Source organism: Hemitrygon akajei, chromosome 6 (assembly GCF_048418815.1).
Source record: "Hemitrygon akajei chromosome 6, sHemAka1.3, whole genome shotgun sequence".
Lineage (NCBI taxonomy): Eukaryota > Metazoa > Chordata > Chondrichthyes > Myliobatiformes > Dasyatidae > Hemitrygon > Hemitrygon akajei.
The window spans coordinates 113,357,765-113,501,943 of NC_133129.1; the positions used below are offsets into that span (position 1 = coordinate 113,357,765).

Genomic DNA, 144,179 nt, shown 5'->3' on the forward strand with positions numbered 1-144,179 from the left:
TCAAGAGGAAAAAGGAAGCATATGTTAGATATAAGAAGCAGGAAGTAGGTGGGGCTCATGAGAAATATAGGGTAGCCAGGAAGGAGCTAAAGAAAGGACTTAGGAGTGATGAGATTATGAGAGGCATAGATAGGATGGATAGTCAGTACCTGTTTCCCAGGGCACCAATAGCAAACACCAGAGGGATTAAGATTAAGGGAGGGAAGTTTAGGGGAAACATCAGGGGTAAGTTTTTTTTACACAAAGGGTTGTGAGTACCTGGAATGACTTGCCAGGGATGGTGGTGGAGGCTAAAACATTAGGGGTATTTAAGAGCCTCTTGGACAGGCACATGGATGAAAGAAAAATAGAGGGTTGTGGGGTAGTGTGAGTTTAGTACTTTTTTTAAAGGATTATATGGGTTGGCACAACATGGAGGGCTCAAGGGCCTGTACTGTGCTGTAATGTTCTATGGTTCTATGGTTCCCTATACTGTATTCCATCTGCTACTTCTTTTCCCATTCTCTTAATCTGTCTTAGTCCTTCTGCAAATTCCCTGCTTCCTCAACACTACCTACCCCTCCATCCATCTTTGTATTGCCCACAAACTTGGTCTCAAAGCCATCACTCTTCATCCAAATCATTGACATACAATGTGAAAAGAAGCAGTTCCAACACGATCCCTGCGGAAACCATTAGTCACCAAGAAAGTGCCTGCTTCATTCCCTCTTTGCCTCCTGCCAGTCAGCCAATCTTCTGTTCATGCTACTACCTTTCCTGTAATACCATGCGCTCTTAGCTCATTTAGTCGCCTCATGTTTGTCACTAAATACTTTTCTGAATTGAACTCATCTGCCAATTCTCAGCACAGTTCAGCATCCTGTTAATGTCCTAATGTAACCAATGACAACTATCTACAGTATCCATAACACCACCAACCTTCGAATCACAGTCCCTCTCCCTAAACTGTGCCCTTTAATAGATCCCAGTCCCTCTGCCTGCGATCTACCTTGTATCAAATCTCATGACCATATAGGATTCATTGAATCCCTTTGCTTGTGTCAATATTTAATTCCACTATTTGTGTTCCTTTAACCAATTCCAGAGCCCTTTCTATTCTTAGTACTGAACTCCAACTTTTGATTGTTTCCACTTGTTTGACTTGATTCATGCTATCCTGTGACTGAATTACAACCAATTGTCCATTGAACAGTCTGCATGCAGTCCTCTGATTGAATTACAGCCCATTGTCTGATGAAGTCTGCATGCTATCCCACACCTGAATTCTGTTGAACAGTCTGCATGGAGTCCTCTGATTGAATTCTGACTATGGACTCTCATTATCACATTCAATCCAAATGATATCGAATCCCAGATTCTACACTGACTTGGGTTACCATATTGCCTTCCATCATTCAGGAAGGAGTTGTACAAAACTTTCCCAAGCACCATGTCAGTGTCTGATTTGCAAAATTAATAACTTCAAGCACATTGTGATGGAGCTATAAAGTTGTACAGCACCGAAACATGCCCCTTGGCCCAACTCAAACAAACAGCTAAGTAACCCAAATTCATCCCATTGCCTGCAATTGGCTCATATCCCAATGAATCCGTCTTAACCATGAACTTTTCCAAATGCCTTTTAAATATTTTGCTGTAAATGCTGCATCTACCACCCCCTCTGGCAGTTCATTCCATGCACCCACCAGCACCTGTGTGGGAAAACTTGCTCCTCAGGTCCTCTTTAACCTGAATCTTTCCCCTCTCACCTAAAATCTTTGCCAGAGAAAGCAGGATCTCCCAGTGGCCACATATTTTAATTCCATGTCCCATTCCCATTCTGATATGTCTATCTATGGCCTCCTCTACTGTCAAGATGAATCCAAACTCAGGTTGGAGGAACAACACCTTATATAATGGCTGGGTAGCCTCCAACCTGATGGTATGAACATTGACTTCTCTAACTTCCATTGATGCCCCTCCTCCCCTTCTTACCCCATCCCTAACATATTTAGTTGTTTGTTTTTTTTTCTCTCTCTCTCTCTGCCCATCACCCTGCCTGTTCTCCATCTCCCTCTGGTGCTCCCCCCCTCCCCCTTCTTGCTCCCGGCCTCCCGTCCCATGATCCTTTCCCTTCTCCAGCTCGGTATCACTTTCACCAATCACCTTTCCAGCTCTTAGCTTCATCCCACCCCCTCCGGTCTTCTCTATCATTTCGCATTTCCCCCTCCCCCCACTACTTTCAAATTTCTTAGTATCTCTCCTTTCAGTTGGTCCTGACGAAGGGTCTCGGCCCGAAACATCGACAGCGCTTCTCCCTATAGATGCTGCCTGGCCTGCTGTGTTCCACCAGCATTTTATGTGTGTTGTTTGAAATCTTTCCATGCTAGTTTTGGGACTCTCCTGGGGAAAGGTGGACTGTCTCCACTGATTTTGTCTATGCCCCTCTGTAATGTCACCCTTCAGCCTCCTAATCTCCAGGGGATGAAAGTCTCAGCCCTCCAGTGCCAGCATCGTCCTCGTGAATCACTTCTGCACACTTCCCATCATTCTCTTAGCTGGGTGACCAGAACTGCACACAATACTCTTAATTGGAGCATAATCAATGTCCTGTACAACTGTATCTGGATATCCCAACTCTCGTACACAGTGAAAGCCAGCGTGCCAAGCACCTTCTTCACCATCCTGTCTAGCTTTACAACAAAATTGTAAAAATATTGTGGCAGCAAAAAATGTAAACATTCTGACCAGAGCACAGCCTGCGTTTGAGTCTGGTGACTGGTTGTGGTGTAGAAAAGCCACCAGACAATCAGCACACTAACAAGTGAAAATCTGCAGATGCTGGAAATCCGGAGCATCTGGACACAAAATGCTGGACGGACTCAGCAGGCCAGGCAGCATCTATGGAAAAGAGTACAGTCGACATTTCAAGCCAAGACCCTTCAGCAAGACACACTAATGTTGATGGAAGTTAAGTGCTCTCTAGATTACCAGGAAAACTCTCCTATTCTAAAAATAAAGCCACAGTTAAATGAATTCCAAAGATGGAACATGTGACCATGCATTTTCTCAGAGATTTTAAAGACTGGAACCTAGAACAAAATGCAGTGCTACAGAAAACTCAGTTGGTTGTGTAGATGAAGCATCTTTCCATTCATTTCCTTTCACATTCACAGAAGTTATATCTTCCCCTTCCCACCCCACATCGTAGACCAGGCAAGGCTTTTCTGAGCCTGTACTTTATCCACCATGGATATCTGGAGCTCCCATTTGCCAGGCATTTCAACATCCGCCCACCCCTTTGCTATTGCCACATCAACATGTCTGTCCTCAGCATTCTCCAATGCAAGGGTGAGGCCAAACTTAAACTAGGGGATCAGCACCCTGTATTTCATCTGAGTAGCTTCCCCCTCTGTTCCATTCTCTCTCCTTGTTCTTTACCTAGGCCCTTTCTTACACCATCTTCTTTCTAACCCATCTCCCAGTTATTTCCCCCACAACCCACCTAATCCATTACCCATTCACTTCTCCCGCGGAGTCTCCTTTCCCCTGCTATTGCCATCTTCCATTACTTGGTTCCATGCTTCACCTTTGTCTCCAATCAGATTCCATCACCTGTCGCTCTCTGTCACCTCCATCTATCACTCCCAACCTGTCACTTTTCCACTGTTTCCTCCAACGTCTGCCCAATACCTCTCCTTACCCGGATCCACAATGGGATCTAGTGATTCCTCAATCACCAGGTTCTTTTAGGAGTCCAACAGAAAGTGAAAATGTATTGCTTCACAATTGTTTAGTTTTTAAATTAAACAAAAGAACAGATACAGGGCATATGAAACCTCAAGGAGACAAAGAAACAAAGATGGCAATGTTTTCAGAGGCTGGCACTTTTGAACTTGAGTGAAGACAAATTCCTAGGATAAAGAAAGACCCAATAAAAGTCAGTCACAGCACGTGTGTTGAGATAACCAATGAAAAATGAAAAGGTGACAAACCATAACATATCTGCTATATCACTCTTCTGCCAATTGGTGGAGACAAATACTAAATATACAAGTTACAAATTCAAGTTGTGTATTAGTGAAACTATGATTTTTCTTTTGCATTAATTCACTAATATCTTATTAAAAACATATAAAGACAACCAATTCCAACATCAGCTATCTCCATCATCATCATTACCATCAGGTGCCATGCCCAGTTTGAGCTTTGTCTGCCATGGCCCACACACTCCTGTTTCGGGTCAAGTGGATCAATTCATTGGCATTCATTTCCAGTTCTCTGGCTGCTGTCTCCAGCATCATTTGTCTTTGCCTTCCTCTTGCTTTCTTCCCTTCAATCTTTCCCATAATTACCGTGCATTCTAATTCCTCTTTCCTAATCACATGTCCAATGAAGTTACGTTGCCTTTTCATGATCTCATATATTATTTCTCTTTTTGTACTTGCTCTGTTCATGCTATTCTCGTTAGATATTCGTTTCATCCACGATATTCTTTGCATCCTCCTCAAAAACCACATCTCTGCTGCTTCAATTCATTTTTTCATGTTACTAGATATTGTCCAACATTCTGAACCATATAACATAACTGGATAAACGTAACATTTCAGTACTCTGAGGCGGGTTGTCATGCCTAATTTAGTGTTGGTCAGTATACTCTTCACTCTCGTAAAGGTGTCTTTTGCTATCCCTATTCTTCTTTTGATGTCCATGACCTGCCATCTGATGTCACCCAGCTTCCTAAGTAGCAAAAGTTCTATACTTGTTTTATGTCTTCCCTGTTCATTCTCAGCCTGCAGATAGGATTCTCCTTCTTTTTGGATATCACCATACATTCCGTCTTTTTGCAATTGATAGACAGACCCATTTTTGCACTTTCTTCAACAACTATATCAATTAAGTTTTGTCGTTCTTCCTCCGTACTTGCAATTAACACCAAGTCATCTACATATCTGAAATTATTGATGTTTTCACCGCCAACTTTGATTCCCAAAATGTCTCTTATTTTTTTGTAAGAGCTCCACTCTACTCTTTTAGTCCAGATAAAGGGTGTCAACTCAAACAACACTTTGATCCACAGATGTTGCCTGATGTGTTTACTGCATAAACCAGTATTCTGGGTCAGGATGGAGCATTACCACTATTAGGGAAAATGTCTCTTTGTAATAAAACCATAAGATATAGGAGCAGAATTAGGCTTTTGGCCTATTTAGTCTGCTCCGCCATTTCATCATGGCTGATCCATTTCCCTCTCAGCCCCAATGTCCTGCCTTCTCCCCATATCCTTTCATGCCCTGACTAATCAAGAATCTATTAACCTCTGCCATAAATAGACCAAAAAATTTGGCTTCCACGGCCATCTGTGACAACATATTCCACAGATTCACCATGCTCTGGCTAAAGAAATTACTTTCCATCTCCGTTCTAAGTGGACGTCCCTCTATTCTGAGGATGCGTGCTATAGGAAACATCCTCTCCACATCCACTCTATCAAGGCCTTTCAATATTCAATAGGTTTCAATGAGATTCCCCCCTCATTCTTCTGAATTCCAGTGAGTACAGGCCTAGATCCATTAACACTTTTCATCTGATAAACCTTTCAATACCAGAATCATTTTCATGAGCCTCCTTTGAACCCTTTCCAATGTCAACACATTCCTTCTTAGATAAAAGGCCCAACACTGCTCACAATACTCATATATGTACATATATGTACTCAGATAATAAATTTTATTTTAAACTTCCAGTCCCGTATTCATCACCCTTTCTGATTTTGTCCCTCTCTTACATTGTAACATCCCATTGACTGCAATTTTGCCCTATCATCAGCTTCTCCTTGCAAGGAGTCTCACTACACATTGCTTCTGTTTGTAAACCAACTGCCCCATCCTCAGCCCTATCACTCCATTTCCCATTCCTCTGCCAAATTAGTTTAAGTCCTCTCGAACAGCTTGAGCAAACTTGCCCACAAGGACATTATCCCCTCAGGTTCCAGTGTAACCTGTCCCTTTTTATACAGGTCATACCTTCCTCAGAAGAGATCCCAATGAAATCTAAACCCTGCCCTGCTTCCACATTTCCTCAGCCACGCATTAATCTACCAAATCATCCTATTCTAACTCTCACTGGCATGTAGCACAGGCAACAATCCTGAGATTACTACTCTGGAGGTCCTGATTTTCAGCTCTCTACCTAACTCCCTAAAATCTCTCTTCAGGGTCTCCTCCCTTTTCCTACCTGTGGTGAACTAGATATACCTGTCTGACTGCTCCTGTGGCTCCTCCCACAGAGTGCTGCTACGTAAACATGCGAGGAGTAATAAGTACTCACCGCTGGTCGAGAGGGTTCAACTCCTGCATGCTAATCCCCAGTATGCCTACGTGGTCTTGCCTGATGGACGGGAGGACACGGTCTCTGTCCGCGACCTGGCGCCCGCTGGAGCAGCAGACCACTACCCCGAACTCCACGGTAACTATGAACCCTGTACCCGAGGTGACACCGCACACACCGTGCTACACCCAGACTCCTCACGACGCTCATGTACCGGGCATCTCGTACGCGTCTATTCCAGGGACCTCGCTCACACGCCAGGGATCCCTGACACCTCCAGTTGGGACAGAACCAACCCACTCTCCGCCTCCGGTGCAAACATCACCTCCGGCACCTGTGCAATTGCAGCCGGAGCTACGTAGATCGCAGCGAACGATTCGACCACCTGATAGACTTAACCTGTAAATATACTTGGGGATTTTTTTTAAACAAAGGGGGGGTGAATGTGGTGAACTAGATATACCTGTCTGACTGCTCCTGTGGCTCCTCCCACAGACCCCTGTATAAAGGCGACTGTGGGCTGCTGCTCTCCCTCATTTTCCCCAGGATGTAGTGCTGTTTATTCTTCCAGTCAATAAAAGCCGATATCTCACTTCCTAAGTCTCAGCGTGAGTTATTGATGGTGCATCACTACCTATGTCATTGGTGCCAATATGTACCAAGACTTCTGGCCCCTTTCTTTCTCCCGAGGCCTCCCATCCCATGATCCTTTCCCTTCTCCAGCTCTGTATCACTTTTACCAATCACCTTTCCAGCTCTTAACTTCATCCCACCCCCTCCAGTCTTCTCCTATTATTTCGCATTTCCCCCTCCCCTCACTACTTTCAAATCTCTTACTATCTTTCCTTTCAGTGAGTCCTGACAAAGGGTCTCAGCCTGAAACGTCGACAGTGTTTCTCCTTATAGATGCTGCCTGGCCTACTGTGTTCCACCAGCATTTTGTGTGTGTTGTTTGAATTTCCAGCATCTGCAGATTTCCTCGTGTTTGCTCTTTAAATTCACTACTGCGAAGCCTCTGTCAGTAAATTTCTACACTAAAGAAATTTAAATCTTCTCTTCGACGGGAGTTCAGTGAAATGCTCTCTCGCTGCTCCCCATCTATAATTCCCTCAGCCCTTCAACTTTTCAATCATATTTTGACCCAGACCCGCTATTACAGCCATATATCCTTCCTTGGAACGTGTCTCCGCCGCCAACTGACTCCAGTTGGCTTCAGGATCCGTTTTCGAGCTTCTCAATTTGGACCTTCTGAGGATCCCAGGAACTCACATTTAATTGACTCTGCCTCCCGTTGTTTCTCCCGTCGAGCTCTGAGGGCGACACTCTCCGCCATGAGAAGGTACCTGGAGTCCCTATCACAATCCCTTCCACGCCTCCAGGACACCTTTTTCTCCGTTTGCAATGGACCTGTCCGTTATTTCATCTTCCGTCGGATCCATGCGTGCAATCGCCGTTTCTTTGACTTTATCACATCCTGCAAGGATCGCAAGATCTTCCATCTGCAGACCCCAGAGCATGGACTTCGTATCGCGGCCTCAGGCCCAGCCGTCGATCTCGGCTGCCCCAGCAACCCAGGGCATATTGAAAACCCGGACTCCAGCATCATCAACGGCAACCCAGGGCATATTGAAAACCTGGATTCCAGCATCATCAACGCGGGTTCCAACGACCATGGACAGCTTCAAAGCGATTGCGCAACCACTGACTGCGACTCCAGCCTTGAACTCCAGACCGGGTCTTCACATGCTGCGATTGTGACTCCCGTCTCCTCTTCCCCCACCACCACTCTGCAATCCCCTCTCCCTCAGATCCCATCGTCAGCTCCTGGGCCCTCAGAAGCTCCATCTTCCTCTCACCCCAATCCTTCTCTCTCCACTGACACTACCAGCCTCCCTCCCCCCTCTGATCCCATCTCTCATCCGTGCCGGGTCTTTACCATTCCCTCCGAGGCAGAGCGCTCTGTCCTCAGTAAGGGCCTCACTTTTGTCCCACTTCACCCACACCTCAGCGAGTTCTGCGTATGCCATGATGCTGAACTCTTCTTCCGCCGGCCGTCTCTGAGCTTATTTCTTTGGCAAGGACTCTCCTACCCCCACCGATGACCCCTTCTCCCGTCTTCAACCCTCCTCCTCTTCATGGACACCCCGCTCTGGTCTTCTGCCTGTTCTGGATCTCTTTATTGCTAATTGCCGACGGGACATCAACCGTCTCAACTTCACCACACCCTGTTCCAATTCCAACCTAACTCCTTCCGAATGCTCTGCTCTCCGCTCCCTCGGTACCAATCCCAACCTCACTATAAAACCTGCTGATAAGGGGGCAGCTGTTGTTGTCTGGCATACTGATGCACCATCAATAGCTCTAGGAGACTGGAAGTGAACGATAGGCTTTTATTAACAGCAAAAAGGGAGCACAACATCTCGAAGACTGAGGAAGGAGCAGTGCCCCAATCTTTATACAGGGGTCTGTGGGAGGAGCCACAGGAGCAGTCAGCAGAGGGGCGTGTCGAGACAGGTATACATAGTTTACCACATTCACCCCTCCTTTGTTTTAAAAGAGAGTCCCCATGGGGCGAAGTTTCTGACAAGTATATTTACAGGTCAATTCTATCAGGCGGTCGAGTACACCTTGTATCGAACTATCTGATTGACCATATCCATGATGCGGGGTAGGGGATACGCGTCAAGCTGCGTGAACCTATTGATGGTCTGGCTATAGTCCACGACCATCCTATTTTTCTGCCCGTTCCGAACAACGACCACCTGGGCCCTCCAAGGACTTGTGCTTGGCTCAATGATCCCCTCCCTGAGCAGCCGCTGCACCTCTGACTGAATGAAGGCCCTGTCCCCCACGCTGTACCTCCTGCTTTTAGTTGCCACAGGTTTACAGTCAGGGGTCAGGTTGGCTAACAGCGGTGGGGGAGGGATCTTGAGGGTGGAGAGGCCGCAAGTGGTGTCCATAGCGCGGCTGTTGGGTGGGGTGTGTGTGTGTGTGTGTGTGTGTGTGTGTGTGTGTGTGTGTGTGTGTGTGTGTGTGTGTGTGTGTGTGTGTGTGTGTGTGTGGGGGGGGGGTCAGTAGTGGGGTATGTGACAAATTCCTACAGAACTGAAGATTTCTCACAGTTATTGGTGGGAGGGGCCCATCATACTCCATTGTTACACTCTTCAGGTGGCTCTGGAAGTCGAGCCCCAATAACACAGGGGCACACAGTTGAGGTATGACCAGTAAGACAAAGTCCCGATATTCTGTGCCCTGCACCACCAATGTCACTACACAACCCCCCCGGATGTCTGTTGTATGCGACCCAGAAGCCATGGTGACTGTCTGGCTTACCGGCCGTGTCACGAGTCCACAGCGTTGCACTGTGTCCGGGTGAATAAAACTCTCAGTGCTGCCTGTGTCAAACAGGCAGCTACTCCAGCGCCCCTCCACCAGGATGTCCATCATTGACCTTGCAAGCTGGTGTGGAGCACTTTGGTCGAGGGTCACGGAAGCCAGAGTTGAATCGCCGTCTTGGTGCCCGGTAAGCACCCGTGGGTCGGAGGCGGTGCGAGGTGGCGCCGATCAAGATGGCCGCCCCCTTGCCTCGCACGCGGCGGGCAGGCAAGATGGCAGCGACCAAGATGGCGACCCCCATGCCTCGCACGCGGTGCTCGACCCCGCTCACGGTTTGGACTTACAGGCCTTGGCAAAGTGGCCCTTCTTTCCGCAGCTGGAGCAGGTAGCTGCTTGGGCTGGGCAGCGTTTTTGGGGGTGCTTCTCGAGTCCGCAGAAGTAACACTTTGCGGACTTGCGAATGGCAGCAGCCGAGGCCAATTCGCCGGCGGGTTGCAGGGGCTGCGACGTCCACGAGGCCGGCGGGAGATCGCGTGCCTGGAGAGCGTCAGCGTTGTGCAGAGCAGCCTCCAGTGTGTCGGCCAGCTTGATCGCTGAACGTAAGGTAAGATTGGCGTGTTCCAGCAGCCGCTGGCGCACATACACTGACCTGATCCCCGTGACGAAGGCATCTCGTACCAGGAGCTCCGCATGCTGTTCCACCATCAGCCCCTGCAGTCGCAGGCCCGCACGAGTGTCTGTAGGGCCCGGACAAACTCAGCGCTCGACTCTCCTGCCTGCTGCTGCTGTGTCGCTAAGCGATGTCTTGCATAGATGGTGTTCACCGGCCGCAGGTACTGTCTTTTAGGGGTGTCCATCGCGCCCTGGTAGTTCAGCTGGTCCCTGATCATGGAGTAGACCTGTGGACTGACCCTGGAGAGGAGAACTCTGCGCATCGTGGCAGGCTCGGTCATTTGAATCTCCTCCAGGTACGATTCGAAGCATGCTAGCCAGAGTTCGAAAGCGTTGCCGGCTTCCTGGGATTGAGAGTCGAGATCCAATCTGTTGGGTCGTAAAATGCTCTCCATGTTTTAAAATTGCTGTTAATAAAATTGATGCACCATCAATAACTCTAGGAGACTGGAAGTGAATGATAGGCTTTTATTAACAGCAAAAAGGGAGCACAACATCTCGAAGACTGAGGGAGGAGCAGTGCCCCAATTGCCTTTATACAGGGGTCTGTGGGAGGAGCCACAGGAGCAGTCAGCAGAGGGGCATGTCCAGACAGGTATACATAGTTTACCACACGTACTGACCTCTACCTGGCCGAGGCACAGCGACAATTCTCTGATACCTCCTCTTATTTACCCCTTGATCATGGCCCCACTAAGGAGCACCAGGCCATTGTCTCCTATACCATCACCAACCTTATCAGCTCTGGGGATCTCCCATCCACTGCCACCAACCTCATAGTTCCCACACCCCGCACTTCCCGTTTCTACCTCCTACCCAAGATCCACAAGCCTGCCTGTCCAGGTAGACCTATTGTCTCAGCTTGATCCTGCCCCACCGAACTCATTTCTGCATACCTTGACACTGTCTTATTCCCCCTTGTTCAATCTCTTCCCACCTATGTTCATGACACTTCTCACGCTTTGAATTTTCTCACCATGGACATCCAGTCCCTATATACCTCCATCCCCCACCCGGACAGTTTAAAGCTCTTGGCTTCTTTTTGGATTCCAGACCTAACCAATTCCCCTCTACCACCACTCTCCTCTGTCTAGCAGAATTAGTTCTTACTCTCAATAATTTCTCCTTTGGCTCCTCCCACTTCCTCCAAACCAAGGGTGTAGCCATGAGCACCCGTATGGGTCCCAGTTATGCCTGCCTTTTTGTTGGCTTTGTGGAACAGTCCATGTTCCAAGTCTGTACGGGTATCCGTCCCCCTCTTTTCCTTCGCTACATGGACGACTGCATTGGTGCTGCCTCCTGCACGCACGCTGAGCTCGTTGACTTCATTAACTTTGCCTCCAACCCTGCCCTCAAATTTACCTGGTCCATTTCCGAAACCTCCCTCCCCTTTCTTGATCTTTCTGTCTCCATCTCTGGAGATGGCCTATCTACTGATATCTACTATAAGCCTACAGATTCTCACAGCTACCTGGACTATTCCTTTTCCCACCCTGTCTCTTGCAAAAATGCTATCCCCTTCTCACAATTCCTCCGTCTCCGCCGCATCTGCTCTCAGGATGAGGCTTTACATTTCAACTCTGCTCTCAAACACATCTCTCCCATTTCCCGCACATCTGCACTCACCCCATCTGCCCACCACCCCACTCGGGATAGGGTTCCCCTTGTCCTTACCCACCACCCCACCAGCCTCCAGGTCCAACATATAATTCTCCGTAACTTCCGCCACCTCCAACGGGATCCCACTATCAAGCACATCTTTCCCTCCCCCCACCTTTCTGCTTTCCGCAGGGATCATTCCCTACGTGACTCCCTTGTCCACTCATTCCCCCCATCCCTTCCCACCAATCTCCCTCCTAACACTTATCCTTGTAAGCGGAACAAGTGCTACACCTGCCCTTACACTTCCTCCCTCACCACCATTCAGGGCCCCAGACAGTCCTTCCGGGTGAGTCGACACTTCACCTGTGAGTCGGCTGGTGTGGTATACTGCATCCGGTGCTCCCGGTGTGGCCTTTTATATATTGGTGAGACCTGTCGCAGACTGGGAGACCGTTTTGCTGAACACCTACGCTCAGTCTGCCAGAGAAAGCAGGATCTCCCAGTGGCCACACATTTTAATTCCACATCCCATTCCCATTCTGATATGTCTATATCATGGCCTCCTCTACTGTCAAAATGAATCCAAACTCAGGTTGGAGGAACAACACCTTATATACCGGCTGGATAGCCTCCAACCTGATGGCATGAACATTGACTTCTCTAACTTCCGTTAATGCCCCTCCTCCCCTTCTTACTCCATCCCTGACGTATTTAGTTGTTTGTTTTTTTCTCTCTCTCTGCCCATCTCTGTTCTCCATCTCCCTCTGGTGTTCCCCCCCCCCCCCCTTTCTCCCAAGGCCTCCCGTCCCATGATCCTTTCCCTTCTCCAGCTCTGTATCACTTTCGCCAATCACCTTTCCAGCTCTTAGCTTCATCCCACCCCCTCCGGTCTTCTCTATCATTTCGCATTTCCCCCTTCCCCCCACTACTTTCAAATCTCTTAGTATCTTTCCCTTCAGTTAGTCCTGACGAAGGGTCTCGGCCCGAAATGTCGACAGTGCTTCTCCTTATAGATGCTGCCTGGCGTTTAGATGCTGATGGCGTTTCTCCTTATAGATGCTGATTCCACCAGCGTTTTGTGTGTGTTGTTTGAATTTCCAGCAGATTTCCTCGTATTGGCTGCTCCCCCTTCCCGTTTAGAATGTCATGGATCCAATCCAAGACATCCCTGACCCTGACACATAGGAAGCATCTGTAAAATCTCCTCTCTATTCCTTGATTAGTACAGCAGTCCTTTTCAGCTCTCTACTCTTCTGAGCCACAGCACCAGACTGACTCTGTATCAGAGACCTGGTCACTGCCGCTCCTCCCAGTAGGTCATCCTTCTCAACAGTATCCAAAGTCGTGCTGTAAAGGTGCAACACCAGTGGGATACAGGATAGATACAGGCCCTTCAGCCCTCACCATCCAAGCTGAACATCAAACACCCATTTATACTAATCATATCTTAATCCTAATAATCTTATTCTCTTCACATTCCTATCAACCACACCCCCTCCATATATTCACCCACATATCGACATACCGGAGGCCATTTAACCTACAAACTGGGGTGTGGTCGGGATGTGAAAGAGCTGGAGCACCCAAAGGAAACACTGAGCACAAGTAAACTGCACACAGAGTCACGCTTGAACCCAGGTCTCCAGAGCAATGGATCAGCATCAGCATCACTGAACCACGCTGTGAACGGCCAGTACTGCTGGCAGAGTATCCAATGGTGACAAGGGGACATACAGCAGCAAGGTAGATTGGCTGCCTGAGTGGTGTTGCAATGCCAGTAAGACCAAAGAACTGATTGTGGCATTCAGGAAGGGGAAGTTGTGAGATCACACACCAATCCTCATCAAGGGGTCAGCAGTGAGCGTGAGCAGATTCACCTTCCTGGGCATCAACAACTCTGAAGATTAGATTAAGTGAGCTTTATTTGCGTCAAAACATACATCAATATGTGTTGTTTGAGGATTTCCTGGGGACAGCCCACAAGTGTTGCTGTTTCCATTGTCAACACAGCACGCCCATAACGTAACCAGCCCTAACTCATTCACCTTTGGAATGTGGGAGGAAAGCGGAGCACCCAGAGAAAGCCCACCTGGTCATGATCTATCCTGGGTCCAACAATTACGAAGAACACACGCCAGCAGCTATATTTCATTCGGAGTTTGAGGAGACACGGCATGTCACTGGAGACTCCAGCGAATTTCTCGAGCTTTTCCATGGACAGCAGTTACATCACCAGCTGGTATGGAGGCTGCAGTGGATTGTAAACTCAGGCAGTTCCATATTGGGCATCAGCCTTCCCATCATCTTCAATAGGCGATGCCTCAATATGGCAGCCTCCATCATCGGGGACCCCCACCATCCAGGACAGGCCCTCTTCGCATTGCTGCCATAAGCCAGGAGGTACAGAAGCCTGAAGACACACATTCAGCATTTTAGGAATGGCTTCTCGGAAACACAAAGTACACTACAGATGCTGGGGTCAAAGCAACCAGTCCTGACGAAGGGTCTCCGCCCGAACGTTAACTGCTCGTTTCCACAGATGCTGCCCGACCTGCTGAGTTCCTCCAGAGTGTTGTGCGTGTTGCTAGGAACAGCTTCTGCCCTTCGCCATCAGATTTCTCAACACTCCATGAACACTACCTTACCTTTGATCTCTTTTTACACTTTTTCTTAGTGTAACTTATATAAATTTTTAATGTATTGCATTGTTCCCACAAAACAATAAATTTCACTACATATATCAGTAATAATAAACCTGATTCTGAAGGATTCCTGACCATCCCATACATTACCGATTGATGGGGGGGGGGGGAAGAGTGAGAAACAGAGAGGGAAGTTGGGAGAAGTGGGGAAGGGGTTAGGAGGAGTGGAGAGGGAGGGGATCAGGGGGAGGAAGGGGAGTGGAAAGGAAGAGAGGAGGAGGATTGGAGGGGAGGGGGAATTGGAGAAGGGGTGGAGGATTGGAGGGGTGGAGAGGAGTGGAGGGGATTAGGGAGGAGAAGGGGAGGGAGGAGGAGAGGGTGGAGGGGAAGGGGAGGGGATTAGGGGGAGGTGAGGGGAGGAAGGGGAAGGGAGTGGAGGGGAGGGGAATAAGGGGAGTGGGAGGAGGATTGGAGGGGGGTTAGGGGACTAGAGAGGAGGAGGAGAGGGGAGGTAGATTGGAGAGGGGTTAGGGGTAGTGGAGAGGAGTGGAGGGGGCAGGGGGAGTGGAGGGGATTAGGGAGGAGGAGTGGAGGGGAGGGAGGAGAAGAGGGTGGAGGGGGAGTGGAAAGGAGGAGAGGAGGAGGATTGGAGGGGTGGAGAGGAGTGGAGGGGATTAGGGAGGAGAAGGGGAGGGAGGAGGAGAGGGTGGAGGGGAATGAGGATAGGAGGGGAAGGGTAGGGGATTAGGGGGAGGTGAGGGGAGGAAGGGGAAGGGAGTGGAGGGGAGGGGAATAAGGGGAGTGGGAGGAGGATTGGAGGGGGGTTAGGGGACTAGAGAGGAGGAGGAGAGGGGAGGTAGATTGGAGAGGGGTTAGGGGTAGTGGAGAGGAGTGGAGGGGGCAGGGGGAGTGGAGGGGATTAGGGGGAGGAGGAGGGGAGGGAGGAGAAGAGGGTGGAGGGGGAGGAGGATTGGAGGGGAGGGGGAGAAGGAGGATTGAAGGGGAGGGACGAGGGGGAGTGGAGGAGGATTGGAGAGGAGGGGGAATTGAAGGGTGTAGAGGGAATTGGAAGGGGGAGGGTTGAATCCGCCAGCGTCCGTGAAGGGAACCCGACGTGCCGCTCGTCACTTCCGCAGCCCGCCTACTGCCGGGGACACAGTTCCGGCGCTGCTCGGTGAGCCGGCAATGGCGGACACGTTGAGCCAGTTGTACCTTGGGGCGGGACTCACTGTCCTGTCACACCCGCTTATGTACGTCAAGGTGCTGATTCAGGTGAGTGGCCCCGGGGAGAAACCTTGTTGGGGGGGGGCAGGTCTCCATAGTGGCACTGCAGGCCGGGGTTGCAGTCCCCATGACAACGGGCCTGAGCAATCCCCTCATGACCCCTTTACCTCTACTTGACGTCGCCCTTCGCCTCTCCCAAATTGGTGACCGTCATCCAGTAACCCCTCCCAGCCTTTGCTCTTCTCCTCCCTGTAAACCCCCCCCCACCATGTGTTCTTTCTCTCCCCTAGCTTTTTGTCCTTCTGCTCCTTGTAACCACCCCCTCACCAACATCAACATCCCTGTGACTCTGCACCTTTTACTCTCCCATCCCTGTGTCACTCCACTCTTTGCTCCTCCCCTCTGTGATTCCTACCCTTTGCCCCTTCCCCTCCCTGTTGACCCTCCTCTCCACAGCAAGGGACCAGCCATCCTTTCCCATCTCTCATCTTGGTGTTCCCTTGTTCAACCTCGAATTATCAACACCCCCTTATTCTCCCAGTAATATCACCTCTAATGAATTATGATCTGTCAGCTCCCCCCTCCCCAATGGCAGTGCTGCAGGTGTATTGTGTTGTTGTGGGCATAGTGCTTTGGGTGATGCACCATCAGCCTTCCTAATCTGATGAACAGTGCTGGGGGAAGGCTGAGGGTGTTGTTTAAACACTGAAGATGTGTTGTGCTGTGTTGATTGGGGTGTTTTTTTTAAGAGACTGGATTCCTGATACTGGATTTATTGTCTAATCTTGCAGCTCCAGCTCACAGTAAAATTGCATTGTTGCAGCTGTGGAATTGCTTCACACAGGATGACGCCATTTATTACCCCAGCAACAATAAGGAAGGAAAACTTGGCTGCTTCCCATCTTCATAATTCCTTGTTCTTTTATTTTTGGGAGACCCAGATAAGTGATGGTCTCCCATCACTTTCTCACCAATTTACTTAAGTAACATTGCTTTGTTTCATTATAGAAGCCTTTTGTTGCTTATGAGCATTTAGAAAACACTTCAGAAGAGTTTAGCAATAATATAATTAACTGCTTTTGGCCTACTTCAAGGTCATAGAGTATGAGGTTTTCTCCTCTAGCTTCAAGATCATAGGAAAATGGTACTATCTGGCTTCACCATCAGACAGGCTCTGTCTGTCCATTTGGCTCGACTAAGAGTTTAATGAAAATCCATATTGCAGCATTAATACTGTTACCTGAAGGTTCAAACTGAAGCATTCTCCTAGATATTCCACGCTGTGGGTGAGTGGTGGATGGGAAAGTGTGTCCCATTCAGGCCCACGCTCCAAATGCTGAAGTAAAGTCAAGTCTGTAAGATTGAGGGCTTGGGGAACGTATACCAGTCTAAACTTAAGAGAATTTGTGGGATTTGTCCTTAAAGAAATGTTTAGAATTACGACAGGTATTGATAAGATGGATGGCAACACTTCCTACCGACACTCAAACCCTGGTCTCTGCCCTGTCATGAACCTCCCTTTTGTTTTCTGTAGCCTCCTTACTTTAGCTCAACTCAAAACATCTTTAATCTCTTAATTTTCTCAAAAGTCAAAAGATTTTTAAAAAAATGTCAATCTGAAATATTATTTGTTTTTCTCTCATTATGCCTCCTGACCTACGTATTTCCAGTATTTTTGTGCCAGTGAGTTTAAAGGCAGTAGTGTGACACAGCTAGTAGGGCCACTGCTTCGCGGTGCTAGAGACCCAGTTTCTATCCTGACCTCAGGTGCAGTCTGGGTAGAGCTTGCACATTGTCACTGCACCCACGTGGTTCCTCTCACCTTCCCAAAAATGAGCAGATTGGTTGTATAACAGGCTCCCTGATATGTAGAGTGAGTGCTAGAAACTGGCCTATCTCCTGCTCAAGGAACTAAGCTACCTGTCTAGTTTCTGACACCTTACCCACATGCCATGCATAGAGAGAGCTTGGCAGTGAATGGTTGTGATTTGCTTTGATGCCAGCAGGCCTGAATTTTTATTTTAATCAGCTGCTCGAAGTCTGAAATTAAAACAAAAATGTCAGCAATAACCAGGAAACCAGGCAGCAGCTGTGGGATGAGAAACAGAGTTAATCTTCAAGAGGCAAGACCTTTTAGTTTCTACTCTGCCCTCACCTTATCTATGCCCTTTCTTGAATCTCTCTATCTTTGTTGCAGGATGTATTAGCAATAAACATTTGCTCTCCAGGTCTAATAGCAAGGTGTAACTTGGGCACAAACCAACTCTGGCTTTTTGTGGGATATATGGAATATAGCTTATTTCAGGCCAAGTCAGGGCCCTGTCCCTCAGTTCTTGTGCCATTGGTAACTGTTACCAGCAGTTCCCTTGGTAACAATTGGTTCTGTTTCTGCAATCATACAGAACTCAAAAAAATAATTACTTGCATTGCTAATTTTCATCTTCCAGTTCTGGATTATTCTGTCTGTGTCTTACGGCAAACACTCTTTACACACACATTGAAATCTCCAGCTGTCTGAACTACACTTATTCCCATCCTACCTCCTGGAAGAATGCTGCTGTTGTCTCCTAGTTCTTCAGTCTTTGTGGTATCTGCTCTAACAATGAAGCTTTCCACACAGATGACGCTGAGGTGTCTAGCTTTATTCCAAGGATTCGCTTTACTGGAGATGACAAAGCCTTTGACTGTATGTCATCCATTTCTCACATATCACCTCTTCCTCCCTCAGCTGGACAGAGCAGAACAAGTTCTCCATGTCCTCACTTTCACTTGCAGTGTGGTCTCCTCTGCAACTGAGAAACCAAACACAGATTGAGTGACTACACCATTTCAATCTGTAAGAGTGACGCCGAGCTTCAAGCCTGTTCACTTGATATTTCCATCGCACTCTGACCCATCTGTTTGTGTCTTCCACCTTACTCCAGTGAATCCTGGTAGGGCACAATGCAGCATTTCAGACTCGACTTGATTTCAGATTCAACCCTTTCAGCTTTGTCTGTTTGTATCAGGCCTAGCCAACTCTTTTATAAGGTATCTATAATATTAATTCTGAAGTTCTCACTCCACTGACATTGCTGGGCATTGCCAACATTTTCCTTTCAATTCCAGTTCCCCAACAGGTCTGGCATGCATTACACAACTTAAAAAAAACATAGAAAACCTACAGCACAACACGGGCCCTTTGGCCCACAAAGTTGTGCCTATCTTAGAAATTACTAGGCTTACCCATAGCCCTCTATTTTTCTAAGCTCCAAAAGTCCCTTAAAAGACACTATCGTATCTGCCTCCACCACCGTTGCTGGCAGCCCATTCCACGTAATCACCACTCTCTGAGTAAAAGACTTACCCCCGACATCTCCTCTGTACCTACTCCCCAGCATCTTAAACCTATGTCCTCTTGTGGCAACCATTTCAGTCCTGGGAAAAAGCCTCTGACTATCCACACGATCAATGACTCTCATCATCTTATACACCTGTATCAGGTCACCTCTCATCCGTTGCTCCAAGGAGAAAAGGCTTAGAACCATAGAACATTACAGCACAGAAACAGGCCTTTTGGCCCTTCTTGGCTGTGCCGAACCATTTTTCTACCTAGTCCCACTGACCTGCACCTGGGCCATACCCCTCTCATTCATATACCTGTTCAAGTTTTTCTTAAATGTTAAAAGTGAGCCCGCATTCACCACTTCATCTGGCAGCTCATTACACACTCCCACCACTCTCTGTGCGAAGAAGCCCCCCCCCCCCCCCCCCAATGTTCCCTTTTAACTTTTTTCCCTTCACCCTTAACCCATGTCCTCTGGTTTTTTTCTCCCATAGCCTCAGTGGAAAAAGCCTGCTTGCATTCACTCTATCTGTACCCATCATAATTTTATACACCTCTATCAAATCTCCCCTCATTCTTCTACACTTATGTACCTTTTGCTTTTCGCCTCCTGAACCTCCCTCACACATCCTGTTTTTGTTCTGTCCATCCCAGACCAAGCCTTCCTGGAGCTTAAACTCACTCATTTCTTTTCCAGTTCTTGGAAAGTCTTCAACTTGTAACTCTTTCTTCCTCGTTCCAGATGTTGCCTGACCTGATGAGTGGTTTAAATTTTTTTTCTGTTTTTTTTATATGCTTGCATCTCCCTTTAAAGTATGTACAATGTAGCAGGAACCTTAGCTGATTTCTGCTGCGCAACAAGTTTCAATTTCTCAGTCAGTTTAACAATTAGCTGTAGAACAAACACGGCATCAGACCCTACAACATAATGTATTTAATGCATTCTAATACCAACTATTGCTTCATACCAACTTTGAGACTGATACACTGTTAATACAAATAATTTTGTACAGAAGCTGAAAATTGTGCAGTAATATAGTGTTCCATGGCTATGTATAAAATGATGCCTTGTAGGCACTCTCAGTCTCTGCACGCTCTGTCACCTTACTGAGTGCTCTTCCATGTGACACCTCCTCTGCGACCAGTGAAACAGTCACTTCACTGTGGACCTGATGCAACAGGCTGGTTTGAACAAGCACTGCTTCCAGGAGCTGGAGTCGCCTTAGACTTAGATACCTTGTTTTATCCAGTCCACGATAGTTGAAGAGTTGGGAAAGATGTCCGGACAAACAGATTTGTTCTCCTTGCAGAACCTGGCCTTGTAGAAGTAGTGCAGATGACTTGACTTCGCCCGCGACAAACACTCTGCAAAAGCCCGGTCACACTCGCATGACATCCTGTTGCACACGGTCTGCCCCTTGCACTCTGTCTGTGCTTTCTGACATGTGTAGTTGTACAGACCCCACTTGACGTGGCTGTGGCAGCCAAGGGTCACCCTGGTATGGTAGTAGCAGCAGTCGTGCAGGAAGCAGCAGTGGTCCACCTGGTCTACAGGCCTGCTGGAGCCCCCAGTTCCACAGTAACAGCCATAGTTGTGGAGCTTGAGAAAGGAGATTCTGAGCTTGGAGCGGTAACACCATAAGGTCACTGCCAAGTCAATCAGCCCTCGTCGCTCCCGGTCCCGGACTAAAGACTGACCCGGCTCACCACTGGGGCAATGGCACAGCCAGATTGTGCACAGAACCCATGCTGAGAGCCCCTTCATCATCTCGTCTGCTCACTTTCTGTAACTGTGCTCTCCAGGCTTATATTCAGTGCTGTCTCTCTGTCCTCCCATTCCATGCATCATGTGATCCTTGGCCCGCCCTTCTCACACCTCTCATTCACTGAAATCTGTTTCTGACCAGTGCAATTTGGTCTAAGCATTCCAGGTTATTTGTGCAGGTCTGAGTCAAGAAAAGAAGAGCCTTTATGTTTCCTTTGGCTGAAAATTGCCTAAAAACTACTTGATTGTATTTATGAGTGGGTGTGAAAATGAACACAGGTAGTGTTAGGCAAAAAAAAAGTGAAGTGGTTCCTGTACCTTGAAATCATAAATGTGAAGTTAGTGCATTTTTCATGGGCTTCCCACTCCTCTCATTTGCAGCTTTTTCAAGCAGTTAAATTGGTATTTGAGCTTTGGGTGTTTGTAAATTTGGTTGGATTATTGTTTCTTGTGGAATGTACACTCTGAGCAGGCCTGGTGGTTTTAATTGTGCATGCTCTTCTTGACACTTTGTGGGTTCTAGAGGACATTCCATTACACTGTGCCCTTCCACACCCTGAGAGGCAGATATCACACCATGTCCTGGGACTGGAGTACATTACAGAATCACTTTCACTTTATAACCCTGCTTGAGCTCTCAAGTCTTCCATCAGCTTCTTAAATTAAACAATCTCCCTCAAAAGATAAATGGCAGGGCAGCTTTTCTGAATTATGCTCCTAAAGTGTGGAATTCTATACCTAAAACTATAGGGGATGCAGGCTCAGCTGACATGTTAAATGCCAGCTCAAAACCGATTTATTTAGATTTTATAGGTAATAAACTTATTGCTTTTAATTAACATCTTGTCTTTTAGTTTCATATTTGTGCTTTATGCCTTTGTAAAGCAGTTTGAACTGCATTGTCTGTGTGAAAAGTGCTCTAAAAAGTTACTATGATTATATTTTCGTCCTGAACGGTGTTACTGTCTGTCACAGTATATGGTTTCACTGTCTTTGCTGTTCTTCATTGGAAATGTTTTTGCTTTTTTCATTCGTGTATGTGAGCTGTTTTCATCCGTCGTAAGTGTAGCTTGAAGGCCAATCTTCACATAGGGCAGCTGTCTTCCTTTGACTTTTAATTCCATCTTCCATGTTTCTCCCACCACTTCCCCACCTGGATCCCTCCAGCCAAAGAACTCTTACTTTAGTTTTAACCACAGTGGTTGTTGAGAATGTATTTAATGTTGGGGGCAGAGCTCAATAAAACCACAAGAGAAATGTATGTAATTTTAAGAAAATGTTGACACAAGTAATCATATCCATAGAATCAGATCATGTTTGGGTTTGCTATAGTTAGAAAGTTGCATCTTGAGTTTGGCAAATTTTTCCTCAGTATAGCAAGGGGTTTTCATTATTTGATTCAGCTGAAAACAAGATCATAGCTGCTTGTGCACAATTAAAGCAGCAGAAATGGGTAACAGAGTGATCTTGCCCACGTGTCTGTATTTGATTCAAAAGAGACCAGTGATCTTTGCACTCAGGATTATTGTCATAGTCAGCCCAAAAGCAAACTGACACACCATTTTCTGTCTGCTGCACTGTGTTCCATATCTCCTCTCAGTAAATCATTGTCTCAAATGAGATGGAAAGTGTTGTGCCGTTAGCCCAATTTCTACAGGCCAGGATTCATTTACAAACATCACCATCCTCATATGAAAACCGGCTGTGTATGAAGTAATTTTCAGCATGAATAATGAAATAATTGTGTTTTCTGTTTAGCTATTACTTGGAGAGACTGATTGTTCTGCCTCTGCTTGTTAGAACCCTCTATCCTCACCTATTAAGCTTTATTATGAAGTGGTAAAGAAGTTAAGTAAGAATGGTATTGTTGGAAACTATTTCTCAAACAATGAGGGAAATTTTAACAAGGCAGTTTACAGCATCAATTCCTCCGAGTTAAAATTGTGTACAATAGATAACATCACCATCATGCCCAGCATATTTGACATTTTTGCTTTCTGTTCTTTACTCTAAACTGCATATTTTCCAACCATGATAAGTTTTAATCAGTTATTCCGGACGAACTGAGATGGAGATACCGAGGCTGCAGATTGGGTGAAAAGCAATGCAACAAGAGACAGAGATATAACCATATCTCCTGCCTGTCATTATGGGGAGCATAAGATCACTGGTAAATAAGATGGAGGAACTAGCAGTACTTGCAAGGACACAGAAGAATATCGGGAATGCAGTGTTCTGAGTTTCACTGAGACATGGGTTACACGAGCAAATCCCAGATTCCAAGGCTACTGTGAATGGGTTTTCAATGCTACAAGCAGATAATCTACAGTGCAGTAGAGGAAGGGAGGTGAGCTTGCTGTGCTTGTGAACAACAGATGGTGTAATCCTGGTCACATTTCTGTAAAAGAACAAATCTGCAGTCCAGACAGAAACTGCTTGCTGTGAATATGCGACCCTTTTATCTACCACATGAGATCAGCCATGCCATATTGCTCGTTGTCTAGATTTCACCTTCCACATTCAGTGTCTGATGTCATACACTCTACCATTGTGAGACTCCAGACTCAATGCCCAATGTGTTCATTGCAGTATCGGGAGACTTCAGCCGTGTTTCTCTCTCAACAACCCTACCCAATCAGTTTGTCAAGTGTCATACAAAAGGAAATAAAGCTGGACCTCTTGTATGCAAATGTTAAAGATTCATCCATAGCTCTTGCCCCACTTGGAAGATCAGATCACAACCTGTTTCACCCCGTGCCCTTGTATAAGCCCAAAGTGCAGCAACAGCTAGTTGCCACTAAGATAGTAAAGAAATGGTCTCCAGAGGCCGGGGCTATCGAGGCTTTGAAGGGCTGCTTTGAGGTTACTGACTGGAATGTGCTTTCTGAACCATATGGGGAGGATATTAACAGACTTACTAATTGCATCACTGGCTTCATCAAGTTCTGTGTGGACACTGTAACACCATCAAGGACTGTTTACTGTTTCCTTACCAACAAACCATGGGTCACCAGTGATCTGAAGGCTCTTCTCACCACAAAAAGAAAGTCTTTAGATCAGGATACAGGGAGGGGTTGAAACATGTGCAGAGGGAGCTAAAGAATGAGATCAAGGTGGCTAAAGAGGAATACAGAGAGATGTGGAGAACAAGCTTGGGCAGAGTAGCACACGTGAGGTGTGGAGAGGCATGAAGAACATCACAGGCTTCAATCAGCCTAGCTGTAGAGCATTGGAATGCAGCCGTGAATGAGTTAAACCAATTCATCAATAGGTTTGACAGTTGCCCTCCTGTACATGCTCCCCTCAGCACACCAGCGCAGGTGCAGGGGCACCCAATGCTCCCTCAGCACCAACGCCTCCCCTCTTCCCTCAACCCCCCTCCAGTTCAACACTGTGGATGAACAACACAGGCTACCACTGTCTACATCCCTTCCTTGCCCTGTAGCTACCATCTACACCTCAACATAACATTTGCTATCATCCTAATCTTTACCTCCCTCAGCCCCCACCTTCCACCAACTTCCTGACATACCAATTGCCATCATCCCAATCTTCATCTTCCACCAACACCCCAGTCATCATGGACTCATCTTCACTACTGAGCAGGTGAGAAGGGCTCTGGGGAAACTCAGACACGGCAAAGCATTGGGACTGGATGATGTGAACCCCAAGGTCCTGAAGGAGTGTGCTGAACAGCTGTGTGGAGTTCTCCAGTGCATTTTCCATCTGAGTCTCAGCGTGGAAAGGGTCCCAACTGTGTGGAAAACATCATGCGTGGTCCTAGTACCCAAGAAGGGCCAACAAAAGGTTTTGAATGACTACTGTCCAGTGGCCCTGACGTCACACGTCATGAAAGACCCTAGAGAGGCTGGTCCTGGCTCACCTCTGACCCCTGGTCGAATCAGCCCTCAATCCCCTGCAGTTTGCCTATCAGCTGCTCATTGGAGTCAATGATGCTGTCGGCTATCTGCTGAACAGAGCCTACTCCTACTTGGATAAGCAGGGCAGCACTGTGAGGACTGTTTTTTATAATTTCTAATTGTCTTCAATACCATACAGCCCTCATTGCTGAGGAAAAAGCTCCGTTCAGTGCAGATTGGCACTTCCATTGTATCCTAGATAATGGACCACCTGACTGGCAGACCACAGTTTGTGTGGCTTCAGAGCTGTGTGTCAAGACATGGCAAAGAGCAGCACTGGGGCCCCAGAGGGGACTGTATTGGCTCCCTTCCTGTTTACCCTGTATACCTTGGACTTTAGATAGAACACTGAGTGATGTCATCTGCAGAAATTGATGACTCAATGATAGTTGGGTATACGAAAGGAGGACAGGAGGATGAATACAGGACCCTAGTGGAGGACTTTGTCAAATGGTGCAAACTGAACCATCTGCAGCTCAACATCAGACAAAGGAGGTGGTGATGGACTTTATGAAGCTCAAGCCTGCACCGCTCCCTGTTACTGTTGAAGATGAGGATGTGGATGTGGTGAGGACCTACAAGTACTGGGGGGGTGCAGAGTGGAGCACCAACACAGTGTACAAGAAGGGCCAGAGTCATCTCTACTTCCTGAGGATACCGAGGTCCTTTGGAGTATGCAGGCCTCTCCTTCACATGTTCTGCCAGTCTGTTGCTGCCAGTACCATTTCCTATATGGTGGTGTACTGGGGCAAAGGTGTCAACACGGGTGATGCCAACAGGCTCAATAAACAGATTAGAAAGACTGGCTCTGTTATAGGAGTCAAACTGGACACACTGGAGGCTGTGGTAGAACAAAGGACCCTACAGAAAACCCTGGCAATTCTGGACAATATTTCTCACCCTCTACATGCCACCTTGGCTGAACAGAGAAGCATTTTTAGTAATAGACTAAGACAACTTTGCTGCTCCAAAGAGCGCTATATGAGGTCATTCTTACCCTCGGCCATTAGGCTCTATAATGAGTCAGCCTACAGCTGAGGAAGTGATGATCCCCTCCTTTTAGACTGTAGTAACTCTTTAAAAAATTATTTCTACTTTTCTAATATTTATATCTGTGCGCTTGTAATGGTACTGTGACACTATAATTTCCTTTGGATTATATAAAATATCTATCTAATTTGAACAAACTCATTATTCAGCAAAGTCATTACCTCATTAATATATTTAACAACAACTTAAAGTTATTTGAAATCGTTAACCCAGTTACATTGCAGAAATTATTAAGTCAGGTATTTTTAGGAATGAGAATGCCTCAATGTCAACAGGAACTTATGGGATTGGAGTTAACTTGTTTCATTGAAAGAGTTACACACAAAATCTAGTTGTGGAGACCGGAATGAGCCATTCAACCCATAGGTCTAGCTCCCCCATTGGTTGAGATCTTAGCTTACCTGTACTTCATTCCTGCTTAATGTCTGTTAATCATGGGTTTGAAATATTTAGTAGACCCCCCCCCCCACCCCTCCCCCCAGCCTCAGCTACTTTCTTGGAAAGAGGGTCTCAGATTTACTCTACCAGCCAGTTGGTAATAGATACCTGTTTTGGGTGTGTTAAATCATTGGTTAATTCTAGGATAGAGGAAAGTCCTATTTGAACATAGAATGCAGATCATAGAATAGTACAGCACAATAACAGGCCCTTCACCCACAACGTTGTGCCAAACCAGCTAAAAGGTAAATCAAAAAATCTCCAAAACTAATCCCGTTGACCTATTCAATGTCTGTATCCCTCCCTCTTCCTCTTATTCGTATGCCTATCTAAAGAGCTCTTAAAAGCCTCTAATGTATTTGCCTCGAACACCATACCAGGTGGCATATTCTAGACATCCACAGTTTTCTGAGTACAAAAGTTACCCCTCACATCTTCTTTGAACCTACCCCCTCTCACCTTCAAAGCATGCCCTCTAGTATTAGACATTTCTACCCTGGGGAAGAAAACACTCCCTGTCTACTCTGTCTATGCCTCTCATAATTTTATAAACCTCTGTCAGAACTCCCCTCAGCCTCCAGAGAAAACAAACACAAGCTTTGTCCAGTCTCTCATGATAGCACATGTCACCTAATCCAGGCAAGCACCCTGGTTAACCACTTCTGCACTTTCTAACATAACTTAGTGACTTTTGAGCTCAATGCCTCGACTAATAAAAACAAGCATTCCCTAAGCCTTCTTAACCACCCTGTGTAGCCCCTTTAAAGGAGCTATGAACTTGGACCCCAAGATCTCTCTGCTCAACAACACTGTTAAGGGTCTTGTACTGCTCCTTGCATTTGCCCTACCTAGGTATTGTGAATCTCTGTCAATGTACAGCACGGGAGAGGTATATTGGATAAAGATATGGCCCTGTCCCACTGCAGACACATTTCAGGTGCAAGCCTGGATGCGTGTTGGGAGACAGGGTGGACAATGTATGAAGTTCTGGAGATCTGGAACAGTCTCTCAAACAAGGAGAGCAGGTGGATGGTGGTGCAGAGCCACATGTTGGCACAGCAAGGACGTATGGGTACTCAAGACAGCATCCAGCCACGGGCGTGACCTTGAGCCACATTTGAGAGATGCTTATTGTGCTGTATATCAGAAGTGAGCATGCAAAATGTGAGTGAGAGAGCATGAACAGATGAAATATTGAAGGTTGAGTCCTGGCAGCAATGCATGGTGTGGGTGAGACCTGATCTTGGTTAAGTGCACTCCACTGTACCATAGCAATTATGGGGACAGAAAATAAAAGTGGCACTCTTTGAACCAGGCTATTTTAAGTAGCTGTGTGTTTACTGTGTCTCACTCAATGGTGGCCTGTTGCAGAGCTTGCTGGCTGTGTCTTTACTGACTCTCATTAGATATATAAGTTGTGAAAAGAAGATGTAATTCTTTAGCACCTCCGAAACTATGGACAGGTCAGAATAATGGAAATAACATGGCTAGTGGTTTTCATGTAAGCAATGCAGCAGCCAGTGCCTACACAATGAGTTTCCACGAGTGGTACGGGTAAACATTACAGAAGAATAAATGTTGTCCAGGTTATTGTCAACACTTCCCTCAGTATTCCATGGAAGAGTATCGTGGGATATTTTGCATTTATGATGTGAAGGAAGGCTCATCGTTGAGGTGATGGCTTGCAGTTCAACCTGATAAAGTTGTCTTTCTCTTGTTGCTAGGTTGGTCATGAACCACTGCCTCCTACTCTAGGCCGGAACATCTTCGGACGGCCCGTTCTCCAGCTGCCTGGGCTCTTTGCTTATGGTAAGTATCAAAGTAAAGTAGAATAATGAATGTGCTGCAGATGCTGTTTGCTAAAGTTCCTGCATTTTGGATATCCTTAGGCACAGGGTAGCTAGAGTATTCACTGTGTAACACTCTTACCAGGGCTCGTATACAAACTTAGCTCTTTGGCTAACTCTGCTAATAGCCACATGACTCGGTGGTGAGAGGGCCACATTTCATAAACAATATACGTCTAGGGTTGGTATGATTTAGGGTTCAACCAAACAGGAACATTGGGAATTCTGATTAAATTTGAGTCAATTTGAGCAAATGCTGTGTAAATGCTGTCCATACATAATTATTGTTTGGTAAGAAATAACACTGGCCAACCAATTTTTTTCAAAAGTGTTGCTTCCTCAGAATTTTTTGTTTATGAGATTCTGTTTGGAGATGAACTCAAATATAATTACAGACTACTTGTATCACATAGGAATTTGGAGAAACAACAAATTAACTTTTATTGAATATAATGTGTTTAATTGCATAATGGTGCTGATGCTTTGCAATAGTTCAACTAAGTTAAAAATATTTTGTTAATTATTTTCATTTGTACTCTGTGTCTAAGGCTTCTTGCTTAAGTGTCCAACAATAATTTGCTAGCATTGATGGATTCCAGTTGCCCTGGTATCTTTTCTCCATGTCCTAGTGAAACCTTCCACCATGCTCGTCACTAACAGCACCAAGATTTGCAGGGAAGAAGTCTAAATGGGAATGCAGAAAATGAATCTTTAGTGACGTTGTATTTCATGGTTTTATATGCTTGAAGCATGCTTTCAACCAGCTGCATGTAGTTTGGTGCTCTGTAGATGCCGAGAAAAATTTCAACAATTTCCTTGAATGCCTTCCATGTGATTTTCTCTGGTCCCACTAGAATTTCTTCAGATTACCTGTCATTGATGACCTGTTTGATTTGTGGACTAACAAAAATGCTTTCCGTAATCTTGGCATCAGTTATTCTGGGAAGCATCTGTCTCAAATATCAAAATCCTTCACAGAAATTTTTGTGCCTGATGATGGCAAATTCCATCCCTACAGTCCTGAACCCAATAACTATTACTAAAACCTATCTTGCCGTGCAGCAGCCGTGCCGCCTATGCATGCCTGGACAAGATAGGAAACTTTCCAGCTTACATTGTAGGCAACATTTTAATTGACTTGAATTATGAATTGAAATAATAAACTTATTTTTATTTTTAAAATGGTGCGTGATAGAGAAATTTCATGGTGATTTTTATGATCAGTAGCCCAAAATTCATAAGATACACGTAAAGGTATTCAGGAAGCAAAATCTTTGTTGTCCAGTGGTAATAAATCGTGCACAATATAAAATTATGCAGAAAGTATATTTATCAATTTCAGCTTTATCAAACAGTTAATAGGAAAAATAAAGGAAAAAAAAAGGGCCCATTACAATTAAACCAGTGAAAATATGCACATAGTCATTAGATAGATAGATAGATACTTTATTCATCCCCATGGGGAAATTCAACATTTTTTCCATTAGAGCTCGTGTCATGTCTGTGGTGGACGGGTACACCACTTTACTCATGGCGCTGTATTCTCATCACCAATCACAGGTAGAGCTTCCATTTCATGGACTCCTTCATGTCGTGAAGCACTCCTTGCATTAGGGTCTCCCCTTCAGATCAGATCCTCTAGCCATTCTCCCAAATACTGTCTCCTCCACATCTCCCACCAAAAGCGTTTAATTGGAGTAAGGGGAATTATGAGGCTGTCAGGCAGGAAATTGGAAACAGATGTTCTCAGGGAAAAGTACGGAAGAAATGTGGCAAATGTTAAGGTGATATTTGTGTGGAGTTCTGCATAGGTACGTTCCGATGAGACGGGGAAGTTATGGTAGGGTACAGGAACCGTCATGTACAAAGGTTGTAGTAAATCTAGTCAAGAAGAAAAGAAAAGCTTACAAAAGGTTCAGAGAACTAGGTAATGTCAGAGATCTAGAAGATTATAAGGCTAATAGGAAGGAGCTTAAGAAAGAAATTAGGAGAGCCAGAAGGGGCCATGAGAAGACCTTGGCAAGCAGGATTAAGGAAAACCCCAAAGCATTCTACAAGTATGTGAAGAGCAAGAGGATAAGACGTGAAAGAATAGGACCTATCAAGTGTGACAGTTGGAAAGTGTGTGTGGAACCGGAGGAAATAGCAGAGGTACTTAATGAATACTTCAGTGTTCACTATGGAAAAGGATCTTGGTGACTGTAGTGATGACTTTCAGCAGACTGAAAAGCTTGAGCATGTAGATATTAAGAAAGAGGATGTGCTGGAGCTTTTGGAAGGATCAAGTTGGATAAGTCGCTGGGACTGGATGAGATGTACCCCAGGCTACTGTGGGAGGCGAGGGAAAAGATTGCTGAGCTTCTGGCGATGATGTTTGCTTCATCAATGGGGATGGGAGAGATTCCAGAGGATTGGAGGGTTGTGGATGTTGTTCCTTTATTCAAGAAAGGGTGTAAAATAGCCCAGGAAATTATAGACCATTGAGTCTTACCTCAGTGGTTGGTAAGTTGATGGAGAAGATCCTGAGAGACAGGATTTATGAACATTTGGAGAGGTATAATATAATTAGGAATAGTCAGCATGGCTTTGTCAAGAGCAGGTCATGCCTTACGAGCCTGATTGAAGTTTTTGAGGATGTGACTAAACACATTGATGAAGGTAGAGCAGTAGATGTAGTGTATATGGATTTCAGCAAGGCATTTGATAAGGTACCCCATGCAAGGCTAATTGAGAAAGTAAGGAGGCATGGGATCCAAGGAGACATAGCTTTGTGTATCCAGAACTGGCTTGCCCACAGAAGGCAAAGAGTGGTTGTAGACGGGTCATATTCTGCATGGAGGTCAGTCACCAGTGGTGTAACTCAGGGATCTGTTCTGGGACCCTTACTTTTCGTGATTTTTATAAATGACCTTGTTGAGGAACTGAAGGGGTGGGTTAGTAAATTTGCTGATGACACAAAGGTTGGAGGTGTCGTGGATAGTGTGAAGGGCTGTCAAAGGTTACAGCGGGACATTGATAGGATGCAAAACTGGGCTGAGAAGTGGCAGATGGAGTTCAATCCAGATAAGTGTGAAGTGGTTCGTTTTGGTAGGTCAAATATGATGGCAGAATATAGTATTAAAGGTAAGACTCTTGGCAGTGCGGAGGATCAGAGGGATCTTAGGGTCCGAGTCGAAAGGACACTCAAAGCAACTGCGCAGGTTGACTCTGTGGTTAAGAAGGCATATGGTGCATTAACCTTCATCAATCGTGGAATTGAATTTAGGAGCCGAGAGGTAATGTTGCAGCTATAAAGGACCTTAGTCAGACCCCACTTGGAGTACTGTGCTCAGTTCTGGTCACCTCACTACAGGAAGGATGTGGAAGCCATAGAAAGGGTACAGAGAAGATTTACAAGGATGTTGCCTGGATTGGGGAGCCTTATGAGAATAGGTTGAGTGAACTCAGCCTTTTCTTCTTGGAGCGACGGAGGATGAGAGGTGACCTGATAGAGGTGTATAAGATGATGAGAGGCATTGATCGTGTGGATAGTCAGAGGCTTTTTCCCAGGGCTGAAATGGTTGCCACAAGAGGACACAGGTTTAAGGTGCTGGGGAGTAGGTACAGAGGAGATGTCAGGAGTAAGTTTTTTACTCAGAGAGTGGTGAGTGCGTAGAATGGGCTCCCGGCAATGGTGGTGGAGGCAGATATGGTAGGGTCTTTTAAGAGACTTTTGGATAGGTACATGGAGCTTAGAAAAATAGAAGGCTATAGGTAAGCCTAGTAATTGCTAAGGTAGAGACATGTTCGGTACAACTTTGTGGGCCGAAGGTTTTGTTTTCTGTTTCTAAAAGACCAATAACCTAACCACTGTCCGTCACAAATGTCTCTCTAGAACTTTCTCCTGATCCTACCATCCTGATTGACACAACATTCCTGTTGAACAACATGGCTCCTTATCTTTAGTCAAAACCAAAATATTCTACCAGCAGGACACTGCTTTTACAGAAAACTGCTAAAATGAAATATCTTCAGTATAACAGTAGAAATCTCAACCAGGGGATTACAACTGTTTATGCTGTATCTGCCCTGGTAATGTGAGATAGGCAGCCTGAAAGAAGCTCAAGCTGAGCATGGTGATCCTTGGTGGGCACTGTAAAGGGAGTTTGACATTATACACCTGTTTAACTGCCCTTCAATGTAAAGAGAGAGAGGTTGCTATGAATTGGCAATGTAAATTCTTGTTTTGAATCCTGACAATATTCTTCTATTGTTGTAAACATTACTTGCAATAGCATTAATACTTAATTGTCATTTGTCTTGCAGCCAAGCACATTGTGAAAATTGATGGAAAGCGAGGCCTTTTTAAAGGCCTAGTTCCCCGGCTGTGTGCAGGTACCATTGGGACGGTCGTACATAGCAAGGTGCTGCAAGTGAGTACACTATCAATGGTGAGCCGAGGAGTCGTACTACTGTACTAGTCACTGCATCAGGGAATGTTGGGCACTATCCCATGATGAGTTCATGGCTCTTCTCACAGTAAGCTATGTCTGTCACAGTGTGCTGACTTAGTATGCACTGATCTGCATTGGATCGATTATGAGAATGTTTCAAGTATGCATGCACCAATTGATTGGGCAGTGAATCAATTTGGCCTCCTATGCGTGGAGAGCTCTCCCTTTTCGTGCAGGTTTTCAAGTGTGCATGTCTTTTTGCCTCAGCGGACCTGCTTCATAGCTCCCACAATGTAAGTTGCCCAGCATGTACCATTATCAACATGCCTCAGTAAATATGTTTAATCATACTACTCTGTTGTTCTTCTTGCACTGTGCATATGTAACAGTGTACCTTACTCCACAAGTAGACAAGGCTGGGAAGCTGGGATGCTCGAAGCCGGGAAGGAGCTGCTAGTAGATTAGGAATTGAACTGCTAGCTGAATATGACCACTTCCTTTACAGACATATCCTCAGTTGTTCTGCAGTCCCTTCCTCTCTCACTCTCTCATTTTGTTACAGCACTACCATGATTCAAAATCTACTGAGGTGAGTGTCTGCTTTGCAGTTGAACTCTTTCTAGTTGTGTCTCTGTACTATTGCAGATGAAAATAGCTGACCTTATGTAGAAAAGAATGTGTGGGGGAACAGACAGAAGCTGTTATCAGGAGCCACATGACACTGAGTTATCCACTTAAGCAACTGCACTGATTTAAGCTGTCAGGGGAAACAGATCTCTCATCCACTACCTTGGGCTCTTGGTAGAAACCTTGTCCATTTACTAAGTAGTCTGTTTCTGAAATTGATTCCTCTTTTCATAGACACTCAATCACCATTATTTCTCATCAGGAGCAGTTGTCCTTGCTCATGGAATTCATTTTCTGTGCATAAATCACCCTACTTCAGTCTGCAACCATGTTATGTGTGTCCATTATGCTGTATGCAAGACCACACCATTTGTTTGAGCGGACTGCAGGATGTCATATTTTGTTTGTAAACCATCCGGATCTCTTGTTTGCAATCTATTCCTTAACTTTCATTGGTATTGTGAATACATCTTTTCTAAATGGCAAAGTAGTGCCTCTTTCCATAAGTTTTCTTCAGTTAATTGTTGATGTAAAGCTAGGTATAATGTAAGCCAACTGACAATTCAAGACTTCCCTTCATGAATGAAATGAACACTAGTACTTTGCAGACCTTCACTGCACTGGTTACTTACCAATGATAGTTTTTATTTTTCCTTGCAGTGCTTAGAATTGGGAAAGCTTGCAGATTCATCTTCATTGTACCGTGTGTTTGAAGAGGTAAGTTTGGGCTGGCCTGCTGAAGCTCATTATCCAGGACAATGAAGCAAGGAACCTTTCCTTTAATTTTTAACATACTTGCAGGAAAAAGTACCATTTGCAGGAGTGAAGTAGAATCAAATGTTGTTGCTGATGTACATAGATACACAGTATGACATAACCATCTACTCCTGCATTGCAGTGATTCCTTATCGTCCTGATTGTCCTGTTGATCCTTCGATACCACTTGACTATCCAAATGAAATGTTGGATGCCAGTTTTATTAAAACTGGTCCGCTCAGAGCCCTTTGTTTGTTGATGTACCATGGTCAGTTCTTCTGTCACATTATATTTCAACCTTTATTTTAAGCAGAATTTACCTCTTTCTCCTCAAACCAATTCTTACCTCACATAAAGTAAGCAATACCCATCACCTTTGTCTAATCTTCAATATCATTATCATGTCAGTCCTCATCAAGTCCTCAATGTCCACCCCCTTCCTATTAATGTTTCTTTAACAGTACTGGGGGTATTATCATAACCGTCAACTTTGCAGGGCTATAAATTAATTACAACACAATTAGTTAATGAATGTATCTCCCTCTGCAGTTTAACTTCTGCTGACTGGGCCACAAGAGGTTTGACCAATGGGACATCTGTGCTTTTAAAATAAGTATTTTCTTTGTTCTTAGACAACGCGGGAGATGATTGCTCGCTCCACAGCCACTATTGTCACCCACCCCTTCCATGGTAAGATTGCTGCTGCCTTTAACAACATTTACTATATTGCATCAGTGAAGAATGCACAGAGGTGTAATGTGAAGTTGTCTCATTACAGTGATTACCTTGAGATGTATGATACAGTTCATTGGACAGGAAACTAAGTACAGGTGAGTGCAGAGAATTGACTGGTCAAGGATAGGCTTGGGAAGCTGGTGGTGATCCAGATGTGATGAATGTTTCCTTCACTAGATGGTAAAGAAACATTGAGCACCTAGGACATGCTGGAAGTGACTGCAGCAGATTTGCCTCTCAGTTCATGGAATAAAAGTAATTTATGACTCACTCGGAGGGCATTCCACCAACCATATACATGCCAGTGTTGTACATTGGTGGAAATGTTTATATTTTATTTGATTTTATTGAGATACAGTGTGGAGTAGGCCCAGCAATCCCCAATTTAACCCTAGCCTAATCACAAGACAATTCACAATGCCCAGTTAACCTACTAACCGGTATGTCATGGAAGATGCAAGGAAACCAGAGCACCTGGAAGTATCTGGAATTGTCTCCAAATTATAATCCACCCTCATCAGCGGTGTTCCATGACCACGTACGTGGACTCAGCACATTTGTAGTGCACAACCACAACATCAAACTCTGGAGAATGTGCATAGCCACATCCAGATTTAAAATGCAAAATCTAAGGCATAATCATTTTCAAAGTGCACACATCATGTTGGCATCTATGATGTATACAGTAATGCAGTAGAGACACAGCCTGTCACTGAGTGTGTGCACATAGTGATGACATGAACTCAGGAGCATTTGATGAACAAATGTATCGATGCTCCTGTTCGCACACTGGAGTGTTTGCCCAAGCATGGCATAGGAATTTAGGTGTATGCTCACAGGCATATCAATTCAAAACCGTGGACATTTGTGCAGCATGTTAATTTAGGATTTTGCACACAGGCACAGAATATTAACTCAAGTGTCCTCATGGGCATGGCATATGAATTCAGGAACATTCACATGGGCACAGCATGTTAATTCAGCAATCTGTACACAGGTATGACATACTGTTTCAGGAGCATGTGTACATCTGCAGTGTATTGATGGTTGAACTTGCACACAAGCACGGCTTAATCAAAGAAGACTGGACAGGCTTGGCTTGTATCTGCTTGGAGATGAGAAGAGAGAAAGTGAACTGAATGAAATCTTGAGGGTGGATGTAGAGAGGATTTTTCCTCTTGTGGAAAAACTAGAATTTGGGGGTCATAGTTTCAATATGTACTCCAATTTAAGACAGCGATCAAGTGAAAATTTTCTCTGAGGATCACAGCTCTCTGGAACTGTTCCTCAAAGAAGCAGAGTAGATTTTTAATCTTCTTAGGTAGATTCTTACTAAACAAAGGAGTAAATATTGCCAAGGGAATGTAGACTTGAGGTCACAGACAGACTAGCCCTGAACTAATGGAATGGTGGAGTAGAGTTGAGTAGACCTATCATCCCCTCATGCTTATATCTGAATTCTGCAGTATGATAATGACTCACATATTAATACAAGAGTGTGTACATGAATAGCATATGAATTCAGGGCAATGCCTACAGATGATGTGTGTGAATTCTCTAAATATCTTATGACATAGGAGGAGGCTGTATGGACTAACAAATCTACACCAGTAAATGGATTCAGGAGGGCGTGCATAGGCACTGTATTTGAATTCCGAAGCTTTTGCATAGGCGTGGCGTTTAAACTGAGGACCATGCACACAACCAGGGTGTTTGATGTTTAAGTGTATGCATTGATCCAGGGACCTGTGCATATCAACAGACTATTGTACAGAACTCATACACAGCCAGAGCATACAGACATTATCAATTGCATGACCATCTTCTATTGGTGCTCAAGCATGCACATAACCAGAGTTTATTAAAGCTGGAATACGTGCACAGTTGTACTGATACTCAAGTGTCTGTCCAACCATGGTGTGCTGTGTGCATTCAGTGATCTGATGCATGAAATGGTGTATCATCTGGTGTGATGATACTTGAGTGTGCATACAGCTATAGCAGAGCATATAATGACTGAGCTTGCACAGTCACAAGCACAGTGAATGGATGATTTGTTGGTTCGTGTTACAGTAGTTACACAGATAGCTAGAGTTCTTGACAATAGACCTAGAGATATAATTCAAATCTTACTATGGCAGCAGAGAATTTAAAATTGAAGTTAATAAAGGAAAAAAAGTCTAGAATTTAATAAAATATTTGGTGTCAGTAAAGTTAGCCATGAAATTACTGGATTGTTTTTAAAAGTCCAGTTTGAACTATTACATCCTTCAGAGAAGGATATCTACCATCCTTGCTCACCCATAGCTTATCCAAACCAAACCCACTACTGTCGTTGTTTCTTACTTGCCTCCTCAGTTCAGAAGATGGAGGGATAGAGAAAACTGATTTGCATTTCTGATCACTCACATGACTACATTGGAGAGGATGCAGAGGAAGTTCACAAGAATGGAGTGTTCCATGCATGAGGAGAGTCAAAGTAGGCTGGGTCTCCTCTCTGGAGTAGAGGAGACTCCAGGCATAAGTTCAAAGCAACAGGAGAGAGATTTAAAGAAGAATTTTTTTCTCTCAGGGTGAATCTATTCCATATTTCACTCCCTGAGGGGTGGTAGATGCAGATATTCTAGCCTTAGAACCATAGAACACTACAGCACAATACAGGCCCTTCAGCCCTCCATGTTGTGCCGACTCATATAATCCTTTTTAAAAAAAAGTACTAAACCCACACTACCCCATAACCCTCCATTTTTCTTTCATCCATGTGCCTGTCCAAGAGGCTCTTAAATACCCCTAATGTTTTAGCCTCCACCACCGTCCCTAGCAAGTCATTCTAGGCACTCACAACCCTCTGTGTAAAAAAAAAACTTACCCCTGATGTCTCCCCTAAACCTCCCTCCCTTAATTTTGTACATATGCCCTCTGGTGTTTGCTATTGGTGCCCTGGGAAACAAGTACTGACTATCCACCCTATCTATGCCTCTCATAATCTTGTAGACCTCTATCAAGTCCCCTCTCATTCTTCTACGCTCCAAAGAAAAAAGTCCCAGCTTTGCTAAGCTTGCTTCATATGACTTGTTCTCCAAACCAGGCAACATCCTGGTAAATCTCCTCGCACCCTCTCTATAGCTTCCACATCATTCCTATAATGAGGTGACCAGAATTGAACACAATACTCTTAAGTGCGGTCTCACCAGAGATTTGTAGAGTTGCAACATGACCTCTCTACTCTTGAACTCAATCTTCTTGTTTATGAAGCCTAGCATCCCATAGGCCTTCTTAACTACCCTATCAACCTGCGCAGCGACCTTGAGGGATGTATGGATTTGAACCCCAAGGTCCCTTTATTCATCCACACTTTTAAGTAGCTGACCATTAATCCTGTACTCAGTCTTCTGGTTTGTCCTTCCAAAATGCATCACCTCACACTTGTCCGGATTGAACTCCATCTGCCATTTTTCTGCCCAACTCTGCAGCCTGTCTATATATTCTTGTAACCTTCGACAACCTACAGCTCCATCCACAACTCCTCCAATCTTCGTGTCATCCGCAAACTTATTCACCCATCCTTCCGCCTCTACATCCAGGTCATTTATAAAAATCACAAATAGCAGGGGTCCCAGGACAGATCCCTGCAGCACTCCACTCGTCACTGACCTCCAGGCAGAATACTTTCCTTCCACAACTACCCTCTGCTTTCTTCCTTTAAGCCAATTTTTTATCCAAACAGCCAAGGTTCCACTTATCCCATGCCTCATGACTTTCTGGATGAGTCTCTCATGAGGGACCTTGTCAAATGCTTTGCTAAAGTCCATGTAGACCACATCCACTGCCCTACCCTCATCAATTTCTTTTGTTACCTCTTCAAAAAACTCAATCAGGCTCGTGAGGCACGATCTTCCCTTCACAAAGCCATGTTGACTATCCATGAGTAGACTGTACTTCTCCAAATGCTCGTAGATCCTATCCTTAAGAATCCTTTCCAGTAGTTTGCAGACCACCGACGTAAGACTCACCGGTCTATAGTTCCCAGGTTTCTCCCTATTACCTTTTTTAAACAAGGGAACTACATTTGCCATTCTCCAGTCCTCCAGCACTTCCCCTGTAGCCAAAGAGGATTCAAAGATCATACTCTCAATTCCCACAACATCCTGGGGTGTATCATATCCAGCCCTGAGGATTTATCAATCTTGATGTTTTTAAGCAGATCCAGCACTACTACTTCCTTAATCTCCACATTGTCCAGCACACAGGCCGGCTCTACTTTGACCTCATCCTGATCAAGATCCTTTTCACTTGTGAATACTGAAGGAAAGTATTAATTTAGGACCTCCCCAACCTCCTCTGCTTCCAGGCACATGTTGCCCTCTTTATCCTTCGTTCTCTTCATCATCAGCCTTTAAGAAGTTTAGAAGGCCATTTAAATGCTAAGGCATAGAATGCTACAGACCAAGTGCTGGAAAGTGGGATTAGGTGAGACAGGTACTTGATGGGCATGGTGGCGAAAAGTGCCTGATTATGTGCATATGACTATAATAAATGATATCCTCATTCTGTGAATAGGTATGTCACAATAGCCCTTCAACCACCAAGTCTGCGTCAACCATTTATATTAATTCTTTATTCATTCTCCCCACATTCAAGTCATCTCCCCCGCAGATTCCACTACTCCCCCACACAATAAGGACAATTTACAGTGGCCAAGTGATCTACCAACCTGCATTGGAACAATGTACTGACAGAGAGTTAAAGAATGCATACAAACAAACGTATGAGTTTGCAGCTGGAGTAGGACACTCACCTCTGAACTGTTCCTGTTATTGAAAGCTTGTAAACTAAGTTTTGCATCCCTGCTTAACCCCCACCGTGCCTATCAAGAATCTACTTGTTTTAAAAATATTCAAAATTCTGTTTCTAGTGCTCTCTAGGGAAGAACTATAATTTGTGACTTTTGGAGAGAAACTATTTTGCCTCATCTCTGTCTTGGCTGGGCAATGTTTTTTTTTAACCAAAGTTCTATAAAAACTGTGCATCCAGTTACAGCACACTAATGCTGGAATGTACACACAACCAGTGTTCTGATGGAATACATAATGCTAAATTGATGTCAAAATGCAGATGCTGGATTTTTTTTTTGAAGATTGATAGTTTATTTGTCTTTAATTCTACAGTGGGGTATTCAGTTCGGTAGTTACAATTTACCGAGAAGAAGGATTATTAGGCTTCTTTGCGTAAGTATAATTTTAAATGTGAATGAATTACTCTGTAGCCTTGAAGCCACAATGATTGCTTATGCAGCTTTGAGGTGAGTAGACATCTATGGACAAGTTTAGCGACAGGAGATGTCCATTGAGTTACAGGAACTCGGAGGAACAGGCAGTTTCCATGGGCAACTAATGTTTTGGGTCAAGGCTCTAGTTGAGGACCAGCCCTGCTATGCTCATTATTTCTGTCTGTTCTTGCCTCACTGAACTTAACTGCACATACCTCTACATTTTAATGTCTCCTTGTCCAATCCCTTCCCACTTACATCTGGGTCACCTTGCATGCCTACTACTATTTTGACAACATCTGTTTCCCTGGCCCCACAACCTCATCCCTCATCAGGAAATAGTTTGGGGCCTTCTGCTTCTTTGTGGAATGAAAATCCAGCCAGTACCACTAACACTGACACTCTTATATGCCTGGCAGAACTTGTTCTTACACTGAACATCTCTCTTGATTTCTCTCACTTTCTACAAGTCAAAGCTGCAGCCTTGGGCACTCACATGGACCCCAGCTGAGCCTGTCTTTTTGTTGGTTACGTACAACAGTCCATGTTCCAAACCTGGTCTGGTACAACTCACCAACTTTTTCACCGTACATCAGGTGCTGTTTCTTGTTGTGTGGAATTCATAAATTGATCATATCACTACTGTCTTCCACTCCATCCTCAAATTAACCTGGACCATTTTTTACATCCCTCTTACTTTTCTGGATCTCTTTGTTTCTGTCTCCCAAGACAAGCTATCTTCTAATGTTTATCATAAATTTGTTGACTCCCTACAGCCATCTAGACCCCACCTCTTCCTACTTGGTCCCTCATACGTATTCTCTCAGTTTGTATGTGACTGCTGCATCTGTCCTGAAGATGAGGCCTTCCTTTCCAAGGTATCTGAAATATCTGCTATCAGGAAACATGGCTCCCCTTCTCTTGTAACTAATGGAGCCACTGTCACATCTCCATTGCTCACACTTGTGTTTTAACCCCACCTCTCCCTCACTCAGAATGGAGATGGGGCAACAAACAATCTACTGGAGGGACATCTGTGTTTGGGTGGGGAAGGAATTGTTGATGTTTTGGGTATAGACCATGCGTTAGGACAGGTAGCCAGTATAGAGGGGGAGTGGTGAGGCAGGAGACTGTGGTGAATGATGAACCAAGGAATGGTGAAGAACAATGGGTGAAATTGGGAGATAGAAGCAGGTGGATAATGGTTGCAGGTAGACTGAGCAGATGGAGTCAGTTGTGGAGGAGAAGATGTGACAAATGGTGAGATCTTGTTGCAGATTGCAGAAATGATGAAGGATGATGTGTTCATATGGAGTCTGGTAGGGTGAAAGGTGAGCACCAGGGAAACTATCTCTACTCATTCTCCTCATATTCAACATGGTAGTCTACAACTCAATGGTATGAGCATTGAATTTCCAATTTTCAAGTGATTCAACCCACCCCCCCATGATTTTACCTTCCTACCTGATCCACCCAGCCATCTTTCAAACCCATACTTTTCAACTCCCATTGCCCAGCTTCAGTCCCTTCCACCACCTAGTGTCATCCCTCCCTTATCTGCCTCCATTTTTCATCTTCCTTATCTATTGGATTCCAGAATCTGCAGACCTTGTCATCTCCACTATCACCACAGAATCTATCTCTACTTTTCTCCTTCCCTTCCCCACAGGCCTCCATCTAGCTGTTCATCAGCCCATTCTGCCCATCACCTTCTAGCCCTGCCTCACCCCTCCCCTCACCTCATTATATCAGCTATCTCCCCTCTGCACTCTCAGCTGACCATCCCTCTGTGCCACAGATGCTGCCTGACTCACTGACTTCTTCCAGCAGTTTGTTTTTTTTTTTGCACCCTGTATTACTCACCTGGGGATTGGTGTTGGGTCATGAGTAGATTATCTAGTCTCAGCTTGTATGAAGGACGATGGATACATTCTCCAGTGCCAAACTGGGTGAGGGATGGTAAGGTAATGGTGGGGGGGGGAGGGGAAACGGGACCCTCTATTGTCTACTGGAGAGCAATGGTAGGATGATAGAGGAACCTGTTTAACACCTGCCCTGTGTGTATCCCTACAGTGGCCTGATTCCTCGACTCCTGGGAGACATGATTTCTTTGTGGCTTTGCAATTTGCTGGCGTATGTCATCAACACCTACATCCTAGAGCCCCCCAGCCAGGTGGGTCACTGTAGCAGAGATCCTTGGATCAACATCTGTGCAGGCAAGACACCAGCTGTCACTCAGCGCACTGAAGGGACGTCATAAAGGGTGGGGAAAAGTGAAGGGCAAGGTCAAGGGATGAGCTCCAGGATAGTGGCAAGGGAGCCAAAGGGCAAAGAGGCTGGTGCCATACCGCCAGGGTTCTGTGCCTTCTAACCAGGGAATGTGTTGGCCAGCTGCCTTCAGTGTTTCCTGTGATATCCTCCCACCACACTGCAGTAGAATTCCTGCTAGTGTAAAAAATTTGCCTTTCAGACCAGTGAGCTTCTGTGGATTGACAGGGCATGGTGCAGAACGGGTCTCTGAGCAAAGGAGTGACGATGAAACTGGTGAGAGAAGATCTAAAGAAATGCTTTGAGACCCACTGTGAATCCTGAGGGTGTCAGGGTAGGTCGGCCTGTGGCGAGGGTAGGGTAGTACAACGCACCATTTTCTGATTTCTCGGAGTTGCTGTGTGTCCCATGCCTGCCAGCCACTCTGAGATGTTCCATTCCCTGCAGCTGTGGTCAGTTACAGGTCCTATCTCAGCCCAGTAATTGCAGCTGTCCAAAAATTATACCCTGCAGCTTTCGTTGAAACAGACTTCTCTGTCTTTTAGCTGTTTTTCTGGGAAACAAAGTAATTTGAATTATTATAGACTCCACAAAAAAGAAACTCCTGGAAATTGAAATAAAATCAGAAGCTGCAGCAGCTGACTTACTTGGAACAAGTGGGGGAAATGAGTGGTACTGGTACTGTCAACTGACTTGGTGAGATGAGCCTTTAATAGAAAACTGAGTGGGCAGCCTTGAGCTGCATTCAGACTGGAGGACATTGGGTGGAGCCATGTGTTTTGGGCTGTGTTTTAAGCAGTGCCCCACTGTGTATGTTGCTTGTGATTGTCTTCTCTGCCATATTTCAGGGTTCGCATATTGGGGAACTGAGGAGTTACTCACAAGCTGTGACTGGGGTGAGTGTTGTTCAGCATCAGTTGTCCTGCCATCTGTGTATATCTCTCACATGCCTTGGGTTAGCTATCCACATCCTCAAGCTGTTCGTGCATGCTCACGAACTGGATACAGCTCTTGAAAGTCACGTAGTGTATAGAGCCATCTGCCTCAGCAGGCCCTGCCCTCATTTAGCAGGGACAAAGGAAAACTATTGCAGATTGACTGTCAGAGGTGCAAAGACCCCCACTAAGTGTTTCCTTTACTTTGAGAAAGGATCGGCTCTTTGCTTTATTTGAACCCCTGAAATGATCAGGCAAGCAAATTCTCCCTATTCAATTTTTAAAGCCTTGGTGTCAACTAATTAGAGGTGAGCCCATGCTATTCCTTCCCCATGTGAGGAAGTGGCTCAGAGGGAAACTTGCAAGCAGTACTAGGCTCATAGAATCTGACAGCGAATAACCTTGATGCTTGGGGTTGCTAAGTCCCAATGGACCACAGAGAAACAATTCTCAGCTTATTGCCTCCAATGTAATTCATAGAGCACCTAGCAATGTGCCCTGTTGTCTCGGCTTCCTTCATCTGCATATTCCTTCATATTTTAAAGTGGTTCGGGTTGAGTTGTCATTGTTTTACAGGAGCATTGAACCTTGGTTATGATAATCTCTTCATTGCTGCTTTCCTTACAGTTCCTGGCCAGTATGCTGACTTATCCTTTTGTTCTTGTCTCTAACCTGATGGCAGTCAATAACTGTGGGTGAGTAGAGCCTTTACTTTCTTCGATCCAGGTCAGGAGTACTCAGGAAGGGAGGGCAATACAGGTGCTACAATTTGTAAGCTCGCAATTCCATTTCAATTTCAGTTTCAGCTTTTTCCTCCTGAGGGTGGAGGTAATATTACATTAGTCATTGGAGATTTCAATATGCCCAGTAGTTCAGGAAAATCAAATTCATGCTGGATCCCAAGAGAGAGAATTTGTGGAAGGCATCCAAGATGGCTTTTTGGAGCAGCTTGTGGCTGAGCCCACTACGTGATCAGCAATTCTGGATTGGGTGTTGTGTAATGAACTGGATATGGTTAGGGAGCTTATGGTAATGGAACCTTTAGGAGACAGTGATCAAAATCTGATAGAATTCATCCTGCAATTTGAGAGGGAGAAGCTAAAGTCAGATGTATCAGTATTACAGTGGAGTAAAGGAAGTATTCTAGAGGCAGGGTAACACAACCGTGGCTGACAAGTGAACTCAAAGCCAAAGTGAGGGAATATAATAGAGCAAAAATTAGTGGGAAGTTAGAGGATTGGGAAATTTTTAAAAACCAACAGAAGCAACTAAAAATTAAACATGGGGGAGATGAAGTATGATTAGCCAGCCAATAATATCAAAAATGAGAGCAAAATTTTTTTTCAGATTTGTAAAGCGTAAAAGAGAGACAAGAGTAGATACTGAACCACTAGAAAATGACGCTAAAAAGATAGTAATGGGGAGACAAGGAAATGGTAGACAAACAGAATATTTATCTTGCATCATACTTCACTTTGGAAGAACTAGTATACCAGAAGCTTGAGAGTGCCAAGGGGCAGAAGTGACAACAGTTACCATTACTAGGGAGAAGGTGCTTAGGAAAGTAAAAGGTTTGAAGGAGGGTAAGTCACCTGGACCTGATGGACTGCACCCCAGTGTTCTAAAAGAGGTAGCAGAAGGGATTGTGAAGGTATTAGCAATGATCTTTCAAGAACCAATAGATTCTTGAATCGGTATTGTTTCCTTAAGGGAAAATCTTGCCTGACAAATTTGTTGGAATTCTTTGAAGAAATAACAAGCAGGATAGACATAGAAGAACTGGTGGATGTTGTGTACTTGGAATTTCAGAAAGCCTTAACAAGGTGCTAAGCAAGATAAGAGCTCAGGGTATTACAGGAAAGATACCAACATGGATAGGAGATTGGCTGCTCGGCAGGAGGCAAGGAGTGGGGAACAAAGAGATCCTTTTCGGATTGGCTGCCAGTGACCAGTGATGTTTCACAGGGATCTGTGTTGAGACCATTTTGCAGTTCCGATCTCGACAGTTGAAACCTTAGAGAGGAGGGTCAGTAAGCACCTCAGAAGATGGCTGGGGTTGCCAAGGAGCCTGAGCAGCATCGCACTCTACAATAAACTGCAACTGCCCTTCAAATCCCTGGAGGAGGAATTCAAAGTTACAAGAGCCAGAGAAGTGATACAGTACAGGGACTCAAGAGATCCGAAGGTGGCTCGAGCAGGGATCCAAGTGAGGACTGGCAGGAAGTGGAGGGCAGAGGAAGCTGATCAGGAAGCAGAGGAAAGGCTGCGTCACAGGAGGCTGGTGGGAGTGGTCACACGAGGTAGAGCTGGGCTAGGATCCTTTCCAACTCCCCAAATGGACACCATCAGAGGGAAGGAAAGGCACCATCTAGTTCAGGAGGAGGTGAGAGCAGCAGTGGAGGAGAGGAGAACCTGCAAGGCAGTGGGAATGAAGCAACAGGGAGCTTGGACAAGATGGGAGAATGCAGTTGAGAGGAAAGTGACCTGGGCTGAGCTTTGGAAAGCTGAACCACACTGCAACCAATTTTTCATCCAGGCAGTGTATGATGTGCTTCCAAGTCCATCAAACCTGAGCACATGGGGCAAAGCAGAATCATCTGCGTGCCCACTGTGTTCCAAGCGAAGAACCCTGGAGCACATCCTCAGCGGCAGCACAAGAGCACTTGGGGAGGGACGGTACTGATGGAGGCATGATCAACTTCTGAAGACCATCACAGAAGCCATCAGCGTAGGAGTGGAGTGGGCGAAGTGGTCCCGACCCTACAAGCAGACCATTGCCTTTGTAAGAGCTAGGGAGCAGCCAATACCCCCAAAAGAACATCGGCAGGCATCCTGACCTCTGCAAGAGACTGGCAGCTGTTGGTGGACCTCGAAAGGCAACTGAAGTTCCCCGACCATATCGCAGCCACCACCCTGCAACCAGACATTGTCCTTGTGACTGAGTCTACAAAGCAGGTGGTGATGCTGGAGCTGACAGTCCCATTGGGAAGATCACTTGGAAGAGGCCTTTGAAAGGAAGCTATCTAAGTATGCAGGACTGGTCAGCAACTGCCAGCAGACTGGGTGGAGAGCGAGGTGTCTCCCAGTGGAAGTTGGTTGTAGGGGATTTGCCTTTTTTGGGCATCGAGGGAGAGAGGAAGAGGAGAGCCATCCGCAGTACCACCGATGCAGCAGAGAGGGCCTCATGTTGGCTGTGGCTCAAGAGAGGGGAGCCATGGAGTCATGTGTAGCTAGCCATCTGGACACAAGCTGGGGTCTGATCAGCCCCGGCTGGGTCACCGGAGAAGGGTGTATGATGTTGAAAGACCCGAAACACCCGATGATTCCAGGAACATCACTGATGATGTGTCCAGAAGCATCAGTAGATGTATGCACACAGCTGCTTTACATTGTATGTCAATGATTTGGATGATGAAGTTGATGGCTTTGTGGCCAAGTTTGTGAACAATACGAAGATAGGTGAAGGAGCAGGTAGTGTTGAGGAAACAGAGAGGCTGTAGAAGAACTTAGACAGATTAGGAGATTGGGCAAAGAGGTGGCAGATGAAATAGAGTGTCGGGAAGTGATGGTCATGCATTTTGGTAGAAGCAATAAAAGCAAAGACTATTTTCTAAACAGAAAACTCAAAAATCTGAGGTGCAAAGGGATTTGGGAGTCCTTGTGCAGGATTACCTAAAGGTTGTTTTGCAGGTTGAGTTGGTGGTGAGGAAGGCAAATGCAATTTTTAGCATTAATTTCAAGAGGATAAGAATATCAAAACAAGGATGTAATGCTGAGGCTGTGTAAGACACCGGTCAGACCTCATTTGGAGTATTGTGAGCAGTTTTAGACCCCTTATTTAAGAAAGGATGTACTGACATTGGAAAGGGTTCAGAGGAGTTTCATGAGAATGATTTCAGGAATGAGGGTTATCATATGAGTAGTGATTGAAGGCTTGGGTTTGTACTTGCTGAAATTTAGAAGAATAAGTGGGGATCTAATTGAAACCTACCGAGTGTTGAAAGGCCTAGAGTGGATGTGAAGAGAATGTTTCCTTTTGGTGGGACCAGAAGGCACAACCTCAAAAGAGGGACATCCATTTAGAACAGAAATGATGAGGAATTTCTTTAACCAGAGGGTGTTAAATCTGAAATTCATTGCCACAGGCAGCTGTGAAGGGCAGGTCACTGGGTGCATTTAAGGTGGAGGTTGATAGGTTCTTGATTCGGGCATTGAAAGGTTATGAGAAGAAGGCAGGAGAAGGGTGTTGAGAGGGAAATGGCTCAACTGTGATGAAGTGGCTGAGCTGACTCGATGGGATGAATGGCCTAATTCTGCTCCTTTGCCTGGTGGTCTTATGATGCAGGAAATTGGGTTTCATTTTCTCTCTTCCCAGTACCCAACATAACCCAGGACAGAATCATTTCAGGTTAGTTAGTGGTCATAAATTAGGTAGGCTTAGCACAGTTAATGGACAAGGGCAAAGTTAAAATAGGAATGTAAAAAAAGGCAAAAAAATAGGAAACAATGTATCTATGAGAGAGAGAGAGAGCGAATACATCATAAAGCTTGGAAGAGTTCAGAAAACCTGAGAGAGAGATCAAAAGGAGGATAAGCAAAGTAAAAAGAAGCAATGTAAAATAGTTAAAAACACAAAATGGCAAAACTCAGCAGGCCAGACAGCATCTATGGGAGGAGGTAGTGACGACGTTTCAGGCCGAAACCCTTCATCACTTGTGTTGCCAATGTAAAATAGTGCTGTTAAATGGAAAGAAGGGTGTCTTATGAGTGCATAGAGCTTGAGGTTCACACAGGAAAGAGCAGAGCTGATGAAGAAACTTTAAAGTAATCAGAGTGTGGAGGTGGGCAGTGTAGGGAAGGTTCTTAAATACTGTGCAGGCCTCTTTGCAAAGGGGAAGAGAGTATGACTGCAGTTGTTCAGGAGGCTGTGTGAAATATTGTATGTGATAAGTATTGTCAATGAGACCTAATTAAGGGGTTCAGCATCATTGACCATGGATGAGTTCTCATGTCTAGTTAGTCCAGCTGTTAAATGAAGCAAATGAGGAAATTGCAGCGACTCAAGTCTCCCCAGTTTCAGGATAAACAACAGTAATTTTGTACCATTGTTTAAAATGAGGAAGAGAGAGAGACCCAGTAATTATAACTAATTCCACTTAAGTGGATATTTTCAAATTCCGTTCTAAGGGACAATGTAAACCTTCATTTAGCATGGGATTGTAAAAGGAAGCTTGTGACTTATTGATCTGAATGATTTTTTTTGAAGAGATAAAGATTTAGTCTACATATTTTAGCAAAGTTTTTGACAATTCCCATGTGGCTGATTGGTCAAAGCAGTAAAAGCCCATGGGATCCAAAAACTGTCATGGGAAGCAAAGGGTCATGGTTGGGAGGTGATTTTATGAGTGGAAGGCTGTTACTAGTAGCGTTCCACAGGAGTCATTTTTGGTTCCTTACCTTCTGATAAGTAAGGTATACTAATAATTTGGTTTAGAGATGAGGGAAGGAAGTTAGCAGGTGCTACGATAATTGATTGTGTGATTGGCTGGAGAAGCAGAAGCTTCAGAGTGCAGGAAGATCGTCTGGTCAGTTGAGCAGGGAAGTGACCGAGAAAATTCAATCCAGAAAACTGGGAAGGTGCAACAAAGCAAAGGTGGAGGGATGAGTGAGGAAGCAAAAGAATCTTGGTGTATATGTCCACAGATCATTCAAGCCAGCAGGCAAATGCCATAGAATATACGGTATGAACAAGGAGATAACTATGATGTTGTTGGGATAATGGAGACATGGCTGCAGGGAGATCAGACCTGGGAAATGAATGTACAAGGGTATACGTGCTATCGTAGGGACAGAAATGTGGGCAGAAGGGGTGGGGTGGCCCTGTTGGTGAGGAATGAGATTCAGTCCTTTGCAAGGGGGGACATAGGGTCAGGAGAAGTAGAGTCTGTGTGGATAGAACTGAGGAACAGTAAGGGCAAAAGGACCCAAATGGGTGTTGTCTACAGGCCACCAAACAGTAGCATGGATATTGGGTGCAAGTTGAATAGGGAGTTAACATTGGCATGTGGCAAAGGTAATGTCGCAGTAGTTATGGGGGATTTCAACATGCAGATGAACTGGGAGAATCAGGTTGGTGCTGGACCCCAGGATAGGGAGTTTGTAGAGTGCCTACGGGATGCAGTCTTGGAACAGCTTGTACGAGAGCCGACCAGGGACAAGGCTATTCTGGATTTAGTGTTATGTAATGAGCAGGATTTGATAAGCGATCTTGAAGTAAAGGAGCCATTAGGAGGTAGTGATCATAATATGATAAGCTTTTATCTGCAATTTGAGAAGGATAAGGGCAGCTCGGAGGTGTCAGTGTTGCAGATGAACAGGGGAAACTATGGAGCCATGAGGGAGGAGCTAGCCAAAGTTAACTGGACCGATATCCTAGCAGAAAAGACAGTGGAACAGCAATGGCAGGTATTCTTGGGAATATTGCACAAGGTGCAAAATCAGTTCATCCCCCAGAGAAGGAAGGATTCAAAGGGGGGAAAGGGGCCTCAGTGGTTGACAAAGGAAGTCAGAGACTGCATAGCATTAAAAAAAAAGGAAATATGACAGAGCTAAGGTGAGTGGAAGGACAGATGATTGGGAAGTTTTTAAGGAACAACAGAACTTAACTAAAAAGACAATACGGGGAGAAAAAATGAGGTACGAACGCAAGCTAGCCAGGAATATAAAGGAAGATAGCAAAAGCTTTTTTAGGTATGTGAAGAGAAAGAAGATAGTTAAGAACAATGTTGGGCCCTTGAAGAATGAATTGGGTGAAATTGTTATGGGAAACAGAGAAATGGCAGAAGAATTTAATGAGTACTTTAGATCTGTTTTCACTAAGGAAGACACAAGCAATCTCTCAGATGTATGGATGGGCCAAGGACATAGGATAACAGAGGAAATGAAACAGATTGACATTAGGAAGGAAACGGTGATGAGTAGACTGATGGGACTGAAGGCTGACAAATCCCCAGGTCCAGATGGTCTGCACCCTAGGGTACTAAAGGAGGTGGCCCTGGAAATTGCAGATGCATTGGTAATCATTTTCCAATGTTCCTTAGATTCAGGATCAGTTCCTGAGGATTGGAGAATGGCTAATGTTATCCCACTTTTTAAGAAAGGAGGGAGGGAGAAAACAGAGAACTATCGACCTGTCAGCCTGACATCAGTGGTGGGAAAGATGCTAGAGTCCATTATTAAGGATGAAATAGTGGCATATCTAGATAGCAGTGATAGGATTGGGCCGAGCCAGCATGGATTTACCAAGGGTAAATCATGCTTGACTAATCTGTTGGAGTTTTTCGAGGATGTAACCAGGAAGTTAGACGGGGAGATCCAGTGGATGTAGTGTACCTCGATTTTCAGAAGGCATTTGATAAGGTCCCACATAGAAGATTGGTGGGTAAAATCAAAGCTCAGGGCATCAGGGGGAAGGCATTGACATGGATAGAAAACTGGTTGGCAGATAGAAAGCAAAGGGTAGCGGTGAATGGGTGTTTCTCGGAATGGCAGGTGGTGACTAGTGGGGTGCCACAGGGCTCGGTATTGGGACCACAGCTATTTACCATTTACGTTAACGATTTGGATGAAGGCATAGAAAATAACATCAGCAAATTTGCTGATGATACTAAGCTGGGTGGCAGTGTGACATGTGATGAGGATGTTAGGAGAATTCAGGGTGACTTGGATAGGCTGGGTGAGTGGGCAGATACTTGGCAGATGGCGTTTAATGTGAATAAGTGTGAGGTTATCCACTTTGGGAGTAAGAACAGGAAGGCAGATTATTATCTGAACGGTATAGAGTTCGGTAAGGGAGTAATACAAAGAGATCTCGGAGTCCTTGTTCATCAGTCACTGAAGGTGAATGAGCAAGTGCAGCAGGCAGTGAAGAAGGCTAATGGAATGTTGGCCTTTATTACAAAGGGAATTGAGTACAAGAGCAAGGAAATCCTCTTGCATTTGTACAGAGCCCTGGTGAGACCACACCTGGAGTATTGTGTACAGTTTTGGTCTCCAGGGTTAAGGAAGGACATCCTGGCTGTAGAGGAAGTGCAGCGTAGATTCACGAGGTTAATTCCTGGGATGTCTGGACTGTCTTACGCAGAGAGGTTAGAGAGACTGGGCTTGTACACGCTGGAATTAAGGAGATTGAGAGGGGATCTGATTGAAACATATAAGATTATTAAGGGATTGGACAAGATAGAGGCAGGAAATATGTTCCAGATGCTGGGAGAGTCCAGTACCAGAGGGCATGGTTTGAGAATAAGGGGTAGGTCATTTAGGACAGAGTTAAGGGAAAATCTTCTTCTCCCAGAGAGTTGTGGGGGTCTGGAATGCACTGCCTCGGAAGGTAGTGGAGGCCAATTCTCTGGATGCTTTCAAGAAGGAGCTAGATAGGTATCTTATGGATAGGGGAATCAAGGGATATGGGGACAAGGCAGGAACCGGGTATTGATAGTAATTGATCAGCCATGATCTCAAAATGGCGGTGCGGGCTCGAAGGGCCGAATGGTCTACTTCTGCACCTATTGTCTATTGTCTATTGTTATTCCCCCACATTGTGGGAAGGATGTGACCATATTAGAGAGTGTGCAGAGGATGTTGCCAGGTCAAGAAGAATGTAGCAGAGAGGAAAGATTGAATAGACTGGAGTTGTTTGTTTAGAACAGGAGGCTGGGGGTTTGGTCGAGATGGGGAGGGGAATTTGGTTGAGGTGTCACAATATTAGAAGTGGTTCACATAGAACAAATAGAAATAACCTATTTCCTTTGGTAAAGGAGTCAAATGAATGTAGATTACTTGTAGTAGGATTAGGAGATAATGAAAGAACTTTTTCACCCAGAGCTGCTCCTCACTGCCGAGAGGGTAGGAGAGGCAGAAACTCCATCACATTTAAACAGTATTGGGTTATATGTGAAGTTGTGATCTGCAGCTCAGTTCTGGGACGTGGGGTTAAGCTATTTTTGAATGGCACAGTCAATATGTGCCAATTAACTGCCTCCTTTTCAATGATTAAGACTAGTATACGGAGTTATTGATGTCCTGCAGCAGCTTTGGGCAGCAGAATGCTGTACCTCATTACACTGGAAATGAGGCAATCCATTAGATCCTGGAGTTGAAAGTCGTTGCAGTAAATAGTGTCCCTTTGATGGGGCCCTTCAGCCTTGGGGGACATTTCCTGTATTATTGTGAAGTGAAGAGTGGCACCTATCAGAACATCATTCAGCATTTTGGCAGCTCCCGTGCAATGCTGCTGATCAACATATCGGAGAGTGTGTTTTATTTCTCCAAGCAATCTAACAGCACACTCTCCTGTAGATACTGTGTTGTTGACTTAACAGTGTAATTTTTCTGCACATGTGTATTTTTCCACAGCCTGGTTGGTGGTCTCCCCCCTTATGCTGCTGTGTACAGTTCTTGGATTGACTGCTGGCGCCAGTTGAGCAGAGAGGTGAGTCGAGCTGCTTCTGCTATGTTGACTGTCAGGTTACATATTGAACTGCCAGTACTTGATGGGCTGAAGCCAGCAGCAGTCACTGTGTAGAGTCATTGTGTGGACTGGTTTCTGGGGTAGGTGAGTGGGGAGTGAGCAAATGGCCCCAGCTAATGCTTGTCCCTGGTATGTGTACTTGTGGGCATGATCTTGCAATTGCCAATTCACCTTTCTTGCTACCAGCTCTCTCAGGAATCTTTCTCTCCAAGCCCAGGCCACTCCAGTGTAAAGAATGTTTCTTCATCAGTTTCACATGCTAGAAAATTATAGCTCTGGAAAGCTGACGCAGGGCAGTCTGGCCAAGGGCTGCAATTAGAGAGGCTTTAGCTCAGCAATTTCTTCAGCAGTTTAAAACAAAATCAGAGTTGGAAAGTTTAAAAATAATTACCTAATTCTTGCTTTGTGGAGGAGGGTCTTCTTATCATGTCCACGGACAGTCTGTACATATTCCAGCCAGAACTGGACACATTTTTGCACCTTGTGGTTGAATTCGGCAAGATCTGCAACAGTGCAGGGTTCCTCTAGCGATGGGCATTGCAGGAGATGTTGCATAGTTTGTGGCTCAGTTCCGCATTCACAAGTTGTTGGGCTGGTTGTATATCCCCATTTGCTTAGCGACACCAGTCCTCAGTCTGTTAAGGCACTTCCAGGTTGCCCAGTTGCAATTAGCTCCTGGGGGAAGGCTTTCATCTGGTGGAATTTCCATCGTTGGGGGTTGTTTGAGACTGGCGAGCCCGTCTTTCCACAAGGCAATATGGGCTTCAGGTGGGGTTGATTGTAATGGAAAAGCACTGTTCATGAAGCTCTTCCTTGACTTTAGGCAGCTGGGTGGAGGTGTATGACCATGTAGAGAGTGCCTCTCATCTGATGTTTGAGTGAGTCGTTCTTTCTTGCTGGCTACCGTTCTTCTATCCCCGCCAAGATATATAGGCTGTTGGTGTTTGTTGGTTTTAAACAACTTGTGATAAGTCGGCAGCTTGCATTCGGAACGGCATCCATCTTCTTAGCATGAGTAGATCTTTCCCATGCAGGGCAGGCGGATTTGGTAATGGAATAGCAAAGAGCAAGTGCACAGGCTCACAATGTTTTCGAGCTTGCTCCCCATTTTGTGTTAGCTTATTCAGGATATTGTTTCATGCGCTCACTTTTGCCTTTGTCTTATTGATGTGGTTCTTGAAAGTGAGGCATCTGTCAGGGGTGACTCCTAAGTAGATAGGGTGCCTGCAATACGTCAGTGTGGCTCCACACCAGGTTACTTTAAGCTGTCGTTTGGCTTCATGGTTCCTGAGGTGGAATGCACAAACTTGGATCTTTGATGGGTTTGCGCGGAGGTAGTTTTCTTCATAGTAGGATGTTAGTCCCTCCAAGGTCTCAGAAAGTGTTTTCTCCACAGTGTTAAAATCAGTGCTTTGGGCAGTGATGCATAAGTCATCAGCATACGTAAAACGGCGTGTGACATCATCTATAGGTTGGTCATTCGTGTAGATGTTGTACAGCAGCGGAGCGAGCACACTTCGCTGAGGAAGGCCATTCTTCTGAATTCGCCACCTGCTGTGCTTCCCACCTAGTTCAACACAGGACTGGTGATTCTGAAGCATGCTTTCTAACAGCTCTGTTAATATCTTTTGTCATCTCTAGGATCTTGCAGAGGAGACGTCTATGGTTCACTGTATCGTAAGCTGCTGACAAGTCTACAAAAACAGCACCCTTTACCATCCCTTGCTCAAAACCATCTTCGATATATTATATGAGGTTGAGCAGTTGTCTTGTTGTTGATTTGCTGGGGTGGAAACTTGCTTGCTCTGGAATGATCTTCTCATCTACAGTTGGTGCTATCCTATTGAGTATCAGGCATTCAAACAGCTTATTGAAGTGGCCAAGCAGTGAGATTGGCCGAAAACTCTTAGGATCTGAGGGATCTTTTCCGGGCTTTAATAGTGCTAATACATGTGACTTCTGCCAAGTATTAGGTAGCTTGTGTGTTGCCAGACAGTGGTTGAACAATTGTAGGAGCCACTTCTTTGCTTGCTGTCCAAAATGCTTTATCTGCTCCGATGCTATGTTGTCAAGAACAATTGCTTTCCCATGTTTTAGACTAGATATACCAGTTTCCAGCTCCTCCATGGTTAATGGTCCAATGAAGCCAGGGTCAACGCTGAACTTCTTCCTCTCTAGTTGTGTTTGTGGTTGTTTCTTGTTGGTTTTTCCATTTAGGAGCAACTGGTGTGCAACTTGGTTAGCAGACACATTGGGATGTTGGGCAGTTTTCTTGGGATCGCCGCCAAGTTTGCGTAAGACCATGCCTTCTTGCTGATTTTTGTAAGATCTGTTGTCTCTATCAAGGTGTTCCAGGTGTTTTGACGCCCCTGAGAGATACTTAACATCACCCCCTCATCGGCAGTTATTGTTTCCTCTGAGAAGGGGTCAGATTCAAACATTGAGACATTCTCCCTGTAGAGTTCAGCATTCAGAGGTGTAGTGTGCTCTACAACCTCGGGGGATCTTCCTTTTGGCTCTTTTCTGGACAGCTTTTGGAAACAGATTGGCTCAGGTACTGGTTTAATACATTTAACGTTATGGTCAAGTGCTCTTGTGAACCCATTCCAATCGGCCTTCTTGTAGTTGAAGCGCCTCTTGAAGGGTACGACGGTAGGTAACACTGCTGCATTTATCTGAATATCAATAGGACGGTGCTGTGTCTGTGGTATTGGGTCTGTGACAAGCTTCTTGCAGACGCCAGCAATGTTGTTGCTGACAATGGCAAGATCTGGGTTACAACTGCACTTCCAGCGGGCACTGTGAAAGGAGGCTGGCAGTTTAGGATCGTGGATGAGACGAAGTTGGTTAGCGTCCATCCATTCTTCGACTGCTTCTCCATCGTTGTTAGACTCCTTGTACCCCCATTGGGTACTGTGGCTATTAAAATCTCTAATGATGATCTGTGGTTTACTGTGCGGGTTGCATACAGGGTTAGAGAAGCTGAAAACTGAGCCCGGTGGCTTGTACACTGAGGTCACTACTACTTTGCTCAGCTCTACAGTTAGAATTTCAATGTTGTCCTCCTCTGTTTTAGAAGTGGCTTCTACGACTGAACCAGTTCTAATAAATACAGCACTGCCATATTGTTGATGAGGTCTTTCAATAACCAGGAACTTCCCTGGTAATTTTGGGCGGTTGTTTTCGCTTCCTCTGTGTGTCTCCTGCAAGCAGAGAATGTCAAACTGCAACTCGTTGCATAATGTAGCGAGGATGTTTTGTTTAGCTGCAGAGAATCCTTCAACGTTTGCAGATATAACAATCAATGCTGATCTTGAAAAAGACCCGTGTTTCTGACATCGACAACCTCTGTCTTCAGGCATGATCAAATCAATGGTACTAAAATGTTAAATACACTACTGCTGCGCGTGGTGGTGGTAGAATTGGTTGAAACAGGGCCACAACGTGAACGCTTCTACCTTGGCCCCGTGGAGGAGCGTATCAGTATTCTGCTTCCTGCTTTTCCCATCGCAGGTGAAGGGAAAGACTTGAGGCTTGAGAACAGACTGCTCAGAGAAAGCATTTGTGACACATTTTGACTATAAATGGCCAGAAAATGCCTCCGTGACACCTCTCCTTCAGGGTGCTCCTTAGCTGTCTTGGGCTGAATTTGGATAGGTTGAGTTAGTTAACTTAATATGTAGCCATGTAGATGACTGACGGGTTGCCAGCGATTGAGGATTCACCTGACATCTTGGGTAAATGGCGTGGTACATCAAAGCCAGAAGCACCAGAGAGAATTAGACTGATCTGTAGTATCAAAGGGCTGAGCTTTACAGCAGGAGAGAAAGGGTTGCAGAACTGGCTGAGCTTTAGAAGATACTGCTGGATATGAAGCATTCTTGGAAAAAAAACACATGGCACTGGTATTACACTGATTGGAGAGTCCAGAGTTCTCATCCACCATAATTAGAATGTGTTGTATAGTGAGACTTGTAAAGTTGTCAGTTCTTTACTATCAGATTGAACAGCCCGTGGTATGGGTGGGTGGGGAAAGCAGCAAATCTGCAATTAAGAGATTTAATCCTTTTTACTTTGACAAATGTTACAATACTTGGCAGATCAGAGACCCACACTTGCTTCTCCACTCCAACTGGTTGCCAGGGTTAATGTTAAAACATATTCCCAATTCCAATGAAGAGAATGAAGTGCGAGGAGAATTAGTGTGTATGGTTCTTCAAGCATGCTTGCTATCAATAAGATCGTGGCTCTTACACCCTACTCCCAAATCTCTTAGATAAGAGTACATTGGCTAACTGGCTATTTTAGCGTTTTACTATCTGGAAGATTGGACAAAAACAAAGGGACATTGTTTTCCACCACAGGAAGAATATACATTTAATTGAACAAGCCTGTGGGGAGAAAGCTAATATTTATAGTGGCTGTGAGACTACCAGACTGTTGTAAAACCCCAAATGGTTCTAGGCAAGAGTTCCTGCTATCCCTTCTTAAGAGGCCTCTGCGAGACTGCAGACCCAGAGTAATGTGGTCGACTCTGAAGTGTCCTTGGTGTAATGTATCCCACAAATTAGGGGGAAATAGGTTATAGCTAGTATTTTAATCCTTGTTTAGACAATGTTACTTGGGTTATTGGTCTAAAGATAAGATTATTAGAGTCTATTTAAGTATAGACTCTATACTAGTATAGTGAAGGTTTACTAGATTATCCCTACCTAACGAACTTTATTAAGGTGTTACTGAAGTAGTGCACAAGGGAACGTCTGTTGATGTTAATGAATTTTTTGAAGTCATTCATCGAATGAGAAATCATGAGAAAACATAGAAATTGGGAATAGGAAGTAGTGCAGTTGGCAAGCTGTGACTTGTGTTCAATGAGAAATGGTTTATGTATGACTTGAATATTGGGAAAGAGCTGAATTTGTTCATAACAGAAAGAGGACTAGCAATGTACACATTAGACGGTATTAACATCGGAGAAACATGAAAAGATTGGAGATGTAGAAGAATTTGAAAGACTGTGGAGGCTAAGGAACTAGGAATTGCTGTGGTATATACAATGGGCCAAATGGCATCTGCCCACACTCTCACTAAACTGAGTGACAAAAAGTTGGAGTATGTGATGATCCAGTGAGGTTTAGCAATCTGTGCATATAGATCATTGAAATGTCATGCCCAGCTACAGAACATGATCTGATTGAATGGTGGAATAGGCTCAAGGGACTGAGAGACATATTCTAGCTTCTAATTATTATATATGTTGGTAATCAAAAAGGTTAAAGGAATGGTAGTTATACCAATGATAGATTCTACAGTCATACAAAATCCTGCGTGGAAATTACCTGGAGGTCTGATGGTAGTTGTGCCACCAGGATTTACTGGCCTTAGAGGAGTAGGTGTATTAGAATGAGGCATGGACACAGGGTTACATTGAGTTCAGATGATAACCCAGGCTTTGTATTTCTGGAATCTAAAAAATGAAGTGGTTATTTAATAGAAGTCTTCAGGGTTATTGATAGGACATGTAGAGGTTTTATTGATTGTGGGGTTTAAGATTAGGAAGCATATTCTAAAAGTTAAAGCCAGGTCCTTCAGGTATGAGAATGTGCATTGCTTGTATGTAAGAACATGTATAAAATATGAGCAGTGGTTGTTTACACAGACCCCAAATCTGCTCTGCTATTGCACGGCTGATGTTAGGCACAGCTCCACTTTCTGAGTAGGTCCTGGAATCCGTGATTTACCTAAGTTCATTTATTATTAGTCTTGAACATACTAAATAACTGAATCTCCAGCAGCTCACTGAGGAACCCTAATCGCTACCTCAACATAACAACCCTATGACCACTTTGCATTATAAGAAAATGTGTTTATTTTTGTTCTAGTACTGTTCCTGTATTATTTATGTATAAGCTATGTTTTTTTCTAAATGTTGTGCCTCAAATAATAAGCGCCTGTGGCAAGTAAGTGTCTGATTGCATTTATGCATTCATGTAATTATGCCTATGATAATATACTCAATTTGAAAAGAACTCAAAAGATTCACAATATTTTGAGAGATTCAGGTCACCTTCATCTCTTACCCAGTTGGATGCATACACTTAACATTTCATGTCAAGTCACTTGTTATTGTCATTTCGACCATAACTGCTGGTACAGTACACAGTAAAAATGAGACAACGTTTTTCAGGACCATAGTGCTACATGAAACAGTACAAAAACTAGACTGAACTATGTGAAAAACAACACAGAAAAAAAACTACACTAGACTGCAGACCTACACAGGACTGCATAAAGTGCACAAAACAATGCAGGCATTACAATAAATAATAAACAAGACAATAGGCACAGTAGAGGGCAGTAAGTAGGTGTCAGTCCAGACTGTGGGTATGGAGGAGTCTGATAGCTTGGCGGAAGAAACTGTTACATTGTCTGATCGTGAGAGCCCGAATGCTCTGGTGCCTTTTCCCAGATGGCAGGAGGGAGAAGAGTTTGTATGAGGGGTGCATGGGGTCCTTCATAATGCTGTTTGCCTTGCAGATGCAGCGTGTAGTGTAAATGTCCATAATGGCGGGAAGAGAGACCCCGATGATCTTCTCAGCTGATCTCACTATCCGCTGCAGGGTCTTGCGATCCAAGATAATGCAATTTCCAAACCAGGCAGTGATGCAGCTGCTCAGGATGCTCTCAATACAACCCCTGTAGAATGTGTTGAGGATAGAGGGTGGAAAATGGACTTCCTTCAGCCTTCGCAGAAAGTAGAGATGCTGCTGGGCTTTTTTTTGCTATGGAGCTGGTGTTGAGGGACCAGGTGAGATTCTTCGCCAGGTGAACACCAAGAAATTTGGTGCTCTTTACCATCTCTGCTGAGGAGCCGTCGATGTTCAGCGAGGAGTGGTCGCTCCATGCCCTCCTGAAGTCAACAACCATCTCTTTTGTTCACATTCGGAAACAGTTTGTTGGCTTTGCACCAGTCTGTTAGCAACTGCACCTCCTCCTTATATGCTAACTCATCGTTCTTGCTGATGAGACCCACCACGGTCATGTCATCGGCGAACTTGATGATGTGGTTCGAGCTATGTGTTGCAGCACACACCTTTACCCTGTCGAGCCCCTCAGGGCCTTGTATTTTTCAATCATCTAAATTCTGGACAGTGTAGAATAATAAAAGATAATGCCTCCATACTAGGAATCATTGCAGTGAATTTATTCTACACTGTCTTTAACCTAATATGTTCATCCTGAAATGGTAATAGAACTTCATGATGTAATACTTCATTTTCCTTGCAATAAAAGGGAACATTTTATGCGCTGCCTTAATTACTGTACCAGCATGTCTCTTGGCATCAACATCTCTCTAAACAGTGGTTTTCAACTTAAGTAATCCTGTTTTACTATTCTCTTCTCAGTGTGGTTAATGTCACCTTTATCCACGTTTAGCTGCATCTTTCACAGTCTTGCTCACTGAGTTAACTGTTTAATGCTTTTGCAGACTACTCGTACTTTCTTTACAGTTTGCTTTCCCTGCTGTCTTCATATCAGCAGTAAACTTTGATTTAATACACCAGCTCCCTCTACCTTACTCATTGTTCATTTGTAATAGTGGTGGTCTCAGCATTAATCCCTGTTGTACTGTATGTCATGATTTATCTATGTAAAAGTGAATCCCTGTATTCTGTATTTTTAAAACTTAACCCATCTTTATCTGTGCTAGTATAATAACCTTGATGTCATAAACATTCTGTGTCAAATGACTTTTAGAAATGCCATTACACTGCGTCAACTGGTTTTCTTCTTCTCCACTCTACTTTTGTATATGTGAGTTCTGTTACATTATGCCCCTCCCGTAAGACTGCCTCTTGAATTATCTGATTCTGTAATCTACATATTGAATAACTGAGGTCCTAGCATAGGTTCTTAAATGACTTCATTTCATTATCCTTCCTCAACCTTCTACCAGATAACTAAGATCAATACATTTTCATCAATTCATAAGCATTAATTTGCACTTTATCATATAGGTTCTGCAAATCTATACAAAATATACATATGTACATTCCCTTTCAACCAATTCCTGACTTTGGTTAGATTCATTAGACACAAACCACCTTTACAAAGTGAATGAGAATCGTGTCAACAAAGTTGAGGAGTGAGGTATTAGAAGGTGGTTAATGTCCCTTTACTTGAGGGCTACAAGGGCAAGTCAGGAAACTGTAGGCTGGTAAGTCTAACATTAGTGGTGGGAAAACTACTGGAGATAGTATTTGCATCTGGAAAGTCAGAGTCTGATTAGGGGTAGTCAGCATGGATTTGTGTTTGGAGAAAATTATGGTTAAGATTGCAGTTCTCTGGGGAGCAACACACACAAAATGCTGGTGGAACGCAGCAGGCCAGGCTGCATGATGCTGCCTAGCTTGCTGTGTTCCACCAGCCATTTGTGTGTGTTGCTTGAATTTCCAGCATCTGCAGATTTCCTCGTGTTTGAGTTCTCTGGGGAGTATTGCTGAACTGAGGAACATACGTATTCTCTGAAAGCAGCTACACACAGTGGTGAAGAAGGCTGATGGCATATTTGTGTCACTGAGTACAAGAGTTGGGATATTCTGATTATACAAGACACTGGTGAGACCACATTTGTGTGCAGTTCTAGTCACTGCAGTACAAAGAATATTCACAAAGATGTTGCTGAGATTGTACACTTGAGTTATAAGGAGAGACCGAATAGGCCAGGATTAATTTCCCTGGAGTGAAGGAGGTGGAGGAGTGAGCTTATAAAGAGTTACAAAATCATGAGGGTCATAGATTGGGCAGATAGTCATACTTTTTCTTTGAAGGACATGTTTAAGGTGAGAGGGGAAAGATTTAAGAGAGGCAAGTTTATCACAGTGGCTGGTGGGTATATGGAAAAAGCTGCCATGGGCAGGTACAATTACAATGTTTAAAAGACATTTGATACATGGATAGGAAAGATTTAAAGGGAAGTCGGCTAAGGACAGACCTGTTTCCCACTAACCTAACTGGGACTAGTTTAGGTATACATCTTAGTTAACATGGATTTTGGGGCCAAATGACCTATTTCCTTGCTGAGTAACTCTTAACTCTATGTCCTGCCTTATCACATATCATTGTGGATATTCTCAACTGCTACATTATCCAGCTGATATGATGTGGCTGGAATATACCACACAGATTAAAGATGGTTCTCACCGACAGGCCCTGTGGAGTTAGCAGGGTTTCTGTGCGATGGTTCCTAACATCTCTTTGCAATGTGCACAAGGTTGATTCCAGTCTGGGGATGCTGGCTGTTATACATCAAGCTGAGAGCATACACCTTTTTGCTATTCAGCAGGATTATTTTTTAATTGTGCATGTTAAGTTATATGGGCTGTAACATTTATTGAAGTTAGTTGGATAGGCTTGCACGTATTGGATAAGTTAGCTAAGCAAGGTCTGGCACACAGTATTACCCTGCCAGTCATTCATATTCTTTGCACAGGCACATTATGTACAAGACTCTGCCAAGTCCATTACTCTAGTAGTTGGATCTCTGCTCCAGGTTTCGGTCCAGGCATATGTCATTGCATAGTATATATATGGAAGTTTACACATGCCCATCAGTGCCTTGGGTGTCTTTTACATTTATCCTTGTTGGAAGGTTTGCTAGTGCTACTCCAGGGGTTTAAGCTGGAGTTGCAGGGGAGTGGAACCAAAGTGCCATGGCAACTAATGGAGTCATTGTGGGAAAAGCAGATGTTAAGCCTACAGGAACCAAAAGGTTGAGCATGGTGGGACTTTCATTCAAAGTTGCATCTATTTCAATGCAGAAAGTATTGTGGATGAGGTATATGAGCTAAGATCGTGGATCAGCACACGGAATTATGTTATAGCCATAAGCCACTGTATCTTTCCTTCAGGGTTCATCAGATGCATGGGGGGGGGGGGGGGGGCTTGCATATCTAGACAGCAAGGCACAGCATCCATGATCAACCCTGAGCAATGGAGGCCTCGGAGAGTGAGACATGGTTCCATGCAGGCAGGACTAGCAGATAGTATTCCAGGGTTCCATTGTTTTAGACATGTTAGAAGGGGAGATATTAAAGAGGAAGGAATGGCATTACTAGTTATGAAAATATCATAGCAATGCTGAGACTGGAGGGTTCACAAACCAAGGCTATATGGATGGAACTGACCACGTTATTAGGATTATATTATTGACCTCCCAATAATCAGTAGTAATTAGAGGAGCTAATTTGTAGAGAAATAGCAGACAGTTGCAAGAAAAATAAGGCTATGATAGATGATTTTAACTTTCTACATGTTAACTGGGACTCCCATACTGTAAAATGGCTGGAGGGGCTAGAATTTGTCAAAAGTTGCAGGAGAGTTTTCTTTATCAATATATAAAGATAGTAGATCTCCTATTAGGGAACACTTTGGATCTAGTGATCATAATTCCCTTAGCTTCAGATATATATATGTGTGTGTGTGTGTGTGTATATGTATGTGTGTGTGTGTAAATATATATATATATATAGAGAGAGAGAGAGAGAACAATAGGACTGGTCCATGCGTTGAGATTCTAAATTGGCAAAAGGCCAATTCTGATGGCAATAGAAGGATTTGGCAGATGTGGATTGGGATGGGTTGTTTTCTGGCAAAGGGATGCTTGGTAAGTGAGAGTCTTTCGAAAGTGAGATTTTGAGTACAGCGGTTGTATGTTCCTGTTAGAATAAAAGACAAGGCCAACAGGTTTAAAGAACCTTGGTTTATTACTGATATTGAGGGCTTGTTAGTCCTGACGAAGGGCCTTGGCCCGAAACATCGACTGTACTTCTCCCTATAGATGCTGCCTGGCCTGCTTTGTTCCACCAGCATTTTATGTGTGGTGTTAGGGTGGTTAAGTCCACAGGGTCTGACAAGGTGTCCCTTCAGACGCTTTAGGAGGCTAGTACAGAAATTGCTGGGGCCCTGACAGAGTTACTGTATTTAAAATGCCCTTCGCCATGGGTGCGGTCCAGAGGACTGGAGGATGGCTAATGTTCTTCCATTGTTCAAGAAAGTCTCTGAGAATAAGCCAGGAAATTGTAGACCAGTGAGCCTGATATCAGTAGTGGGTAAATTATTGGAAGATATTCGAAGGGACAAGATGCACAAGTATTTAGATAAACAGGGCCTGATTAGGGATAGTCAACATGGCTTTGTGCATGATAGGTCATGTCTATACAGTTTTAGAATTTTTCATGGAAGTTACTGAAAGTTAATGAAGGAAAGACAGTGAGTGTTGTCTACATGGACGTTAGCAAGGCCTTTGACAAAGTCCCGCAAGCGAGGCTGGGCCAGACTGTTCAGTTGCTTGACAATCAAAATTGGATTCAACATTGACCTAGTGGAAAAAGCTAGAGAATGGTAGTAGGTTGCTGCCTCTCTGTCTGGAGGCTTGTGAGTAGTGGTGTGCTGCAGGGATTGGTGTTGAAATCCATTGTTGCTTGTCATCTATATTAATATTTGGATGATAATGTGGTAAACTGGATCAGCAAATTTGTGAATGACACCTAGACTGGGGGAATAGTGGACAGTGAGGAAGGCTATTAAAGCTTGCAGTAGAATCTGGACCAACTGAAAAGATGGTCTGAAAATGGCAGATGGAATTTAGTGTAGACACCTCTGAGATTGTAAGGAAATAGTTGAATTTTATTACCAATTGCTATATGCTAAAATGTGTAATACAAAATGGAAGCTTGTAAAACAAACTAATGTTAGTCTGGAATGTAAGAATGGTTAGAGAAAGTACAAGGGAACCAGTCCACAGGCATGTTTTGAGAACTTAGTGTAAGTACTGGTCTGTAATCTGGAGATGTGTATGGATGCACAGCCTTGAGATTAGGTACTGATGAAGGACATTTGCAGACCTGCTGTCTCTGTTTCTAAGTTATGTGACTAAGCCGAAAGTATAAGCTAGTACCACTAGGCGATGAAAAAGTATTGGGGTAAAAGCTATGTTATTTTTTGAAGAGGTTTTGAAGGCCATAAAAGGGACACCTTGGTGCAGTAGGTAAACCTTCTCTTAGGTTGGGTCGTAGCCAGTTTTGAAAGAGGCAGGCAGCTAACTAGCTGTTGGAGTAGCTAGAGTTGTAGCTAGCTAGAGTATGTTGTGTGGAGTGACTTAAGCATTATTTTGTCCCTTTTCCTACTTTTTAAAATCATTTTTCTTTCTTCTTTATGTTTTTCTTTATATTTTTATAGCTTTTATATTAATAAAATTGAAAGAGTAATGGAGAAAATCTACAAGCATGTTGCCAGGACTTGAGCACCTGAGTTATGGGGAAAGCTTGGACAGGTTAAGACTTTATTCCTTGGATTGTAGGAGGAGGGAAGATTTGATGGAGGTATACAAAATTGTGAGGGGTATAGATAGGATAAATGCAAGCAGGCTTTTTCCACTGAGATTGCATGAGACTGGAACTGGAGGTCATAGGTTAAGGGAGAAAGGTGAAATAGTTAAGGGAAGCATGATGAGGAACTTCTTCACTCAGAGGATGGTGTGAGTGTGGAACACGCTGTAGTGCTCTATGACTCTGTACTTCCAACTCCTCTCCTGTTCTGTTTCTAGAGTTTCTCTCTTAATATTTCCTCATTTCTCTTTCAGGGGAACATGAGCCGAGGGAACAGTCTGTTTTTCCGGAAGGCACCAGCTGGGCGGAATTATGCACTTGATCAGAAGCGATTTGTGTAAATGCATGTTGGCGAGGAGCTGTGAATGGGACAAACTGGGTTGTGGGCAAAGGGTGGGGGTGGGATGTGATTTGTATGATTTTTGTTTACAATGATGTTTTTAATGATGTAGTGTTGATCCACACTGGCACAATGTATTTTATGATGGAATGAGATGGTCTGATTGGAACAAGAAACACTTTTACTTTAATTCCCTTGATGTTAACCAGGGATTAGTAGAAATGATCTTTGTGAGGTTTTCCAGGGTATACCACATTTGTGGGGATGAGGCATTCCACCAAGATCACAGCACCTTTCTAAGAAAGGTAAAAAAAAAGACTTGGAAAATGGGGGAAATGAGATTTTTGTATGCAATTAGTCATTTGCTTCACCTGCTCCCCTTGCATTCTTAATGGAAGGTTTCTGTTTTAAGCTCCCCCAACCCCCACCCTCCCTCTCACACCCCCCTCACTCGGTACACCCTGCTCGCCCATCCCATCTCCCTCACTCCCTCGCACTTCAGCTCTTCACCAGGACGTGGACTGTACTGGAGACATTATATACCTCACTCCAGTCTCTCTTCGCAGTGAGATAGATCAGCGAGTCTGATCCTGTCTGGGAAGAGCTGCGTAGGGGTTACACACTAAGATCCTGAACCCTTTCCCCACTTCACTAGCAGGCACTCTAACAGCAACCTGTCCTGCAAGCATCTTTTCCCAGGTTCTTGCCATCTTCCTTATCTCAGCATGCAGTGTAGCACTGCATGCGCCCTCTAGGCCAAGAGGGAGAGGCTGTCCTAATTATTTTTATTAATAAATTAATTTACTTTTATTTTCCTAATCTCATAACCAAAATTCCAGTTTGGTAACAACAGGTGGAAGGTTGGCTGATATGAATGTTTCCAAAACTGGTGCTTCACCCCTGGGGCTGTTCTTCTTCCAGTGACTGTTCCCCCACCAGCAGTGAGAAGTGGCACACAGCCCCAGTGTTGCACTGGCGCCTCTGTGAAGAACAAGCCTGCCAGTCTAGGGTACGTTAACTGCCTGTGTTGAAATCTGTTCAATAAAGCAGGTTTGTGCAGCGTTCTGATTTTCCTAAAATGTGTTATAGTCTAATGGTGGCTCCTCTCCAGGCAAAATAGAGCGTGGTCAAACACTAAACCACTTTGCTTGTACCGTAAATGTTATCCTGCTGAGTTCATTTAAGAAGGTTTGTGTCTTGAACCAATTAAAATAATTGATTTCAATGCAAAGAGACAATTTCAACCTCTTCTGCACCCGAGTTCAGAGAATGCAGTTCCCCTCACCTTGAGCTGTGGGACAGTCTGCATTCATTTCTATAGAGTGGCTGTCATGCACCAACATCTCCATCGAGTATATAGAATCAGTGTAAAGGCTCATTCAAAGTATGTATACATTATACACCTTTGAGATTTATCTCCTTACAGGCAGCTACAAAACAAAGAAACCCAAAAACCCTTTTCAGAAAAAAGAGACTGTCAAGCACCCAATGTGTAGTGAAAAAACAAATTGCACAAACAATAAAAGTAAACAAAAAGCATTTAGAACTGAGTTTTACGAAAGTGAGTCCACAGACACAAAGTGAGGCATCACTGCATCTGGAGCAGGACACAGCCTCCATTCAGACAGAGCCAAGTAAACATCTCTCGCATCTGGTCCTGACACCCTGATCTTTCCAATCTAGCTTGATGCTTAAATTGGCCAAACATTGGGTCCTGTTTTTATACATTCTGGGGCCAGGACCCCACTGCCACAATTTGGCTGGTACCCAACCTTTGGCATTTGGCCCAGTGCTTAAATTGATCGTACCTTGGGTGCTTCCTTGTTCTCCGGGGCGGACTTCACCTCCGCCCGCCTCGACTCTGCCTTGCCTCCACCTCACCTCTCCAGTGTTTGCTGTGATTGTGTACCAGAAAAAGCATTATTAATAAAGAATTTAGTTGTTTTCTTTGTTTTGTTTGCGGCCAATAAGTAGTCGCTGGGCTTCACCAGCACCATCTTAAACCGGCCAGAGTTTGTGATGTTGGACATGGAGTAGGGAATCAAGAAGATAATGTCTGCGGACTCTATCAGAAAGGTAAGATATATTAGTACCAGGCTACCAACGGTCTCACGTATATTAAGAAGCCTGTGTGTTTGGAATTGGAAGTTAGTAAATCTAATTCAGAAGGTTCAACAAAATGGGGATCAGGGGTTCTCATAGCAAACTCCGTTTTATAAATGGCCTGAGGACTGTGGAAGTCATAGGAATGATGATCCTTCCCCTTCCTGCTCCAGAGTTCTGAGATGTAACTACTTGCAGTATTAAGCTAATGTAAAGGAGATTAGAGGATATTTTGATTACTAAGATAAACTTATAAAAGCCAGTATACATGCATCAGGAATAATTAAAACCAGTAGTTACACATTAAACCTAACTTTAAATGGATTTTTTAAAAAATCAGAGTGAAGTAGAGGAAGGGCCACTGCAGCAGCCTTCACACTCGCCCTAGACTCCATCTGATAGCAGACTACATGTTGTCACATTCCACTGAGTAGACCAATGCATTTGTATCTGGTGGTCGTCTGAACAGATATGGTAGGGGGAAAGACTAAAGAAGATCAAGACTGCAGGTTAGTATCAGTACTGAGAAGTAAGAGGGCAAAAGTGGAAAATTTAAGCAGGATTTCTGAAGACGAACACTTGATACAGAATAAAACACACAAAGTGTTGGAGGAACACAGTAGGGCAGGCAGCATCCATGGAAATAACAAAACAGGCAGAGACTTCTTCAGGACTTCATACAGGTTGTGAGGTCTTCTTGTAGATACGTGAAGTAATGGATTCAACACAGGACCAGTACCATAAGATATAGGAGCAGAATTAAGCCATTTGGCCGATTGAGGCTGCTCTGCCTTTTCATCATGGCTGCTACATTTTTCCTCTCAGCCCCAATCTCCTGCTTTCACCACCCCCCCCCCATCCCTTCATGCCCTGACTAATCAATAATCTATCGATCTCTGCCTTAAATATACATAAAGATTTGGCACTAAAGAAAATCTTCCTCATCTCCACTCTAAAAGGATATCTCTCTATTCTGAGCTTGTGTCCTCTAGTTGTAGACACTCCCACCATAGGAAACATCCTCTTCACATCTACTCTATCAAGGCCTTTCACCATTCAATAGGTTTCAATGAGGTCATCCCTCATTCTTCTGGATTCTAGTGAATACAGGTCCAGAGCCATCAAAAGCTCTTCATATGAAAAGCTATTCAATCCTGGAATAATTTTCGTGAACCTCCTTTGAACCCTCCAGTTTTAGCTCATCCTATCTAAGGGGCCCAAAACTGCTCCCAGTACTCCAATTACACCTTGCCAGTGTTTTATAAAATCTCAACATTACATTCTTGCGTTTATATTCTATTCCTCTTGAAATGAATGCTAATATCGCATTTGCCTTCTGTACCACAGACTCAACCTGCAAATTAACCTTTATGGAATCCTGCACAAGGACTCCCAAGTCCCTTTGCACCTCAAATTTTTATATTTTCTATACATACTTTTTCATTTCTTCTACCAAATTGCATGACCATATACTTCCCAACACTAGTTTATCTGCCACTTCTTTGCCCATTCTTCTAATCTATCAGTCCTGTAGCCTGTCTACATCCTCAAAACTACTTGCTCCTCCACTTATCTTCGTATCGTCTGCAAACTGCAACAAAGCCATCAATTCCATCATTCAAATCATTTACATATAGTGTAAAAAGAATCAATCCCACCACAAAGCCCTGTAAGTCACCACTAGTCACTGGCAACCAACCAGAAAAGGCTCCTTTTATTTCCACTCTTTGCCTCCTGGCAATCAACCACTGCTTTATCCATGCTGAACTTTACTATAATACCATGGGCTCATAGCTTGTTAAGCAGCTTCATGTGTGGCACATTGTCAAAGGCCTGAAAATCAAAGCAAACAATATCAACTGATTCTCCTTTGTCTATCCTGCTTGTTATTTCTTCAGAGTTCCAAAAGATTTGCCCTTGAGAGAACCATGCTGACTACATTTTATCATTTATTTTATCATGTGCCTCCCAAGTACCCCAAAACCACATCTTTAATAATCAATTCCAACATCTTCCCAACCACTGAGGTCTCACTAACTGGCCTATAATTTCCTTTCTTCTGTCTCTCCCTTCTTGAAGAGTGGAGTGACATTTGCACTTTTCCAGTCTTCCATAACGATTCCAGAATAATGTTTCTTGATAAATCATTACTAATGCACCCACAATCTCTTCAGCCACCTCTTTTAGAACCCTAGGGTGTGCTCCATCTGGTCCAAATGACTTAACTACCTTCAGACTTTTCAGTTTCTGAAGAACCTTCTCCCTAGTAATGGTAACTTACCACACTTCATGACCTCTGACACCTGGAACTTACACCATACTGCTGGTATCTTCCATGGTGAATAAAATACAAAATGCTTAGTTAGTTTGTCCACTATTTCTTGTCCCCATTACTACCTCTCCAGCATTGTTGGATTATACACTCGCCTCTCTTTTACACTATGTATCTGAAGAAACTATTGGTATTCTATTATTAACTAGACTACTTTCATATTCCATCTTTACCTTAATTACTTTTTTAGTTGCCTTTTGTGTTTTTTTTTATAAAGGTTCCCGATCCTCTAACTTCCCACTGATTTTTGCTCTATTGTATGCCCTCTCTTAGGCTTTTGTGTTGGCTTTGACTTGTTAATCACGGTTGTGTCATCTTGCCTGTAGAATATTTATTCCTGTGCCTTACAAATTGCTTCCAGAAATTGCAGCCATTGCTGCTCTGCCATTATCCCTAGCAGTGTTATTTTCCGATCAATTCTGGCCAACTCCTTTCTCGAGCCTCTGCAATTCCCTTTACTCCACTGTACTACTGATACATCTAACTTTAGTTTCTCCTTTTCAAATGTCAGGGTGAATTTGATCATATTATGATTGCCTGCCCCTAGGGGATCTTTTACCTTAAACTCTCTAATCAATTCCAGTTCATTGCATAACACCCAATCCAGAATAATTGATCCCCTAGTGGCTCAACCACTAGCTGCTTGAGAAAGCCATTTCTCGAGAAATTCCTCATGTGTTTCTCAAAAGTAGCTCCTTGGGCTTTAATCACTTGGTTAACAATGTACTCAGTTCAAATGGGTCAACTCATCATTCAATTTCCTTCCATTCCTCATAATATCCTGAGTCCATCCTCTTGTACACTGAAGGAATGGACAAGATTTGGACTTTTTCCTCCAAGTAGGCACCAGATAACATCTGAAGACTATCTCTGGCTCCAGTTGTGCTCTTGGTGAAGGCTGCAAAGTTGAAGAGTTTCCTCTTCCTGCTGCTGTTCAGCGCTTACTTCAGCAAGGAGTTGGGAGTCAAGATGAAGGTTGTGTGACAACAGAGAGACAGTTGAACTTTGAATGGGTGCATTGTGCACCCACTGATGAGGAACACAGTGTGCATTTCATTGTGGAGCAGATAGAGGATGGCCTCCCATTTTATTTGCAGACGAACTGAAGAATCTCCATCCACCTTTGCTGATGGAATTGAAAGATTTTGCAAGATAAAGGAAACCACACATGGTGATTGATGCTGCCCCTAGGCTTATTGCATAGTGATGATTCAGAGAGCCTCAATATGTAGGATCACCTTTGGGATGCCAAGTGGAGCTCCATGGTTCCCAGGAAGAGACTCGTTGCAATGGGCAGTGGTTCTCCCTGTGGTGCACAGGAAAGCTCTGTAGTTTCTAATGGTCTTCCTTTTTCTACTGATGGTCACGATCATCAAATCTCTGGAAAGCCCCTGGCACCTGCCTGGATGAAGGACAGGTCACGCCAATTTCTCTACCATGTTTTAGTACATCATCGGGGATGTAGTCTGCTCCAGAGACTTTGTATTTCATTTGTCGATAGCCTTTGGAACCCCTTATACTGCAACAGGGAGAAAAGAACGCTTACATCAAAGAGTGGATCGATATCTACTGGCAAGATAGGCAAACCAATGACAGTATCCAATATCCCAGTATCACCAACTTTGCAGTGCTCATCCCACTCATGCAGGCCTGGAGGGAAGGTCACAACTAAAAAAGAGTTCTTGAGAAATGTAACTTCCTGACTGGGAATGCTTGGCCCAAGGCTGCTCAAACTGATGATGAAGCATTGGGGAGGATTGGGGAAACTTTGGCTCCCTCTGAAAGGAGCATGTGGAGAACAAACTCAAGCAGTAGATGGAGCATACAAGAAACCAAACTCTCACCCAGCTGCATGGTCATACATCTCCAGTGGCAGAGAATGTGGTACCTGCACTCAGCTTAGCTTAGAACCCATTAGTGAACACATTACCCTATCACACAATACAATCATTCCATAACCATGTGTACTTTACCAATATCTATTGACTGTAATCATCCTTCCACACATTATTTATCATAAACATTTACCCCATCATGTGGTTATACTACCAACAACTGATCTGCACACTTTATTCTTTCTCTCCCCATTTCTGTGGACTGTGACCACCAATGTACTTTCCTCCCTTCTCAGTTTTTCCTGTATGTTCAATCACAGGAGTGGGGGTGGGACAAGATGGCCCTCAAGCCTGCTATAGCATTTGGTGTCCATTGCTGTTCTGATTCTTGACCTGAACACATTTTTAATCCCTGATTCCCCAAATATCCAAACATTTTCTAAGGTGTGATGATATTTCACCATTCACAAAATACAACTGATATCTCTGCAACTACTTCTTAAACATTAGGATGATAGCCTTCAAATCCAGGGGACTTGTTTGCTTTTAGCCCCATTATTCAGAGTAGTTATTTTTTTCTGTAGTGAATGAGGTTTTAAAGTCTTCCCTCTTTTAAAACCCTTTAATTTTACAACTTGCCTTTTAACAGGGAAATATTTAGTTTTTTAAAAAACTTGTAGAAACTTACTGTCTGTTTTTATTACCTGCTACTTTATTCTCATTTTCTATCTTATCTCTCTTAATTTCTTCTCGTCATCCTTTGTTGGTTCCAAAAATGTTCCCAATCTTCTGACCTACCATTAATCCTCCCAATGTTGCACATCTTACAATTTCAAACCATCCTTGACTTCCTTAGTTTGTAGGAGGAGGATGATCAAAGTCTGGCCAAACAGAAGTTGCACACAGCCTAGCATTAGGTGAGGGAACTTGGGGAGTCATGCTGGAGTATTGGTGGTTCTTAAACCTACACTGTCACAGAGGACTCTGACAAAACAGTTTTTAGATGGTTATTTGATAAGATGAATGTGAACACACAGAGAAGGTCAGCAACTGTCAGATCTATCTCATGGAATGCCAGAGATGCAAGGAGAATAGAAGGGGTCCGTTGCTATATTCACACACCACAACCTCTGTTTTAAGGGTCCAGCAACACTCCCATCTCCAGAACATGGAGGAGGAATATATCCTCCAGACACCACCACTACTCAAAATTTTGGCTGATCATCCATTTCAGTGCCCTGGTCCCACCTTCTCTCCATGGTCTTCGATCACTGCAGCTTTAAGAAATACATCTCCATCTTCAGGAATACACTTAATAATTGTTTTTTTTTCTAAAAAAAACAATACAGTAGGCTTAAGTGTACTGTATCTCTTCTAGTTGTGTCAGATTAACTAGTCTGCACTTCCTCAATTTTATATGCCTCTTCTTTGTTTCTAGTCCTATCTGAGTCCCTGCCTATGCCATCATTGAGTCCTCTTTCCCAACTTAATTTTGTATCCCAAATGAAGAATAATTGTTATCATTAATATATACCTTCTTTAGAAATGCTTATCTTGCACAACCTCTAAGTCCCAGAACACATTCTACTTCCTGAGGAGGCTGCAGGGAGTTGAACTACACACACCTATATTAGTGTTATTCTACAGACGTGCAGTAGAGAGAGTTCTAATATGCTGCATCACTGCATTGTAGGGAAACTGCATTGCAGTGGACAGGAAGGCTTGCCAACAGGTGGTCAAAACTGCCCAGTGCCTCACTGGTACCACCCTACCCACCATCAAGGACATAAATACAAAAAGATGCCAGAAAAGGGCCAGCAACATCATGAAGGATCCCACCCACCCTGCTCAGGGATTATTTGTCTCACACCCATCAGGAAGGAAGCTATGTAGCATCCACACCACGACCATACAGTCCCAAAAACAGTTACCTTTCCCAAGCAGTAAGGCTGATCAACACTGCCCACTGACTCACTTCCCTTCCACTCAACACCACCACTTTATCACTTCCTGTCAGAGTCACCTTATATACAGACACTCCTGTGTCTGGTGTTACTTTATAGAAATAAAATAAATCTATGTATATAAGCTATCTTACGTATTTATATTGTGCTTTTTAAATTTTTTTCTTTCTCTTGTATTTTTTTTCTATGCTTCAGTGGATCCAGAGTAACAATTATTTTGTTTTCCTTTACATCTGTGTACCAGAAATGGCATTTAACTACCCGGAGTCTTGAATCGTTCCCCATTTACAACCAAATCATCTATCACCACCAACCTGGGAAGCACACTCCTATACTTTCCTTTATTCTGATTCACAACCTGAGCTTCGGATTTAGGTCTCCATCTTGCTGAGGAATTCTGTCATGTTATGGTCACTCCATGATCTCAAAATGGCGGTGCAGGCTCGAAGGGCCGAATGGTCTACTTCTTCACCTATTGTCTATTGTCTTTGCAAGGGGACTCCACACAGCAGAACTGTTAATTATTTCTTCCTCAGGATAGCCTCATTCTTGTCGATCAAATAATTGGTCTTAAAAATCACCCTGTATACACAGCTCCTCCATGGTGTTATTGCCAAATTGGTTTGACCTGTCTATATGTTGATTGAAGTTGCTCACCATTGCAATAGTACCCTTGTTCTAGTTTCTATTTAATTTCATCCCCTAGTTCACTACCACTGTCTGGGTGTCAACATGTAGCTTACACTAATGTTCCCTGGCCCTTCATGTTTCTTAGCTCTACACCAAGATTTTCTAGCCAATGTCCATCCTCGCTACTACAATGATGTCCTCCTTTACTAATCCTACCTTCTCACCTTTTTTGGCTATACTTTCTAAACATTCAACACCCCAGATGTTCAGCCCCCAGCCTGTCAACCTGCAAATGTGATAGCAACAGTATAATAACCATTCTGATCTACTTCTGCTTCCTGGATCAGGTGAGGCTCCGATAGAGCTTTACAAGGTTACCCTGCTTCTATCACTCTGATGAAATGAGAGGTCATGTTTGTGTCACACAGAGACACCCTGAACACTTTAGGAAGAGTGATATGTCATCAGGAAACAACTGGATATCCTTTCTGAGCAGTAAATGCCATTAGAAAATGCTAGAGGAACTCAGCAAATCAGGCAACATCTATGGAGGGGAATAAACAATTGATGTTTTGGGCTGGGACCTTTCATCAGAATTGTAAAGTCTGGCTTCTGTCCCCTTCCTTTCCAGTCCATATGAAGAGTCTCAGCTAGAAGTGTTGGCTGTTTATTCCCCTCCATAGATGCCCCTTGGCTTGCTGAGTTCCTTCAGCATTTTGTATGTGTCAGTCTATATTTCTAGCATCTGCAGAATCTTTTGTGTTTATGAGATGGCATTGGAGAGCAGACTTTCTCTACTCATTGTCCATTGTTTCATTACCTTGTCCACTGTTGCACCCCATGCATTCTGCAGAGTACATGTGTAGTTGAGCCCCTTGGCTGATGGAGTTTCCACAAACCACCAAGAATCAATTGTGCTGTTTGTGAACAATGCTTGAATGGGATACTTCTGGAAAAAATATCAAATAGCATACACCATTCATCAATATCACAAAAACAAGAACATCTGCAGATGCTGGAAATCCAAAGCAACTCGCACAAAATGCTGGAGTAACTCAGCAGGTTAGGCAGCATCTATGGAAAAGAGTATGGGGTCAACATTTTGGGCCAAGGCTCTTCATCATCAATATTACAGTTGACTTTCTACTTCAGCACCCTTTCTAGCTGTATTCTAACGTCACTTCATTCCGTCATTAACCAGAAATATTTGGCTCCTGGCCTCACTACAGACTTGGTACAAACATGGACAGAAGGGCTGAACTTCAGAGGTGAAGGGAGAGTAACTGCCCTTGATGTCAAGGCAGCACTTGATGGAGTGTGGCATTGTGGAGCCCTGCTGAACTGGAGTCAATGGGAACTGGGAGAGGGAGTGGGTGGGCAGCGGGAATCAGACCCAGCACAAAGGGAGATGGTTGTGGTGGCTGGAGTTCAATAATTTTAGCCACAGGGCATCTCTGCATAAATTTTTCATGGTAGTGTCCTCAGTCTCACAATCTTCAGCTGCTTCATCAGTAACTTTCCTTAAATCATAGGGTCAGAAATAGGGATGTTCACTGAAGATTGCACCTGGAATATCTCTGTCGGTCAGGGTCGATGGAGTTGTGTCCTAGTTATCATACACAAGTCTGGGCAGTACAATATAGAGAGCAGGCTGTTGCTCATGTAGCAGGCTCCCCCACTCCATGCAGCTGATGAACCCAAAGGAACGGCTGAGACCGATACAGTTTGGCACCAGCAGCATTGCAGGAGTTACCAGTCAGCATTGAACTCAGTGTAGGACTACCTCACGGACTCCAGCTCCAGGTTTTTCCTCGGAGTGTATTCCCACAGACTTCCCCATGTGTGGGTATAGGTGCAAAGCACCAGAGGTTTGACATCTTGGAGAAGGAAACTGCACAATAGAAGATAGAACAGTACAGAACTGAACAAGCTATTTGGCCCACTATATTTTGCTGATCTTGATGCTAATTTAATACAAAATGCTCTCTTCCTGTGTATTATCTATTTCATTCCGTTCCCTACATATTCAAATGTCTATCTAAAAGCCTCTTAAACTCCACCAAACTTTTTGCATCTCAGAGGGCTGAAGAAGTTTGGTATGGGTCCCCAAATCCTAAGTACTTTCTTCAGGGGCACAACTGAGAGCATCCTGACTGGCTGCATCACTGCCTGGTATGGAAACTGTACTTCCTTCAATCACAGGACTCTGCAGAGAATGGTGCGGACAGCCCAGCACATCTGTAGATGTGAACTTCCCACTGTTAAGGACGTTTACAGAGACAGTTGTGTAAAAAGGGCTCGAAGGATCATTGGGGACCTGAGTCACCCCAAGCACAAATTGTTCCAGCTGCTACTATCCGGAAAACGGTACCGCAGCATTAAAGCCAAGAACAACAGGCTCTGGGACACACAACTTCCTCAGGCCATCAGACTGATTAATTCACACAGACACAATTGTATTTCTAAGCTATATTGACTGAACTGTTGTACATATTTATTACAAATTACAATAAATTACACATTGCTCATTTAGATGGAGACTTAACATGAATATTTTTACTCCTCATGTATGTGAAGGATGTAAGTAATAAAATCAATTTGATTATCCCTGGAGACCCATTCTAGGCATGCACCACCCTCTGTAAAAAATCTGGCCCATCTCGTCACCTTTAGACATCCCCCACCTCTAACCTTAAAAAAAATGAATTCTGGTATTTGATATTTCTATCCTGGGGAAAAGGTTCTGACTTTCTCCCCGATATCTCATAATTTTAAAACCTCTACCATGTCTCCTCTCAATAGACAATAGTCAATAGACAATAGGTGCAGAAGTAGACCATTCGGCCCTTCGAGCCTGCACCGCCATTTTGAGATCATGGCTGATCAATTCCTATCAATACCCGGTTCCTGCCTTGTCCCCATATCCCTTGATTCCCCTATCCATAAGATACCTATCTAGCTCCTTCTTGAAAGCATCCAGAGAATTGGCCTCCACTACCTTCCGAGGCAGTGCATTCCAGACCCCCACAACTCTCTGGGAGAAGAAGTTTTTCCTTAACTCTGTCCTAAATGACCTACCCCTTATTTTCAAACCATGCCCTCTGGTACTGGACTCTCCCAGCATCTGGAACATATTTCCTGCCTCTATCTTGTCCAATCCCTTAATAATCTTATATGTTTCAATCAGATCCCCTCTCAATCTCCTTAATTCCAGCGTGTACAAGCCCAGTCTCTCTAACCTCTCTGCGTAAGACAGTCCAGACATCCCAGGAATTAACCTCGTGAATCTACGCTGCACTTCCTCTACAGCCAGGACGTCCTTCCTTAACCCTGGAGACCAAAACTGTACACAATACTCCAGGTGTGGTCTCACCAGGGCTCTGTACAAATGCAAGAGGATTTCCTTGCTCTTGTACTCAATTCCCTTTGTAATAAAGGCCAACATTCCATTAGCCTTCTTCACTGCCTGCTGCACTTGCTCATTCACCTTCAGTGACTGATGAACAAGGACTCCGAGATCTCTTTATATTACTCCCTTACCCAACTCTATACCGTTCAGATAATAATCTGCCTTCCTGTTCTTACTCCCAAAGTGGATAACCTCACACTTATTCACATTAAACGCCATCTGCCAAGTATCTGCCCACTCACCCAGCCTATCCAAGTCACCCTGAATTCTCCTAACATCCTCATCACATGTCACACTGCCACCCAGCTTAGTATCATCAGCAAATTTGCTGATGTTATTTTCTATGCCTTCATCCAAATCGTTAACGTAAATGGTAAACAGCTGTGGTCCCAATACCGAGCCCTGTGGCACCCCACTAGTCACCACCTGCCATTCCAAGAAACACCCATTCACCGCTACCCTTTGCTTTCTATCTGCCAACCAGTTTTCTATCCAGGTCAATGCCTTCCCCCCGATGCCCTGAGCTTTGATTTTACCCACCAATCTTCTATGTGGGACCTTATCAAATGCCTTCTGAAAATCGAGGTACACTACATCCACTGGATCTCCCCCATCTAACTTCTTGGTTACATCCTCGAAAAACTCCAACAGATTAGTCAAGCATGATTTACCCTTGGTAAATCCGTGCTGGCTCGGCCCAATCCTATCACTGCTATCTAGATATGCCACTATTTCATCCTTAATAATGGACTCTAGCATCTTTCCCACCACTGATGTCAGGCTGACAGGTCGATAGTTCTCTGTTTTCTCCCTCCCTCCTTTCTTAAAAAGTGGGATAACATTAGCCATTCTCCAATCCTCAGGAACTGATCCTGAATCTAAGGAACATTGGAAAATGATTACCAATGCATCTGCAATTTCCAGGGCCACCTCCTTTAGTACCCTAGGGTGCAGACCATCTGGACCTGGGGATTTGTCAGCCTTCAGTCCCATCAGTCTACTCATCACCGTTTCCTTCCTAATGTCAATCTGTTTCATTTCCTCTGTTATCCTATGTCCTTGGCCCATCCATACATCTGAGAGATTGCTTGTGTCTTCCTTAGTGAAAACAGATCTAAAGTACTCATTAAATTCTTCTGCCATTTCTCTGTTTCCCATAACAATTTCACCCAATTCATTCTTCAAGGGCCCAACATTGTTCTTAACTATCTTCTTTCTCTTCACATACCTAAAAAAGCTTTTGCTATCTTCCTTTATATTCCTGGCTAGGAATATTTTTTCTCCCCGTATTGTCTTTTTAGTTAAGTACTGTTGTTCCTTAAAAACTTCCCAATCATCTGTCCTCCCACTCACCTTAGCTCTGTCATATTTCCTTTTTTTAAATGCTATGCAATCTCTGACTTCCTTTTTCAACCACTGAGGCCCCTTTCCCCCCTTTGAATCCTTCCTTCTCTGGGGGATGAACTGATTTTGCACCTTGTGCATTATTCCCAAGAATACCTGCCATTGCTGTTCCACTGTCTTTTCTGCTAGGCTATCTGTCCAGTCAACTTTGGCCAGCTCCTCCCTCATGGCTCCATAGTTTCCCCTGTTCATCTGCAACACTGACACCTCCGATCTGCCCTTATCCTTCTCAAATTGCAGATAAAAGCTTATCATATTATGATCACTACCTCCTAATGGCTCCTTTACTGCAAGATCGCTTATCAAATCCTGTTCATTACATAACACTAAATCCAGAATAGTCTTGTCCCTGGTCGGCTCTCGTACAAGCTGTTCCAAGAATGCATCCCGTAGGCACTCTACAAACTCCCTATCCTGTGGTCTAGCACCAACCTGATTCTCCCAGTTCACCTGCATGTTGAAATCCCCCATAACTACTGCGACATTACCTTTGCCACATGCCAATGTTAACTTCCTATTCAACTTGCACCCAATATCCATGCTACTGTTTGGTGGCCTGTAGACAACACCCATTTGGGTCCTTTTGCCCTTACTGTTCCTCAGTTCTATCCACACAGATTCTACTTCTCCTGACCCTATGTCCCCCCTTGCAAAGGACTGAATCTCATTCCTCACCAACAGGGCCACCCCACCCCTTCTGCCCACATTTCTGTCCCTACGATAGCACGTATACCCTTGTACATTCATTTCCCAGGTCTGATCTCCCTGCAGCCATGTCTCCGTTATCACAACAACATCATAGTTACCCATTCGCACCTGGGCTTCAAGCTTATCCGCCTTATTCCTGACACTTCGTGCATTCAGATATAGAATTTTTAACCCATTTCTCCTCTTTCTGTTTGAATTGCTGCCTATTGTGCTTAACCCAGCTCCCCGAACTCCCATCGGGCTATATGCCCCTAGAATTTTGTTGTCCTTCCTACATTTACTTATTCTTTCAACACATTTAACTCCATGTTCCGTCAGACCATCCCTCTGTACACGAGTCCTCCTTATCACTTGTTCCGCCCCACCTTCCTCTACTACACACTTAATATTCCGGAACCGTGTAGTCCCCACCTGTCCTTTATTCTTCCTCTCGCTATCCTCTCTCACATTCTGGATCCCCGCCCCCTGCAAATTTAGTTTAAACCCCCCCAAGAAGCTCTAGCAAACTTCCCTGCAAGAATGTTAGTACCACTCCAGTTCAGGTGTAAACCGTCCCTTTGGAACAGATCCCACCTTCCCTGGAACAAGGCCCAATTATCTACAAACCTGAAGCCCTCCCTCCTGCACCATCCTCTCAGCCACGTATTAATCTTTATAATCCTCCTGTTCCTTGCCTCACTCGCACGTGGCACAGGTAGCAATCCTGAGATTGTTACCCTGGAGGTCCTGCTCTTCAGCTTCGCACCTAACTCCCTACGCAGGACCCCCTCACTCATCCTACCCACATCATCGGTCCCTACATGGACCACAACATCTGGATTCTTGCCCTCCCTCTCGAGAATAACCTGCACCCGATCTGAGATGTCTCGGACCCCGGCACCAGGGAAGCAACATACCATCCGAGACTCCCGATCTTCCCCACAAAATCTCCTATCTGCCCCCCTGACTATAGAATCCCCTATCACTACCACTCTCTTCTCTTCCCTCCTCCCCTTCCTAGTCTCTGATGCTCTATGGAGAACAACTCAAGTGTGTCCAACCTTTCCTTGTAGCTCATACCAGCTAATCCAGGCAGCATCATAGTAAACCTCATATGCATTTCTTCCCAATGTCCAGCACCAGTCATGACTCTCAGATAATGAGGTAGTCTACATCCAGACACATCATGCCCTGAACAATGGGCTCCACCACACAAGTGCCAGGAGATAACGACATCCGCCTGCCATTCAATGGCCTTTCCATCACTGAAACCCCCACTATCAATATCTTGGAGGTTACCATGGTTCAGGTTCAATTCTCACTGCTGCCTGTAAGGAGTTTGTACGGTCTCCCCATGACTGTGGGGTTTCTCCCATGGACCAAAGATGTAGCAGTGGGTAGATTAATTGATCAACGTAAATTTTCCGGTGATCGTCCCCCTCTACCAGGACATGCCCTCTTCTCACTGTTACCATCAGAAAAGAGATACAGAAGCTTGAAGCACACACTCAGCGATTCAGGAACAGCTTCTTCCCCTCTGCCATCCAATTCCTAAATAGACATTGAACCCATGAGCACCACCTCACTACCTGTTATTAAACTTTCTGTTTTTCACTACCTACCTTAATTTAACTATTTAATATACACATATATACTTACTATAACTCTGATTTTCTCTATATTTGCCATGTATTGCATTGTACTGCTGCCGCAAAATTAACAAATTTCACAACATATGCCAGAGATATTAAACCTGATTCTGATTTTGATTAGGCTAGGGTTAAATCGGGGGAATCACTGGACAGCGTGGCTCAAAGGGCCAGAAGGGCCTATTCCACGCGATATCTCAATTTAAAATAAATAAATACTGAATTGGAGTAGTTATATACACAATGTGACTACAACGGCAGGTCAGGGGTTCGGAGTCCTGCGGCAAGTATCCTAACTGCAACAACTCACTCCACTAGTGACACACAGTAATAGTTTGTACCATCTACAAGATGCACTGCTGCAACTGACCAAGATTCCTTAGACAGCATCTTCCAAACCCACCACCTCTACCAGCTCAAATGACAAGGGCAGCAAAAGCCTGTGGGGACCATTAACTGAAAGTTGCCCTCCAGTCATACACTTTTCTGACTTGGAAAGTCCCTCCATCGTCACTGGGTCAAAATCCTTGAACTCATTCCCTTACAGCATTATGAGAATACCTACTCAATGATTGCAGTTATTTAGGAAGGCAGATCACCACGACCTTCTCAAGGGCAACTGGGGATGGGAACTAAATGCTGGCTCAGCCTACACAGTACTAGCCGTCTTGTAGGAAGTACGAAAGGTCTTGTAATGAGTATTGGTTTATTATTGTCACGTGTACCAATGTACAATGAAAAACTTTTGGTACCATCCCATCCAAACAGATCTTTCCATACACAAGAACATTGAGGTAGTAAAAAAGAAAACGGAATGCAGATTTCAGAGAAAATGAAGCACACATAGATAAATAAAGTGCAAAGGGCACAATGAAGTCAACTGGGAGATGAAGAATTCATCCTTTAGTGTAGGAGAGGTCCTTTCATGAGGCTGATAACACTGAAATAGAAGTTGTCCTTGAGCCTCACATGATATGTATTTGGGAGAGATGAGAAGGGAGAATAACTGGGGTGGCAGGAGCCATTAATTATGTTGGCTGCTTTCCAAAGGCTGTGGGAAGTATTGATATAATCCATAGAATGCAGGCTGTTTAGTGAGAGGGACTGGGCTGAGTTCACAGCTCTAATTTTTTGTGGTCTTGGGCAGAGCAGTTACTGTACCAAGCCTGGGTGCATCTGCATGGCACGCTTACTATTTTGTATCTAAAAAGTCCAAAAGATTATCAGGAACTTGCCAACTTGCCTTTGGCTTCTGAGGATGTAGAGACTTTGGTGTGTTTTCTTGGTCTTAGCATCAACATGGTTATGCCAAGGCAATTAAAGTGATTATCTGAATCAGGGATGGCCAACCTATGGTGCATTTGCCAGAAGTGGCACATTGGATGATTGGAAGTGGTGCATTGCACCCCAGTGTTAATAATAAAAAAGTAAGCCTACTCATGCAAAAATTATTAACCAAAAACCAATTTGTAGAAAAAAATCTATAACAGGAATTCAAGTAGCTTAGAGCTAGAAATGGGTTTTACTGAGAATGAATCTAAAACTTGGCAATTATTTTTAGTGATAGACAATAGACAATATTTTATTATTTTGTGCATATCTTTTGGCAAATAGATAGATAGATAGATACTTTATTCATCCCCATGGGGAAATTCAACTTTTTTTTTCCAATGTCCCATACACTTGTTGTAGCAAAACTAATAACATACAATACTTAACTCAGTAAAAAATATGATATGCATCTAAATCACTATCTCAAAAAGCATTAATAATAGCTTTTAAAAAGTTCTTAAGTCCTGGCGGTTGAATTGTAAAGCCTAATGGCATTGGGGAGTATTGACCTCTTCATCCTGTCTGAGGAGCATTGCATCGATAGTAACCTGTCGCTGAAACTGCTTCTCTGTCTCTGGATGGTGCTATGTAGAGGATGTTCAGAGTTTTCCATAATTGACCGTAGCCTTCTCAGCGCCCTTCGCTCAGCTACCGATGTTAAACTCTCCAGTACTTTGCCCACGACAGAGCCCGCCTTCCTTACCAGCTTATTAAGACGTGAGGCGTCCCTCTTCTTAATGCTTCCTCCCCAACACGCCACCACAAAGAAGAGGGCCTCTCCACAACTGACCTATAGAACATCTTCAGCATCTCACTACAGACATTGAATGACGCCAACCTTCTAAGGAAGTACAGTCGTCTCTGTGCCTTCCTGCACAAGGCATCTGTGTTGGCAGTCCAGTCTAGCTTCTCGTCTAACTGTACTCCCAGATACTTGTAGGTCTTAACCTGCTCCACACATTCTCCATTAATGATCACTGGCTCCATATGAGGCCTAGATCTCCTAAAGTCCACCACCATCTCCTTGGTCTTGGTGATACTGAGACGCAGGTAGTTTGAGTTGCACCATATCACAAAGTCCTGTATCAGTTTCCTATACTCCTCCTCTTGTCCATTCCTGACACACCCCACTATGGCCGTGTCATCAGCGAACTTCTGCACATGGCAGGACTCCGAGTTATATTGGAAGTCTGATGTGTACAGGGTGAACAGGACCGGAGAGAGTACGGTTCCCTGCGGCGCTCCTGTGCTGCTGACCACCGTGTCAGACCTACAGTCTCCCAACCGCACATACTGAGGTCTATCTGTCAAGTAGTCCACTATCCAATCCACCATGTGAGAGTCTACTCCCATCTCCGTTAGTTTGTGCCTTAAGATCTTGGGCTGGATGGTGTTAAAGGCACTAGAGAAGTCAAGGAATGTAATCCTCACAGCACACCTGGCCCCATCTAGGTGAGAGAGTGATTTGTGCAGCAAATACATGATAGCATCCTCCACTCCCACCTTCTCCTTATACACAAACTGAAGAGGATCCTGGGCGTGCCTGGTTTGTGGCCTCAGATTCTGTATTATCAGCCGCTCCATGGTCTTCATCACGTGCGACGTCAAGGCAACAGGTCTGAAGTCATTCAACTCCTTTGGTTGTGGTTTCTTCGGTACCGGGACAATACAGGATGTTTTCCACTGTCTGGGTACTCTTCTCTGCTCCAGGCTCATGTTGAAGATGCGCTGTAGTGGTTCTCCCAGCTCAGTCGCACAGGCCCTCAGTAATCGTGGGGAAACTCCATCCGGTCCAGCTGCCTTGCTGTTATCTTCTTTCACATTAATCTATTTTCAATTTTAAAAAATGTTCAATAAGTCGAACTAGGAATGGACTTTTGTTCTGCAGTTGTTCCATAACTGTTCAATATATGTTTGATACTTGTTTGATCCCGAGGTGCCAGGTGTCTGCACCAGCGGTGCGTCGCAGGTTTTTGCCAGTCAGTTTACAATTGACACTCGTGCACTATGGAGTTGTGCTTTGTTTGTCCTTTGTGAACATTTGCGGTTTTGTACTTTTTCCAAAAATAAGCCTTGTTTTTACATTCAGTTATTCATCACAGTGCAAAAGAAAATGAGCAAAAGAAAAGCAGAAAGTAATAGTAAACGTGAATTCAATGAACTGTGTGAAAATGAGTTCTTATTTATAGCGTTTCCGTCAGGAAAACTGTTGTGCATTGTTTGTGAAAACACTTTCTCACATAATAGAAGACATGATCTTAATAGACACTATAAATCAAACATCAGACTGAAATAGAAGGAAAACTGAAGCTAGTGCTTGGGTCTGAGTTACGGAAAGAATGTGTGATTAAGAAAAAGGAAGAAATCAAAAGAAGACAAAATATATTTGTTAAAAGTCTTATGTAAGTAATGTTTATCTTATTTTTATATTAAATCAATACATCATGTAAAAATGCTAAATATATCTATATTAACATTTTTACAAGAATTGAATGGGGATACAAGAGCTGTATGGCGGATCTGAACTCATGCGTGAAAAAATTGACGCATGGAATGTAAACCCTTTTATATGACAAACACGAGAAATTCGGCAGTTGCTGTAAATCCATAGGAACACATACAAAATACTGGAGAAACCCCAGTAACATCCATGGAAATGAACAAACACTTGACATTCCAGGCTGAGACCCTTCTTCGGGAGTCATTATAGTGCTGAACATCAAGAAGAAATGTAGATGAGGTTTACTACTATGCTAGCTGGATTAAAAACTACAATGGTTGGACAAACTTGGGTTGTTCTCCTTAGAGCATCGCAGAACACGATAAAGGTTTTAAAATTATACATTCAAGCCCTGCCACAGCAGTTGAGCCTCCTTCACACTTCACAGGTAAGATGGCTTTCCAAAGGTCATAAGTTCAAAGTAAAATTTATTATTCAAGTACAGACAAGTCACCACATACAACCCCGAAATTTTTTTCTGCAAGCATACTCAGCAAATCTATAGAATAGTAACTGTAAACAGGATTAATGAACGAGCAAGAGCACAGAAGACAAAAAACTGTGCCGAAACGTCGACTGTACTCTTTTCCACAGATGCCGCCTGGCTTGCTAAGGTCCTGCAACATTTGTGTGTGTTGACTATAGATCTGTGGGCACCTCGAGCGCGGGGCCGGGCAATAGCAAGCGACGGTGAAGGCGGACACGCTTACGTGAATATTCCGCCATCACTCCGCCCGGATTGATTGGCGGCCCAGTTTTTACCCCGCCCCGAGTTGATTGACGGTAGTTCATTGCCCCGCACAAAGATGGCGCCAGCCACCATAACACTCAGCAATTTCTGCCAGCACGTGACTGGATTAAGTAAACGTGATTCAATGATCCGCCGATTCGGGGTTTACTTTGGTTTGAGGGGTTGGTTGCAGGAAAGAGAAGGATATCGGGGTGAGTAGTGCCACTTGTGCATTGTTGAGACTGAAGATCATTAACGGCGGCACCCGGAGTAGTGTGCGGTGTGCTGTGAGTATTCTGAAAGTGCGGCCCGGAGTCGAGCGTTAGTATCGCTGGGAAACATGGCGTCGCTGAACGACAGGTCGGTGTGGGATGAGGTGGAGGTGAGTGAGGAGTGGGTACTGAGGGGAGGGTAGTGACGAAGAGGATTACAGAGAGGAGAGAGAAAGTGGGGAAGGATAGTGAGCGGGAGGTCGGAGGGTGTGAATAAAAGACGGGGAGAAGAAAGGTAGAGAGAAGGGAATGCGTTGGTGATGTCGAAGTAGGAGGGGACAAGGGATCTGAGTTTGCATGTGAGTTTGAAGGGGAACGAGAGAGAGTATTGGGTTAAGAATGTGGACAAAATTGAGAGAGGAGCATGTGAAAACTTAGTTTAGATTAGAGTGCCCATGAATGGGGAGATTAAGGATTGACAGAACGCGGAGAGAGACATTGGGAGGATGAGTCATAGGACAGTGCTGAACATAAACAAGTCCTTCGGCCCATTTAGTCTAGACTGTTACATTGATTAGGCCAATTATCCTGCACCCGAATAATAGTCCTTCAATCCTTGTACCCACCCAAAGTTCTCTTAAATTTTGCATCTGAACCCACATCCACCACTTCTGCTGGTAGCTCGTTCCTCACACTCGCCAAACTCTGGATGAAGAAGTTTCCCCTCATGTTCCTCTTGGGTATTTCACAGTTCACTCGTAGCCCATGACCTCTAGTTCAGTCTCACTCAACCTTGGCTGGGGGAAAAAAGTCTGCTTGCACTTACCTTATCTATAGGAAGAGACGCCATTCCTCTGGAGAGAGGGCAGAAGAGATTTACCAAGATAATGCTTATGATAAAACCTTAAGTCATAGGAGCAGAATTAAGCAATTCGGTTCATTGAGTCTGCTTCACCATTCCATCTTGGCTGACTCCTCAACCCCGTTCTGCATTCTCCCTGTATCTTTTGGCATCCTTACTAATCGAGCCTATTAACATGTGCTTTAAATATATCCAATTGCTTGGCCTCCACAGCCACCTGCGGCAATGAATTCCACAGATTCACCACTCTCTAGCTGAAGAAATTCCTTTTCATCTCTATTCTGACCTAAACTTCTCCACTATAGGAAACATCCTCTCCACGTGTGCTCTATCTCGGCCTTTCAATATTCGGTAGGTTTCAGAGAGAGCCTCATTGTTCTAAACTCCAGCGAGTACAGGTTCAAAGCCATAAAAGGCATTCATTCAGTCATGGAATCATTCTCATGAACTTCCTCTGTACCCGCTCAAATCCCAACACATCCATGCTTGGATAAGGGGCGTAAAACTGCTCACAGTACTCCAAGTGCGATCTGACCAATGCCATATAAAGCCTCAGCATTACATCCTTGCTTTTATATTCTAGTATTCTGAAAATGAATGCTAACGTTTCATTTCGATGTAAGAAAGGCAAATCAAGCAAGTTAAGGGAATCCTGCATGAGGACTTCAATTCCATTTTTACCTCTTATTGTTGAATATTTTCTCCATTTAGAAAAGAGTCCAAGCCTTTATTCCTTCTACCAAAGTGCATGACTACACACTTCCCTACACTGTATTCAATCTGCCACTTCTTTGCTCATTCTCTTAATCATTCCATGTCCTTCTGCAGGCTCGTTTCTTCATACTATCTGCCCCTCCTCCTATCTTATTGTAGTCCGTAAGCATAGCCACAGAGCCATCAATTCTGTCGTTCAAATCGTTGACATATAATGTGAAATGAAGTGGCCCCAACACTATACACTGGCAACCAATGAGAAAAGGCCCTCTTTATTCCTACACTTTGTCTCCTGCCAGTTAGCCAATCTTCTATCCATGCCGAAATCTTTCGTGTAATATCATGGGATCTTTGCTTGTTTAGCATTTGGATTTGTCAGACAACATTTTCTCTTAAGGAAACCATGCTGACTTTGGCCTATGACTTGCAATTTTCTAGTCCTGAACCATTCTGGAATGTAGTCGTTCTTGAAAGATCACTACTAATGCCTTCACATTCTCTTCAACTGCTTCTTTCAGAAACATGGTGTTTAATCCATTTGGTTCAGATAGTTCATCTACCTTTAGACCTTTCAGTTTCCCAAGCACCTTCTCTTTCATAATGGCAACTATACTTTCTTCTGCCCCTGACTCTCTCGAATTTCTGGCATATTGCTAGATTCTTCCACAATGAAGACTGATGCAAAATACTTATTAAGTTCATCCACCATTTCTTTGTCCCCTATTGCTACCTCTCCAGGGTCATTTTCTAGTGGTCTGATAAGCACTTTTACCTCTCTTTTACTTTTTTTTAAATCTATAAAATAAGCTTTTGGTATCCACTTTAATATTTTAGCTAGTTTAGGAATGCAACATCTCGGTAGTGAGGTGAGATTGGACAGGATAATTTGTTTTTCTTGGTTTGAAGGAGGCTTTTGGAGGGTAGGTGATATTCTAGAGAGCTTTTGGCACATTGGCCGTCATAGATCAGTGTATAGATTACAGAAGATGGGATGTTAATAAGACATTGATAAGGCCTAATTTGGAATATCGTGTGCAGTTTTGGTCACCTACCTACAGGAAAGATGTAAATAGGTTGAAAGAGTGCAAGAGAAAATTTACAAGGATGTTGCCAGGTCTGGAGCACCTAAATTATAAGGAAAGATTTAATAGGTTAGGGCTGTATTCTTTAGAACGTAGAGGATAAGAGGGGATTTGATGGAGGTATACAGAATTACGAGGGTTACAGATAAGGTAAATTCAAGCAGGCTTTTTCCATTGAGATTTTCCACTAGATTACAACCAGAGGATTAAAGGTGAAAGGTGAGAAGTTTAAGGGGGAACATGAGGGGAAATTTCTTCACTCAGAGGGTCATGAGAGTGTGGAATGAGTTGCCAGCTTAAGTGGTGCATTTGAGCTTGATTTCAAAGTTTATGTGTATATAGATGGTAGGGGTATGGAGGGCTATGGTCCAGGTGCAGGTCGATGGGAGTGGGCAGTTTAATTGGCTTGGCATGGACCAGATGGGCCAGTTTCTGTACTGTACTTCTGTCTCTAACTAAAACTGTAGGGGGCAGGGGGATTGAAGAGTATCTGGATGGGCACTAGAATGGCGAAGGATCAAGTGCTGGCATATGGCAGAGGTGGAGATGGGTACTTGAGGGTCATCATGGACACAGAAACAGCCCCTTTAGCTCATTGTCCTGTATGACTGAGAGTGGGGATGTGTGAGTAAAGGGAGAGTGACGATAGCAATAGAATGGGTGTGAAAATAGTGGCGAGTACAGGAAAATGGTGGGAGGAAATATGGGGAACAAAGGGAGGAGAAAACACTGAGGGAAGGAGAGGGTCAGCAAGTTGATGACCTGAAAATGGGGGAATGAGAGTGAGAGTCTGGGGGAGGAAGGGAAAATAGGGTATTGGAGCATGGAGGGGGGTCGGTTTTGAATGCTGTCAGTAATGTGTTTACATGTTTGGGATAAGTCTAGTCTGTAAATGTACTCTACCTGCCCCTCATTCCCGGAGAGGAAGGGAAAATGGGGAATTGGAGTGCGGAGGGGAGGTGGTTTTTGAAGGGGGGATGGGTTTTGAATGGTGTTGGGCTGGAACAGTTGTGGAGATAATGTGCTTATGTGTTTGGGATAAGTCTGTAAACGTGGTCTGCCTGCCCTTTGTTCCCTGAGTTCTCTAATTGTTGTTGTGTTCTGTTTTTGAAGGATGGAATTGGTGAAGAGGTGCTTAAAATGTCCACTGAGGAGATTGTTCAGCGAACACGATTGCTGGACAGTGAGATCAAGGTAAAGACTTTTGCTGGGTTCTGCATTCAGAGCAGTCAGATAATAGACAGGCCTCACGTTGGAGACAAAAGGTGTCATTGTCATGCTACCCAGAGAAGCTGGATAGTTTGGATTTGTATTGTAGTTTGGAAGAGTCACGAACAAGGGAACATAGTCATAAAATTCATTTAAAACTGAAGTGCAGGGCAATTTCTTCTTGTAGAGTAGTGGTTTGCTGGAATTCTTTGCCTAAGGGTGGTGGAGACCCAATTATTAAATATATTCCAGTGAAGATGGGTTCAGAAACAGCTTCTTATACTACACCATCAGATTTAGAAACATAGAAAATAGGTGCAGAAGTAGGCCATTCGGCCCTTTGAGCCTGCACCGCCATTCAGTATGATCATGGCTGATCATCCAACTCAGAACCCTGACCTGCTTTCTCTCCCTACCCCCTGATCCCTTTAGCCACAAGGGCCATATCTAACTTCCTCTTAAATATAGCCAATGAACTGGCCTCAACTGTTTACTGTGGCAGAGAATTCCACAGATTCACCACTCTCTGTGTGAAGTTTTTCCTCATCTCGGTCCTAAAAGGCTTCCACTTTATTCCTAAACTGTGACCCCTCGTTCTGGACTTCCCCAACATCGGAAACAATCTTCCTGCATCTAGCCTGTCCAATCCCTTTAGAATTTTATACGTTTCAATAAGATCCCCCCTCAGTCTTCTAAATTCCAGCGAGTATAAGCCTAGTCGATCTAGTCTTTCTTCATATGAAAGTCCTGCCATCCCAGGAATCAATCTGGTGAACCTTTTTTGTACTCCCTCTATGGCAAGAATGTCTTTCCTCAGATTAGGGGACCAAAACTGCACACAATACTGTAGGTGCGGTCTCACCAAGGCCTTGTACAACTGCAGTAGAACCTCCCTGCTCCTATACTCGAATCCTTTTGCTGTGAATGCCAACATATCATTTGCCTTTTTCACTGCCTGCTGTATCTGCATGCCCACTTTCAATGACTGGTGTATAATGACACCCAGGTCTCGTTGCACCTCCCCTTTTCCTAATCGGCCACCATTCAGATAATAATCTGTTTTCCTGTTCTTGCAACCAAATTTATGAACAACCCATAAATGCTACCTGGCTATTTTTTTTGCTCTTGTTTATTTTGTCAATTTTAATTTAATGGCTTTGCATTGTACAGCTTCAAAACATCAAATTTCACACCATATAAACATGAACATTTAAAAGATTGAGGAATTGATTGTTATGGAGAACTGGCATGGAAGAAGAGTTGAGGCCAGCATAGTTCAGTCATAATCTTATTGAATTGTGTGGCAGACTCGAGGAGCTGAGTGGCCTACTCCTATCTTCTTGTATTTATCACTGTTTTGAGTTGCTGTTCAAAAGAGCAGAGGGTGGAAGTGGTGCTTGGGAGAATGGGATGTTGTTTGCATTAAAAAATCAGAGGCTATCAGTGGATCAAGCAGCATCTGTGAAAAAGAAACTGTTAATGTGTCTGGTCAAAAAACTTTCATGTTGGCCATATGTTTGCTGTGTGGCTTATTGCAAGGGTGAGGAATTTTGTTTGTATGGTGTGTCCAGATGTGATGTAAGATGTATGTTTGGCAGATCATGAAGAGTGAGGTGCTGAGAGTCACTCACGAGCTGCAGGCCATGAAAGACAAAATCAAGGAGAACAGTGAGAAGATCAAAGTAAACAAGACACTGCCATACTTGGTCTCCAATGTTATTGAGGTAAGAACACAAGGCTGTCTGATGGCTGCAGCATGAGGCTAATGTTGAGGATCCTTACACACTCTACTTCCAAAAGATCCCTGGGGTTGGCATTTAGGAGCATGATCCCTGATCACCTGATATATTTCTTTTACACTGATATCTTTTAATGTCCTGAAGGGGCAAACATGATCTCTATTAACAATAGCTAGCTGTTCCAGTTAGAGGATGAATGATCAAAAACTTGGATTTATGACTTAGTTCAAATCTCATCACTTCAACTGGGTGATAATAGGTTCAGGTTCAAGTAAATAAGTGAAAGTGGAATGAAAGCTTGTCTAATTGTCAATGACTATAATACAGCACTCTTTGGTACTCTGGTGGTGTCAGCTTGGCAAATTTTCTATTCCTATTATTACACAGCAGTACCATTTTTAAAAAAGCTTGATGTAATAATATTATACTACACAGTAGTATTATTTTTCAGTTAACCAGGAGAGTTTAAAGGAAGCTTGGTAGCCAGAATCTCACTGAGTTTAAAGGGGGCCTGGGAACGTGACCCTAGTCTGTTTAATGGGAGTTGTGGGGAATGGGGTCCTAGTGTGTTTAAAGGCAGTGCAGGAGGCAGAATCAGATGAACCAGATGTCAATCCATTGGAATTTCCAAATATTTGGCTGGCAGATTAATAGAGTTCTACTGTACTAGATTCACCATTGGACTGTCCTTACTAAGTCCGCCAAGTATATGGCTACAGAGCCATGACTCTTAATTTTCTCTGAAATAGTCTAATAACTTGCCACCCAGGTTAAGGGAACTAGGAATGAACTGTAAACAGTGGTCATGTCAGTGCTGTGTTGTGATTAAATAAGAAATATTCTTCCAAAGAAAAGCAGTTTGAGAGTGCATCACTTTCTAAGCCTAGGTCTTGTGCTGTGTATAAGGATGGGAATTCATAGCATTTGAGTTTGGAAGGCAACAGCCAAACCCATTCTTTCACGTCTCCAAATAGAAATAGGAATCAAACAAGCTCCTTCTCGCCACAGGGATCAAAGTATCAACCCTGCATACTCTTAAATTACATATCTGAAATTATACATTTCCCACAGCACAGCATCCGTTATCACGTTCAAGTATTGGCTTAGATTTTGTGCCCAAGATGTGGTAAATTGGTCCAGGCTTTGGAACCCAGGGCAGCAATTCAAAGGTGTTCTCAGAGCCTCTCTGAGAAGATGCAACACCCTTATTGACTCCTAGCCCTCATCTACTGCAAATGAAGAAGGAGCAGTTGGGATGTCGCCAAGCAGGGTTGAAACGAGGGAGGAGCACACTGCTTCCCCTAAATCATCCAGCCAGTCAACCATCTCTTGCCCTTCACCTCCTCTGTGGAGTCTGCAGTTTTCACTTTAACCTTATGTTAAATTCTCTGTGGTGGGTTGAACTGACCGTGTTAAGGACTTCACTCACTGTCTCTCCTTGATTATCTTTCAGTTATTGGATGTTGATCCAAATGATCAGGAGGAGGATGGGGCGAATGTTGATCTGGATTCCCAACGGAAAGGGAAATGCGCCGTGATCAAAACATCCACCCGTCAGGTGAATGGGTGTGATAAGCTGAAGATCTGAGGAAATAGTAGCTTTGTTGGGACCGTTTTCAGAGGATTGTCTTTCAGTTCATGTTCCAGTTCACTGTGGTGTAATGTAGAATGTGGTAGTAAGAGCATGGAGTTGTATAGTTCACAGCTACTCCAGAACAAACCCATATTTCCAGCTGTTCTTCTTTGGTGTGACTTGTTAAATGTTTCCAAACAATCTAAAGAGCTAGACTGGATTTTGCTTATTATGGAAGTCGAGCATTCCAGCCAATGATCTCCACACTCCATCAACCAAGCTGTTTGGATCAACAACTCCTCAGACCTGAGAACATTGGTTGGACTCTTGTGTTTGTTCTGGGATATTAGGAGTGGTGGGGCAGTTCCTGGGGAGAACCATGTAAGCTGTATGTCAGCTAGATTTGATTGATCTACAATATAAACAAGAGTTTTTTGTCTCCTGCAGACCTATTTCCTACCAGTGATTGGATTGGTTGATGCAGAGAAACTGAAGCCAGGTGATCTGGTGGTGAGTCCATTGCTCTAGTTTCTTTCATGTGTCTCCCCAACCCCACATATTTTAACTTGTCTCTGGTTTTACAGCTGAACTTGCTTGAACAAGCTGATTTAACTTTTCTAGTGTGTGACAGTTTTTGCTCACAGAACCTCATGAATTTCCCTGACTTCTGTGTGGTGCCTATTTGTGCAGTGACCTTCGGTGTGTGCTAGCAATGTAAGCTTCAGCTTTTCCTTCCAGGGTGTGAACAAGGATTCCTACCTGATTCTAGAGACACTGCCGACGGAGTACGACTCTCGGGTCAAGGCCATGGAAGTGGATGAACGACCAAATGAGGAATACAGTGATGTTGGTGGTTTGGATAAGCAGATTCAAGAGGTAATTGCCCATGTACAAATGTTTGTAATTGGGGATATCCTGAACACATTGCTGGAGCAGAAAAATGGTCTTCTGAGTGAGGGGAGAATAGGGGTGTCATGTTATGGTGGATGGGCTGCCTTGGATTGGGAAGGAGGTAATGGGATGTCCCACCCATGGAGCTGCAGGCACCAAATTCTTATATATGGTGACTTTTATTAAAAGAAGGTGGGGGAGGGGTCAGATGCTCAGAGGTATATTGTAGCGGAGCATCTAGTTGCAAGTACATTGAATGTGTAGAACACAGGCCCCTCTTTAATGATCACGTCATTACCCTCAGCTGGTTGAAGCCATCGTTCTTCCCATGAAGCACAAAGAGAAGTTTGAAAACCTGGGGATACAGCCTCCAAAAGGCGTTCTGATGTATGGACCTCCAGGAACCGGGAAGACCCTGCTGGCTAGAGCCTGTGCTGCCCAGACAAAGGTGAGTGCTAGGACTGTAATTCTATGAGGGAGAACTCTGGACACACTCTTTGGCTGTCCCTTGTAGTCGAAGATGACTTGTTGCTACTTTACGACTGTGAGTTCTGAGGTGACATGAGGTCAAAGTGGGAACTGCAGACTCCACATAGGAGGTGGAGGGCAGGAGGTGCTTGACTGCAGGTTATTCGGGGAGGGGAAGTGGTGTGCTTTTTCCTCATTTATACTGCACTTGTGTACCCTCAAGTGTGTTGACGCCCTCAACCCCTACTCCTTCGTTTACAGTGCATGTTGACTAGGAGTTAGTGAGGCTCTGAGACTGCCCTTCAATTATTACTCTGTCCATCTGGTAATGAGGATGGTGTGCCGTTTTTGGTAATGTTGCATCAGCCGTGCCCAACAGGCTCTGCTACAGTAATAGTCTGAAAGAGGGCACTTTTGGCTTATCGTTCCAGTGGACTTGGAGAATTTTGTGGAATCAGTGTTAATGTCATCGTCTGGTGTTTTAAGGTGCCTGCTGTGCACAGTCCAAGTTTCAGAAATATTGAAGTTCACTGCATACCCAGTGCACTGTGATCTCCATTCTATACTTGAGGTCTTGGATTTCAAACAATTCTTCAAGCTAGTATATGGCTGACTATGTGATCTAGTTAATGAGCTGGAGAGCGTGGCACTGAAGATTTTGCTACTAATTGGTTCTTGCTGAGTCGTGGCCTCATTGTTCCGAGGATTAATTTTATTACCAAAGTATATTTGTAGAGTACAACTCTGAAACTTGTCTTCTCCGTATAGCCATAGAATACAGAAAACCATTTAAGTAGAAAGAAAGACAAATTCAAGTTATTGTCATTCAATATTTACATGTATACAGCTAAACAAAGCAACGTTCCTTTGGGGCCGAGGTGTAAAACACAGGTAGTTACAATGTAGCGCATGTAATTACAATACAACATATGTAGTTATGCTAAAGCACATTACAGTCACGTTAGCTTTTGTCTCTGAGTGAAGCCCGAAGGTTGGAGCCACATTTCTGTGAGAATAAGCACGCAGGCAGCAGTTCCTCATTTTGCACTGAGTCAGTTGCAGATGAAGGTAATCCAGTTTGTTTTCCAGGGAGTGAACATTTGAGAGTAGCATTGATGGGAGAGCCAGCCTGCAATGGTTAGCCTTTCAACCTAGCGCTGATTCCATTGTGCTTGCTGCACTTTCATTTTTTTTTCTCACACCATTTCTCTGGGTGACTTCAACATGTAATGAGGTGGTAAGAGTATCTAGTCCATGCAATAATTCAAGGCTACACAGTTCCTCTGCTATCTGTCAGTCTAATGAACTGGAGTTACAGTATTTTGCATTATTAATGTCTAACAGGGTCTTATAAGAGTGTGTAGGACAAACATTTGCACCATTTGTCTGGTTTGCCACGCTTCTGTTTTCTCTCACCGAGTCTGGCACAACTTCCCTGGGTGGCTGTAACAGACCACGTGACATTAGAGGGGGAAATTCAGCTGTGTCTTTGTAATTGGTTTCATTGGCTTGCTTAGGTTGGATCTAAACATGAACTTGCCAATTTCTGTCTGAAACCTTTTTGAGTAAAGGAATTAATGTTGCTTGTAACATTTTCTGAGTGTATACTTAAATACTATGGAGCAAGGAGGGGAGACGTACAGGAGCAAGATAGGATCAGCTGATTGACTGGTGACCTGGGACTCAATGTCAGCAAGACCAAGGAATTGACTGTGGACTTTAGAAAGGGAACTGGGAAGAACACAAACCAGTCTTCATTAAAGGCTCGGTGATGGAAAGGGTGAGCAGATTCACGTTCCTGGAAGTCAATGTATCAGGATCTGTCCTGCTCCCAACACACTGGTGTATCATGAAGAAGGCTTTCCAGTGTGTTTACTTCATTAGAGTTTGAGGAGAATTAGCATGTCACTAAAGACTTGCAAATTCCTACAGATGTAGTGGTGAGTATTCCAGCTGATTGCATCAGTGCCTGATATGGACATTCCATTGTGGGCACAACCATCTACACCATCAAATACATTGTTAAGCAGTGTCTCAGGATGGTCACTGTCATCATTAAAGCCTCTCAGTATCTGGGATATGCCCTCTTCATTACCATCAGGGAGGAGGTGTAAAATTCTGAAGATTCACACTCAATGTTTTAATATAGCTTCCCTCCCTCTGCCATCAAGTTTCATGAACTCATTATTCATCTTTTTCATAGTTTACTTATTTTTGCTTTTTTTTTAGTCATTTTTGTCTTGCATTGTACTACTGCTGCAAAACAACTAATTTCATGACATGTCAGTGAGAATAAATCTGATATTGATGACCTGTATCTGAGCTATGATGTTACCACCGGAAGTAATAGACTGTGCTAAACTTCGTAGCTAACTCCTGCTGTACCTGCTCTGGAAGTTCTGGGGAGAGGAGAACTGTTCCATCAGATGATGCAGTTTCACTCTTTGGTTTTTGACCTGTCTCCTTATTAAAGGCTACTTTCTTGAAATTGGCGGGACCACAGTTGGTTCAGATGTTTATTGGTGACGGTGCGAAACTGGTTCGTGATGCATTTGCCTTGGCCAAAGAGAAGGCTCCATCCATCATCTTTATTGACGAACTGGATGCCATTGGAACAAAGCGGTATGTGAACTGACTGGGCTTTCATGTTTTCTCCATGGGGTATTGTGGTGGTTTTCAAAGATCCTTTCTGTTGTATTTGGGATCCCACTATTCACAACAGAAAGGGCTTCCTATTTTCAGTTGGTGACGTGTGGGGCTGTAATCTCTTTTGTGGTACAGGATGGTGGTGTTCTTTTAATGGGGGTGGGAATTGTTGTCAAGTATTTGGTGAGGATTTGAGAAAGGATTCAGATCTGCTGGAAGGGTGAAGGGTTGGGAATGTTCTGCCCTTACATTGTTCGGTTAAAGGCAGCTTGTTGGGTGGGGGTGATGGTGAAATACTGCCCAAGAAGGACTGTTGGTGACATTAGGACTCTGTCTTTTTTTTTCAGGTTTGACAGTGAAAAGGCTGGTGACCGGGAGGTTCAGCGAACAATGTTGGAGCTGCTCAATCAGTTGGATGGTTTCCAGCCTAATACCCTTGTCAAGGTGAGTGCAGGGAAGAGAAGTGCATTCGCTGTGGTCTTCTGTTGTGGAGCGATAATCCTTGTAAAATATTGGAACGTCCCTAGGGCCAGTCTTCTTGGAATTAAGCCTTACACCTGGAGATGAGTCACTGTGATCACAGGTTTGTTCGGGATGGGCATGGTTGTCTGGAGCCAGGTATGTATCTGTGCATCTTTGTTACCTGTGTCTGACCAACTTTCTCCAATGCAGGTGATCGCTGCCACCAATCGAGTGGATATCCTTGATCCGGCCCTACTAAGATCAGGCAGGCTTGACCGTAAGATTGAGTTTCCAATGCCCAATGAGGAGGCCCGGGCAAGAATAATGCAGATACACTCGAGAAAGATGATTGTGAGGTGAGCCTGCTGCTGTCTATGGACTTGAAGAAGTTAACCTCATTTTGTTAGTCCTGATTTCTTTGTTCTGTATATATCTAGCCAGTCTCTAAATAATCAAATATATATATATATATATATATATATATATATATATATAGAATCTTACAGCTGTGTGTCCCAAATTCATATTGTCCAGGTGTGCATGTGAAGTCACCCAGCTACAATAGCTGTCTTATTAAGTTGAGCTGGTGGCCTTTTTTTTTTTTTAAAGTCTCTGGTTAATATTGTGTCTGTTGTTTCTCCACAGTCCTGATGTGAAATACGAAGAGCTGGCTCGATGTACTGATGACTTTAACGGAGCTCAGTGCAAGGCTGTGTGTGTGGAAGCAGTGAGTTACTTTCTACGGGACATCTATTGGGATAAAGAAACTCCAATTATTGGGAAGAGCATGAACCTGATAGCATTTCTCATAGGAATATAACAACTAGTAGGCCATTCATCACCATGCCTCTGCGGTTCATTAAGATCGAGGTTCATCTTTTACCTGTCACTGCTTTCTGCACTAACCTCATTCCGTGGTTTCTTAAATATCCAAAGCCACCAAACTTTTGTTTTGAATTTGATGTCTGAGCCTTCACAGTCCTCCGAGGGACAAACATTCCAAAGGTTAACTATGCTCTGGGTGAAGAAATTTTGTTCTGTTCTCAAAGGTTCAAAGGTCCAATTTCATGTCAGAGAAATGTGTACAATATACATCCTGAAATGCTTTTTCTTCACAAACATCCACAAAAACAGAGGAGTACCCCAAAGAATGAATGACAGTTAAATGACACCAGCTCCCCTCCCTCCCATGCGTAAGTGGCAGCAAGCAACAATCAGTGTTGAATGGCTGATTCTATTATTTTGAGACTGTCCCCTAATTCCCAATTCCTCAGGCAGAGAAACATCCTCCACGCCTTGGAACGATTTTGCTTATTTCACTGGGTTCACCTAAACTCCAGAGGTTATATGCTCAGGGTTCGCTTAATCTCTTCATTGGACAAGCTTCCAATGCAGAAATTAATGTAGGGCACCTTCCATGCTCTCTTCCTGTCACAAATATGTCCTCCTTTGGGCAGGAAGATATGCTGAATCAATATTCTGGGGCTCTTTTTAAACATTGGTTTTAAGAAAGCGAACATTTGAAGAATTAATAGGACTGAAAGTTGATAAATCTCCTTTGTATGCTGGCCAGTGGATACAGCTGCTGCCTTAAGCTCCAATGACCTGGATTCAATTCTGACCTCAGGTGCTGTCTCTACAAATTTTCACTATTCTCCCTGTGACAGTGTGGGTTTCCTCTGGGTACTCTGGTTTTTTCCCACATTCCAAGGGATATACTGGTTGGTAGATTAATAGGCTACTGTAAATTACCCCTAATAAGTGTCAAGATAATTTGTTGACTATTCATCAACTGATCTAGGTTAGACAACTCACTATGCAACTCTTAATTAATCGAAGCTCGCACTTTATTGTCTCTGCGCAAATATCAATAGAACTATGTTGGTACCAAGCCAACAACTTAAAACGTGAATTCTACTGTTCCCTCCCTCTGTACCAATACTTGCTCAAACCTCTTTTCCAATTTATAACACCAATATAGATGATCTCCCATTGACTGGACTATTGATCCTCTATCAGTCCCTGCCATGGGGTGGTTCTTTGCAATAGTTGGTCTCCAGAGTTCTCAGCACTTTGCATTTGAAGCCCTTCATTCTTATAGTCTGTCCTTATCAGTTCAGATGTTGCGTTTTGATCTCATTAGTTCAAGGTCATCTGACTGACCTGTGGATTCCCATTGGATGTGGGCCAGACCTGCACCAATCTATTGCCCTTCTGCAAGTGACAACTTGTAATCAATGTCTGAATCAGGCAGTTACTTTGGTCAGACACAGACTCCCCTATTCATAAACCTGCATGTTCTGTTGCACTCACAAATAACTTCTTATTTGGAAATGATCTCTAGCTCAGCAGATTATCAGGTTAATTGGGTGTAATTTGACATTGAGGCTTGTTACTGTGCTATATCCCTTTTTTAAATGAGGTATTTCAAAATTGAATTGAAAGCCCCCCAACACCATTATAAGCCATGCATACAACCTTCTGATCTTAGTGACCCTGTGCCAATTTGCATGTGGCTGGGGTAGTAACCACAGGTGCTGCTTTTTAATTTGTGACTTGGCTACTCGTCTTCCTTCAGCAGGATGTGCCTTCATTGTTGGTTCAGTTGTGGGCCACAATAACTGGATCTTTTCCTCCCAATCTCCAGTCCCAAGGAGATGTCCTTAACACTAACAATGCCTTTGGAACTCTCATTCACTCCCTGCTGCAGTATCTATTCACCTAGCTCTACTGACCCTGTCATTACAGCATTTCTTCAACCCTCCTAGCACGTACTATGGTGCTGAGGTTAGTTTGCACAGCTATTTTCCAACCCCTGCTCTCACATGAAAGGGTCGAGGATCCAGCAGCACCACCTTCTTGATCCCCAGATCAGCCTCACTCGTACTTGTATTTTCCTGCCTTTCTTGATTGACCAATTAAGTAATTCCTTATCTAAGGGGGTGTGAATGCTTCTTTGCAATAAAAAATCTAGGTAACTAAGTGTACAGCAGTGTCCAAACATTAAATTGCAGTTTTTCTTTTCTAGGGTGGTGCTTTGTCACAGCACTAGAGACCCAAGTTCAATCTTGAACCTCTGTGCTATCTGTGGAAATGGCACATACTCCCTGAGTCTGGTCAATGATGATGGGATCTTTGTGAATTGGTGCTTGATGGGTGGGTGGACCCACTGGGCCAAAGAGCCTGATTCCATGCTGTTCCCTCTGTAATTCCCGAAGATTAAAAAAGTCTGCCATGGATCTTAATGTTTTCCATCAGTTCCCACTTACAGCTGCAACACGTCACCTATCCTCCCATACCTGCCATAATTTATTTAATTACTTATCACATCAACTGGTTATTTATACTTGTTGATTATAGTTGTGCCTTGTCACTGGTATTTCATGGTACAGTTTTAAGTTAAATTATAATTTAGGATGAATACTTTTGAGATGGAGAGAGGAAAACAACAATCTGAGCAGCCAGATTATCATCGGCCATCACTTAACCAAAAATAAACACAGGATTTTTAATCCTATGTTTTTTTACAAATATAAAGGCCCCACTCTGAGGGCTCTACAGAGTAAAACTTGCTCTGCCCATAGATTCGTAGTCCAAGGAGTCATCAGTTCATGCCAGCAGTTAGCTGTGAAAGATCCTTGCTGAGCTACATTAGGGTGTGTATGCTCCAGCTGTTTCAACCACTTCTATGTGGGGACACTGTAGAGACCTCTTTTTGACCTCTGGAGAGTGGAGACCTGACACCTAGAAAAGACCTTGCATGAAAATCTTTCCAACACCACCTCTTGTTATTTAGCTTGTGAAACGTAAATATTGCTCTGGAGGCAGTCTGCACTGAGCTGGGCTTATCTGGGCTATCATAGTCCCCAGATTCTTCAGGTGCTTTTCTTAATCTTACAGGGGATGATTGCTCTGCGCAGAAAAGCAACAGAACTGACACATGAGGATTACATGGAGGGCATCCTGGAGGTCCAGGCCAAGAAAAAGGCCAACCTACAATACTACGCTTAGAACAGAGGGAGACTGGAACTAACAGTGAGCGAGAGACAAGACAGCAAGGCATCTTGATGGATGTGTCCACTAGGGCCTGTACAGTAAACGTGCAGTTTCTTCACCTGCATCAAATAAATGCTTTTTTAACATTAATTGATGGGTAAGACTGGTTGGTGAAGTATCAGGAATTTACCCATACGCTGAGGTAAATCGTGCATTTGGTGTGTGACAGCATTAGCTCCCCATGAGGCGGGCAGGAGTGACACCATCATCGCTGTGGCTTGGGGTGGTGCAGGAATAGTGGCCATTGGTTTCCTGATAATCTGTCTTTTCCTGGGATGTTCCCTATGTTGAATTTGTACGAGGAGGTGACTGAATTGCTTGAGGTGACATGTTCTGCTTCACTTCGCAAGCTCTGTAACACACTGGCTGGAGGCTGGTTGTAAGGTGGGAGGACACAGGCACTGATACTGAACAGGGACCTGAAAGTGCTGCATGTACTTGCTGTTGGCTCTCTCATTGGGATACCTACACAGGGCAATCTGAGAGGAAAGAGGGCTTCTCTTGCTCAGGAGTGGGTGGGGTAGCACTAATTGGCCTGGTCAGTCTTGGGGTCCGAGGTGGGGCAGCAATGACTCCACCCAGTCAGGAGAGGGCTGACATTGAAGTTCATTGTGGCCTGTGAGAGACATTGAGTCTCTTGTGGTTTGCAGCTTCTCTTCCAGTGTTTCACGTTCGGTATAAGGAAAGCATCAATATTGATCGATCAGTGGAAAAGTCTGGCATTAGTGCTCCTTGCTGAAACTGGATGGGGTAAAGCTCTCAATAGTTATCAGGTTATGGCTAGTATTACCCTCATCCATTGATCACCTGGTTGCAAGGACAGCATGACCCCTACTGGTATCCCAATCAGGGGTATTGGGTTAACTCCCATGAGAGCTCTTGTCAAGGAAAAGCAGCATTAACTCTCATCAGCCTTCTGGTAACTGATGAGGGCACCTGCACTTCTAGGCCTTTGTGCTAGCAAACAATGTCTTGGTTTTGGGGTAGAGCTACCATAACCTTAACCAGATTCTGATCAGGAGCAGTGCCTGGTTAACCACGGTTTATATTCAGTGGAAGTGACACATTCTCAGAAGGAATTTAGGTAAGTTATCTGCACAGCTGTTGAGACCAGGATATTGTATTGATGACCAGGGTGCCAGGTTCTTTGTTTCTGGATTCCATGGGGCTCTGTGAGGGATTTCCATTCAGTGTTGCCCTGAACCATCACCATGTTGCCTCCCAACCCAACTCCATTATCTACATCAGAATCAGAATTATTATCTCTCTCTAGTATGACATGAAATCTGTTGTTTTGTGGCAGCAGTACAGTACAAAGACAATTATCGTAAATTACAAAATAGTGCAAAAAAAGGTGCTGTAATAAACTGTTCAGAGATCTGACAGCAGAAGGGAATTAGTTCTTTCTGAATCATTAAGTGTAGGTCTTCAGGCTCTTGTACCACCTCCCTGATGATGGTAATCAGAAGAGAGCATGTCCTTAATGACAGATGACACCACCTTGAGCATCACCTCATGAAGATGTCCTGGAAATTTGTCTTTGTACTTACTAGCCTCTCCTTAATTATAGCTTGTCTCAACCACCTCCTCTTGTAATGAGTTTCACATTGTCTCCACAAAGATTTCATCTGCATGATCAAATCTGATAAATCAGTGACCAACTCAAACTGATGGCCTTTGGTTTTGCTCAACACCCACCGAATGAAATGTCAGAATCTTATGTAATGTTTTAAGTCTCTGTGGCTACACCTCTGTCTATTCGTTTGGAATGTGAGAGTGGCCTAGACTTATATTTCTGGCTTGACTGGAAATGTTCTTTTGGTAGTCTGCTATGCCACTATTTTTAAAAATAATTTTTTGACAAACATAGCAACCAATCACCAAGTAGTCCAGACGTAGTTTACTCTCTCATTTCCAGCCCCCTCACTACCAGTCATATTAGTTTACTGGTCGTGTTATTTGCACCCACACTTTCTCCTTTCTCCCATTTAGACTTTTATTTTCCCTTAGCATTGATTTCATTTTATGACTAGAAGCCAGTACATGGAATCAATTCCATGTTCACTGTACTAATGTTTTGAGGTTTTTCAATTTGCTGCAGATGGTAAAGATCATGTACTTTGCAATTATGGTTTCATTCTAAAAGTTTGATTACTATAACCTGTTTAAAAGTGATCCTTGTTGGCCCCCAGTGCATGCTGCCAGCTGGCTCTTCTGACCCGCTAACTCCATACTCTGATATTATGCAGATGTCTATTGTGTGACATCTTGTGGGAGACCTTTGGAAATTCACATAAGTTACACAATGCAATTACCACACTATCTCCACAAAGTTTACAGGTCTGTGAGCAAGATTTTATTTTTTATTTACTTTTTTTTCTATTACTGCTGTTGTTAAGTAGATGGCTCTAGTTTGTTGGATATTTTTCTATCTCCTGCTTTTAAATATAGCCAGCTACAATTCTTTGACATAACTCCTTTACATAACCGATTATCAAATGTGCGATTGTACTTTGATTACTTAAGATTTTATTAATATGTAGGTGTATGTCTTTTTCCTGTGTTTGATTATTTAATATTTCTATATTTTAAAAGCAGTTATGACTTCTAATATCATTTATTGATGTCATGTCCACTGGTCTTTCCATACTAAATAGCAGTACAAGTTGATGTTAAATGCTTTTGGACTCAAAAGTCCTTCATTGATCAGCATTAGCAAAGATGGGCTGAGAGACCTTGATGTAAATTTCTAATTTCTTTCTTCATTGATTTTTATCCCCAGTGTTCTTTGTCCCCATTCACACCCCAACCTTCCTGTAGTATATTTTACAGTTATGGTTTTGTTTTCATTACTTGATCATTTAGTTTCATAAATCCTTTGTACTAAATGATTTTTAAATGGTTTTATACAGTGCCTTGTAAAGATAATCAGCCCTCAACCCTTTGTTCACATAAAATGAGTATTACAACCAGGGATTTTGATCAGTTTAACTGAAAATTTTTATTTGTGAATCACACATTTTTTTCACAGCAGAGTTCAAAAAACAGAAAATTGTAAAGCATGAATAACTAAAAATTCAGAAATTGAAATGTCAGCAGTTTAAGAGTATTCATCCCCTTTTGCTCGGTACTTAGTTGAACCACCTCTGGTAGCTATTACAGCCAGTAATCTTTTTGGATAAGTCTCTATTAGCTTTGCACAATGTGATGGAGAAAGATTTGCCCATTGCTCCCTGCAAAATTTGCTGAAGCTTTGGCAGTTTAGTTGGGGCGTGGTGGTGGACAGCAATCTTAAGGTCTTGTTAGAGATGTTCGATTGGGTTAAGGTCAAGACTCTGACTGGGCCACTCGAGGACATCAGTTTTCTTCATTTGAAGCCACTCTATGGTTATTCTGACAGTCTTGTATCCTTCCCCCAGATTTATGCTTCTCTATTATCACTTGAACTCACTTTTGTCTTCATTTTGGTTTGGTCTGTTGAAAATGTACCATATTGTTGGAACTTCGAGCATAGGGTTATTCATTCTTATGAATTCATTGAAAACAGGTAGTCCTCCAATTCTCTACATCAGCAAATTGGGTGAGATGGTGTTGCATTTGAGAAAAGCATAGTAATTACAAAGGAGTTGAATAGTTTTTCAGCCTCATGATTTCGGTTTTTAACTTTTTGTAAATTGTTGACGGGGCATCAGAAATATGATGAGAAGGCAGGTGCATGTGGTTGAGTGGGATGCAGGATCAGCCATTAATTGAATGGCGTAGCAGACTTGATAGGCTGAATGGCCTATTTCTGCTCCTATGTCTTATGGTCTTGAAGGGTTTTGGAATTTTTCTTTTGATTTGACATGATGCACAATGCTTTGTAGATTGACCCAAAAATCCTACTTCAATATATTTAAGATTTAGAAAATGGCTTTAAAATTTAGGCTGTAAAAAGTGAAAATAGTTGTGGGGGCTGAATACTTTTACAAGGCATTGTAATTCCTGTACTTGTCTACTGACTTGTTACATTTATGTTGATCCATCATGTTTCAGTTATTGTTAGGTTGCCCTTGTTTGTACTTTGATCTTGGACCATGTTTTAAGTGTTTCCCTTTTGCTGTTGTGTGTTGTTGCTTGCCACCTTGTGTTTGATTTTCTGGGTCATTTCTCAGCCCCTTGTGATCAGCTCTTCCATCTACCAACTTTGATTTTGTCTTCTGCTTTCATTAATCATTATAGTAAGACATATTCTAATTACTGTTGCTGAGATGTTCTAGGACAAATCCGTTTTTTGTGTTATTAGAGTAGTGAATCCTCACAGTCCACAATGGAATGCATCTCCTATACCCGTCTCTTCCGGCCAGTTTGTTTTCGGGTATTTAGTTTCTCCCTTTTTTTGCCCCACCCCTGGATTATTACTGTCCTTTTACCTCTTTCCACAATCCGTCGACACAAATTGCTTCTACTTTTTGAAGGGCTGTGTTTTCTCTTGTGTCTGCTGCTTGGATTTTATTTCTGCTGTATGTATTTGTGGCTGCTTTGTATTTTTCTGTGCCCATTGATAACATCTGGTGGTTGGGGATTGAGTGGTCGGGGGGTGGGGGGGGGGGGAGCAGCGTGCTTTTCAGGGATCCATGGATGCCAGCTTCTGTCCAGTTCACTGGTTTGCAGAACTTCGGGGGGAAATGTCAGGTTGAGAGTAAGTTGGGGTGGAGCTTCTAAGCTGCAACAACCTGGATTAATTTCCTGTCGCAGCCTGTAAGAAGTTTGTATGTGCTCCTCCTGACCACATGGGTTTCCTCTGGTTTGTCCCACACTTCCAAGACGTATGGTTAGTAGGTTAATTGGGCTTGTTCATGTGGAAGGCCCTATTACTGTGGTATATCTCTAAATCAAAATAAAATTAGACAACAAGAAAGTGTTAGGATATGATGGGTTGAACATCAGTCTGAGCTGTAAGATTTATCATTTTAGAGCTGTGTCTGAACAGGAGCATCAGAGTGAACATGACGTGATGTTACAAAGCAGAGTTTGTGGTCAGACTTAATAGGAATGCTTTCAGTTGTGGATGGTGTTCATATATAATGGGAACACATCCCCTGGCCCTCAGTAAGTGATTTCAGTGGCACTGATCTCACTGCAGACTCACTGGAATTTTGGATGATGATATGGGTGTGAAATCTGGCAGCAAGATACCTGCCCATATTCCCAGCCTAAGACTGAAAATGGATCAAATATTATAACACCTAGGAGGTGTGTTGTTTGCTTAGGCTCAGACTCTTGACTCAGCAGGGGACTAATTCTTTGATCTTGTGTTTAAATTCTGCTTCTCACCATCTCTAGAATACGTGTGGTAGCTTGTCCATCCATCATTTGGTTTGTGCACCTATAGAGTGAGCTCCCTCAGCTATTCTAATAGGAGTGTTGATGTTGCCCTGACCAACTGGTGTCCCACATGCAATCCAATATTCCCATCTTCAGAGCAGTTGCCCACTGCCCTACCCCATGCTTCTGCACAGTCTGGTGCTGGGCTGCTCATGTAAAACAACTCTGCACAAAACGTGGTCCTCCAAAACCTCCCTGTATCCTTCCCAATGGTAATGATTCAGTTTGACTCTATGCCTGCTGAATCCATGTCCAAGGGGTGGGGCGGTGCTTCAGCCTCAGTCCTGACTTCTGGTGCATGCCTTCCCTGTTTGTGTATCTCCTAGGTGCTGGAGCAACAATAACGCACCCTACTGTGTGAGTGATTGGTAGAGTCTGGGGGGGGTGGATGTTGATGGGAATGTAGAAAAGGTAAATAGAGTTGAGGTAAGGTTTATGTGACTGGGTGGATCTCTGTTGGCTCAGGGCTGTTTCCATGCTGTGCAACCTTTCACCTTTCGTCTTGAATCATCTCTTAGATTCTGGCTAGGTTTGGCTGGGGTCATGGTGCTTGCTGCCAGGAATGAGGTTCTTGTGCCCTTGGTGTGCTTTGGCTGTGGAAGAGGTTTTGATGTGTGAGTCTGCGGTAATTAAGTTTTGTGGATATGGTAACAGCCTGGGAGGAAGCTCAGCCAAGAGGGAGAAAGAGATCCACCTGTGACTGGAATCTGTGAACCCACCTCCCACACAGCCCACTGAACATACACAGTGACAGTTTTAACCAGAATGACACTACAAAACACTATCTTGTCATTAATTTTATTTTTGACCAACTCAATGCGCAGTGTGTATATTACAATTTCAAACACTTCCCTGATAAAGTCACTTTTCCTTGCTATAAACAATACATCTCAAATGGACATCACAATATTTTACATCGAACCAAACACATGTAGCACTGCACTGGAGTTTAATACAGTACACAGACTTGCACATCCCGGGGCTGCATGCTTCCTTTAAGAAATGATGTGACACCATGAACAAAGCGCAGCAGGTGGAAGGAGCGGGAAGAAGAGGCAGCAATGTGGTGGTGATTTTCTCTGCTGCACCAAGGTAGGAGAAGGAGTTGGATCAGCAACTGAGAAATTGTTTCATTTCTCCAAGGTGTGATCAGTGAACATGCTTTTGCTGTTGCTAAGGTCGGGAGAAGATGCTGGGGCTGGACTATCACAGAATACATAAATGAGCAGGGTACAGAAAACATTATTATCCTTCAGTGCCCAGGAGTAATTTGTGTGATTGGTTTTGTTCCTGTAGCCTCACTAATTCCTGTTACATGGAGGTGTTGGCTCAACTACAAGGGCAAACACTAACCGCCCCACAATTCCTTTAAGAATAATTAGTTGGATAGAATTTTCAGTTGGTGCTTTCTGAAACCATCAGACTTTATTTGGCCTGTTGGCTTCAACAGGCACCCGCAGAAAACTAAAGCCCATTCCATCCCCACTCAAATTACATTTTACCCATTTCAAACTTTTCCTGTGGCCCTGTATAATTATTCTCACCTCCTAGCCTTCAGACCTAATGTTACCCAATCCCAAACCCCTATCAGAGTCCAGTGTTTCCTATTACCAACCCATTACCATTTCCACTATTCCCTGGAGTCCCCTCCAGAAACTAACATTACCATTCCCTGTATTCTCTGAGGCCCCCTATATTGCCCATTACTAACTATTCCCCAAGAGTATCCAGCACAAAGCATCGCCACTGCTTCCACAACACAGTCAGCTTAGAGTCATAGAAAAGTACAGCACAGAAACAGACTCTTTGGCTCATCCAGTCTGCGCCAAACCATTTAAACTCCCATCGATCTGCATCCAGACCAAGTCCCACATAACCCTGCCCTCCAAACTTGTCTTAAATGTTGAAACAGCTTGCATGCACCACTTGTACGGGCAGCTCATTCCACACATGCAACCCTCTGAGTGAAGAGGTTTCCCCTAAACTTTTCACCTTTCACCCTTAACCCATGACTTATGGTTGTCCTCCCACCTGATCTCAGGGTAAATACAAGCAATCTTTTTCCACTATCTATACCCCTCATAATTTTGTATACCTCTATTGTCTCCTATCAATCTTCTACATTCCAAGGACTAAAGTCCTAACCTATTTAATCTTTCCTTTTAACTCAGGTCTTCCAATCCAAGCAACATCCTTGTAAATTTTCTCTGTACTCTTTCAACCTGTTTACATCTTTCCTGTCAGGTGACCAAAACTGCACACAATACTCCAAAGTCAGCTTCACCAATGTCTTGTACAACTTCAACATAACATCCCATCTCCTGTACTCAGTGCTTTGATTTATTAAGGCCGATGTGCCAAAAGCTTTCTTTATGATCCTATCTATCTGTGATGCCACTTTCAATGAATTGTGGACCTGTATTCCCAGATCCCTTTGTTCTACTGCACTCCTCAGTGCCCCAATGGTCACTCTGTAAGACCCACCCTGGTTGGTCCTACCAAAGTGCAAAACCTCACACTTGACTGCATTAAGTTCCAGCTGGTGGTCCACATCCCACTGTAAGCTCTGATGGTCTTTCTCGCTGTTCACTACACCCTCAATCTTGGTGTCATTTGTAAACTTACTGATCCAGTTAACCACATTATCATCTATGTTGTTATAGATGACAAATAACAATGGAATCAGCACCGGTCCCTGCAGCACTTCGCTAGTCACAGGCCTCTAGTCTGAAAGGCAACCATCTACAACCATTTTTGGGTTACAAAGCCAATGTCTAATCCAATTTAATGTCAAGCGACTGAACCTTCTTAATAAGCTTCCAAGCGGAACCTTGTCAAATGCCTTGCTGAAGTCCATGTAGACAACATCCACTGCATTGTCTTCATCAACTTTCCTGGTAACTTCCTTGAAAAAGATTGGTTAGACATGACTTGCCATGCATAAAGCCATACAGATTATCCCTAATTATTCCAAGTCTATCCAAATACTCATATCTCTGGGCCCTTAGGATACCTTCCAATAACTTTACCACTACTGATGTCAGGCTCACTGGCCTATAATTTCCTGGGTTATTTCTTAGAACCTTTCTTAAACAGGGGAACAACATTAGCTATCCTCCAGTCCTCTGCTACTTCACCTATCGTTAAATATCTCTACCAATTTCTGCACTTGCAGTATATCCCACAAGGTCTGAGAGAAACCCTTGTACGGCCCTGGGGATTTATCCACCCTAATTTGACTGAAGACATCAAACAACATCTCTGTAATTTGTATAGGGTCCATGACCTCGCTGCTGCTTTGCCTTGCTTCTGTAGACTATCCATCTCCCAAGTAAATACAGATGCCAAATTTCCATTTAAGATCTTTGCCCAATTCTTTTGGCTCCACACAGATTAACTTTCTGATCTAGAAGACCAATTTTTCCCCTTGAGATTCTGCTTCACCTTGTCTGCTAGGGCAACTTCATGACTTTTAGCCCTCCTGATTTTTTTTTTGAGGCCATCTTAGTGATTCAGTACCTGAAGCATCAGCCAGGTTTTGCAGTTTGATTGTGTGGGAAGTGCTATTCTTAACACTGATAGTCAATGGAGGAGGACTTTGGAACCCTGCTCCTCATATGAAGCTTCGCTGCCTTAAGATGAAGAGCCCTTGTACCTGTAACTCAGGCAGGAATAGTCGTGCATTGCAGGGCTCACAGGTGGCCTTGTCCACAGTGACAGGTGTCAGCTGTGTACTGACAACTGAGGTGAACACTTTGATATTGGCCCTGCTGTTTTAAACATTGCAAATACATGTGAGCTTTCAACCAGCGAGTATGTACAAGGAAAGATGGAAGGTACTATTCGACCACTGATGCTTCATTTCCTTTATCAAATGCATTTGCTAAATAATCTACACATTTGTTTGTGCCTTTGGGTGTGAGCAAGATGTGTTAGACTAAAACAGCAGGTGGTGTCAGCAATTTCTTTTGGATAACATGGACTGAACTGGGTTATGATTTACCCTGTTTCTGGTCAGTCTGCAGTCGTTGCTCTTCTCTCCTCAAGCCCATGCAGCACAGATGTGATTACCCGCTACACAAGCTACTACAGCCCGGCATGACCTGATACCTTCCAGTACTGAGGCTCCTTTCACCCGAAACTCAACTTTGAGAGCCCTACTTTGCAAAGTGGAGAATAGCGAGAGGTTGCACAGTAAGTGGCAGCTTCAAACTGTTTATGGATTGTTTTATTTGGATTTTAATGAGTTTTATTATAAAATTGTGTAAAAGATCTAACCAAAATGAGTCAAAGGGCTTGACAATGATGCAATTTACATCGGCAGAAATCTGTACAGTGGGAAAAATGTTTTAATATTTGTACAAATAAATGCAGCTGTGGTTCACATTAGTCACCTTACAAAATACTACCTTGGACTGACCAGTCCCACTGCCCTCCCCTCAGCACCTTTTGCCTTGGTTAAATTGTGGGGTAGGAGAGGACAGCATCATCTAAACAAGTGAGGTGTTTATTATTCCTGGGAGACTGGAACAGTGTAAAGTAGTATCAAAATCGTATACCATAAAGCCCAAGACATGAGATTTTCAATGCATTAGTGAAAAAGATGTTTTCTTAAAGCTTTTAATGTATGAACGCTCTTTATCACAAGTTATTCTACTAAATTACATTCAAGAAAACTGCTTAGTGTGAAAGTGTTTAAACATTTCTCACCACACCACCAAGCTCTGATCACTGGTTCAGCTGACTGACACTGGGCGGTCCTTCACAGCAAGTCCTTGGCCACATGCTGTTTGGTCACATGGTGCTGCTCTCCACCCGCGTTTTGTGGACGGTGGTGTGTGGCGTGCTGAGGGATGGAGCGAGGGTGCAGAGAAAGCCCGCCAACAGGGTGAGTCCCAGGCCGCCCCACGCACAGAACATGGACCAGCCGTAGCCGTGGCTGATATCCTCGGGCAGCCCGTACATGTGCCGAGGGAAGCGGGAGAGCTCGAAGTTGATGCCAGCCACACAGGTGCAGAGAGAAATGATGCAGCAGGTTCCTGGCAGGGAGAGAGCGCGGAGAGAATGTCTGGTTCTTTCCCCCAGACCGATACAGACACACGGCATTCCTCCAGTAAGGTCTTCGCCCCTCTCTCCACCCCCTCACAGACAAAGTGGCTGGCCCCAGAAAGGTCCCCATCCCATCCTAACCAACCCTCCACCCCACTCTCCACTGACAACTACCCACACCTTCAACTCATTTCAATCTACTGCCCTTCACTCTACCTCTCCGGTGAACCCAACTCCAACTCCTCCTCACCCTGGATGTTGCAGATTGGCCACAAACCTGATTAACATCATTTCCATTTCCACAATACACCTGAATCTACTCTGCTGCCAAACACTGGCTCCCCAGAGTTCATGCCTCCTCTGCCCATGACTCGTAATGAGTCCTGTCCCTCAACTCCTCTCCAAGGTCTGACTCATGCCCCCTTCCCCATTAACCACTCCTAAGAGAAGGAATGGGATTGCTCCCCAAGAAAACAGCCCTTTTTGAATGGCCTGTGGTCTGCCTTTGTTTCTTTGTGTTAAATGTTCTCATTTCTAGGGTATGGACATGTTTGGCACAGCTTTGTGGGCCAAAGGGCCTGTATTGTGCTGTAGGTTTTCTATGTTTCTCTGCCCCCTAAATATGTATATTTAGGATCTTCTGCGGGTCTCTAACCACGAAGTAATTCCACTCCTCCAGATGTGATTTTTAACTCACTCCTGACAGCATTGCCCACATCCTGGGCTGTGGAGCTGCCACTCTAGCTTTCTGCTGCATTTGCCACAGCCAAGATGTGTTCCAAGGCCTAATGTCTCCACACAACCCTTCCTCTGCCCATCTGCCCCCTTCATTTATTTCTCTGGAGATTACAGCATCGGAGGTCTCTCTGGTGTCTTTGTTGCTCACTAGCAAATTCTGTTTGTTAAACCCCCTTTGAAGCATTTGAATATTTGCCAAATACCTTAATAACTTAAGTCAGATCAGGTGCATCAAACACAATAACACTGTCATTCCAGAAGAGGAAGGATTACAATCAAATGTCCGTGTTGTTCAAAAGAGAGAGACCGAGGTTCAGTGGATGTACAGAATAGAAATGTGAAAAGAGTGAGGGTAGGACCAAAGAGGGATAAAAGAGGAAGCATACCTGGAAGCAGGGGTGTTGCTTAATGAATACTTTGCTTCAGTATTCACCAGTAAGATTGGCTTTAACAAATGTGAGGACAGTGTAGAACAGGCTAATATATTGGGATATGTTGACATAAAGCAGGATATGTGGGAACTTTTGAAAAACATTAGAATAGATAAGCCTTCAGGGCCAAATACCTTTTCCAGGTTGGAGATGGCTAATACCAGAGGGCATAATATTAAGGTATTGGAGGAAAGTGTAGGAGGGGTGGAGGGTATGTCAGGCAGGTTATTTATATAGAGAGTGTGCATAGAACACACAGCCAGGGAAGGTGGTAGAGGCAGATACATTAGGGACATTTAAGAGATAAAAGAAAAATGGAGGGCTGTGTGGGAGGGAAGCATTAGATAGTTCTTGGAGTAGGCCCAAAGGGCTTATGCTGTGTTGTTCTGTGTTCTTAGTCTCCCTGGGGGTAGATAGACAGGTATCAGTGTATGGGTATTTTCCTCTGTTTGATTGGCCCTGTTGCAGTGATCTCTTTACAACCCCAATGGTAGGCTTGCACTCTGTGTGTAGTGACCGATTCTCTCCCCAATGGTGGGCCTGATTCTCTCCCCAATGGTGGGCCTGCACTCTGTGTGGTGACCGATTCTCTCCCCAATGGTGGGCCTGATTCTCTCCCCAATGGTGGGCCTGCACTCTGTGTGGTGACCGATTCTCTCCCCAATGGTGGGCCTGATTCTCTCCCCAATGGTGGGCCTGCACTCTGTGTGGTGACCGATTCTCTCCCCAATGGTGGGCCTGCACTCTGTGTGGTGACCGATTCTCTCACCTCCCATGAGGAACAACAGGCCCGCTACGTATTGCATCAGGTCATGGTCCTTGCAGCAGCCCAGGATTCCAATGATCCAGCCAAACAGGATAATAGACACCGCCATACCGATAAAGCCTGCTGTCATCCGCCGCAGATCTGTCAGACAGAGTCAGATTTAGACAAAGAAACAGCATTCTGGCACTGTGGCTGGTTAGATATAGAATAAACACTTCCCTGCACCATCCTGTCAGCAAAGCTACAGCACAAGTGAGATAAAAAAACATTTATCCAGTGGAGCCTGGGCCTCTGTTCAATGAGATCACAACACCTTAATCTATTGTTTAACAAAACAACTTGTATTTGATTATCAAGCTGGAATTGGCTGCTTTTATGTGTTAACCCAATGCCAGAATTCCCAAGTTCCCTCTGGTGACAGCGATTGAACAGAGGCGAGTGAACAAAACATATTACAAGAATATGGTTCAACTCCAGAGTTGACTCTAAGGGACGAGGTAAGAGGATCTGAAGCTTAGTGGCAACAAGTGAAGAGGGTACTAAAGAAGGACATGCTAAATGTAAACATGTGGAAATCTGATGCTGGAAATTCAAACAACACACACAAAATGCTGGTGGAACACAGGTCAGGCAGCATCTATAGGGAGAAGCGCTATAGGGAGAACGTTTTGGGCCAAGACCCTTCGTCAGGACTAACTCAACTCAGAGTTAGTCCTGACGAAGGGTCCCGGCCTGATACGTTGACAGCGCTTCTCCCTATGGATGCTGCCTGACCTACTAAATGTAAAATTGGCAGCACAGCAACGAACTGTCATCAACTGTATCCTCTCAGCCCTCTGCAGGGTAGAAGCCAGTGGGTGGGACACTTTCAGTGTTACATAGAACAAAGAGCAGTATAGTACAGGAACTCCCTCTATTCTTGGCCTGTTCACATGCCTATCTAGCTGCCTCTTAAACATAAAGACAAAGGTTTAAATCAGCATCCAAAGGAGATTTTCTAAAAGTATCCTAAGACAACAATAAATTTCCACTTGGGTAAAAAAAACAGATAAATGATATTCAACAAAGAATTACTTATTGGCAATTCATGGTTGACTTAGTTATATTCTTTTATTGTACTTGAACTGCATTTGGTCGTATAAACAATAGACAATAGGTGCAGAAGTAGACCATTTGGCCCTTCGAGCCTGCACCGCCATTTTGAGATCATGGCTGATCAATTCCTATCAATACCCGGTTCCTGCCTTGTCCCCATATCCCTTGATTCCCCTATCCATAAGATACCTATCTAGCTCCTTCTTGAAAGCATCCAGAGAATTGGCCTCCACTACCTTCCGAGGCAGTGCATTCCAGACCCCCACAACTCTCTGGGAGAAGAAGTTTTTCCTTAACTCTGTCCTAAATGACCTACCCCTTATTTTCAAACCATGCCCTCTGGTACTGGACTCTCCCAGCATCTGGAACATATTTCCTGCCTCTATCTTGTCCAATCCCTTAATAATCTTATATGTTTCAATCAGATCCCCTCTCAATCTCCTTAATTCCAGCGTGTACAAGCCCAGTCTCTCTAACCTCTCTGTGTAAGACAGTCCAGACATCCCAGGAATTAACCTCGTGAATCTACGCTGCACTTCCTCTACAGCCAGGATGTCCTTCCTTAACCCTGGAGACCAAAACTGTACACAATACTCCAGGTGTGGTCTCACCAGGGCTCTGTACAAATGCAAGAGGATTTCCTTGCTCTTGTACTCAATTCCCTTTGTAATAAAGGCCAACATTCCATTAGCCTTCTTCACTGCCTGCTGCACTTGCTCATTCACCTTCAGTGACTGATGAACAAGGACTCCGAGATCTCTTTGTATTACTCCCTTACCCAACTCTATACCGTTCAGATAATAATCTGCCTTCCTGTTCTTACTCCCAAAGTGGATAACCTCACACTTATTCACATTAAACGCCATCTGCCAAGTATCTGCCCACTCACCCAGCCTATCCAAGTCACCCTGAATTCTCCTAACATCCTCATCACATGTCACACTGCCACCCAGCTTAGTATATTCAGCAAATTTGCTGATGTTATTTTCTATGCCTTCATCCAAATCGTTAACGTAAATGGTAAACAGCTGTGGTCCCAATACCGAGCCCTGTGGCACCCCACTAGTCACCTATCATACCCACTATCCTATCATAGAAATTCCCCTTATTCTACCTGCCCCCCCACCATTCTTCACTACTGAAATCTAACTTGTTTTCTCTCATCCACAGTTCTGCTAAAGGGACCCAGACTTGAGACACTAACTGTGTCTCTCGCCCAATATCCTATTCTAGGATATTCTGTTTTCATTTCTGAGTTTCAGCATTTATAATTTTTTTGACTTCCAGATATAACAGTGGTTATGCTGTTGTTGTTAAGTGCCATTGAGACATTGCCAACTCATAGCAACCCTATGGATAGTTGTCCTAAATGAGTTTTGAATCTGGCAAAGGCAGCTCATTGTGGATAATGTTGTGTTCATAGCCGTCCTTATTGTGTCCATCCACCTGACTGGTAGCCTTCCTCTTTTCTGTCGTCCTCCTTTCCACCTTGCCGAGCATGATATCTTTTTCCAGGGTGCCCAATGGGTGGAGTCTTGGTTTGATCTTGTTGAGGATTGATTTGTTTGTTCTGTGAGAGCTACACGAGATGCATTCACGAGATTGTTATACAATATATGAAATAAAGCTTCCACTGTACCAAGTTACTGTATCCAAGTCTAGAGTACTGAGAGCTTGACTTAAACACAGTATAGTAAAGCTCTCTCACTTTTCTTATTGTCCACCTGGGAGAGCTAAAACAGAGTCAAATACTTTGAGGACAAATACAGCAATGGACAGTTTATTGAAGTCCACTCTGTTGGAGCGAGCAGCTACAGGATAGATGAAGCTTGATCAAAATTTTTTTTAAACTTGCAGATGCTGGAAATCCAAAGTAAACCAGAAAATACTGGAAGTGTTGTCGCTAGCACAGCTTTAAGGTGTCTGAAGAAGATCGGAGTTATTTTCTTACAAGTGTGGTAGGTGTGTGGAATGCGTTGCCAGCAGAGGTGGTGGAAAAAGATGCAATATAAAAGTTTAACAGTCATTTAGACAGGCAGGGAATTGGGGTATATAAACAATGTGCAGGCAGAAGGGATTATATAAATTCTTACCTGTTTGGCAGTATCAAAGGTGGTGATGAACTGACATATAGGAGTGAGATGGGAAATCTGGTTGAATGGTGCCACAACAACAACGTCAACATAAAGAAGACATGACCATGCCTTTTCTTTCTTACACATTTGCACAGACTCAGCACATCACCAAAAGCTTTGACAAATTTCTATAGATGGACAATGGACTGGTTGCATCACGGCCCGATATGGAAACACCAATGCCCAGGAAGGAAGTCATCTGCAGAAAGTGGTGGACACAGCCGCAGGCGAAGCCCTCACCACTATTGAGCACTTACACAAGGAACCAGAATCCATCATCAAGGAACACCTCATCCAGGTCATGCTCCCTTCTCACTACTACCATTGGTCAGGAGATGTGCAAACCTAAAGCTCCACGCCACCAGGTTCAGGAATAATTATTACCCTACAACCATCAGACTCCTGAACTCTCACGGATAACTTCAATCACCACAACACTGAACTGATTCTACAAGCTGCACTCACTTTCAAGGACACTACAACTCATGTTCTCACTATCAATTTATATAATTGCACAATTTGTCATCTTTTGCACACAGGTTGTCAGTCTTTGTTTATGTATTGTATAGTTTTTTTGTAAATTTCTATTCTAGTAAGTTATTTATCTGTAAATGCCTGCAAGAAAATGAATCTCAAGGTAACATGTACATACTTTGATAGTAAATTTTATTTTGACTTTTTCCTCTGGGCCCTCTTCAATGCTAGCATCTCCTTTCTTATATTTCCTCCCAAGTTGCTGCCAATACTCCACTTGCAGTCTGACCGGTGCCTTATCACACCCTTTCATGTTCCAGTCCTCTTGAAATGAACGCTAGCATTGCATTTGCCTTCCTCACCACAGACTTAACCTGCAAGGGAATTCTGCACTAGTACTCACAAGTCCCTTTGCACCTCTGATTACTGAATTTGCTCCCCATTTAGAACATAGCCTATGTTTTTATTCTTTCTACCAAACAGCACAACCATACTCTTCCCTATACTGTATTCCATCTGCTACTCCTTTGCCCATTCTCCTAATCTGGACAAGTCCTTCTGCAGACTCCCTGCTTCCTCAACACTATCTGCCTCTCCACCTATCTTTCTATCATCTGCAAGATGGTAAGCCCCTTTATTCCCACTCTTTGCTTTCTGTCAGTCAGCCAATCTTCTGTCCTTGCTGGTATCTTTCCTGTAACACCATGGGCTCTTGTTTGGCAGCCTCATATGTGGCACCTTGTCAAAGGCTTTCTGTAATCCAAGTAAATAAAGAGACTAATTCTTAGTCTATCTTACATGTTACTTCCTCAAAGAATTCCAATAGATATGTCAGGCAAAATTTTCCCTTAAGCCATACCAACTTTGTCCTATTTTATTGTATGCCTCCAAGTGTCCTGAAATCCCATCCATAATAATTGCCTATAACATCTTGCCAACCACTGAGGTCAGGTTCATATGCCAATAATTTCCCATCTTTTCCCACTATTCCAGAATCAAGTGATTCTTGAAAGATTACTAATATCTGTGTGATCTCTTCAGCTACCTCTTTCAGAAACCTGGGGTGTAATCCATCTGGCCCAGGTGACTTATCTATCCCTTTAGACCTTCAACTTCTCAAGCATCTTCTCCTCTTTAGTCCTAATTAAGGGTCTAGGTCCAAAACATTAACTGTTTATTCCTCTCCCTATATGCTGTCTGACCTGCAGAATTCCTCCAGCTTTTCTGAGTGTGTGTTTCTCTTTAGTAATCACAACTTCACACACCTATGTTCTCTGACATTTGAATTTATGACATATTGCTGGTGTCTTCCACAATGACATCAACTAAAGGATCAGAGGTGGAGAGGGTCAGTAACTTTAAGACCATAAGACATAGGAGCAGAATTAAGCCATTTGGCCCATCGAGACTGTTCTGCTATTCAGTATGGTTGATCATTTTTTCCCCCTCTTCAACCCCACTTCCCAGTCCCTGTAACCTTTGATGCTGTGTCTAATCAGGAACCTATCAATCTCTGCCTGGCCTGGCCTGTACAGCTGTCTGTGGTAACAAATTCACCACCCTCTGGCTAAGGAAATTTCTCTGCATTTCTGTTTTAAATAGATGCCCCTCTATCCTGAAGCTGTGTCCTAGACTCTCCCACCATCAACTCTCCGGAGTTGATATCTGTTATTTGTCAAGCGGGGTGCCGTGCACAATCCTAATCTAATGAAAAACGGACATGGGAGCACGGAGGAACATCTGGAAATCTCCAGGAAGGCCCTCTTCATTGCTGCTGCTGCCGTTGTGAGGTCCGGGTCTCTGCTGGGAAGAACAGGCCCCCAGTCCTCTGGGTCACGTTGCTGGTGGCCGGTGCGCTCGGCAGAAGATGGTGCTCAGAGAAGCTGTGCTGGAGGGGATGGTTGGAGGCTCGGAGGTTCGACGGACTCCGACTCCGCTGCAGTCGGGGTGCTTTCACTGTGTGCTGCGTCTGCGAGGCTGGGTCCGGTGGCGCCATGGAAGTCCATAGTGGGGGTATTCCCTTCTGCTGCCTGCATGGGATGACAAGTCTATTGGGACCCTGAGGACTTGTGGAAACTGTGTGGTGGTTTCTTTCAAACTTATAGTCTTTTAACCTCCTTGGACTATTTTTATCTGTGCCCATGGTCTTATTTTTAATCAATTATGGTATTGTTTGCACTGTTGTCACAATGTGGTTTTGTGTAGGTTTTGTAGCTTTAGCTTTTGGTTGTTGGGTGGTAGAGTTGGTCTCCTGACTTGGTGTGTCTGGGTAATCTTGTTTTGTCTGGTGGATTTGGAGCTCCTTTCTGGGGAACGCACTAAGATGGTAGCATGATATTAATACGCAGCAGCCACTCCGGACTCTGGATTTGTGGATTGCCAAACGTTATGTGGATTTTCTGGTGTAGTCTAGTTTGTCGTGTGCTTTTGTGATACCATTCTGGAGAAACGTTGTTTCATTTTTTAACTGCATTGCAGTTGTGGTTCCTAAATGACAATAAACCGAAATTCAATTCAATTCAATGGGAAACATCCTTTCGACATCCACTCTGTCCAGGCCTTTCAACATTCAAAATGTTTCAAAGAGATCCCCTCCCGAGGCGGCATCTTCTAAATTCCAGTGAGTACAGACCCAGAGCTATCAAACATTTCTCATATGATAACCCTTTCATTCCCAGAATCATCCTTGTGAACCTCCTCTGAACCTCTTTTCTAAGATGAGGGGCCCAAAACTGTTCACAATACTCAAGGTGAGGTTCACAATACCAGTGCCTTATAAAGCCTCAGCATCACATCACTACTCTTGTATTCTAGACCTCTTGAAATGAATCTAACATTGAGGTGAGGTCTTCCTCACCACCCACTCGAACTGCAAATTGACCTTTAGGGTGTTCTGCACAAGGACTCCCAAGTCCCTTCGCATCTCAGATTTTTGGATTTTCTCCGTTTAGAAAACAATCTGCACATTTATTTCTTCTACCAAAGTGCACGACCATGCATTTATCAACATTGTGTTTCATTTGCCACTTTCTTGTCCATTCTCCTAATCTGCCTTAAGTCTTCCTGTAGCCTTCTTGTTTCCTCAACACTACCTGCCCCTCCACCAACAAAATGCTGGAGGAACTCAGCAGGCCAGGCAACATCTATGGAAAGGAGTACAGTTGACATTTCAGGCTGAGATGCTTCAGCAGTCCTGCTGAAGGGTCTCAGCCTGAAACATCATCTAAATCATTGATATACAGCATAAAAAAAAGCAGTCCCAACACCAACCCCGAGGAGCACCACTAGTCACTGACAGCCAACCAGAAAAGGATCCTTTAATTCGCTTGCTGCCTCCTACCGATCAGCCAATGCTCTAATCATGCTAGTAACTTTCCTGTAATACCATAGGCTCTTATCTTGGTAAGCAGCCTCATATGTGACAATTTGTCAAAGGCCTTCTGAAAATCCAAATATACAATGTACACTGCATCCTCTTTATCTATGACTTATAATCTCAAAGAATTACAAAAGATTTATCAGGCAATATTCTCCATTAAGGAAACCAGGCTGACTTTATCCTATCTTGTCCAATGTCACAAAGTACTCCATAACCTCATGGAGTGTAATCTTTAAATTCCTGGACCCATCGTATCAATATAATTGCAAAGGAAGCATGATAGTGCCTCTACTTCCTCAGGAGTCTGGAGATACAGTATGTCAACAAAAACCTTGGCAAACTTCTATAGTCACGTAGTGGAAACTGTACTGATTGGCTGCATTATTGCCTAGTATGAGAATACCAATACCTTTGAGCAGAAATCTTACAAGATAGTTAATTCGGCTAGTACAGCACAGGTAAAACCCTCCCAACTATTGAGCACATCTACACGAAACGTCATAGAAAAGCAGCATCCATCATCAAAGGTCCTCACCACCCAGGCCGTGCTCTTTTCTCGCTGTTTCCATCAGGTAGAAGGTACAAAAGCCTCAGGACTCGCACCACCGGTTCAAAAATAGTTACTACGCCTCAACCATCAGATTCTTGAACAAAAGGGGATAACTACATTAACTGTATTTCTGGTGTTCCCACAACCAATGGTCTCACTTTAAGGACGCTTTATCTTGTTATTTCATACTTTTTATTTATTGCTATTTATTTATATTTGCATTTGCACAGTTTGTTGTTCATTGATTCTGTTTACAGATACTGTTCTATAGATGTGCTGTGTACGCCTGCAGGAAACAGAATCTCAGGGTTGTATGTGGTGACACGTATGCACTCTTGATAATTTACTTTGAAACTGACATATTAGTTTGCCATTTCTTTGTTTCCAATTACTATATCTCCAGAATAATTTTCAGAGGTTCGATGTCCACTCGTGCATCTCTTTCACTCTTCATACTTTATCTTTCCTCCCTTATTATTATTTTGTTGGCCTTGAGTCGTTTGGTTTTATGCTGCCTTTGACTTCTCTTGTCAGCCACTGTTGCCTCATCCTTCCTGTAGAATACTGCTTCTTTGGGATGAACTGATTCTGCATTTTCTGAATTACTCCCGGAGACCCCAGCCATTGCTGCTCCACTGTCTTTGGCCAGCTCCTCTCTCATGCATTTGCAGTTACCTTTACTCAACTGTAATGCTGGTACATCCATTTTTAGCTTCTACCTCTCAAACTGCAGGTTGAATTCTATCAAATAATCACTGCCTGCTAAGGGATCCTTTAACTTAAGCTCCCTAATCTGTTTCATTATACATTACCCAATTCAGAATTGCCTTTTTCCTAGTGGGCTTAGCCACAAGCTGCTCTAAAAAGCCATCATATAGGCTTTCAACAAATTCGATCTCTGGATCCAGCACCAAGCTGATTTTCCCAACTTACCTGCATATTTCAATTCCCCATGACCATTGTAGCAGTGTTCTTCCTACATGCCTTTTCTACCTCCCAATGTATTTTGCATCCTATATCCTCCTATCAAGGTCTTTTTACCCCTGCAGTTTCTTAACTCTACCCACAAGCATTGCACATCTGATTTCACTTTTTACTAACAAAGTCGTCCTTCCCCCTTTGTCCACATGTCTATCCTTTCAATATGTTCTATATTCTTAACACAAAGTACACTGCAGATGCTGTGGTCAAATAAACACATACAAACAAGCTGGAGGAACTCAGCAGGTCGGACAGCATCTGTTGAAACGTTGACTACTCATTTCAACTGATGCTGCCCGACCTGCTGAATTCCTCCTGCCTGTTTGTACCTGATCTATATTCTTGCATGCTAAACTCTCAGCTGTGATCTTCTGTCAACCATGATGCTGTGCTGCTGACAAAAACATACCTGCCAATTTCTAACTGTGCTACAAGATAAAATAATTTTTTTCATATATTACGTGCATCCAAATCCACCATTCAGTCCTATATTCATCGGCCTTTTCAATTTCATATTCCTGAAGTTAACTTCTTTTCCCTTTAAAAATGTTTTGTCTTACTGGGTACAGTTATAGGATACGAGGATAATTTCAATGAGATTAGACAAAGTAAACCTGGATTTCTGGAAGTAAAATTGTATTTGACAAACCTCATGAATTATTTTTGGGAGAGATCTAGTTGAACAGATGAGGAAAAAACAATGATTGTGGTGTATTTGGGTGCTCAGAAAGCTTTTGACAATGTTCTCCATAAAAAGTTAGTGTGTAGCATTAAAGTGGAAGGTACTGGGACAGAGTATTGGCATAGATTGTAAATTAGTTGTCAGGCAGAAAACAATGTAGGTTCTTTTTCAGAGTGGTCAGACAGTGATTAAAAGAGTACCACAGAATACCGTGCTGGGACCCAGTGGTTCACCACGCAGATGAATGAGTTGAGCTTATTGTAATAGAGAACCATTTAATACTGTAGTCTTATAACGATGGGGTAGAAGATGACTTGGTACGAGCTTTCAGGTTTTTGTATCTTCGGCCCGATGGAAGCGAGAAGAGAGAAACAAACAGAGAAATTGATGCAACTCTGGATCCCAGTCCCCTTGTCCAGGTACTTACGTAGTGCATGCCATTCATCCTGTCGAATGCTCATGGTTAAATTGATTGGCAGATTCTGTGGGACTGTTGAGGAGGAGTAATGGTATTTCACTGGCATACAGCGTTGCACGACCCCTGAAACACAAGCACACTACCTCAGGCACAGTGTTAGTCAACAGGAACTCTTACCAACATTTCAGTTCAACATCTGATCAATTATTACAGCTCACATCACCCTCTCCCAAAATCAGCTGTTTCCCTGTCTTCGCAGCGACAAGCTGCAGTCTAACAGCACCACACTCTCTATCCCTGCAGTGACAGGATACAGTCTGACAGAATCACACTCTCTATCCTTGCAGTGACAGGATACAGTCTGACAGAACCACACTCTCTATCCTTGCAGTGACAGGATACAGTCTGACAGAATCACACTCTCTATCCTTGCAGTGACAGGATACAGTCTGACAGAACCACTCTCTCTATCCTTGCAGTGACAGGATACAGTCTGACAGAACCACACTCTCTGTCCCTGCAGTGACAGGATACAGTCTGACAGAATCACACTCTCTATCCTTGCAGTGACAGGATACAGTCTGACAGAACCACACTCTCTATCCTTGCAGTGACAGGATACAGTCTGACAGAATCACACTCTCTATCCCTGCAGTGACAGGATACAGTCTGACAGAATCACACTCTCTATCCTTGCAGTGACAGGATACAGTCTGACAGAACCACACTCTCTGTCCCTGCAGTGACAGGATACAGTCTGACAGAATCACACTCTCTATCCTTGCAGTGACAGGATACAGTCTGACAGAATCACACTCTCTATCCCTGCAGTGACAGGATACAGTCTGACAGAATCATACTCTCTCTGTCCCTGCAGTGACAGGATACAGTCTGACAGAATCACACTCTCTCTATCCCTGCAGTGACAGGATACAGTCTAACAGCACCACACTCTCTCTATCCCTGCAGTGACAGGATACAGTCTAACAGAACCACACTCTCTCTGTCCCTTCAGTGACAGGATACAGTCTAACAGAATCACACTCTCTCTGTCCCTTCAGTGACAGGATACAGTCTAACAGAACCACACACTCTCCGTCCCTGCAGTGACAGGATACAGTCTGACAGAATCATACTCTCTCTGTCCCTGCAGTGACAGGATACAGTCTGACAGAATCACACTCTCTCTATCCCTGCAGTGACAGGATACAGTCTAACAGCACCACACTCTCTCTGTCACTTCAGTGACAGGATACAGTCTAACAGAACCACACTCTCCGTCCCTGCAGTGACAGGATACAGTCTGACAGAATCACACTCTCTCTATCCCTGCAGTGACAGGATACAGTCTAACAGAACCACACTCTCTCTGTCCCTTCAGTGACAGGATACAGTCTAACAGAACCACACACTCTCTATCCTTGCAGTGACAGGATACAGTCTGACAGAATCACACTCTCTATCCCTGCAGTGACAGGATACAGTCTAACAGCACCACACTCTCTCTGTCCCTTCAGTGACAGGATACAGTCTAACAGAATCATACTCTCTCTATCCTTGCAGTGACAGGATACAGTCTGACAGAATCACACTCTCTATCCCTGCAGTGACAGGATACAGTCTAACAGCACCACACTCTCTCCGTCCCTGCAGTGACAGGATACAGTCTGACAGAATCACACTCTCTATCCTTTCAGTGACAGGATACAGTCTGACAGAACCACACTCTCTCTGTCCCTTCAGTGACAGAATACAGTCTGACAGAATCACACTCTCTATCCTTGCAGTGACAGGATACAGTCTGACAGAATCACACTCTCTATCCTTTCAGTGACAGGATACAGTCTAACAGTACCACACTCTCTCTGTCCCTTCAGTGACAGGATGCAGTCTGACAGAATCACACTCTATCCTTGCAGTGACAGGATACAGTCTGACAGAATCACACTCTCTATCCCTTCAATGACAGGATACAGTCTAACAGAACAACACACTCTCCGTCCCTGCAGTGACAGGATACAGTCTAACAGAATCATACTCTCTCTATCCTTTCAGTGACAGGATACAGTCTAACAGAACCACACACTCTCTGTCCCTGCAGTGACAAGGTACAGTCTAACAGCACCACACTCTCTCTGTCACTTCAGTGACAGGATACAGTCTAACAGAACCACACTCTCCGTCCCTGCAGTGACAGGATACAGTCTGACAGAATCACACTCTCTCTATCCCTGCAGTGACAGGATACAGTCTAACAGAACCACACTCTCTCTGTCCCTTCAGTGACAGGATACAGTCTAACAGAACCACACACTCTCTATCCTTGCAGTGACAGGATACAGTCTGACAGAATCACACTCTCTATCCCTGCAGTGACAGGATACAGTCTAACAGCACCACACTCTCTCTGTCCCTTCAGTGACAGGATACAGTCTAACAGAATCATACTCTCTCTATCCTTGCAGTGACAGGATACAGTCTGACAGAATCACACTCTCTATCCCTGCAGTGACAGGATACAGTCTAACAGCACCACACTCTCTCCGTCCCTGCAGTGACAGGATACAGTCTGACAGAATCACACTCTCTATCCTTTCAGTGACAGGATACAGTCTGACAGAACCACACTCTCTCTGTCCCTTCAGTGACAGAATACAGTCTGACAGAATCACACTCTCTATCCTTTCAGTGACAGGATACAGTCTAACAGTACCACACTCTCTCTGTCCCTTCAGTGACAGGATGCAGTCTGACAGAATCACACTCTATCCTTGCAGTGACAGGATACAGTCTGACAGAATCACACTCTCTATCCCTGCAGTGACAGGATACAGTCTAACAGCACCACACTCTCTCTGTCCCTTCAGTGACAGGATACAGTCTAACAGAACCACACACTCTCTATCCTTGCAGTGACAGGATACAGTCTGACAGAATCACACTCTCTATCCCTGCAGTGACAGGATACAGTCTAACAGCACCACACTCTCTCTGTCCCTTCAGTGACAGGATACAGTCTAACAGAATCATACTCTCTCTATCCTTGCAGTGACAGGATACAGTCTGACAGAATCACACTCTCTATCCCTGCAGTGACAGGATACAGTCTAACAGCACCACACTCTCTCCGTCCCTGCAGTGACAGGATACAGTCTGACAGAATCACACTCTCTATCCTTTCAGTGACAGGATACAGTCTGACAGAACCACACTCTCTCTGTCCCTTCAGTGACAGAATACAGTCTGACAGAATCACACTCTCTATCCTTGCAGTGACAGGATACAGTCTGACAGAATCACACTCTCTATCCTTTCAGTGACAGGATACAGTCTAACAGTACCACACTCTCTCTGTCCCTTCAGTGACAGGATGCAGTCTGACAGAATCACACTCTATCCTTGCAGTGACAGGATACAGTCTGACAGAATCACACTCTCTATCCCTTCAATGACAGGATACAGTCTAACAGAACAACACACTCTCCGTCCCTGCAGTGACAGGATACAGTCTAACAGAATCATACTCTCTCTATCCTTTCAGTGACAGGATACAGTCTAACAGAACCACACACTCTCTGTCCCTGCAGTGACAAGGTACAGTCTAACAGCACCACACTCTCTCTGTCACTTCAGTGACAGGATACAGTCTAACAGAACCACACTCTCCGTCCCTGCAGTGACAGGATACAGTCTGACAGAATCACACTCTCTCTATCCCTGCAGTGACAGGATACAGTCTAACAGAACCACACTCTCTCTGTCCCTTCAGTGACAGGATACAGTCTAACAGAACCACACACTCTCTATCCTTGCAGTGACAGGATACAGTCTGACAGAATCACACTCTCTATCCCTGCAGTGACAGGATACAGTCTAACAGCACCACACTCTCTCTGTCCCTTCAGTGACAGGATACAGTCTAACAGAATCATACTCTCTCTATCCTTGCAGTGACAGGATACAGTCTGACAGAATCACACTCTCTATCCCTGCAGTGACAGGATACAGTCTAACAGCACCACACTCTCTCCGTCCCTGCAGTGACAGGATACAGTCTGACAGAATCACACTCTCTATCCTTTCAGTGACAGGATACAGTCTGACAGAACCACACTCTCTCTGTCCCTTCAGTGACAGAATACAGTCTGACAGAATCACACTCTCTATCCTTTCAGTGACAGGATACAGTCTAACAGTACCACACTCTCTCTGTCCCTTCAGTGACAGGATGCAGTCTGACAGAATCACACTCTATCCTTGCAGTGACAGGATACAGTCTGACAGAATCACACTCTCTATCCCTGCAGTGACAGGATACAGTCTAACAGCACCACACTCTCTCTATCCCTTCAATGACAGGATACAGTCTAACAGAACCACACACTCTCCGTCCCTGCAGTGACAGGATACAGTCTAACAGAATCATACTCTCTCTATCCTTTCAGTGACAGGATACAGTCTAACAGAACCACACACTCTCTGTCCCTGCAGTGACAAGGTACAGTCTAACAGCACCACACTCTCTCTGTCACTTCAGTGACAGGATACAGTCTAACAGAACCACACTCTCCGTCCCTGCAGTGACAGGATACAGTCTGACAGAATCACACTCTCTCTATCCCTGCAGTGACAGGATACAGTCTAACAGAACCACACTCTCTCTGTCCCTTCAGTGACAGGATACAGTCTAACAGAACCACACACTCTCTATCCTTGCAGTGACAGGATACAGTCTGACAGAATCACACTCTCTATCCCTGCAGTGACAGGATACAGTCTAACAGCACCACACTCTCTCTGTCCCTTCAGTGACAGGATACAGTCTAACAGAATCATACTCTCTCTATCCTTGCAGTGACAGGATACAGTCTGACAGAATCACACTCTCTATCCCTGCAGTGACAGGATACAGTCTAACAGCACCACACTCTCTCCGTCCCTGCAGTGACAGGATACAGTCTGACAGAATCACACTCTCTATCCTTTCAGTGACAGGATACAGTCTGACAGAACCACACTCTCTCTGTCCCTTCAGTGACAGAATACAGTCTGACAGAATCACACTCTCTATCCTTGCAGTGACAGGATACAGTCTGACAGAATCACACTCTCTATCCTTTCAGTGACAGGATACAGTCTAACAGTACCACACTCTCTCTGTCCCTTCAGTGACAGGATGCAGTCTGACAGAATCACACTCTATCCTTGCAGTGACAGGATACAGTCTGACAGAATCACACTCTCTATCCCTGCAGTGACAGGATACAGTCTAACAGCACCACACTCTCTCTATCCCTTCAATGACAGGATACAGTCTAACAGAACCACACACTCTCCGTCCCTGCAGTGACAGGATACAGTCTAACAGAATCATACTCTCTCTATCCTTTCAGTGACAGGATACAGTCTAACAGAACCACACACTCTCTGTCCCTGCAGTGACAAGGTACAGTCTAACAGCACCACCCTCCCTCTGCCAGCTGAGAGGTGCATAGTGCCAAGGAAATAACCTGTCCATCACCACTAAACAAATTCCAGTACAACACCGTAGTGTGTTGATCCCAGTGGATTGTAAGCATCACACACAGTCTCTGTGGGAACGAACCATTCTCACAGTGGACAACACAGCTGCAGACTGCCTTATTCCTCTGTGCTATTTTCCTACTCATCTTCACTGGATGGCTCAGTGTCTGCTTCCCTTCACCACCCCACAACACACACACTGCAATGCCTCACCACCTCCCTGACCATCTGCTGTCCAATCTGGCTGCATCCTCACCCAGTTTCTTCCCCCCATGACAGGTGGTGGCTTTGCAGTGCCTTGTCCACAGTGACAGCAGTACACAGGCTGTCAGTAGACCCAGCACAGACATGCAATGAGTCAGCTGCCAGGCCCTCTCTCAATTACTATGCCAACTTGTACAAGTGCACAATTCACTGAAAGTATCCACACAAGTAGACAGGGTGGCGAAGAAGCATGCTGGTCTTCATCAGTCAGGGCATCGAGTGTAGGATAGCACATTATGTTGCAGTTATGTTCAGTCATTGGTGAGGCAGCATGGAGTACGATGTTAAGTGTCAGTCACCCTGCTACAGGTAAGATATTGTCAAGCGGGAGAGGGTACAGAAGTGATTTACAAGCCAAACTGGCAGGAGAGGTTGACCATAATGGATTGTTATTCCTTGAAGGTGTGACTTCATAGAAGTTTATAAAATCATGAGGGTTATGGATGTGATAGACAGTTCTAGACTTTACCCCAGGGTTGGGAGCCCAAAACCGGACAGTACATTTACCAGATGAGGGGAGAGATTGAAGAGAGACCTGAGAGGCAAGTTATTTATACATAGGGTGCTGTATGTCTGGGATGAGCTGCCCAACGAAGTGGTCAAGGCATGTACAATTACAACATTTAAGAGGCGTTTGGACAGATACATGGAGGGGAGTGACTTGGAGGGTTAGGGGCCAATGGGACTAGCAGGGTCCATGCTGTGGTTGATACAGACCAGTTGGGCCGAAGGGCTGGTTTCCATGACTGTTTACATTTCACGGCCACTTCATTAGGTATACCTTTACACCTCATTAAAGCAAATATCTAATCAGCCAATCATGTAGCAGCAACTCAATGCATAAAAGCAACCAGTCACAGTCAAGAGGTTCATTAGTTGTTCAGACCGATCATCTGAATGGAGAAGAAATTGATCTAAGTGACATCAACCATGGAATGATTCTTGGTACCAGATGGGGTGGTTTGAGTATCTCAGAAGCTGCTGATCTCCTGAGGTTTTCACACACAAGCCTCTAGAGACTGGAGATAACAGAGAATGGTGTGATAAACAAGACTAAAAAAAATCATCCAGTGAGCAGCAGTTCGGTGAGACAAAACACCTTGTTTGGAGAACGGTCGGACTGGTTCAAGCTTCAGCAAGCTGACTATGATTCAAAGAACCACGTGTTACAGCAGTGGTGTGCAGAAGAGCATCTCTGAACACACAGCATGTCAAACCCTGAAGTGGATGGATTACAGCAGCAAAAGACCATGAACATGCACTCAGTGGCCACTTTATCAGGTGCAGGAGCTACTTAATAAAGTGCATTGACCATATAGGACTGTGAACTGATGACACAGTGCTGCTTGCCAGTGTCTGACACCCAGGGAAGGAGACTGCTGATCACAATCTGCACCCAACCCATGTCCTGGCACTCAACACAGAGACAGACTGAGCAGCTGTCAGGTGAGGCTTTGCACAGGAGCTCCATACTTGGGCTTCAGCAGCTGTCCTGTCCCTCTATCTGTACCCCTCCCACCTCACTCTCATGCTCACTTGCACACGGCCACTAAAACCTTACTCTCCATGCACCCGTTTTCCCCTCCCCTACCCCACCTCATTACACCCTCCGCAGCCCCCAGCACCCTTTGTCCTTTGTATTTCCAGAGACGGCTCTGATGTTCTGAGAGGCAGTAGATTTCCTGGGTTCAGTGTCTCGAACTGATGTACACTTTGAAAATTTACAGATGTTGAGCAGACCCTGAGGAGGACAGATTTTGGAGGGCAAGGAGGTAGGAAGATGAAGGTGCAGACAAAATGCACGATAGGTAATTGTCAGCAGCTGCATTCTGGCAGGAATTATACCAAGACAAATGGAGCAGTATTTAAAATGGTGTAAAGGGAGTATTTTTGAAAGTATCACTGTTTTTTGAATCAGGCGAGAGGGTAATAGGACAAATTGTAAAACAAATGAGACCCCATGCTTTTGAAATCAAGTACAGAGCTGGAAGAGGACAGTAATGCTATACAAAACAGTCCTTCAGTCTCAGCATCTCCTGGGTTCCATTCTGAAGGAATACAAATGGTATCAGGATGGGTGCTACTTCAGGTGAAACAGGGAGTGCCAGGAGGAGATTATAACCACATGGATTCAGACTAGAGAAATCATTTCCAATGGCAGCAGTGTCCACAATCAGGCAAATTTATTAGTAGTGAGGTAGCAAGAGACATGTTTACAGAGCTTCAAAAAGTGGGGGAGCAAATCCCAGACCAACACTCAAGAGAGATTTGGGTAAACATTTGGAGTTGCAAAGGTTGAAGTTACATGGGGAAAAGATTGACTGGACTTCTCTTGTAAAGAGCTGCTTTCAACTCGGAGACTGTCCTGTGATTCTAGGACACACCCTTACTGCGATGCCTGTCACCCATGGATAAACCCCCGATTCGACCTTCTATGGCTCATCGCAGCGCCAAAGCTATCACATTGTAATCATTCCCCTTTATGTCCCATCAGCACTCTGCCCTCTCCATCCCCTCAGCTCTCACCGCCTCTGCCCCTCCTCTGTATTACCATCTAGTGGGATCCCATGCTTTCAAAATAGAACCAAAAGCCAGAAAGCCAACTAAACCTTGATAAAATGCTATCTCAGTCCCAGGTATGAGGTCAGCACGGGACTCAATCCACTCATAGTGCATCCCCCTTTAAACCAGCTACTTCCTCACCTCTCCCCGTTCACACAAAACAGAGTCTCAGTATCTATCTGCTCTGCTCTGTATCCTCATGTACAAAGCCTCCAATCTCTCCAGCCCCATCCTCCCACTCCTTGTATCCCACAGTATGCATGCTGACTCTCTCCTCTCTGTTATCCATAGTCATTTAGCCTACACACATACCCATCTCTACAGCCCCATTCCAGTCACTCTGCCCCCTCCACTCCCATCCCCAACCCCTATCTCTCTGTTGTCCTGGTGTTCACCAGTCTGCATTCTGTCACCTGCTCTGTTAAAACCGGCTCACCCTGTGCTCCCTCTACCCTCGCTGGTCTCTCTGCACACACCTCCATCCACTCCCTCCCTGTTCCTCACCACACTCCCCTCCCCACCACTGCCCCCCACCCACTACCTTACCCCTGCCCTCAATCTCCAACTAACTCCCTTCCACCTGTATTTCCATCCACTCCCACCCAATCCCCCAGTACTTCCACCCTACTCCCCCCTCCCCAGTACTTCCACCCTACTCCCCCCCTCCCCAGTACCTCCACCCTACTCCCCCCCTCCCCAGTACCTCCACCCTACTCCCCCCTCCCCAATACCTCCACCCAACACCTACTCCCTCCAATTCACACCAACTCCCTTCCACCTGTATTTCCATCCACTCCCACCCCATCCCCCAGTACCTCTACCCAACTCCACCCTCCCCAGTACTTCCACCCTACTCCCCCCAGTATCTCTACCCAACTCCCCCCCCCCACCCAGTACCTCCACCCAACTCCACCTACTCCTTCCATTTCTGCACCCCTGCCCACCCCTCCTCCACCACTGCGTCCCCATCACCTGCTGAACCCCACTCACCTGTCTCCCATGTCTGGGCTCTTTAGTCTGTGCAATGGTGGTCCCGTGGATGGCCACCAATACAAGAATTCGGGGGGACCACTGGTTATTTTGCAGCCCTCTCAAGTGCAAGCGAACACAATGCACAATGAAAGGGTCATGCCACAGTTCACAATAGATAGCAGGCTAGTGAGTATTATTTAACACACTTCCAGTTTGTGTTACCTGATAGAGGGGGGGTCCAAGGAGGGTCATGAGAATGATCCCAAGAATAAAAGGGTTAATTTATTGAGAACATTGGATGGCTGTGGGCCTGTTCTCACTGGAGTTTAGAAGAATAAGGGGGGGAATCTCACTGAAACCTTTTGAAAGGCCTAGATAGAGTGAATGTGGAGAGGATGTTTCCGATGGTGGGAGAGTCTGTGACCAGAATGCACTGCCTCAGGATACAAGTATGTTCCTTTAGAATAGACATGAGAAGGAATTTATTTAGCCAGAAGATGGTGAATCTGCAGGGAGAGGGGGTTTAGGAAGCCGATGTTCTTTTTGCATTTCTGCTGAGGGAGGGGGTTGGGTGTCAATATTCTTGTTATGTTTTTGTTTTTTGGGTGGGAAGAGAGGTGTTGGGGGCCAATGTTCTTGTTGCATTTATTGCGAGGAATGGGTTTGCAGGTTGATGATCATGTTGCCATTCTTTATTCCTCTTGGATTTGTGGCTATCTGGAGAAGAAGAATCTCGGAGTTGTATACTTTGATAAAAAATGAACCTTTGAACTTTGGAATTCTTTGCCACGGATGGCTCTGGAGGCCGAATGATTGGAGATATTTAAAGCAGACGTTGATATTAGTAAGAACATCAAAGGTTCTGGGGAGAAGGCAGGTGAGAGTTGGATAATAAATCAGCCAAGATGCAAAACGATGTGCCGAACGGCCTAATTCTGCTCCTATGTCTCCTGATTGTGGCGAAGAGGCTCAGCAAAGTGAAATGTGTATCTGGTGTCACACGGTGACTGGAGGATGTGGAGGTGAGACCTGGTCTCCCAATTGTGCAGGAAAATCGCCAGGGTGCACTCACGAGGCTGAGGATTCTGTTGGTCACACACTCAGCGAGGAGTTACACTGTAGCTTAACAGTGAGTGGACAGAGAGAGAAGAAGCTACCAGTAGGCAGGTGGCCCAGGAACCCACTGCATTCATTACCACACGTTCCCTCCCCCCCCTTTGGATATCGGCAGGGTGATAGCTCTCAGAGGAATGTGACATGAATGACTCCACGGCACTGGGAGGCAAGACGGGAGAAAGAGGACATTTGGTGGGCTGGGGGTGAGGAGCGGGTGGCCTTTGTTCCTGTGGCTGTGAACGTGACTCCAGGGTGATATGTTGTCCTACCATCCCTCTCCCCACCCCCCACAACCCCTCCCACCAGTACCAGTCAAGGACATCACTGAATGGCTGAAGAGGTCCTGAAGAGGGAGAGTGAAATACTGAGTCAGGGTAGGAATGGGCATGAGCTCGGACTGGCAGGTCAAACAGCAGGACCTGAAAGTGGTAGTGTCAGGATACTCTGTGTCACACACTAGTGTGGTAGAAATGGAAAGGCAGCTCGGATGAATGCATGGCCACAGAGCTGGTGCAGTAAGCAGGGATTCAAGACTTGAAACATGGGGATCTCTTCTGAGGTAGGATTGAGAGATGGGTGCACCTGAACTGGAGGGGATTGATTTACTGGCTGGGAGATATGATAGGGCTGGTCTAAACTAGAGTGGCAGGGGTTGGAGCCTTGAGCAGAAGAGTGACTGATGAGGAATCGGGGATAATGAGAGCAAAATTAATTACCAGTTTAGATGGGAGACGGTAAAGAGAGAGGACCATTGGTTTAAACTACATTTATTTCAATGCAAGAGGCTTGACAGGTAAGACAGATAGACTCAGGGCATGGATTTACTCTGGGTACTGGGATGTTTTAGCCATAATAGAAACATGACTGAGGAAAGGACAGGACTGGCCATTCAATGTTCCAGGATACAGGTGTTACAGGCGTAACAGAGGTGCAGGTAAAAGAGGAGGGTGAGCTGCTTTCTGGGTGTAAGGTGAATGTAGTGTAACCTCGGTTCTTGCAGAGGATACTCTTGGGGGATCATGCAGAGAGGTCACATGGGAAGAACTTAGAAATAAAAAAGCGATACTCATTTTAGCCAACCCCCTCAATAGTCCAAAGAAATCAGAGGAGCAGACATATAAAGAGAGTGCAGCTTCTGTAGTTGTAAAAACATAAGGGGGAAATTTAAATTTCCCTGATATAGATTGGGCCATCCTTAGTGTAAAAGGCTTGGATGAAGTCGAATTTAATAAATGTATCTAAGAAAGGTTCCTTTTTCAATATATAGAGAGACCTACAAGAGAGGACCTGCTCCTGGGAATGAGGTAGAGTATGTGGCAGATACATCTGTGGGCAAACCCTCCCAGTCCAATGACCATAATTCTAATAATTTTAAAGTAGTTATGGAGAAGGATAAGACTGGTTCACAGGTTAGGGTTTGAACTGGGGCAGAGTAAATTTTGAGTCATTAGGTGGGATCTTGCTAAGGTTGTTTGGGGGAGAATGTTTGTGGGAAAGGAGTGTCTACCAAGTGGGAGGCCTTTAAAAATAAGTTCAAGTCCACATACTGTTAGGGTGAGGGGAAAAGCTGGTAGTTTTCGGTTGAGGATAAATAGTGAGGCTCTGATTAAGAAAAAGAGGGCGACATATACTGTGCATAAGCACTGAACCTCTTAACAACTACAACTGTAGGAGATCACTTACAAGAGAAATTAGGAGGGCAAAAAGTGGAAATGGAAAGGATGTCTCAGTCAAGGTGAGGCAAAATCCCATGAGATTCTATAGATATATTAAGAAAAAGGGGCTAGGGAGAGAACAGGTCTCTCTAAATATCAGTGTGTGTGTGGAACTAAAGAAAATGAGAGAGGTTCTTAATGAACATTTTTCTTCAGTTTTTACTGTGGGGAAAATGATGGAGGCCAAAGAAATGAGTGATGATGCCTTAGAATACATATGAATTAGGAGGGAACACACACTTAAGATCTTAAAATGCACTAAGGTGAATTATTTCCCAGGGCCCGCCCTGGTGCATTCTTGGATCTACGGGAAGCTAGAGAAGAATTTGTGGAAGTCCTTGCAGGAACTTTAGCTTCATCTCTGGCCACAGGTGAGGTTCTAGAGAACAGGAGAGTGGCTGATGTGGAACCATTACAGTGCAATGCTATTACAACCTTGAATTCAATTCTGGTGCCTTTCTGTAAGGAGTCTCTGTCCCTCTTCCCTGGAGAACGTGTGGGTTTTCCCTGGGTTCTCCAGTTTCCTCTAAAGACATAATGGGTAGATTAATTGTCAGTAATTGGTCATGGTGAGGTTAGGGTTAATCAGGTTTGTTGGGGCTTGCTGGGGCAGCTTGGCTCGAAGGGCCAGTAGAACCTAGTCTGTGCTGTATCACTCAAATAAAACAATTTTTTTTTTTTTTAGAACTACAGGCTGGTGAATTTGACATTGATGGTGGGTAAATTGCTGGATGTCCTGGGTTACTGAGAGAGGATGTGCAGAATAGCACTTTATTGCCTGGAATGTGGGAGATTGAGAAGTAACTCAAGGGGAGGAGGGCACAAAACGATAATGGGCATAGATGGGGTGAAACAACACAGTATTTTCCCCAGGGAGAGGGTGTTGAAAACAAGAGGGCACAGGTTTAAGATCAGAGGTGAGAGACTTAGAAGGAACATCAGGGGAAACTCCTTCACACAATGGTTGTGGGAGGCACATTAGTAATGTTTAACTGGACAAGAGTTGTTCAGAGGACTGTGGGTAGATGGATTAGCTCGCTGGGCAACATAATCAGCATAGGACACTTGGACTGAAGGACCTGTCTTCATGCTGTAAGACTGACTACAGAGGGTCAGGTTGGCAGAGGTAGATTGGAGGGTGTGACAGTGGACACAGTGGTTCATGTTTAAAGAAGCAATGCATGCAAGACAAGTGGACAACAGGAAAATTGGTTCAGCAATAGATCAAAGGAGAAAGTAGAGATAGTATTAGATCTCAGGAAAAGATTTCTAGGTTGTCAGTTAAAACAGTAAACCTGAAGATCAGGAAGGTTGCAGAACAAAAATATCAGAGCAAGAATAGGCCACTCAGCCCGTCCCACACTCAATATGATCATGGCTGACAACTCACCTTTTCTCTGCCAGAAGGGTGGTAAATAAAATTAGAACATATGAATTGAGAATGATTTACCAGCTTGGTAAGTTGAAAGTTGATTCACAGAGAACAAGGAATATGAATACCTGGTTTAAGACTGGAAACTCTGACAGTTGGGAGTTGAGGACTTGTGGATAGTGAGGAAGGTCAAAGGATTCAGCAGGATATAAACCAGTTGGAAATATGGTAGGGTGGAGTTTAAGCTGGACAAATATGAGGTCAAATAGGAGGAAAATATACAGTAAATGGAAGGACCTTTAGGATCATTGATGTACAGAGGGATCTAAGGGAAAGTGGCAACAAGTAGACCGGGTGGTAAAGAAGAGGTATGGCAAACTTGCCTTCATTAGTTAGCAGTCTAACTGCAGCTGTATAAAACTTTGGTTAGCCTACAGTTGGAGTACTGGCTGCAGTTATGGTCACCCCCATTACAAGAAGGATGTGGAAGCTTTGGAGAAGTTGCAGAAGAGGTTTGCCAGGCTGCTGCATGGTTGAGAGGGCAAGAACTATGAGGAGAGGTTGCACAAACTCAGGCTGTTTTCACTGGAAGAACTATGAGGAGAGGCTGGACAAACTCAGGCTGTTTTCACTGGAAGAACTATGAGGAGAGGTTGGACAAACTTTCACTGGAAGGCTGAACGGAGACCTGATAGTATATATAAAATTATGATTGGCACAGATAAGGTAGATAGTGTTTTTTTTTCAGTGTTAGAAATGTCAAATACGAAAGGCTTAAGAAGAGACAGGATAGTTTAAAGCATATTTATGAGGCAAATTTATTTTTACAAAGAGTGGTGGGTTCCCAGAAGCAGATATGAACGTGGTGTTTAAACATTTAAACTGGCAGGGAATGGATGAATTTGCACCATGTGCAGGCAGATGGAATTAGTCTGAAACAGTATCAAGAGCTAAAGAACCTCAAACTGTTCTGGCCTGTTTTATGCTACTGCTAATTCACAATCTAAACTAGAGATTAACTTTATTTGTCACCTGTGCATCGAAACATACAGTGAAAGGCATCATTTACATTAATCAAATCAGCAAGGATTGAGCTGGGGTACCGGGCTTCCAGTCCCAACATAGTATGCCCACAAGTTACTGACCCTAGCCCTAAGCTAAGTTTGCTGATGACATAGAACAAAGTGGGAAAGTGAATATTGATGATAATTCTAAAAGGGATTTATACAAGATGAGGGAGTGGACCTGCAGTAGTATGCCCAATCCCTCATCTTGTCTGAATAGTGGGAATAGCAAGGTTCAAATAAAAAATAATATTATTTTAGAAACGGTTAGGAATTGGGGGATGCTCAGCAACATGTCCTTGTAGACATTACGAATTAACAGGTGCATCAGGCAGTCCAAAAGTTCAATGGAAAGTTGCAAATGAATACTGTATGCACAAGAAATAAAATCAGAAAATGCTTGTGGAAAGAGTCAATATTTCAGATTAAAGACCCATTGTTAGAATATGGCCAAGTGTTTCTAGAGTTTTCTGATTTTTTTTTCAGGTTTTCAGCACCTACATTTTTCTTTGGATTTTTATTTGAACTCAAAGGCAAAGATGTCTTCCTGCACTTACGCGGAGCGTCAGCAAGACCGCACCTGGGCTATTGTCCACAGCGTAGGTATTCTTCACTGCATAGAAAAATATACTTGCCATTGAGGCAGTATGGGGAAGATTCATCAGACTGGTTCCCCGGAAGGTGAGACTGTCAGTCAAAGAGGAACTAGTGGACCAGAACTCCGTTCTCTAGGGTTTAGAAGGATGAGAGAGATCTCATTCAGACATACAAATACCTAGAGAGCATTACAGATTAAATTGCAGGAGGATGTTTCTTCTGGGTAAAGAGCCCAGAACTTTGTGGGGTGGGGGTTAATTTTAGTTCTGAAATATAGAGCAATTTCTTTAATATTGAATTGTTGGATCTTTGGAGTGTTCTACTCCAGGAGACTGTGGAAGCAAAATTATCGGCTCCATTTCAAAACAGAGATGAATAGAGAAATTAGGGGTATGGAGGTAGGCAGGGAAATGGAGCTGAGGTAGAAAATTGGCCACAATCATGTTGAATCAAGGGACTATTGCTGCTCCTGTGTGGCATCTCTTTCTGTTCCCATTCTATCACTCTGCTCTCTCTACACCAACTAATATTGTTTGAGGAGATTTGGAATGTCGCCGAAAACACTTGCAAATTTCTACAGATGTACTGAGGAGAGCATTCCAACTGGCTGCATCACTGACTGGTACGGGGGGGGGGGGGGGGTTGGGGGGGAGGGTTGCTACTGCATAGGATCAAAGTAAACTGCGGAAAGCTGAAAAGCTAGTCAGCTCCATCATGGGCATTGGTCACTATAGTATCCAGGACATCTTCAAGGAGTGATGTCTCAAAAAGCTGGCATCCTTCATTAAGGACCCCCCCCCCCCCCAATCACCCAGGACCACCCCTCTTCTCATTGCTACCATCAGGAAGGAGGTACAGGAGCCTGAAGGCACGCACTCAATGATTCAGGAACAGCTTCTTCCCCTTTGCCATCTGATTTCTGAATGAACAGCAAACCCATGAACACTACCTCACTACTTACTTAATTTCAAAAATACATATACTGTAATTCAGTTTTTGCTCTATTATGTATTGCAATGTACTGCTGCTACAAAGTAAACAGATTTCACAACATATGCCAGTGAGATTAAACCTGATTCTGCATCCACTTTCGTTCAGTTGATGTTCCATCCCTCTCATCCCTCACCTGTGCATTTTCCCATACTTTATGTGCTCCCTGCTCCCATCACTATCCTTCCCCTCTTTCCATCCACTTACCCTCTCCCTGGTTCTTATTCACTCACATATGCCATCCACTCCTTATGTCTGCACTCACACTGCCTCATTTCACCTTTCTGTGTCCTTAGCTCCTCTTTCCCTCTGCCCCATCATGCTGGGCTCCTACACTGACCCACACCTCATCCTCTTTGCATTCATATATAATTGACGCTCCCAATCCCTCTACCCCGGACCTTTTCCTCTAACAGCCCACCACTACCTTCACCCCTCCCTCCAAACCCCCATCCCCTGCCCTCTAGCCCCACCTAATCTCCCACCCTCTACACTAGTTCCCTACACCAATTCATCCCCTTCACACCCTTTCCCTCCCTGTCCTCTACCCGCTCCTTTCCAATACCTTCCTTCAAACCCCACCTTCTCCCTCCCTCTACACCTTCCCATACACTCTCTACCCCGATACAACCCCCCATTTCGCCGTCTCTCCCCATTCTCCTACCTCCGTTTCTTCCCTATCTCTATTCTGCCCACTCCCCAACCACCTCTACCCCGCCCCTTCACTCGTTTTACATCTGTCTCCCCCTTCCACTATCCCGAGCCCTCTGGACCCATCCCACGTTCCGTCCATCTATCTTCCCTCTATTCCCACCGTTCTCTATATACTGCACCCCATCCGCTACTACAGCGTCCCACCCCGTGTCCTGCGCCCTCTCTCTAGACCCCACCCTATTTCCCTACCCCTCCGTTCTCTGCATCTTATGCCTCTTTCCTGGCGTTAGTTATTTCGCACCAGCTGATCAGACAGTTCTGCACAACACCCTCTCCCCTACAACCGCAGCACTTTGCTTCAGTCGCGATAATATTTACAATTGGTCGATTCTGCGGCCCTCAGCGAGTGAGTGAGGAAAAGAGCGGGATTCAAGCCCCCGTTACAATCCCAGCCTCCCCCACCCCCCAATCAGGGCTGTGGCGGGGAGGGGAGGGCGAATGTACCTGCGTCGGTACCCAGCCGCGGTGCTGAGCCATGAATAGTCCTTTCCCACCAGTTCCAGTTTGCACGCTCGCTCCCTTCACTCATTTGCTTCATTAAAAAAAATCCAAGACCTGTCGCACCTCGGCCAGCGACTGAGAGGGAGAACCGCATCCCGCCGACCTCCTGCCCCACCCTCGGACCGGCTGCCAAGCTCTTTAAGAAGGGGACGAACTCTACCTCCCCCCCCCCCCCCCCATCTCCCACTAAGCCTGCCGTCCTCGCCTTTTGCCGGAACACCCTGGTTACAACTCACCCTTGAAGATGAGCTCCTCGGTGTCCTGGTCGAAGTCTTGGCGGTGGCATTTTCTCCAGAGGCCCAGCACGGTGGAGTTGAACTGGCGGCTGCAGTGGGAGTCCACTGGGGTAGATCCGAGGAAGAACCTCTTGGAGCGGTGCAGCGGTGACTGGCGCAGGGGCAGGTTCTGGCTTGGGATGTAGATGAAGCCCGGGTCCTTCCTCTTGTTGGCGTAGTTCTTGCAGCGGTCGCGATGCCTCCGCGCGTCTGTCTCATACCAGTAGTCTGTGCAGATGGCCATTGTGAGGAGGCCGAGAGCGCACAGAGCCAACAACAGACCGGCCCCCGTCAGCAGCCTCATCGCCGCCATCTTCACTCGGCTGTAGGGCGGACACGAGCCCCTCACAGTCCGGCCATTGCCCGAAGCCCAGCTCGGCCCGGCCGCCGTTGACTACACCCGGCACACCAAGGGTCCTAATGGGTGCGGGATAACAGGTCCCGAAGCAGCCCCAGCCCACCTTAGTCCGAACAGCTCATACCAAGTTCTCAGCCCAGTGCCGTCCAGTTCAGCCAAGGCTGACAAGCACAGAGCAGAGTTGGTCCTGCCCAACCCAGCCCGGGTTAACACACCCCGATCTCACCTTAGTCCGGGTTAACGGGTACCGAGCAGCCTGGGAAACCCTGGCTCGGCCCTAGTCCGAGAAAAAGCATAACCAATCAAATCCAGTCCAGTATAGTTCAGCCCAGGGGATAATGGGGACCGAAACCAGTCGGTCTATTACAACCCAGTCCGGGTAACCCAAACCACAGTAGCATAAGCAGTTCCAAACAAGCCTAGTTCAGTCTTGGTTAACGCACACTGAGGTGAACCCATCCAACCCAGCCTCGGGAAAAGATACACCGAGCCCACCCGAGTTACAGGTGCCAAACTACACTTAGTCGACCCGAGTCAACCCGGTCAGTTGCAGTTCTGTGCAGTCTAGTTCTACTCGGATTAACAATCACCGAGCAGACCCTAGTTCGAGTAACACACACGGTTCTAATCACTGCCTACTGCAATCCGGTCCGGACAGGGTTAACACACACCGATCCAACCCAGGTAACCCATGCTGGACCGACCCGAGGTAATAGGTCTAGAACCAACCCTCGCCCAGTTCGATCCGGCGTAACAGACGCCGAGCCCATCCAGTCAACCCAGGGTAAAACAGGCCAAGTAGCCCCCTGCCTGGGGTCCGAAGCCGAACCCAGTGCCGGTCCCAAGCCCGGAGAGGGGAACAAAGGGGAGCGGGAACAGCTGCAGACAGACAGACAGACACCCTCCCCAGAGCGCCTGCGGGGGAGGTGGGGGGGGAATCGCTGGTTCCCCACCCAGCTCCAGTTACTGTCCTCCCCACACTCTACCGCTCAGCAACGCGCTGACGACAGCTCCGCCCAACATCCGAGCACCTCTCGTCCCGCATCCACACCTCCCTCACACCCTCCGGCAGTGCAATCGCACGTGACCGGGCGCCGGGGAACCCACGCCTAAAGACAGAAAAAGGAGTTTGTTTAGTGGCGACGCGACTCGCCGTGTGACCTGCTGATGTGCCCAGACAAGACAAACTCCAGCCTGAGATGTATCTCAGGTACGCAGTGCTGCCAACACCTACACTTACATAACGGGTTCATCTGATCACCTGGTACACTGCCACCCGATTTAATTTTCCATCACATGAAAGACGGAGCCATCCGGTCCCAGTCTATTGCAGGCGGGGTACCGACTGAGCCGAGGATAACACATTTATTAGAGCCGTATGTAATGGAGAGCGCTAAGCGGAAGTACGAGGACAGCAAAGGGTTAATTGAATCAAAATCCACTGGTAACCCCGCCATGGTTTGCTGTATCGAACGGATCGATACAGTGAACTGAACATGGCGGTACTTGGGCGTGGGGATTTATACAACATTCCCAGCTAACCGAGGAACTGTCAGCGTAAGACAGACTGTATCATACCAACGGCTACATGGTAAACCAGGGGCGATTTCCTTATATGGATTGTGCACTAAATGAATTCTGACACCCTAGGATGATAAGTTTCCCAATGATGAGACCCGGACCCGGACCTGCTCATGGGAACAACAACCTCAAACGTTCAGGTAATAAGCAAAGACGATGAAATGGCCGTTTGGCTGCCACTCGTTCGTTCACGTTGCCTCTGTTTTTCTCCGCGCTGAGCTGCTGGACGGGTCCACAGCATTCTAAAGGGGGGGGGGGGCATGACTGCAAGTTGAGAGCTTAACTTCCGAGGATGCACCTCGTATCAAAAGGACAAGCGGGTAAGCAGCGAGAGTGGTAAAAATTAAATCAGATCCTAAGATAAAAGTGATAAAAGTAGTCAGGATGTGGGTACAAGTTACAATGGAAGGTAGAAAAGGCAAGAGATCTCTTACAATAGTTGCAAGAGATTTCAATATGCAGGTAGATAATTGTTGCTGGATCCCAAGAGAGAAAATTTGTAGAATATCTATGAGGTGGCTTTTTAGAACAGTTTGTAGTTGAGCCCAGTTGTCAAAAGGCAATTCTGGATTGGATGTGGTGTAATGAACCAGATTTGATTAGAGAGCTT

At 44.4% G+C, this 144,179-nt stretch overlaps 3 protein-coding genes, 1 long non-coding RNA gene and 1 other non-coding gene across 8 annotated transcripts; 4 read left to right on the forward strand and 1 right to left on the reverse strand.

Moving 5' to 3' along the window:
• Nucleotides 1-15,679: 15,679 nt before the first annotated feature.
• Nucleotides 15,680-67,358, forward strand: mtch2 (mitochondrial carrier homolog 2). Its single transcript, XM_073049065.1, has 13 exons — nt 15,680-15,833; nt 28,008-28,092; nt 32,436-32,542; nt 33,126-33,152; nt 33,851-33,907; nt 34,579-34,636; nt 34,725-34,776; nt 39,850-39,909; nt 42,024-42,123; nt 43,067-43,114; nt 43,781-43,848; nt 52,568-52,643; nt 65,326-67,358. The coding sequence occupies exons 1-13, from the start codon at nt 15,747-15,749 to the stop codon at nt 65,410-65,412; spliced, it is 912 nt and encodes a 303-aa protein (XP_072905166.1). The 5' UTR covers nt 15,680-15,746; the 3' UTR covers nt 65,413-67,358.
• LOC140729887 (small Cajal body-specific RNA 14) lies at nt 61,807-61,937 on the forward strand. Its single transcript, XR_012099429.1, has one exon.
• Nucleotides 67,359-86,218: 18,860 nt separating the features above from the next.
• On the forward strand, nt 86,219-101,990 carry psmc3 (proteasome 26S subunit, ATPase 3). Its single transcript, XM_073049066.1, has 12 exons — nt 86,219-86,368; nt 89,970-90,050; nt 91,664-91,789; nt 93,258-93,362; nt 93,825-93,887; nt 94,116-94,253; nt 94,573-94,716; nt 97,210-97,358; nt 97,730-97,826; nt 98,055-98,200; nt 98,490-98,571; nt 101,745-101,990. Exons 1-12 carry the CDS (start codon nt 86,327-86,329, stop codon nt 101,853-101,855), a joined length of 1,284 nt encoding a protein of 427 aa, XP_072905167.1. The 5' UTR covers nt 86,219-86,326; the 3' UTR covers nt 101,856-101,990.
• A 6,061-nt stretch (nt 101,991-108,051) lies between these two features.
• On the reverse strand, nt 108,052-142,915 carry tmem276b (transmembrane protein 276b). 4 transcript variants are annotated; one of them, XM_073049070.1, is made up of 4 exons: nt 141,592-142,915; nt 123,975-124,088; nt 114,255-114,392; nt 108,052-112,306 (listed from the first exon to the last, which is right to left on the reverse strand). In XM_073049070.1, the coding sequence occupies exons 1-4, from the start codon at nt 141,941-141,943 to the stop codon at nt 112,062-112,064; spliced, it is 849 nt and encodes a 282-aa protein (XP_072905171.1). In that variant the 5' UTR covers nt 141,944-142,915; the 3' UTR covers nt 108,052-112,061. The 4 variants fall into 4 exon arrangements, with proteins under 4 accessions (XP_072905171.1, XP_072905172.1, XP_072905170.1 ...); XM_073049071.1 differs by having other exon boundaries at nt 112,164-114,049; nt 114,224-114,392; XM_073049069.1 differs by having other exon boundaries at nt 112,164-114,181; nt 114,224-114,392.
• On the forward strand, nt 111,347-120,452 carry LOC140729391 (uncharacterized). Its single transcript, XR_012099317.1, has 3 exons — nt 111,347-111,461; nt 117,204-117,304; nt 119,558-120,452. It is a non-coding gene; the product is annotated as an uncharacterized lncRNA (long non-coding RNA).
• Nucleotides 142,916-144,179: the final 1,264 nt, after the last annotated feature.

Excerpts from the sequence above, each read along its gene's own strand:
- mtch2 (XM_073049065.1), top strand. The coding sequence starts at position 15,747 with ATGGCGGACACGTTGAGCCAGTTGTACCTTGGGGCGGGACTCACTGTC. Across the intron at positions 28,093-32,435 it reads GCCTGGGCTCTTTGCTTATG|CCAAGCACATTGTGAAAATT; the intron begins GTAAGTATCAAA and ends TTTGTCTTGCAG. Across the intron at positions 33,153-33,850 it reads ATGATTCAAAATCTACTGAG|TGCTTAGAATTGGGAAAGCT; the intron begins GTGAGTGTCTGC and ends TTTTCCTTGCAG.
- psmc3 (XM_073049066.1), top strand. The coding sequence starts at position 86,327 with ATGGCGTCGCTGAACGACAGGTCGGTGTGGGATGAGGTGGAG. Across the intron at positions 93,888-94,115 it reads TGAAGCCAGGTGATCTGGTG|GGTGTGAACAAGGATTCCTA; the intron begins GTGAGTCCATTG and ends TTTTCCTTCCAG. Across the intron at positions 97,827-98,054 it reads AGCCTAATACCCTTGTCAAG|GTGATCGCTGCCACCAATCG; the intron begins GTGAGTGCAGGG and ends TCTCCAATGCAG.
- tmem276b (XM_073049068.1), bottom strand. The coding sequence starts at position 141,943 with ATGGCGGCGATGAGGCTGCTGACGGGGGCCGGTCTGTTGTTGGCTCTG. Across the intron at positions 124,089-141,591 it reads CGAGGAGCTCATCTTCAAGG|GGGTCGTGCAACGCTGTATG; the intron begins GTGAGTTGTAAC and ends CTTGTGTTTCAG. Across the intron at positions 114,393-123,974 it reads GGATGAATGGCATGCACTAC|ATCTGCGGCGGATGACAGCA; the intron begins GTAAGTACCTGG and ends TCTGTCTGACAG.